This window comes from Hermetia illucens, chromosome 6 (genome assembly GCF_905115235.1).
Source record: "Hermetia illucens chromosome 6, iHerIll2.2.curated.20191125, whole genome shotgun sequence".
Classification (NCBI taxonomy): Eukaryota; Metazoa; Arthropoda; class Insecta; order Diptera; family Stratiomyidae; genus Hermetia; species Hermetia illucens.
In genome coordinates, this window is record NC_051854.1 from 82,558,395 (window position 1) to 82,702,573 (window position 144,179).

Consider the following 144,179-nt stretch of genomic DNA (forward strand, 5'->3'; position numbering starts at 1 on the left):
TTCGTTTGAGACCATTGTACTAATTATTTCTTATTTAAACAACATAATAAAACCTACAGTACGTTCTACATTAAAAACAAAATAAACTTAACAATTCACTTAAACGAAAATAAATTAACTAATACGACTGCGGTCATTGGTCTGATTTCTCTCCTTGTCCTCATATTTTGCGGCATCTCTATTACCTACTTGTTTTCCCGACCCATCCTTTTCATAGTACCCTTTAGTATAAAGATCCAGCTGCCTCTTCAGATCTTTTTCATGGTCTCCCTCTTTATATTCCGCTTCAGCTCGTCCACTCTCTTCGTTTCCGGACCCGCTAAAAGTTTTCCCGAATTTGCGGTAGTGTCCTGAATGGTCAGCTTCGTCGTAAAATACGTGATCTTTGAAATATTCATCTTTGTGGTACACATTATGGTAACCAGTTGTGTGTGATCCTTTCCGATGTGCTAAATTTTCTTTGAATTGTCCACCATCCGAATCACTGGTCTGATCATCGTAGTCGTTATTGGTTTCGGAAACCTCATAGTTTTGAGAGGAATCGTCGTTGGATTCCCCGAAGCTATCCTGGTAGTTGCTATTATCGTAGCTACCTTTGGAACCTTTGGTAAATTCGGTCTTTGAATCGTAGCCATTAGATGATTCAAAACCTTGCTTACTTCGGTCATTGCTGGAAAACTGTGACTGTGCCGTATTAGCATAGTCCTTGCCGTCGGTGCTTCTTCTATTGGAAATCACGTAGTCGCCATCCAACAACTGATAGTGGTACTGTGTGGAGGACGTTTGTGCATCATTAACTTGTGGCATCTCAGTCAACTCGTCGTAGTTAGGTCGCCTGTAGTAATCACGATCGTTAGTAATATCCAAATGGGGACTATGATGATATGGCAAAGTGGGCGTCTTGTAAATAGTTGGCACTCGCACGAAGTTACGACTGGGAATTACTGGGGCGTTGTTTTGAAAGTTACTAGAGGGTGAACCCTCGTGTACAGATGGTGGCACATTAAAAGTACTTGCGCTGCTGCTGGGCATTATATACAATGGTAACGGCTTAGGGTTGACTTTCAGAACAGTATTCGCTTGGAATGGTGCGACAGTGGAGGGCACGAAATTCACGACTTGTGACTGAGTGGAAGCTTGAGTTGGTGTCCTGTTATGTGCTATAAGTGTCCGCATAATAGCTGGCAAGAAGTGCGCTAAATCCGATTTCCACTTGTTATACTGCATTACGCACTGGTCTCGGGTCAGCAATCCTTGATGTGGCTGCGGTACCATATTGTAATTGGTGGTTGGATGCATTGATCCAATGTTCTCCAGGCTCAAAGGTTTGGCTTGGATGGTCGTACGTTGCGGATACACGTAAACATATTGAACGGGATTTAATGGACGCTGTTGATATCTATTGGGTTGATACGGATTAAAGTTTTCTTTAGCTAAAGCTGCTGCGGTTTTTTTGAGTAAAACTTCTTCGTATATGGTCTTTTCACTAAGCACAAGGTCACGACACCCAAAGATGAACGTTAATGCTAAGATTAAGTATTCCATGGCACTATTAACAACTCTTCAACGTAACATACAAAGTTTCCCGTTGCACTTATTTATCGCTTATCTGGCGCGTAAATGATCGTTGTCAGGTAATGATCGAATTATTTATACGAGTACCATATTTTCAACTTTTTTGGGCCACCTGCAGATCACTTTCGATTGCTTTGATTACGTAAATCTGACGACGATGGGCCAAATGCAGCGTTTTTCAAAAGGTAAGATCTCAAACTGTGCACAGATACCTTTTTTCCGTATTTTTCGATCTCTGATGAAGTTACGGTTGACTGATAGGCAAAGAAAAATTTGCAATTGCAACGTTTCATATACACGACGAATCATTCATGGGAAATTAAATGCACAATTTTCAAACGGAAGTTTCATAATTTGGTTTTGTTTTGTTTTGCTTTCCGGAGATAAGTTGGGAAATCATTTCCTAGTTCAGATACCTGTTTTTTACGTACTTTAGAAATCGGTCAAACTTGCTGAGATTGCATGAAGAAAAGCACATTTTTTACCCAAAAGAGCAACACAACTTCGTGAAAATAAAATAGAATGCTCTTAGATTAAACAACAATTAACAGAAACGAAATAGAAAATCTATCATCATCAGCAACGGCGCAACAACCGGTATCCTTAATAAGGAACTCCAGACATCCCGGTTTTGCGCCGAGGTCCACCAATTCGATATCCCTAAAAGTTGTCAAACGTCCTCGCCTATGCCATTGTTCCATTTCAGGCAGGGTCTGCCTCGTCTTCTTTTTCTACCATAGATATTGCCCTTATAGACTTTCCGGGCGGGATCGTCCTCATTCATATGGATTAAGTGACGCGCCCACCGTAACCTATTGAGCCGAATTTTATCCACAACCGGACGGACGTGGTATCGCTCATAGATTTCGTCATTGTGTAGGCTACCGAATCGTCCATCCTCATGTAGAGGGCCAAAAATTCTTTGGAGGATTCTTCTCTCGAACGTGGCCAAGAGTTCGCAATTTTTCTTGCTATAAACCCAATTTTCCGAGGAATACATGAGGACTGGTAAAATCATTGTCTTGTACAGTAAGAGTTTGACCTTATGGTGAGACGTTTCGAACGGAACAGTTTCTGTAAGCTGAAATAGGCTCTGTTGGCTGCCAACAATCGTGCGCGGATTTCATCATCGTAGCTGTTATCGTTATTTCAACCCTAGATAAGAGAAATTATCAACAGCCTCAAAGTTGTAGTCTCCTATCTTTATTCTTCCCGTTTGACCAGTGCGGTTTGATGTTTTTGGTTGGTTGGTTTTTGGTGCTGACGTTGTTACCATATATTTGGTCTTGCCTTCATTGATGTGCAGCCCAAGATCTCGCGCCGATATCCGCCTGCTCGATCTGGATGAAGGCAGTTTATACATCTCGATTCGTTCTTCCCATAATGTCGATATCGTCAGCATAGGTCAGTACTATCCCCTTGTCGTAGACCGTTATTGACGTGGAATGGCCTTGAGAGTGGTCCTGCTGCTTTTATCTGGCCTCGCACATTGGTCAGGGTCAGCCTAGTCAGTCTTATTAATTTCGTCGGGATACCAAATTCTCTCATGGCTGTGTACAGTTTTACCCTGGGTATGCTATCATAAGCGGCTTTAAAGTCGATGAACAGCTGGTGCAACTGTTGTCCATATTCCAACAGTTTTTCCATCGCTTGCCGCACAGAGAAAATCTGATCTATTGCTGATTTGCCTAGAGTGAAGCCTCTTTGGTATGGGCCAATGATATCCGGCCTAGCAAGATAGCGGAGAATATCTTATAGATGGTACTCAGCAACGTGATACTTTTACAACTGCTGCACTGTGTGATATCTCCCTTTTTATGTATGAGACAAATAATGCCTCTTTGCCAGTCATCAGGCATTAATTCGCTGTCCCACACCTTGAGCACAAGTTAATGAACCACTTGGTGTAATTGGTCGCGTCCATATTTAACCAATTCAGCTGTAATCCCATCGGCTCCTAGCGACTTATGATTTTTAAACCGATGGATTGCACGGACTCTTTCTTCTATACATAGTGGTGGCATTATTTGTCCGTCGTCTTCAGTTGGCGGGACCTCCAACTCGCCGATGTTGGGGTTGTTCAGTAGTTCATTAAAGTACTCAACCCATCGCTCCAATATGCCCATTCTGTCGGAAATCAGATTTCCCTTTTTGTCTCGGCAGGATGAACATCGAGGTGTGTAAGGCTTCATCCTGCTGACTTGTTGGTAAAACTTGGGCGCCTGGTGCTTTTGCTCTCGGTACTTTCCGAGTTCACAGACTTGTTGGTTCTCCCAGGCTTCCTTTTTTCGTCTGTCAAGTCAATTCTCCGTTCGACGGAGTTCGTGATAAGTGTCTGCGCGTGCCCGCGTTCTTTGAGAATGCAACATTACTCGGTATGCAGTATTCTTCGGTTCCGTTGCTAGCTTACATTCATCGTCAAACTAACCGCTCCGACTTTTCTTACGGCTGGGGCCAAGTGTCTTTGTGGCCCTGTCAATGATAACATTCTTCAAGTGGTTGTAAAGATCATCAAGATCAAGATGATCAAGGATAAAATGCACTACCAAAAATGAGAAGAAGGGATAATTTTAAGCTCCGGCGGGTATCTAGTTCGACGTCTAGGCGCCACGACAATCAGGAGCATTGCTCCGCCTGCTGCAGCTGTTTCGCCAGAATCTGTGGCGACTACTTTAGCAGGTTCGCATAGACAGCGGATGAAATGAACTGAAGAAATGAACCTCCTCATCATCCTCTCCTACTACGAAATACCGGCGAGGGCGGGTACAGCATCTTACCACCCCTTGTTGCAACAGAGATTCGTCGCGCGCTTCCCGCAATTCGTGCATGTGACTATGCAGCGAGTCGCAGACGAGTGGCTGTTGGACTTGAGGTCATCGGGGAAACTGGTGACCAAGAGTCGATGGGGGCAGAGGCGGCGGCATCAACAACACCACGCCGCACTGCAGGCAACAGTTTCAGTACTCGCCGAAGCACTCTTCTCCACCGTCCAGCTGAGGTTTCCAATGAGCTTCGGGACGAATTCCAAACAGCGTGTATTGAATTCTCGGAAATGGATCCTTTGCATAGACCAGGTATTCTCAGGCTCTATACATCTCCAGCAACTCCGGAAATTCTACCTCAAACCAATGATGAGATTGCATCTCGACTGTGTGCTGATATGTCGCTGCTGCAATCACCTGTGAATTGTGGTGCAGCTACGGCTGTCAGATTGCACGGTTAGAAGATTTGCTTTCGCGTTATTGGTTCGAGTGGCCGAAGAAATCCACGATGGAAAATTCGTCTGGAACGTCGGCGAAAGCCACTAACGCAGGACATTGCTAGGCTGACTCAACTCAGCTCTGAAAATGCCAGCAAACGGGTGAACAATGAAGTGCAGAGGGTTAACCGGAACTATTCCATCCCCAGTGAGACACCCGTAGTTGAAATTCCGTCATATGCAGTCGATTATGACGGTAAGGCAAAAATCATTCCAGACCTGTCCAGAATGCAATATACGCGAGGAACCAGCGGAGCTTTTTCAGATCTCTCAACGAATCCCAACAGAGCCTCCAGACAGTACAGGTTTTGGTAACGAAAGCGAAAGAATAATGGGATGGACTTTGGGGGTTACTCGCCCAGTATGATGAGTGCATCACTGCCGAGGCACCCCCCCCCCCTGCCAATACGCCTGACATAAATTTTGCGGATGTTACTGAAGAGGAAGTTCGACGAGCCATAAACAGCTTGAAGAACTGGAGGGGCCCAGTTCTGGATCGGGTGCAGAACTTCTGGTACAAAAAGTTCACCAGTGTACATGGTCGGTTGCCACACAACATAAATGAGGTCATGATTCGGCAGGAGGAATTTCCACCCTTCCTCAATTCTTATCTCTAAGGACACGGTACAGGACCCCGCAGATACAAGACCGATTACTTGCTTACCAACCCTCTACAAATTCATTGCGTCCATTATTAGTGTAAGGGTCAATGCACACCTCGAGACCAACAACCATCTGTTCGAGGAGCAGAACGGCTGCCGAGTTGGGTCAAGGGGTTGCAAAGAGCAACTCATTATCGACTCGGTGGTTGTAGGACAAGCAACTAGAGGCCAAAGAAACCTCTTTAGTTGCTATATCGATCATGCCAAGGCTTCCGATAGCGTTCCGTATACCTAGCTAATAGATGTCCTACACCTGTATCGCATTGATCTGAAACTAATAAAGTTTTTGCCGATAGTCATTGAAGGGTGGTATACCACCTTATCAGTGCGTACATCTAAGGGTGCTAATACTTCAGACCCCATCCATATACGGACGGGCATCTTTTAAGGGGATTCATTGAGTCCTTTTTGGTTTTGTATGGCACTAAACTCCCTTTCATGGCTACTGAATGATGCTAGAAGACGTCGTTTTGCAATAAAATATGGTTTACGTGCTAAATACGAACTGACAAACTTGATATACTTAGATGATATCAAGCTGTATGCTGGTACTGACGACCACCTTAGAAGTCTGTTGCGAATAGTAGACATATTCAGCCGTGATATTCGGATGGAGTTTGGATTAGACAAGTGTCGAATCCAAGCCATCCGCAAAGGTCATCACAAGCCGCATGCAGCTAGAAAAGACACATCCTAAGAAAGCTGCTGGATGGGGAATTCTCAGTCGCAGTTTGGCGAGAGGTGGTTTCAGTGGGTAAAAATCCCACACTCTCAGGGATTGTGAACCCTGGAGTTAGTCTTTTGAAGATTTACACTTCTTAAAAAAACTAACCTTAAGTTTGAAAATTCTAGTTTAGTTGAGTATAAAAGTAAAATTGCAAAATATCAGTTAGTAGCTCTTGAACACCGGCCCTAACGCTACGTGAAGAGAGAATTTATTTGACGACAACAGGCAATTGTTGCTTAAATTGGCAAACTGTAAGGATACTGTCGGGAGACCGAGAAAATTAGGGCCGGTGAGGTATCTTGGTGCTGCAATTAGAATTATACAAGCCTTTTTTTACGATTTCTATCTGGAAAAGCGGTCAACATGACCCTTGGCCTTGACAGTAATTTTGTTCCCATTTATAACTTCGAACAGAACAATCTGTTAAACACTGAAATATCGGAATCTCCTGCATAACCTCCTAATGATTTTGATAAAACAAATCAAATAAAATAAGTTTTTTAGTATTCAAATAAGTATGTATATTTCAACTTGAATTGTATACTCTATGAAAAACATAATATGCTACATTTTAAGTCAGGTTTCCTTTACAAAATCATTTATTATACATCATAAGGCCCGCCGATAGTATCGCAATGGACATTTCATTTTGTTTTACTGTAAAAAATGTCAACATGTTCTATTAATATCACATTATTTTCACATATGTATCTGTTAACACATCACCTCTATGAATGCAGGGTTTAAGTAGCACTAGGCGCCTTATGCTACAATAGTTTAGAAGAGTTTCTAATGTTATATATCTACACATTATGCACTATCTGTTCATTATTTTTCAATATTTCAATTATAAAAGCAATAATAAGTCTTATTGATAGCTTCATTATGAGTTATTGTATGTATGTACATTTGTTATCTACTAGGAACTACATTTGGTATGATTATGACTGATCTTCAATAAAAAGCAAAACTAGATTTTATATATATGTACACACACAAATGTTTGTAATAAGGACAATAACAATGGTTTCTAATTTCAACTGTCTACGACTTAAGGGAACAAACAAAACATTCAATAATATTCTCAGGGCTCATATGCTACCTATGCAGTCACTAATGTAACAATCTTGTCAAATCTACATAAATAATGAAATGAATGCTGCTGCCGTGAACTGATCACTTGTATGACAATAACAGCAAGAATTATAAAACTGTAGCTTAATTTCATTAATAATTAATAAAAATATTACAATAACCAAGAAAAGACCAGTAGACGAAGGCCACCTGTACCCATTTTGCGAGTGATTATTTCGAGCTGAGGAGTGCAACTGTTGATTTTATACTCAGGAATCGTTCTTTTTTCTAAATTCTTCGTTTGAATCGTGTTTGCAAGCGAAACCTGCCATACTTCACTACTCACACCCTTTCGCTTCTCAGTAACAAACATGATCATCGTCACCAATACTCCAAAGTTTCATTTGATATCCCACGTGACTATATTTGTTGAAAAAAATACAACCCCCCCCCCCCCCCTTGGCATGTATGGGGACCCCCCACCCTATAAATTCGACGTAAAAGGATATAACTCACTGTATGTGTGAGCGTTCACAGTTCCCACCTTTTCACCAAATTTGGTGTCAATCGCTACAACCGTCTCCGAGAAAAATGCGTGTGACGGACAAACAGACCAGACAGACAGAGTAGCGAGTATTGAGATCGCCGACAGGGAAAAGTGGGGTAGATCGGATATTGGAGCGCACACCAACTACAAGTGTAACGCAAAACTTGGCAGCAAACGGCGTTAATGCTGTAATTGGCGAGGACAAAGATGCGATTTCAAACTTAGAGGAGATGATTTTGAACCTGATGGAGTTTTTAGGCCCCCACACAACGTGCACGGCGAAATAAGAAACCAAGTGAATGCTATTAGATCTATGTATTTTGAGCCCCGAAACGAGCTACAGTAGAAGTAGCAACACAAACGTCCTCAAAATCAATACACCTAATAAGAACTGGGACTAGAGCTGATAATTTAGCAATGGATCGTCTTCGTGAAAAAGAAATAGCAGAGCCCCGCAAACGGCATAGGGACACTAATAGATAATCCCCAAACCGGACTCCAAAGCGCAAAAAGGGTAAAACACAACAGGTGCAATCAGCAAACTTTCCCGGGGAAAATCTACTAAACCATCAGGAGATACGCGTTAGTGACTCTACTTGGACTAAAGTGGAGTGAAAAAGTAGGCCACAAAAGAGGTCGCGGCCTGATGCGCTGATTATAAAATCAACAAGCGACCTGACATATGCGGAAATCTTGCGGAAAGTGAAAACAGACAGTTCCCTCTTGGACCTGGGTGAACACGTGAACTGTATAAGACGCATGCAAAAAGACGATTTGTTCCTTGAGCTTAGGCCAGGGGAGAGTAAGTCCCACGATCTACATAAGAAGATCAAGTCGTCACGGGGCGAAGTAGCGGACGTAAAGGTGAGCCAGGAATCAATGCTGTTTTAATGTAAAGACCCAGATGAGATCACCACAAAAGCGGAGATGTGCGAGGCTTTAAAGACTCAACTTGGGCTACATTCGATCCTTCAGTCCAGTGTGATAAGGCTCCGTAAAGCATATGGTGGTACTCAGACGGCCACAATAGCCTTACCATTCGAAGCAGCAAAATACGCGTCGGCTGGGTCAGCTGTCGACTATGCGAACAGATATCGCCAAAGAGGAGTTTCAATAATAAGAGCTGGCGATTTTAACGCTTGGGCCGAGGATTGGGGTAGTCGCGAAGCAAATGCTAGAGGCCGCATATTGTTCGAAGTATTTTCACGTCTGAATGTCGTTCTGACAAATACTGGCGGCGTCAATACTTTTCCGAGATGGGATATGGTCACTGATCGGCGATGAATGCACTAGTAAAGGTGGCACAAGTTCTTGAAAAGGTGTGGCACTTCCATGCCACGCCGCACGGTACTCAAGAAACGAATTCCCAACTTCTGGTGGAATGCCGAAATCCAAGAGCTTCGTAAAGTTTGCCTTAAAGCCAGAAGACACAGCTAACGTAGCAGAAACCGGCCTGAATCTGAAGAGTTGCACAACCGATATAAGAAGGCGTAGAAAGAATTGCAAGCAGCCATCTCAAGAAATAAAACTGACGTTATGGCGAGGTGCATACAAAGTAGTTATGGCATGAATCAAGGGAAAACGCTCACCGCCGATCACCAACCCTAATTTGCTGCGAGATATCATTAGCGCTATCTTCGCATAAGTTTCAAGTGAATCGAAACTACCCACTGTCCAGATAGATCCCGGTGAAATTCCCGAGATAATCACTGAAGAAGTCCTGGAAGCAGCGAAGAAGATTACCGAAAATAAACCCCCGGGTTTAGACGGCATTCCGAATAAAGCACTGACAGTGGCCGTCGAAACAGTTTCAAGGTGGTTCGCTGAAACATTTACGACGTACCTCATAGATGGGATTTTCCCGGAAGAGTTGATGAAACAGAAGCTTTTGCTAATCCCGAAACCAAATAAACCTTTGGGTGATCCTTCGTCTTATTGATCTATATGCTTGTCAAACGACATCGGCAAACTTTTCGAAAAGGTCATCTTCAATAGGCTTGTGCCAATCACGGAAAAGGAGGGTGGTCTCTCAAACAGGCAGTTCGGATTCCGAAAGGCAAGATCTACTGTCAACGCCATCAGCACGGGAAAAGAAATTGCGGAAAACCCAATGGAGGCCAATAAATCTTGCGTAGTTACTCTCGACGGGAAGAATACCTTTAATACGGCAAAATGAAGCAAAATTATTGCGGCTTTAGCCATATTGAGCGCTCCTAAATACTTGGTGCTCATAGTCATGAATTTTCTCCAGGATATTGTGTTACGATTCGGACGATGGACCTAAGACATATACAACAACCTGCGGGGTTCCACAAGGATCAGTCTTCGGTCCTCTCTTATGGATAATAATGTACGACGGAATTTTAAAGTTGCAACTAACCAAAGGAGTGACAATCATTGGCTTCACAGACGATATCGGAGTGACTATCGTAGCACAAGATATTGATGACATCGAGGTACTCACAAATAAGGCAATTTTTGAAATCAGATCTTGGCTAGAGGAAGCTGGTCTGACACTTGCGGAGCATAAAACCGAGATAATTTTGATTACCAAGCGAAGGAAACAAACGTCGTTAAAGATCAGGATTGGTAAACACATCATACAGTCACAGCCAACGCTTAAATACCTTGGAATCATGGTTGGTCAAAGACTGAAATTTAAGTGCCATCTTGAAAACTTGGCAACCAAAGCTTCCGGAGTGGCTACATTGTTGGAAAGAATGGTATCAAATATAGGTGGTCCTAGGCAAAGCTTTCGGCTCCTGATCTCGAGAGTTGTCAGCTCCATTTTGCTTTATGCAGCTCCAGTTTGGACACGTCTTCAAAGTGGGAAGCAAATAGAAGAAAGATCGCAGCCCCATACCGATTGAGTGCACTGCGAACGTCCTGCACTTACCGTACAACATCAGACGAAGCAGGTTGTTTGATAGCAGGCATGATCCCCATTGACACCTTGACGAACAAAGGTCGACGCCTCTATGATCCATCATATGCAATCGGCGAGTCCAATACCTACCGTCGGCGATTGGCACGAAGTGAATATATTTTGGAATGACAAAAAAGATGGGATAATTCACCTAAAGGACGCTGGACACACAGGATTATTCCAGATGTCTCTAAATGGATCAACTGAAGGCACGGTGAGGTTAGTTACCACCTAACTCTATTCCTAAGCGAACACGGAGGGTGCCGTGCACGGTTGACACCCGAGAATATCGTGGACCATTTGCTAGCCTCTAAAACATCTTTGAGGGCGGTGGAAAAATTAATGAAGGCGATCCACAATCTGCTGAGGAGGAGGAGCTTCGGTGGAAAGTTACAAATAACGAGAGGAGTCGCAGTTCATAACTGATCCTACCCCGCCACGTAATACCGAAATGGCGATCCCGCGGGGTAAGTTAAGGAGAAGGAAGTGGTTTTAGTGAGTAAAAGTCTCAAATAACCGTATGGTAGGAACCAGCGGTAGGTTTTGAACCTTTCCACCTTCCAACGTATATGTAAAAAAAAGACAGACAGACAGACGGTAAACCGACTTTACTAAGGTTTTACACAAAACCTTAAAAATTAGGGTGATGCGCTTATATGAATTCTAGGCCTCAAAGTATATCGTCATCATCGGCGCAACAACTGGTATCCGGTCTAGGTCTGCCTTGGTAAGGAACTCCAGACATCCTAGTTTTGCGCTGAGGTCCACCAATTCGATATCCCTAAAAACTATCTGGCGTCTTGACCTACGCCATCGTTCCATCTCAGGCAGGGTCTACCTTGTCTTTTTTTTCTACCATAGATATTGCCCTTATAGACTTGTTGGGATGGATGGGGATTTGAAAGCCTCGAGATTGCACCCAGATCGGACATTCGATAGAGCCAAATGACGAAGCCGATCACGACGAGCCGACCCCGCTTGTAAACGGGACAAAGGCTGAAGAAAAAGAAGACTTGTTGGGATGGATCATCCTCATCCATACGGATTAAGTGACCCGCCCACCGCAACTTGTTGAATCGGATTTAGATTTCGTCGTTATGTAGGCTACGGAATTGTCCATCCTTATGTAGGAGACCAAAAAATCTTCGGAGGATTCTTCTCTCGAAAGCGGCCAAGGGTCCGCAAACCCAGGTCTCCGAGGAATACATAAGGACTGGCAAGATCATGCTTTGTACAGTAAGAGCTTTGACCCAATGGTGAGATGTTTCCAGCGAAACAGTTTTTATAAGCTGAAATAGATTCTGTTGGCAGCCGACAACCGTGCGCGAATTTCATCGTCGTAGCTGTTATCGGTTGTGATTTTCGACCCTAGATAGGAGAAACTTTCCCATTCCAATTTACTTATCTCCAGTCCTTTTTTAAAGTTTTGTGTAAAACAGTTATATGAATATATAAGCCTCAATAAATATCCCATTCCAATATCTGTTCAAATAAATTCGCTAATAGTATATTACCAATTTTTGGATATTGACTGAAAAACTTCCCTTAAATTCGTCCATATCATATCATATCATCATAGGGAAACAAAAAACCTTTTATACCTAAAGCGTTTAGCTTCCGGTTTCCCGACTTGTTTAGTCGATAGTATTGTACCTGAAAAATATTTCCCCAAAGATTTCAAAGTGAAATCCATAAAATTACAAAAGTTGCCGTTCTATGAACACTGCTCTTCAACTATCGGACCGAATGAGAGATCCTTTTGAAACGATCATTAGACCCCAACAAAAATCCCGCCATGAAAAGTATTTTTCCAAAAAAGAGTTATGCACTGCAAAGAATTAAAGCAGCATTTGAATGTTTCGTACATTTATGTATATAGCCAATATGGTCCCATTTCAGGGAGACGTTCCTGTCACCTATAGTCAATTAAAACTTTAAATGCAATAGCGTGAAAACTATTCAATTGATCAATTTGAATCTGTATACACTTATAAAAAATACGATTCCCCCGACAAGACAAAACCAGTCGGGAAACCGGAAGTTTGACGGTTTAGGTATAAAAGGTTTTGTGTTTCCCTTTGTGAGGAGCATACTTCAGTTCTCCATTCGCTGATAGCATTGACTCGAGATATTTAAATTGCTCAGTGTTTTCAGCTGCAGCATCCTGCCCAGAACTGAGCGAATTAAATATCTCGAGCCAACGCTATCAGCCAACGGAGAACTGCGTAATGAAGTTGTTTCATGCATTAATGGGATCTGGATGAAGTGACATTTCACAACCGGTGTTCTTTGTGATCCACGTATCAGCGAACGTCTCAAATCTAAAATTTACTGCAATGTCGTCCGTCTGCCGCTCTCTGTAGTTCCGAGTGTTGACCGACTATAAAAGACAATGAACGGAGTCTCGCGGTAATGGAGACGAAGATGTTGCATGAGGATATCCGCGATCGATATGGGATTGCACCGATCATGGAAAAACTGCGAGTCAGGCGTTTTCGACGGTATGGTCACGTAATTCGCGCTAACGAGAATTCACTTGTCAATATTGGTCTGAACATCGAAGTCAATGGTAACCGATCAAAAGGCCGGCCGAAACAACGGTTGGTTGATACGCTGGATGGAGATTTAGAAGCCTCGCGATTACATCCACATCAGGTAGTTGATAAAATAAAATGACGAAACCAATCACGACGAGCCGACCCCGCTTGTGAACGGGACGAAGACTAAAGAAAAAGAAGATATGAGAAGCAACGAGTGCATGACAGCTGCGTGTCACATAGCTAAAATTTCCATTGCCCTCTATTTTTTAGAAAGCGTCCTCTATGCTGGGGCGGAATTTTGAGTTCTAGGATGAATCGAAGGGGGGTTTTTTAGTCAATTTCTAAAAGTTGGTAATATACTATTAGTAAGTTTATGTGAGTAGATATCGAAATGGGACATATTTTGAGGCCTAGATTTCATCTAAGCGCACTTCCCTGTTTTTTTTTTCGGATTTTTGGGTTGGGTAGTTTCCGAAAAGTCCTGTCTAAATTTATGTCACTTGCTGTATGCGTGGGATTTCATAGTTCCCATCTATCCACCAAATTTCGTTCGGATCGGTTTAGCCGTTTTGGAGAAAGGTGCGTGTGACAGACAGACAGACAGACAGACAGACGGTGAATCGATTCTAATAAGGTTTTATTTTACACAAAGCCTTAAAAACTGAGTAATAATTTAGGAAGCTATACCGATGACTAAAATGCCTCTAAAATGCTGATTTGCCCTAGAACTTCAATTTATCCCAGAATGATAAAATTTCAATGTTTCCTTCAATGTATCGGGATAGTTACAAATAACTGAAAAATTTAACATATTTTTGTATTCATAGCAACATAGTGTCATGAATCCAAAATCATTCATTGTGTTCAAAACTAGAAAATATTCCAAAACGGAATGAAATCTAATAAATCTAGCTTATTGTTTCGAGTAATAATAATATGAGGACATTAAAGCAAGGCATCAGAAGTCTATGGCAAAGGAAATTATACCAATTTAATCCAGTAGGGCAAAAATAGTAGCTCAAATCGATCCTGGAACTAAATGGGGAACAGGTTAAAGAAGAAACGCAAAAATTATATCGGTTGGTCTTTCCGCGGTCGTAATACCACTCTTTTCAAAGTATTTTGGAGAAATTTAAAAAGTAGAAAACGATAACCTATAATGTTACCTATATGCTACTTTTTTCACCATGATAACGTATCAGTTTTGAATGATAAAAAACAAAACGGTCAAGCAAATGAAGTCCCGTGTAAACTTAAAATGTTTTCATAAATGTAAATAAAAAACAAAAAAACAAGAAAGAACCTTAAGTAGTATAGAGCATTTATAAGCTTCGCATCAATTAGAGTACTATCTTCAAAAATATATCTAATAACTTGGATTAAGAAAGTAGAAAAAAGAGAAGAATTAGCAGTCAAGATATCCACTGTTATTCCGGACTTTTTTCTTAGTTCACTCAGAAAAGTTCTGCTAATCTTCTCATTAAAAATAGCTAAAATTCTACTGGACTGGATCAATCTCTATTTCTATGTATGCCTTTTTATTGGAAAACATCTAAATATAATTTAAGTTTGCCACAAAACCGAACTCCCTGTTTCATTTTGTTTACTATTCATACTTTTAGGCTTTAAATAACAAATACAGTTACCAAATATACTCGTATGTACATAAACGCTATACAAATTGATGACTTATAATATACAATGAGGTTGTGTAAAATCAATTCGCTCCAAAATGACACTGACACTGTGGTTAGATTTTGTCTTCAACGACAATTTTCAAAACTACTATTTTTAGCTAATTTACAAATACACTTATTTAGGCCGCATTTACCTACATCATATTTGTAAACGACAAAGTTACTGTAAGATTGGTATATGATGAAAAACCACTTTTGTTAGCTAATTTCGTAGTTTTCAGAGTCAGTATCATTCAGTAATGGTCAGGCATCTTGCATTCTGTAAGAAAGAGAAAACCAAATATCTTTAAGATTGAATATTTATATTTCCGAATAGCATATTTTTAATGGTATATTCAATTTACAAAGTTACTATCCAATTGTGCATAAAATATATAAAGACATCCAACCAACATAGATAATACCAAAACAATAAGACATAAAAAGCAAATATTGTAAGCGTCAATATATAAATGTGTGTATGCACAAATATAAATATCTACTAAAGCAACACGAGCCTTATAAAAGAAGCAGAAGCTTAAAAATTAATTTTGAAAAAATTAGTACAATGAAATTATAGAATTGTAATCTTCCTCTTAATTAACGACTACGTTCATCTCATCCCACTCGTTGCCTCCTATAATTTAACCTGTTTGTAAATTTTCCTCCTTGCCGATGTGCAGAACAATCGCTGATCCACTTTCATCTTGCTAGATTCCTTATAAACAACCCCATAATTTTTTCCACTCTCTAAATTGTAGCAATCATTCCTAATTTGTTGGTCAAAGGGTAGTATAGGTCCCAGGACGAAACGTGGATTGGTTTCCACGATGGAGCATAAAACCTGGGAAACGCCTGCTGAACCAACACCAACAGCTCTACTACCAAACCTCCACCTCCACGGGGTGACCGCTGGGAGCCCTTTCTTAACGAAAAACTGCAGACGGAGAAGGATAAAGGCGAACCTCCCGTGCCTAAAAACGGGACAAATTGTACCAACTGGTCCTCAAGGTATAGACTCGGATCACTATCTCATCCTCTCTGACAATCAAACAATTACACCAACCGGTTCATAAACTTATGCTCAAGGTCGGGGACAGCGAATCAATGCCTGATGACTGGCAACAAGGTATTATCTGCCCCATACATAAAAAGAAAGATATAACGCAGGGCAGCAATTATAGAGGTATCACGTTGCTGAGTACCATCTATATGATATTCTTCGCTACCGTGCTAAGTCGGACAGCCCCATACGCCTACAACATCATCGGCCCATACCAAAGAAGCTTCAATCGAGGCAAATCAGCAACAGATAAGGTTTTCTCTCTACGGCAAGCGATGGGAAAACTATTGGAATATGGACATCAGTTGCACCATCTCTCCAACTCTTCATCGACTTTAAAGCCGCCTATGATAGCATAGCCAGGGAATTGGTATCCCGACCAAATTGATAAGACTGACTAGGCTGACCCTGACCAATGTGTGAGGCCAGATAAAAGTAACAGGATCACTCTCAACACCATTCGACATCAACAACGGTCTATGACAAGGGGATGGCCTATCATGCGTCCTGGCCCTCGAGAAAGTGATCCGTGATGCTGAGGTAAATGCAAGGGGTACGATCCTCTTTAAGTCCACCCGAGGCGTACAAACTGACTTCATCCAAGTGGAGCAGGCGGCGATTGGCGCGAGATCTTGGGCTGCATATTAATGAACGCAAAGGCAAAATATATAGTGGCAACGTCAGCACCGAAAACCAACCAATCAACAACATCAAACCGCAGTGGTTAAACGGGGAGAAAAAAGATAGAAGACTACAACTTTGGGACCGTTGAAAATTTCTCCTATTTAGGGTCGAAAATCACAACCGATAACAGCTACGACCATGAAATCTACGCAGGGTTATTGGCAGCCAAAAGAGCCAATTTAAGCTTACTAAAATTGTTCCGTTCGAAACGTCTCACCATAGGGTCAAAGCTCTTACTGTACAAGACAATGATCTTGCCAGTCCTCATGTATTCCTCGGAAACTTGGGTTCTTAGCAAGAAAAGTTGCGAACTCTTGGTCACGTTCGAGAGAAGAATCCTCCGAAGAATTTTTGGCCCTCTACATGAGGATGGACGATTCCGTAGCCTAAATAACGACGAAATCTATGAGCGATACCATGACCGTCAGGTTGTGAATATAATCCGGCTCAATAGGTTATGGTGAGCGGGTCAACTAATCCGTATGGATGAGGATGTTCCAGCCCGGAAAGTCTATAAGGGCAATTTCAATGGTAGAAAAAGAAGACGACGCAGACCCTGCCTGAGATGGAGCGATGACGTAGGTCAGGACGCCAGACAGCTTTTTGATATATTGAATTGGTGGACCTCGGCGCAAAACCTCTGGAGTTCCTTATTAAGGCAGGCCTAAACCGGATAGCACGTTGAAGATGATGATGATCTCCCACCTTAAACCATATCTCCCAGTTGCGACACATTTCACCTTCCTAATCTCCAGCAAAAGTTCGCTATTTCGTCTCCCACAATTTTATTGTTGCTGGCTTACAATTATCTGAAATCGAGAGCAAGACGATCAAAAACTGCTAGTAACAAGTAAAACCTTTTATAGTAATAATCCATGCATGCTACAAGCACGAATGCATAAGTATTAGGGAAGGACGGAATGAAAAATTCGTAACGGAAACTGAGTTGGTGTTTTCCGCAGGCACATGCAACTTTTTAAAGAATTTTTCTTTCTCGATCAAATATCCGGAAAAGTCAGATGCTCTAAATTTCGGTAATACCAAACCGCTAATTGCTAATTAATAAATTGATGTTCTATGGCCTGATTCGGAAAATGCGGAAATCTTGAAACAATTCCACGGTGTATCGAATCGATACAGAAATAAACACTTTTGCAGATTATCTTGAACGAAATAACAACAAGAGGGTCGAAGTTTTGCAGAGTGTCTCTCTAGTTTCTGTCGGCAAGGATTGAGGAATAATCTTAGAACTTCTGAACTTTCCCAGTTTTAATTGAAACGTGAACACTTTATCCCTGCAGATGATCTCGCTTCCAAGGAAGAGGTGAATATTGTCATGAAAAGCCTTAATATGCCGGGACTAAAGAAAGATCGGGGTAAGCCTTCACACTATTTTGGTTAAGAAACTATATAAGGGGAACACTACGACGTTTACGATGGAGCATACACCCCTGCCTACTAATAGCTCTACTACACAACCCTATCTCCACCTTCACGTATTTATCGCTGGGAGTGCTTCCTTAAAGAGGAGACGGATGAAGGCGAATCTCCCCCGCCTAAAAATGGGACAAATTATACCAATCGGTCCTCCAGGTTGGGGTTTGATTAAAACAATTCGTTGCGGAAACACAAAAGGAGCCTTGGACTGAATGGATATTGCAACGGTAAAACCGACAACGAAAACGGAGATACAATTTGCTTAGTCCCTCATGAAGCTCCCTGTGCAAGAGTTACCAAGCAGTTAGTCGATACCCTATCCCAATATAAGGCTGGGATAGTGACGAAGTAGCTAACTGGCGCGTGGATGCAAATAAGTTACAAGAGGTAATACACCATATATGATAACCAGAGAGGCCATCTATTAATCCTGCTGTCAACGGATTTGAAAATATAAGCGAAAAGCTATGCACTCTGCCCTACGTGTTATGTGAAAAAATATATTTTCACTAGGAAGGAAATAAAACACGCTTTCGGTCTCCAAGTTGCGATAATTAGACTGTAAAAGCAACCGCTTACAACAGGCAATAACAATGAAGAGTTTGAATAGCGTTCATCATACAAAACAAAACTATGGTATTCCAATCAGCTCCTTATCTACCAACAAAGCTAATACTGAAGAAAGTTTAAGTCCGAGATTATATTATATATTGAGTTGTTGTCAGCCAACAGAGCCTATTTCAGCTTACAAAAACTGTTCCGCTCGAAACGTCTCACCATAGGGTCAAAGCTCTTACTGTACAAGGCAATGATCTTGCCAGTCCTCATGTCTTCCTCGGAAACTTGGGTTCTTAGCAAGAAAAATTGCGAACTCTTGGCCGCGTTCAAGAGAAGAATCCTCTGAAGAATTTTTGGCCCCCTATATGAGAATGGACGATTCCGTAGCCTACACAATGACGAAATCTATGAGCGATACCATGACCGTTGTAGATAAAATCCGGCTCAATATGTTACGGTGGGCGGGTCACTTAATCCGTATGGATGAGGATGATCCCACCCGGAAAGTCTATAATATGGTAGAAAAAGAAGACGAGGCAGACCCTGACTAAGATGGAGCGATGGCGTAGGCCAGGACGTCAGACAGCTTTTGGAGATATCGAATTGGTGGACCTCGGCGCAAAACCGGGATGTCTGGAGTTCCTTATTAAGGCAAGCCTAGGCCGGATACCGGTTGTTGCGCCGTTGATGATGATGATGATTCAGTTGATTGGAGAAAGAAATTTAAGTTTGAATCAAAACTTGAGCAAGAGCCGTAAAATGCCACCTAGATGCTGGGGGATCGATCTTTTCTTCAATATGAATGTTGCCCTCCATGGGGCGACAATATATCGGTGGCTCGATTTCATATAGTTAACCAGTATCACGAATAGGCGGTCGTTTTTGCTTGGAGTACTAGAGGTGGATTGCTTGAAAGTCAAGCAAATAAAGGATACCCCAAACAGGTGTACTATCGGCACTTCTGTGGAGTATGTTGATCGACTCACTACTATGCTAGCCGCAAAATCTGCCAATATACGACTAATTTCATAAGGAAGACTTGGTTGTGCTAGCGGTTGATCAAGATCCCGGGACGGTGAAGAAATATACAATCGATGAGCGCCTGCAAATTAAGTGGGACGAATTACCTATTGTTTATTATCATCGAATTCCTAATCACAAGTCTGCTGTGCGATTCAGATAAAGTCCTGAAAGCATACCGAACAATATGCGATGCCCCACAATGATCTGACCTAGGCCTGCTAGCGCTACATCTCCCTATTTGTGGGGACGTTTTTGAGTTGATATAAGTGGTTGTCACGACAAGCAAAATTAACGCTATGTTGCGCCGTTTTAAACTTAAACTCCTAAGATAGTGAATGCTGTGGAAAGGGCAAGGGGAACAATGTCTTGCCGGCTCAGATCTTCAGAGCCAGTCGATAGCGTTTACGAAAGATAGCAGTTCCCTTACCTTACAACCAGAGATTTCTTTAAGGTTGCCAAAAAATTTAGTTTACATAAAGTCCGCACCCTAACTCTAACTAGATCTGGGCGCACTTGAACAATACAAATTGTAAAGTATGCCGAGTCTGGCGGCATGGTCCGCGATAGACTCGTCACCCGTACAAACCGCCGTAATCCTCCACGTGCTTGCGCGTGTCGAACTCAAAAACTCCCATAACTTAGCGCAGCTAGTATCCCACGGCTATCTGGAGTTAGCGCTTGTCAAACAGTGTGAGCTGTTTGTGTTGTTCGCCAGCCATATTAGACCGACAACTGTTTCACCTCTCCTCCAAGAGATTCGAGATTCACGCAAAAGAAGCAATTTATAATATTGAATTCTGGTTGAAGAATGTTGGTCTATGTTTGTAGTACAAGCGGAAGTAGCTTTCACCAATAAGCGGAAAAAAACACGTCTAAAAAGGCCAAAACTAGGGCCCAAGTCATTCATTCGATCAACTTCTTAGGGGTAATAATTGACCAGAAGCCAAATAATCAACTTCAACTGGAAGACATTTCTGACAATTTACCACATTGCCCAGAAAGATCCGCCCGTTGTCTTATTTGAATGCCCAAAGGCCATTGTTCACAGGGTCGGATTAGAAACTACATCGGGAATGCACTTAACACCTGAAATCATTCTGGAGCATATGTTAGAGTTGAAGGGATACGGATCAAAGTCGAAAATAGCAGCAATCGGGAAGAGGTTTAGGCAAATCAGTCGGAGAGGAAAGGAAGAGGTGAATGAAGACCTGAACAGGAGCACCAGATATATTCTGATGCCGCTCTGCAATGTAATATCACATAAGAGTTCTGTGGAGAAAGTTGGAATACCGTCAAAACTTGCCCGACTCATGAAAGACAATCCTAAATAAAAGTCCAGAACGACCTCACACGAAATTTTGGAACAAAGTCAGGGTTGAAGCAAGTGGATGGCGTGTACAATATGCTATGCGACATGACATTAGAATATGTTGTAAGAATAATACCAGTCAACGCCAGAGGTTAGCTACTATTCAAGCAGCAAAGGAAGTTGGGTTGAAAATTAACGAATTGAAAACAGATACCCTTTCCCAAACCCGAGAAAATATATCATTAAGGCAGACCCAGACTCTGAGAAATGATAACCTGGAAAATGTCGATCGTTCCATTTATCTAGAAATGAACTGTATTATAGACGGGGACGGATAGGGTGAGATTAAACTGTAAATATTATAATATAGCCAAAAAATGTTACTCAATGGCCTCAACGTCGCAATGCATTTGGACAATAATAAGGCTAGAGGCGGTGCTATCATGAGGGAACTGGAACTAGAGACAATGGTGGCAGACTTCGATAGGATCATCATTGACGCATATGAGGTCAACTAAAAAAACAAACGCGATACTAACAAAGGTACAAAAACGCACTAATGACTTATTGCGTGAAGAGACTGAAAAAATCGCACAAGCATTCAGGCAATGCAAGGTTCTAGTAAAAGGCAAAATATGTCAACTCTCTCCCTGAAAAAGGAAGATAAGGCATTTACCTAGACTGAGGAGAACAGGGTAGAATTACTTCTCAAAACTTTTCGGAATTCTATCCCCCGGCAAGCATAGCATGCTGTCTGACACCCCAATAGCAGACAGAGAAAAGGAAATTAGAGAATTCCAAAATGGTATGTTCGGACGCTAGAGTAAGATGGGCAAAGGGAACACTGACATTATCTAGAGTGCATCGTATCTTTCCAATACAACTCTAAAGGGGCCTAGAAATCATTCCAGGTCTCCTCCTGAGGGTGATAAAGGGCGATGTTACATTGGGACAAGGTACGGTGGAGAACAAAAGTAGTATTCATTACGAAAGAATTTGAAAAAGAACCTTTTCACACTAAATATTTGAGACCGATTTGCCAAAAATCCTTCGTACTGAGAGCAGTGGGGACATTCATCATACTGGAAACAGGGGAGAGATCCTAGAGAACTACATTAAGACTAATGTTCTAACTCTTCCTGGACAGAACAGCCTAGCGAAACTGTCCTGTATCAGTTGACAGATGCATTATGCAATGCAATAAACATCAAAGAAATGATTCTATGTGCGTTTTGAATATTATAAGCGCTTTTGAAAATACATAGCATACTCGATACACAATGCCATAATCTGTAAGGGAGTCAGGAGCACCCTGTCCTTCCTGAAAGCAGGCCCGCATACTTTAGCTGGAAATAGACGTCATAAATAGGTGTGGCTAATTTAACCTCCAAAAGAAACTATAGCAGGCAAAAAATACGATTCTAACCGATAGCCGACAGCGGTTATCAAGGCATTAATATCCAACCAGGTTTTGGTAAATTGAATACGTTTGAGTCGTACAATGAGGTCGACGCTAAAAAGACCAGAACCTCGGGTTGAGGAAAGCATATTGAGTGAACCCTGGATTGTTGCTCATCAAGAAATATGAATCAAAGCAGTCGTAGGATTCTTTAAACCTCATCGAGGAGAACCTTAATGTTAAGTGGGAATACTTACGGGTCACTACAGGCTAACCTACCACCTGGGAAAGCTAAGGATATTTGCGGACAATGTCTGCAGATTCTATGAAGGAGTGATTAAACCTCCTTACATATTCTGAAACAATATAGAGGACTTCTGCAAAGTAGGAAAATACACCTGGAAAAATACCAAATGTAAAACTAAGACACAAGCAAGAGACATCTTAAACACCCTGACGGTTATAGAACTGATCGACATCTTATTATATAAAAATAGAAGTAGTTGGTATATATATCCGTTTGTGACCCATGGACTCCGAAGCCATTCGACCGATTGCCATGAAAATTGATACACATATGTATTTTTTAATGAAAAAAGTTTATACGCTATATATGTTGCTGGAACTCGCCACTAGATGACGTAACATAGGGTGAATTTGTACATAATTCCCCCACTCGCAATGAAGATTAGTGTGGATATGTATTTTTCCATGGAAAATATTTTGCGCCCATCCACGTTGTTGTTCCTCGTCACTAGATGGTGCCGGGACAAATAAACTTTTCCACCATTCGCACGATGGCTATTAATGGATGGCTTTCAATGGAAAATATTTTGGCGATACACGTTGCTGTAAGCCCTCTAGATTGCACTGCAATCAATTAACTCTGCGCTGAAAAGTTTGAAGGCTAACACCCAGATGACGCTACTAGTGTGAAATCCATATGATTTTTATTCAATCCTAACCTTCAAAAGAAACGTGTACAAATGTGACAGCTGTCGGACTATTAGATAGAGCATTTTGAGTCAAGCAACTTTTGTTAGTTTGAAGAAAATGAATAAAGAGGAATTTCGTGTGTTAATAAAGCATTAGTTTTTGACGAAAAAAATACGTTGACGGTTGAAGCCAAGGCTTGGCTTGATAAACATTATTCGGACTTTGCACAAGAAAAATCAACCATTGAGTAGTAGTTTGCTAAGTTTAAACGAGAGGAAATGAGCACCGAGGACGATGCACGTAATGAACGTCCCAAACAACAACGAAAAAGTCAATAAAATGATTTTGAATGAAGGAAGTGAAGTTCATTGAGATAGCTGAGGCTCTGAAGATATCAAAGGAACGTGTTGGAAATATCGTGCATGAATCTTTGGATATGCGAAAGCTCTGTTCAACGATGTCAAATTACGATACAAATCCCACTAGATTTGAACCGCGACTTTCCGTAAGACAGCCTTGTGCTCTAACCACTCAGCTATTCGGACACGATGGCAACTATATTGAATAAACTCAAATTTTACCAAAAAAAAAACCTACGATTTTTTCACCCAACTCTTACACACTTTATAACCGGTCGTTATGACAAATAATGACTGTAATTGGTGAGGCATTAAGTTCTAAAAATTATTGAAAATGTCACCAAAACGCGAACATTGGTGGATAAACCAAACATGCACGGAAACTGCCTCCCAATAGAATTGCTGAAATATCTAAAGGACAAGACTCGCAACTGGAAACAGAGCTTTTCAGAGCCTCTACTTCAAGAGTTGCTGAAACATGAGAAGAATAACCTACTACTTTGAGCTGTCAAGGGCTGCCAAAACATCACAGCAACACAGGTGTACGAATTAAAAATATTTGAGCAAAAGCATCTATTTCCAAGGATACTGCAAATCCCGAAGAGCAAGACACATGACGTGGGGCTGGAAACAGATGTTTTGTCACCTTAATCATCTTAATTATGTTTTCGTACTTAAAATTCTACATGGCTTGGAAAAATACAGTAATCCCAACCGTTCACTAAAAACTCAGATCAAAGCAGAACAAACTAGGAGACTACCACGCAAAAGACGGGTGAGCCCAATTGAGATATACAAAAGATCGCTTCCAAGAATCTACAACTAGACACAAAGGATTAATTTCATCTGTTGATCCATTAAAGGAAAGACGCATATCGCTGACAAATCAATAGACACCTAGGCTTAAAAAAGTTGGAATTATCCTCTTTACAAGCTTCTTTCAAACAGCACAGGGGTAGATAGGCCACTGATAAGGACGCCTGCTATCATACTGGACATATTTATATGTATAGTTATTATTTTTTTATGAAACCAAAGAAAAGCAACATCGACTCGTTATTTCCTTCATACTAGAATGTTATCCAAGGGATTATAGTTGCTGAGATGAAGTAGGCCAGTGCATCAACATCTACATCAACAATAAAATTGTTATGGGTTCAATAATAAAATTCCATTAACTAACACAGCATCATCTAGGAATCTATGAAATGTCTTCAGGATCAATGAGATGCCATACACTTCCCGCAGATATGATAGCGGAGGCAATTGTTGAAAATGTCTTTGTTGAATGTTCCTTCAAACCACCGTAGAAAAGGTTCATGCAGAAGCGTCGTTAGAGTATCATATGAAATGGCAACCAACTGTTTATATAGTAAATTAGGTGTGAGAAATTTATCAGTTTGATATTTGCAACGGTTGGTCACTGAGAACACCAAGCAAATACGGATCCCAACCTTAATCGTAGAAAATAATCTTCATGGACTTTTTAAAGAAAGCTTCGAAGTAGGGAAAAAACCGACTCGATGAAAAATTTCAAGAGATATGATACCATATGGCGACTTGGTCTGATTATACTTCAAGCTAAGGTTCCATAATTCGGCAAGTAGTCGCACGACCTCCCCGTCGCTGATGGAAACCGTCTTTGGATGAACCAAGAGTGTGTAGGGCCTGGCTGGGAGTAGGCTCATCTAACTGACGACGATTAATTTACCTGTTGGGCATATGTTAGGGGCAATCTGGTGGGGGGATGAGCCCAAGCAACAGTTTGGGGACCGTCCTCCTTGCACTGGGAAAGTACTAAAAGCCAAAGAGGAACAACATAGGGCTAAGGCTGCGTAGTTAATGGGGAGCATGGTGCTTCCTATCCGGACTCTGAATAATTTAGGCACATTCAATTTTGAGTAAGACCCTTACCCTGGTGGTTGGGCTAGTTAGTGTGGACATTTTTCCCGGTTTACTCGTGGGACAAAGACATGGATTCCAAATTAAAAACAAGTCGGAAACCGGAAGGTGAAAGGTTTGGTTGAACTTTTATATACAAATATTTAGGTACACGATGGGTGGTTTATACATAGCACGTAGTGTATATACGTGGAATATACCCGATATTCCATTCACCATAGTACCGACGTTTTGTCCCTTGGGGAGTAATAATTTGACATGAAAGAAGCAATTTTTACCACCAAAATTTCCTTAATAAGATTCCCACCAAATTTTACAATATAATGCCTCATATTAAAGCCGATTTGTTACTTAATTAATATAATTCACTGTATGTATGCAGATTCACAGTTCCAGGTTAGTAGAAAAAATTTCGTGACAATAAGTGTAACCGTTTCTGAGAAAAATGCGTGTGGCAAGCAAACAGACAGTGAACATACTTTAATAAGGTTTTTTTTTTAAACAATAATAAGGTTTTGTTATAAAAACTAACGATAGAAAACAGTAGCCACCGAGGCAATACAGACGGCACCAGTAGACCAGTAGTAGCACCGTTGTGCTAAGCAGCTTAGAAACCACCACCACCACCACGAAAGCGGAATAGAATGTGAAGGGCTAGGACAGCAAGCAAGGTCTGTAAACAGGTAAGCAGCGACATCCGGCCGACAAGGCACAAACTTCGAAACCCGACGCGTGATCAGGAGTCAATTACGTGTAGCACTAGCGGATGGCGATTCTGTTAGTGGTAAATTAGGAACATCTCTAGGACGGCAAAGGGTAGCAGAATTCATTCTTCTCAGGTGGTCCATAGGTTCCATGTTATAGCATATCAGGAATTTTCTCGGTTTGTGCGTTGCTAAGCTCAACAACCACTAGAAGGGTGTGAATCTGCAAGGCTCAGTGAGATTTTGATCAAGAAACATAGCAGCCCATCCTTTCTTGACAAGTCGGAAGGCTCTTAGAGGTAATCTTCTGGTGAAACTCTGGGGCTCCTGGTTCAGACGCGCTTCTGAGCAAGCGAAGGGAACTGTGAGTCAAAGTCTTGGACTGCATACCCAGTCGTGGGAGGCTATCGAATCGGTAATTGCCGAGGATAAAGTCGATTGGACTACAAAAAGCTTCTCCGCATATAAAACTCCAGGTCCAGATGGCATAATACCAGGCATGCTACAGAAGCAACAAGAAAATCTTGTGCCGTGGCTTGTGGAGATTTACCGAAGTTTCGAGATATGTACCACACTCTTAGAGACGTGCGCGCGTGTTTTTCATACTGAAAGTGGGCAGATGCAGCCACGAACCGGCGAAGGACTTTTGACCTATTCCGTGTTGAAGAACCTAAGGTGACATCCATTTAAGGACGAACATTAAGAAAACGCTCTTCTCCAAGTCTCAACATGCCTGCCTCAAAGGCAAATCCACAGTAGTCGCTCTCTACGACGTAAATAGCTAGGTTAAACGGTCACTATAGCATAGCCCAAGGATTATATTCTAGCCGCTCTCCTGGACCAACAACGTTAGTGCCAAGGCCATCAAGGAAGCCTTAAGCAAAGTAAGATTGGAAGGATATCTGAAGCATTGGATAATATCCATGTTAAGAACTAGGATGTCCGGATAGCTGAGTGGATAGATTACAACGCTGTCATACGGAAGGTCGCGGTTCAAATCTCACTGGTAGCAGTGAGCTTCGTTCGCAGGATTTATATCCTGACTTGACGTCGGATACCAGTTGACTCAGCTGTGAATGAGTACCTGAGTCAAATCAGGGTAACAATCTCGGGCGAGTGCAATGCTGACCACATTACCTCCTACAGTGTACCGTTACAGTATTGAATGAAGTGTTCTAACACCCTTCAAGGCCCTGATCCAATTGGATATTTGCACCAACGATTATTATTATTATAATTCGGTGTGCTCTGGGAGGTAACCACTTGACCAGAGTTGTAGGTAGAGTTACGCCCAGGATGACGTCATCTATCCGGTGTTCTTTTTGATAGTGATGAACGAAATTCTACGCATATTGGATAGAAGCGGGACGAAGGTGGTTGCGTATATCGACATCTTGATGATATTGGTGTCAGGGATATTTCCCTTCGATATAAGTGGACTCATGGAAGGAGTGTTGGAAAAGGTGTGCCGGTGGTTCATAAAATGCAGACTTGGCATGAATCCAACCAAAACCTATTCAGCACCAAGACAAGGGTACCCGAATTCCAACTCAGGCTAAATGAATAAGACTGGCCCTTTCTTTCAATGTAAAATATCTGGGTATAATCCTGGATCCTAATTTAAATTAGAGATAGAATATAGAACTGAGGATTAAGAAGGCCTGTAAGACCTGTATGCAAGACCAACTTTGCAAAGTAATGGGGTCTCCAGACGAGGATAGTTCTCTGTATGTACACAGCCTTGGTTCATCCCATTCTAACGTGCGGTTCAACGGTGCGGTGGTAGGGGCTGATCAAAAAATTCAATAGAACGAAGCTTAATAGGATCCGACCACATGTGCGGATGCTACCAATGCTCTGCAGTCCTGCCCGGCAGATGCTCCCACTGTATTTCTCCATCTCCTTTCCGTAGACTTTCACATTAAATATGCTGTAGCGTGCAGTGCCGTCAGACTACGTGAGTCCGGTTGTTGGACAACGAAGCCATGTGGCCATAGAGGAAGTAGAAGGTCTATGGAGTCAGGGCGGGAGTTTTCTCGAATACAAACAGTATAGTCGTACGATCACGCAGGATTCGCCAGTGTATTCCAAGTAGAAGTAAAAGCGATGCTGGAAGCCAATCGAAAGTTGCGGCATGCACCGAGCCCCAAGCGCACGATAGCAATTCTGACCGATATCGAAGCGACTATTAAGACCTTGTACTCAGTCAGGACATCCTCCAAAGTGGCGGTAGGGGCTCTGTTTTTACCAGTCCCTCGAGGAGTACAGTCTGTGTCCCGCTGACGACAGTTAAGGAGGGATCTTCTCGCACTACGTAGCTGCCACAAACTTGAGATTGCGAAGGCTCAACACTTGCGTCAAGGCAAGGAAGATTTGACCCGACTATAACAAAATCCGGTCGCGAAAGCTCTTGTGCCTGACACGTGTAAATACAAACGAGATTACGACAGTCATGTCGCCAGATATAGCATAACCTGCAATTCGCGGAGAAGAAGGAGAAATTCCCTCTCCAGCTAGAGCCAGGTTACGGTCAGCTTTTAACAATCTCAGACAGATCTCTAGTTGCAGGGTAGGAGAGCTGCTTTCCTTCGTGAATGCTATGGGCTGTCTATGAAGATCTAAGCCGGCTTGACTCTGCTCCTTGCTCTTACCACCACAATCATGGTCTTCGAAGTTATTGGCGTGAAAATGGTGCACCACAACGCTAACCAAGCAGTGGCATAACACGTCATTATCACATTCGAAATTCGAGGATAATTATGATCGATGATGGGTTGCACTAATCGTGGAATAGTCATGTAATTCACGCTAACGAAAATTTACTTGACCAGCCAAAACAACGGTGCTTGATACGCTGAATGGTGATTTGAAAACTGCGCGACTCCATCCAGATCAGGTCTTTGACCGAGCAAAATGATGCAACCGATCAAAATCATCCGATTCCGCTTCTGAAAAGGAACAAAGGTTGAAGAAGAAGAACCAGTGCATTTGAAAATGGTAAAATTCTGAATGATAAAGTTGAAAACTAAATATTTGCATATTACTCTATAAACGGTTTTATTGAAAAATCGCAGAGCCAGTTAAAAGAGGAGGTAGTAAATTAATAATAAAAATACTTTATTGATAGCTAATAGCCTTATGATCTTTTTAAAAACTCATAATTTGAAACTCGAGGCATTTGTTCAAAAGATACAGTCGATGGGTAACGAATTATTATTCCGAAGGGAAGGGAATAACTTACACACGGAAATAAGAAGGAAGGCGGTTCGAGGGCCTGATCCAATTGAATTATTGCGTCAGCTATTATTATTTTTGTTATTATTTATATATTTGTAAGAGAAAATAAAGGAAAAGACGTGAAGCGATAAGTTGTTGGATGCGGGCGCTTTCAAATTTCAAATGCTGATCGCAACGAAATCGATGACGAGAGTGGAAGACGGGCAATCTGGAGAAAGAAGTAGATGATTTCATAATAAAAAGCAATGAAATTTGAAGATGACGATGTCTACAAGACGGAACTCGAAGATGGCTATTTTGTTGGAAATGAAAGAGCAAAATTCGGAAACATAGTTCCCAGGACAAGGGTGACGGAATTCAGCAGGGTGTATTCTCCGGAAGTTTTGGCGAGTATAATCTATACTAAAATTTGAAATCGAAAAGCTAGTTCAGTTGAAAATATTGAAAAACAGTTTAAAGTTGCACTCCCTCACGCAGCAACGGCAAGTGCATATTTAAAAACATATATTTTATCCTATCATATGTAGATATTGAATTTCATTGTGTAAACAGCAACAAACCCATAAGCCATTGATAATTTTTTTTTATCAATGAAACAACGGATGTGTGATCTATCTGACACCTAATAAACACTAAAAAATTAAACAGTTTTTATATATATACAACCTGAAAGAGTAAATTATATAGGCTCCATTATCAAATAATAATACGATTTATAAAACCATCATCATCAAATGCTAAATGTCCTTTTCAGGATTAATTTAAAACTATAAACCATTGAAATCCTAAAAACAATCAAATATAATACATAACCAACAAATGATAAAACCCTGGGAAGCTTCTGTCTTATATGTAGATTAAAAACAATCACATCTTACAGCTTATAAACAAGGTGAATGAACTAGATCGATAAAAAATTAAAGATAACATTTAACATTGAAGATATGTAATCCTGAAATGTCTTTCTATTATTCATTTATATTCTTCCATATCCCTTTTTGAATAGCAGGGTCAGCTTTCATATTTTGATATGAAAAAACTCGTTGGACCTTCTCCATCAAATTATGCCTTAGAAGCCTTCAATTGTCAATTTCCCTTCTTTATAAAAACCTGATGAACTCGCTGAGCTTCTCCAACCTCTAAAATAGTTAACCATTGATATTTCAACGGCGATAGCCTTATATAGACGTATTATTCCTACTTATATATATTCAAACGAAATGATAAAATTTCAATTTAACCAAATATTAAAAGAAAACGAAAACAATAAAAATTAGAAGTAGTTCGAATAAAGCAGCGGAAGTTGCACAGAACAAGCATCTCAAAATATTAGTTGGAGCTCAACACCAAATAGAAAGAAATGTAAATATAAAGAGAAATAGTGCAAACCAAGATGAAAATTAATAAAACAGCAACAAATTCAAACATTTTTATTACAGAATATCGCTTTAATGTCTTACATTATAAATATTTTGTCATATAAGTATGCAAAACTAAATTTAACAATAACACTTCAAGAATTATAACGAAAATATTGAATTGTATTCAATACTTCTACATAAAAGCCTTCGTAAGGCGAATATATACAAATAATCCTTCCAGAAACATTTATCTAGTGAGCAATTCTTATAAGTGCAATAATGCATAAAACTAGTGAATATCTAATTTTAAGTCTACCTAGCGTAAATATGTTATTCTATTCATGATCCGAAGGCTTATTTTATTGTGTTTGTTCTAATGAAATGATATTCATAGACGGCAAGATTGCACATTATTCTTTACGTCAGACATCGACACAGAACTATAATTGCAATAAAAAACCCAATAAGCGTCATATCTAGCAGAATTGCAACAGATAACATTGCAACGTTTAAGCAACAAATATACGAAAAACATAATAAGTGTAGAGCTACGTTTAAATCATATAGAGTACATACATGTGCTGTGGATAGAGCTGACAATACTTACGAGTGTATCAACCACCTTAACTACACACATTTTCCATCACATGTTTACATTATGTGATGTTGTAGCAAAACTTGGTGTTTATCAACAAACAGTACAAAAACACAATAGAGAAATACATGGAAAATAAAAAGAGATAGAGATAATATATAAATCTACTATAAAGTTTAGCAACACTGAAAGATATTTGGAAATTTTCCCAAACACAACACCCACAAAATCCACTCTAAAAGTTCAACAATTTATGTACACCACTGTAAGCGTGAAGCTCAAAGGAAAACCTGGACATCGCAACAATATCAAGCGAAATTTCGAATGAACGGAAACACCAAATTCATATGATTTTCTTTATTCGATTTGTTAGTATGGTATATTGGGTAATGCTGTGGATAACTATAAGGCTAAAATTATTAATAAGCATCGATAATCATAAAAAAATTATTAAAGCAAAAATACAACAAATATGTTCACCCTTGGTGCAAAAAAAGTGCACAATCTAACAATATTCGTTCTATAAAAATAAAACTGTAATTTAGTAATACTTTTTTGTCCCAATTAATAGCAAATAAAAATTCGATAGATACGAAGCTAAGCCTAGATTATGGAGACCCTGGGTTAGATGCTAACGGCTATTTTTTTATATTCAAGCTAAAAGTACCATCATCTGACTTTTCACTCCTAATCAAACAAATAAAATAAATGTTTGGATGAGCAACGCAAAAAAAAAAAGTGAAAAAAATGTTAGTTGCTTTTGGTTAGAAATAACTATAAATTTGTGATAAAACAAAAGCAAAAGCAAAAGAAAAGCTGAAAATAGATACACTCTGAGTTCAAATCTTTTAATTTACCTGGAATATGTTGTACTCGCGTTTTCAACAGAAAAACTTGATTGTTGTACCAAAACATATTTTTGCACGAACTAAAACAAAAACATGAAAAATAATTACATTTACTTCCAAAATTTCCATTTTTAAAAATAGCATGATTTAAAGAATATTAAAATTTGAAAATAGTATGAAGGTGATCCGATAAGTAATATACTTCATACACTTAAATGAAGAACGGGGGTCTGAAATCTTTTTCTAGGAATTATTCTTCTTTTTTTTCTTCAGCCTTTGTTCCGTTCACAAGCAGGGTCGGCTCGTCGTGATCGGTTTTGCCATTTGGCTCTATCGAATGCCTGATCTGGGTGCAATCTCGAGGCTTTTAAATCGCGATCCAGGGTATCAAGCCACCGTTGTTTCGGCTCGCCTTTTGGTCGTTTACCATTGACTTCGATGTTCAGACCAATATTGGTAAGTGAATTCTCGTTAGCACGAATTGCGTGACCATACCATCGAAGACGCCTTTTTCGCAATTTTTCCACGATCGGTGCAACCCCATAACGATCGCGGATATCCTCATTTCGGATGTGATCTAAACGTGTGACGCCACTAGTCCAACGTAGCATCTTCGTCTCCATTACCGCAAGACGCCGTTCATTGTCTTTTATGGTCGGCCAACACTCAGAACCACAGAGAGCGACTGGACGGACGACATTGCGGTAAATTTTAGATTTGAGACGTTCGTTGATACGTCGATCACAAAGGATACCAGTTGTGGAACGCCACTTCATCCAGGCTGCGTTAATGCGTGAAGCCATTTCATAACACAGTTCTCCATTGGCTAATAGCGTTGACCCGAGGTATTTAAATCGCTCAGATCTGGGCAGATCATTGCCGCTGACAGTGATTGTGCCTGTTTCAAGGGGATCGGTTGTCAAAAATTCAGACCGTGTTGCATGAGGTGATCATTCCATTTTATGACAAGTTGCTCGAGATCATTTTTGCTATTAGACACCAGGAAAACATCATATGCATAAAGCAATGTGTAGGGAACTGGACGTTAGATGTCCCGTGTGACGGTGTCCACAACAAGAACAAAGAGAAGTGATGAGAGGGCGCTTCCTTGATGAACACCAATAGAGACACGAAGCGGTTTTAATACACCCGCCACATTTCAAACTTTACTTTTCAGATCGTGGTAGAGCAATTGAGCCCAGCGCACGGGTTCTTCTGGCACTAAGTGTTGTCGTAACGCATACCAGATGAGTTCGTGTGGCACACGGTCAAACGCTTTCTCTAGATACAGAAATGCAATGTAAAGATGGCGATGTTTCTCACGGGGTTTCTCCATGAGTAATTGCGCAGCGTGTATTGCGTCAGTAGTTCCGCAGTTTTTGACAAATCCGGCTTGATTCACGGTTATTTCAAAATTACGCCAATCATCAAATCCTAAAGAAAAATATTGAAAATTGATCGTGCCCATTTACCAATATATAAGCGCAACTCCACTAAAGTGACGACATGTACTTGCATGCCTCTCTGTGATAGCCCGAATGGAAATTGTGAGGGATCTTTTGGACACTTCAATTTCTCTCATGTCATGTACAAAACTTCACGTATCTTATGCTAAGAAATGAAAACGCGCAATAAATTACAAAAATAAACGGAAAGTCAAATTGGTAAAAACAAAAGACCGGCTCTACCGCCTTTGTAGAATTGGAAAGCTTGCGATCCATAAGGCGTGATCGGAAATCCGGGACGGACAGCATTCTTATCTGATGCTTTTCCCGGCTTAGGAGTCGGTGAGGCACGGCGGGTTTGCAGTCAATTACTAAAAATTACAGTAATGTACTATTATTTACTTTATTTGCACAGATACCGGAACGAAGAGTATTTCGGAGGCTAGCCTGTTTTTTTTTTTGAAATTTTTCGGTTGGGCGTTGATCACTTTCGACAATCGCACTTCCCACCTTTCCAAGAGTTACCAAAACTAAGACTGGCGCCGAAATGTACTAACCGAGAGCTTTCATTTGATACCCCATGACTATATTTGGTGAAAAAGCAAATAACACCCGCCTTTTTCGTATACGGGGACCCCCATTCAATTCGATGTAGAATGATGTAACCCACTGTATGCGTGAGCGTTCACAGTTCCCACCTTTCCATCAAATTTGGTGTTAATCACTATATCGTTTCCGAGAAAAATGCGTGTGACAGACAGACACACAGGCAGGCAGGCAGACCGATGTGCGATCTAACTGAAGGAAGAAAACGACAAAAATTTTCCTTATAGCGGATTGCAGACAAGCAAAGCAAAAAGAACGTGAAAACACGTCTTGGAGAGCACCTGAAGGAAGCAGAATTGGCGGTGAAAAGGGGGTGACCGTCTTCAGATCGTAGGTAACGAAACATATCGCGTTAAATAACCACGTGGTTTCCAGGGAGAACGCAAGATGCGCAAAACACGTAAAAAATGTAAGGGAATTAGATGTGACTAATAGAACCCCGAATGTCGCATTTCTCAACAGGGATTAAGCCAACGCATACTCCTGGCTTTTCAAATTAATTCCGTTCCATCGACGAGACAAGTAATCGGGGAAAAGGAGTGAATGAAGATTTAATCACGGGCGCCGTACTCCTTAATTCGGTAGAGATTTAGGTAGATCTTGCATCTACCAGTATGAATAAACTGAACCATGCCCACAGTATAGACTGGTACCGTTGCGCTTGTCTCAGCGGGACTCTGATTGTGGTTACAAAATCAATCCGCGTCTTAAGTCTACGAGACAAGTGGTCACGTAAAACCATAGGAACGTATCTGTTGGAAATCGTATCACGCCAGCCTACTCCAATGATATATCGTAAACAAATTGTTACGAAGACTTAGAGCTTTTGAGTAACAGTGGCGGTCATTTCCCCTGTACTACTCCCATACAGAAACATAGAATACTAGCATAGGACAGTCTCAACTTAATCTTGATGTTGTGATAACTGCATTTCCAGATTTTAAACAAGAAGCGAAAGCGGATATCACATTGTTAATGTGTCGAGCAACATGCAGTTTGGTGCCACCGAGATATACAAATTGATCAACACCTTTGACGGGCAGCGCATCAGATCGGCAGATTGCGATGACTCGTCAAACTGAGAACCTGGCTTTTATTTATATTCCAAAACCAATTCCCCTTTATCACGACGAATATGCGCAATATGCTCACCATTACACCCGATGGTGTAATGGGTCGCCATTACACTCTTTCCAGATGTGACCGACGATCTGCATGGCACTCGAGAGAAGAGCATTTTTTTGGTGGTTCAGTGCTCATCGATTTTCTCAGGCGGGCTAATCAATGTATCTGTCGTCCGACCAGCAAGATAGCTATCCTACTGTCGAGTGACGGCTGGATCATACAGACAATTGATGTTGAACTTGGAGGTCGCAGTTCGCCAACCCTGTAAGATGTGGCGGACGCAACACGCAAACGAAAGTAAGGGATCATCAGATATGACTCCTTTCGAGACCCAATAGACCTCATGGCAAGTTATTTGCTTGAACAATGTGTCACCATGCCTTACCATCACCGTTACGATCGCCCAAACGGCATTTCCTCATCACATGTCCCAACAAGACGTTGTCAGAACCCCCTTGGCATTCAAATCACCCATAGTGATCACAATATCACCTTCAGGAAACTTCTCCTGAACTGTGTGTATTTGATCGTAGAAACCATCCATCTCCACTATATTGGAAAACATTGTTGGGAGATAGCATATCCGGTTTGGAGAAAGCGCGCATTCGTGCGACCCTTGATACCGTTATCGGGGAGCGTGCGCACATTCCAGAAACCAATCATAATCCATCTTCGATAACCAAAAGTTTTCAATGTGAGAGGTAGAAATTGCTATCCCTTTTAAACAGTGCCGGTGTTAGATAGGCCTTGCATCAACTGGCATGGATGCTGAGCACGCACTCAGTATAAACCAGTACCGCTGGGCCAGTCACGGCGGGACTTTGATTGGGGTCTCCAAATCAATCCGTGTCCGAGGAGGACTATGGGATTATGACCTCACGACAAGTACTCACGTTAGATCCCCTGGACCTTGATCCCTTTTAGTCGTCTTTTACGAAAAACAGAAAAGACTTTGAGTGTATTTTTAAGGCCCCAACTAATAAGGGGATGTCACATACAAACATCTGTCTGTTGCCATAGACGGACCTTTGTCTGACTCAGATGCAGCCATGTATGCAGCCTGTATTTTGGCTGAAACCGATACCAGCATTTGTCTGTTTGATATCTAAGAGAGGCAGATGATACAAATGTTCGTTTGAAACAGACATTTATCTGCTACAGACGCAGTTATTTATCTGTCTGTTGCTTGCATCAGTCGCAGATATTCGTTTGTCTGTTGTCTGAAACAAATACAGGCATTTGTCGAAACCAAGCATAACTTAGTAATATGTTGTGTTGCAAATATACCGAGGATTATTTTTTTAGTTTCGTGTCGTATAGTTCGCAGTGAATGTTCCTAAAAGTGTCGTGAAGCGTGATTATTGAGATGCTATGAGCAATAGGTACACTATAACTATAAAAGGGGCGCAATAGTTCTTTAAGGACGCGGTGCGACTTACCCTTAACAAAATAATAATAATTTGCAGTTTCAAGACAATCGATTCGCAGATTCAACATTTGGGACAATTTTCATAATACATGTTCAGTGTTTCTCTGTTTAATATCTAAGAGAGAGGGAGTTAAAATTGATGCTGTCATCCATATTTACGCACGTACATGTTAGCTGAAGTTTATATATATATGGCTGCCATTCCCTTGGTGGGGTATAGTACGTCAACCACACTTATGCGTCATCGGTCGCGGTTACCTGAAATGCAGGTATGGTGAAGCAGATAACCTTCTACAGGTGGTACAAAGCATTCGAGGAGGATAGAGAATGCGCCACAGACGAGCAGCATGCAGGGCATTCCTCTATATCTTGCACCGGTGTTTTGATCAATACAGTTGATGTTGTTATCAATCGTAAACACCCACGGGTTACTATTAGGAGACTTACTTAATACCTTAACATTTCAATTGAGCCCGCCTGATCCTAACTTGGTCATACGACGAGTTTGTTGCAGATGGGTGCCAAACCTAGCATAGCAAATGTATTTCCATGTGTCAAGGGTTGTTATTTCGGTTCAGTGAGGAATCAAACGATTTAATGAATAATCGAAATATAACTGGGAATAAATCTTGAATGTTCCACTATGATCGTGAATCAAAACACTGGAATTTTCAATGGAAAATAGCATCGTCCCCTTCCCCAAGGTGAGCCGCAGTACCAGTACAGGAGCTTGCAGAAGACGGCATTTCAGAAGATTGCATTTCCAAAGTGGCAGGATCTATGGTGAAAGGCTATAATAACTGAGGGGGATTACATGGAAAGAAAAAAACATGATGATTTAGAAGATTCACTAAAGGAGAATAAGGAAAAGCAGAGACTACACAATAATGCAATACTGGTTTGGGTTTGGGTTGGGCTTTAATAACTGCTCCAAATCGCTTTGGCATGCCTCCGATAAGTTTATCTAGTTATTGCTAATCAATCTTGTCCCACATTTTTTTTTTGCAAAACTCATCATCTCACTTCTGGGATCTCCTCAAATGCAGGTGGATCCAGTCTTGGAGCCGACCATTTCACTTGACGCAGAACACTAGAGGACGAGTTAGGGAATCTCGAAGCCCTGGGGGATCTGAAGCGCATTTCAGTAAACCGCGAACGATAGCACATCTGTGTGGTTGACGCGCTATATCCCACGGAAGGGAAAAATAGCAACCATATATGTATTTAGCGGGCTAGAAAGTTCTTTCTATATAATCCACCGCACGCATTATTTGATTTTTTCAACATAATTTTTCATACTTATTGGCTTTGAAACAGTCAAAGAGCCTCCACCAAATTTAAAAACTTGTATATTGCGATCACGTAGCCTTAAGCGGAGCCACCAAATCTGAGTTCTTCTATCAGATACTAGACGATCAATTTTAATTTTATCAGATTGTAGCTTTCTAATTTCGTTGCGACCTTGCAAAAGAAAATCAGACTGTTTCATGATACTCTCGTAAAAGTAGCTTCTTAGCTTTTGCTTTGACTTTCATCATTCCAGTTTTACGCCACCGAAAAACTGTAGAATTAGATACACTCACACCGAGTTCTCTTTAGTTTTACATTGCCTTTCACTAAAGACAATCATTTGAGGTGAATACCGCTCATATCTAAAGGAAAAAAATCACCTAGTAAAATTCAGGCCGAAGCTCAACAAGATTGTGTTTCAAAAATTGAGGGAGTCCTGAGCCCGTCATCCACTTTGTTCTAGTTATACTTAATTAATACATATGTTGTGTTTTTGAATTTATATAAGGGAGCAGATATGACCTTGTAGCAACTTCGGTTATGCTACTCCCAGGGCAAAGATGAGGCAGCGTCTAAAGAGTTTCCTCTCTGCCCTGGACGAAACCACGAGTCACACAATTTTGCAATTTAAGTGAAGCAACAAGACAACTGCGCTCTCTGGCAGACTCCGGGGTTTCCAGGCAGTAATTATGTTTATATTTCTTCTTTGAAGTCTGTTGAATCTGCAGAATATGCCAATATCTCCTAACAACATAGAACGTACAGCACGTCCATGCATCTCCCGGAGAAGCCTATGCTCCTCCTCTAATGTTCTGTGTCATGTGCCTTGATTTTAAAGCTGCTGAGAACATAAAGTGCCTAAGTAATATCTTTCTGTTCGTGATATTTACCACTTTTGATGTTTTACTTATCATCTGCACGATGGTGAAAAGTACGCTTCCATTGGCTATGTTATTTTTAATTTGAAAAATATATACGACTATGCAAAAAGTCAAAATGTTGAACAGAGATCCACACATAAGTATGTGTGTAATGTGAGCTGAATATCCTCAATTAAGATAAATATATGCACGTACTCAATGGGAATACCTAATTGATAGGTTTATACTTGTTTGAACGAGACGGAGATATTTGTTTGAGCCAGTCACGATATAATAACAGCGTTTTAAGTATGGATATTAGTCTTACAAATAAAGAAACAGCTTCAGGGCACAGTGGATCTCCAAGCAGCACGGGATAAGCTAAGATAACTCCATACTTTGCCGAACCTTGTAAATTCCACATTAAACTTCAAACTTTGCTATCCAGACCGATAGCCACTCGGACAAGATTTTTCTGGTCACTACAATTGAGTTCTTTTATTTTCATTCACTTTCCATAAAAAAGTTTTGAATGCTTGATTACCGCCCATACTAAATATCTAGCTATTCTTGAAGCAATGTAAATTCCTGTTAGTTTCTTCTACTTTTTCTTCAGCCCCGCTTGTGAACGGGATCACAAGCACGGCTGGTCGTGATAGATTTCACCATTTTGTTTTATTAAAAGCTTGATCTGGAAGAGGGGCTTTCAAATTCCCATCTAGCGTATCAAGCCGCCATTGTTGCAGCCGCCTTTTGGTCGCTTACTATTTCAGACCAATTCTGGCAAGTGAATTCCCGTTAGCGTGAATTACGTGACTATACGAGCGAAGGTGCCTCTCTCACAACATTTACAGGATCGGTCCAACTCCTCATTTCGGATGTGATCAAAGCGTGTCACGCCACTAGTCCAAAGCAACACCTTCGTCTCCATTACCGCAACATGCCGTTCATTGTCTTTTATAGTCGGCCAGAACCATAGAGGGCGGCAGAGCGTTCATACTTCGAACACAAATTATATTAGTTGTGGAACGTCACTTCATCCAGGTAGCACTAATGCGTGAAGCAATTTCATAACACAGTTCTCCATTGGCTGATAGCATTGAACCGAGATATTTAAATCGCTCAGTTCTGGGCAGGTTACTGCCTGTCTCACGGGAATCGGTGGTGAAAAATTCAGTTTTATACAGATTCAATCTGAGACAATGTTGTATGAGGCAATCATTCCATTTTTGGACAAGTTGCTCGACATTATTTTCGCTATTAGCCCCAGAAAAACATCATCTGAATAAAGCATTGTATAGAGCGCTGGACGTTGGATGTCCCTAGTCCCTAGTTTGACTAGTTCGGCAGTTCATATCAAATCCGGCTTGATTCACGATTATTTCAACGATTTCGCGAATACGCTTGTCAAGAATGCGTTCAACAATCTTCATGGTATAGGAAGGTAACTGGATCGGCTTTGCAATCAGTGAAAATCGTAAAATGTCGGCGTCTTATGAGTATATAGTCGATTTACAAAGTTAATAGTGCAATCAACTGATATAATGGTGAGCTTCATCAGCTGGTCATCAAATCGTTCGGCGTCACGGACACGATCAGAGATGGCAATGCCAACACCATATTGAGTGTGTGGGCTACCAAAATAGAGAAGTTTATAGCCATTTGTACCGCATGCTATGACATGGATTCTATGCGGCAGCTTTTTGCATTAGACCATCAGGTTTCTTGTAGAGCGCAGATATTAATGCGCCTTTTCCGAAGGGCTCTTGCGAGTTCCTTGGTCTTTTCAGTAAGGCTGCCAATATTTAGCGTGCAGACACATATTTGCTTTGCTTGGACTAACTTATTACTGAGTTTCCTCCTTTGAAAAGCATCAATTATCATTCCACGACTCTTGGGTATATACCTACGATTTGCTTCCAAAAAATCACAATTTTATTTGTAATGTTGCGAAAGAGGACGATGTAATTCTCCAGCCATCCGGACTTTCTCTCCTAATCCTCTTAGAATTTCTAAAACGTTTACTCATAACACGTTCACAGTTCTCCATTATACAATATGTTTTCATAAAACTCAATCTAACTTCGTTAAAAAACGAATACTACACTTACCGACGCGTCCAATAATTTTCTATTTCCCATGAATGCAGCCATATGTATCACAAGATATATATTGAAGAGGAGATACAAAATTGAAAATATCACTAAAAAATAGAGAGTCATTTGTCAAACACATTATTCAAATTAATTTCCTCTTTCAAATATATCTTACCAACAAGCGCCCAAAAACCATCAGATAAATTCGAAGTCTCAACTTGATTAGCAACAAAATATAAATTAATGGTAATAACAAGAATCGTAAGCAGGATTGCAACAATTTTATTTCCTCTGAAAATTAAATATTTTTAATACGAAAAAACGTCAATATCTTCAAAAAATACTTACATTCCGTTAACAAATTCCCCCATAATATTATAACTCGATGAAAACGCTATAGTAGGTATAGCTGCAAATGGCAACTGCAAGGACATCACAGCATTTAAAATATCATTCATTCCACTCATTTGTTCGATTGAAGTGAAAAATGCCACACAGAATGTTGGGATAATGGCAATCATTCGGGTGACTAAAACCCGCTTCCATCGGGCCCATTGCAAATTCAAAAAACCTTCCATTGCGAATTGGCCGGCATATGTCCCAGTCATTGTAGAACTTTGCCCAGCGGCTAGAATACCAACCGCCCAAATGTACATAGCTGCAGCTCCAAATGTGCATCCGAGGAACAAGCCACCTTTGTACAAGTCAGCGTCGACTGTTTCGTTATTATGAGTGAATGAAATTACCGCATCATCGTACATCGATTGATTTACGCATACATCAAGCTGTGTTAAAAAATGAGTAAATATTGTGTTAATATGTTAAAAATTTATAAGCATAAATTCTTGAAATAAACAATAAATTGATTCTTTAATCGATATGACTGAGAATGCACTCAATAGACCTAACACAACCTTCATAATAATTTTATGATTGCGTGCCAGTTTTAACAAATTTTATATGAACGCTTACCACTTGATTATTTGTTTTTCCATACAATCCATGTGCAAATACTGCTACAACGAATAAATTAATAATAAACGAAACAAATAGTGCCACGCATGCCTCAACAAAGAAGTAAAAGTTAGCATCACGTACTTTGGATGGTTGACGACGATCGACATCACGCGACTAAAATAATAACAAAATTCAATTCAAAGCCAACCTTCGAAAATTCGATGATTTACCTTTACGAGTGCTGAATGCAAGTATAAGTTATGCGGCATGATGACGGCCCCGATAATTCCAACCGCTTGTAAGAGGTCTTTAGAACTGCAATTGCTACACCATGGGATGAACATTCCTTTGACTACTTCGACCTGATCTGGTGCCGAAACAACATACTGAAAGAAATTAAATGCGGAAAACATCGTGAAAATCAGCGTTTCTTTTCATTCCAAATAAAACTGTCTATGAAAATTCTAATCACAAATCTTATTTTTGAAAAAGCATTTAAAATGAAACACAATTGCGGCCAGAAAAGGATCTCCCGTACTCTGATTGCGATAAATAAGATCATACATATATGATAGGCGATGATTCTCTAGTTGACATAAGCGCGGAGGTCTTGGTTCTCCTCGGTACCAGATCGAATAACTTATTACCATAGCAGCTAAAATGAGCGACAGCAAACTCCAAGTAGATGTGAGTCTTGGCTCGGGTAGGACTTTTTCGTGGTGTTTCATTTTAGTGGACATCAGCATCCCTACATTAGGCCCAGACTTCCTGTATCACTATGGGAGGCTGGTGGATATGTAGCATTAGTCCCTGATAGACCCCACGGGTCTTCAGGGAACATTACAACCTGGTCCAACAGCAACGCTCTTTTAATTTTGGGATATGAGGGAACCTGAGTAAACATCCACTTAATGTTGGGTCGGACCAAATGGAGAGCAACTTATTTTCACGTTTGATGGTCCACAGACCCCTCGTTTGGCGCATAGTACCCAAGTATACAAAAGAACAATGACTAACGATTCCGTTCAGGGCAAAGACAACTCATCAGATACTGCCTCAGCTCTACCCAGGGAGCAGCGTGACCAAAACAGGTGAAAAACGCTCCTTTTTATATAATCGCAACACACAGCAAGAGTGCGAATTATCTCCAAGTTTAAACCGCCAGCATCAACACTATTGACTTTTAAATTTTCTCAAAGATGCGTACCATCCCATTCGCTGTAGCGTAAAAAGTGTTTGAACAACCACTCCATCTGATCCCCAAAATTAATAGCTAATAACGACCTTGTAGAGATCACCTAAATGCTCATACGATTCCCCGTTCCTTTCATCCAAGACTTTGTGTTTTCTCTAGCTTGGATCTCCCCAAGACATACTATCTGTAATTCCCGAAGATAATTCAAAGACAGTAATTTGCTCATCCTTCGCACTCTTTGTGTTCACACAGGGGAATCCGGCAATGCAAGGGTTTCCGCTAATAGTCTTTCGACCTCCCATTGTATAGCAAAAAAGGTGTGTCCTTGGCGTCTCTCAACAAAGAGTACTACATACTATTCTACACAGATGATGTTGATGAGAAACGATCCCAAGGACGTGCGAAGCTCCAATGGCTTTATACGCTAGACGGTGATTTGAGAAAGAAGTGCCACCAAACGAGATAGAGAAGAAGAAAATATATCCAGGATTGATGTAAAGTCCAAGTATGATATTGCACTTCAAACACGTCTACGCGCCATCGTTGTTGATTTTGGGTAAAGAGTTATAATTCTCTTCTTGCTTTGCAGGGAAATTTACATATTTTTCATTTGTTAATTAATACGTAGTCAATTCTAGGATGAATCAATTAACTACTGAGATTTTAGCACGGTACAACGCAAATACAACAAATGAGTCCTAACCATAACCAATACTATTTGTGGCGTATATCGTTATACGTGATGCTTCACAATAGTGTGGAATACCCACGGAGATAATATACTCCTTGAGCCCATCATCGGTGTCTTTCTTCTAGTTAGCCACAAAATAACTTTTCAGTTGTCAGTTTTCAGCCAAGCGGATAACCGACTTTATAGTTTCAGTACTTTCCGGGAGCACTTTTCTGATTACTGCGGATAATATTGTTATCTCTCCCTTTCTTTCTGAAGGAATAACCCCTGAATAATCATCCGTAACGGGTAGGACGGGTAGACGTTCACGTTTCGATTCAACCAGGCTTGCCTTGGTCCATGCATTATTTCAAAGATCCTCCTAGGATACGCTTCGCAAATACTCTGGTAGTCTAAATCCCTACCTTTGTTTTCGTTCCCAGTTAACACCTATTTTAGTTTTGAACATTTGGCATTCACCAGTCTTGTACCTTTAACCGTCGTTTCCAAAATATCTTTCATGAACCTTTACGGTTAATTCTAGGCAGAACAAAGTTTCACGTTGTCTGTTTAGTTATAGTTGGGATCAATTGTTTAAGTATTTCAATTTAGTTCTACGTCTGTTATTTCTTTGATTTAAATAAAACGATACACCGAATTTAGCTAATTACTAATTTTAATTGAACTTCATTTTATCAAACCACTTAAAAGAACACTTCGATTCGGATAATCGATGAATTTTGTTCGAGGAGAAAGCGTGCTGTGTGTACTTGCCGGTGGTCAAGACAGAAGAGAACGGCTTATCTCCATGCGGTCTTTTCCTGTCCCAACCAACGGCACCTTCTCACCGCGTGGAGAGTTCAGTGCGTCATCTATTTGCTCGCATTCGCAACATTCGAAATAAATTTCGAATGCTGCGAATCCTGCCGTGCCACATACCTATTGTTAGAATCCTCCTTTCCATCGCATAATATAGTCTGTGAGTTCAAGTCGTACTCCTTGCCAATGTGCCCTTCATCTCCAACGCTTTTACATCAAACGACCGCTCCATACCCTTCCCTTTTGCATACTTTTATGGAATATTCATACATGAGGAGAACCGTAAGGAACAAATTCGACGAAGATGAATATTACTAAAATATAGATAATCATTCCCTTCCCCTTCCGCGATCTAGTCAGACCATCCCCCCCCCCCCCATTTGTTATCTTCTCTGAAGGTTTCGGAAGATAACTTTCTCGTTAAGTACTTTTAATAATACTTTTAAATTTTGGCCTAAAATGTTATCTAGGGAACGAAGAGGATAGTGTTAAACGGTCATCTTATGGGTTTAATTGTTCCTCTTTTCCGTGTTTTATTCTTGTGATTTAAAATAATAAAATACCTCCTTTCTACACGAGTTACACCTGCTGGAATGTATTTACATTTCAATTCCGCAAAGATTTTTGGTCAATATCCCCGCATATGGGTTTTTAACATCGTTAACTTCCAAACTCCTTTGCAGTCTTTCTGCTGTTAAATTGATTGCACCCATGGGTTCTTATGAAGGCCAGGCAAAGGTAGCCGACTGCCAAAATTATGGCCCCTTTCGGTGTTGTCTTTATTAAGCGCATTAAAAAAGAATTCCTATAGCTGATCATGATTTCCTTATGATCTGGTTGATTCGATAAACGTTGGCGGCCAGTCGAAACTCAATACCTTGAGGAAAGCTACACAATCGAAAGTGTTCAAAATCCTAATGACATCTTCATAAGGTCTCCATTAGACCACATCTTGCTGATCTACATGAGATTGGATGGGAATCCCACACCCAAGACAGCTTGAAACAGTTTTGAAATTATAAAGGCGCGTTTTTGCGATGTTGTCAGAGTCAATTCGATATCACTGGAATTCACACTCATTCTAGAAAAAGCTATGGAAATGGGTGACGGGCTATAAAAAGCATTTGTGAATAATCATCCAATGCTAGAATAATCTTTGGAAACACGGAAAAAAATATTAGATTTTGATTGTGAAAATGTTGAGTTGACGGAAAGTTGTTACCGTTTATTTTGAAACCTGCAAAGCCCTGTAGGGTAACATTTTCATACTAAAAGATATTGGAAGCTTTATAACCGTAAGATCATGAAGTTAACAAATTGCCATGATAAACTAGAAAGCAGGTAACACTACTTTTGAGTAAACCCAACATGTTTTGATAATTTTTTGCTATTTACTCAAATAAAGCAAAATACTATTATTAATCATTTCCAATCAACCTGCAATGAAGTGTAAAAACAATTTGCACAATAATTCAAAGTACATATTTACAATAGAATATTGCATTTGTGTGTTCATACGCCCATCATGGTGAATCCCAAGAATCTGATTTACATAAAAATCTTTAAGCCACACGCTCATCTGGTCTATTTACTTTGGTGATATAAACTAAGCAACCCACGTTTGCATATAAATGAGCTGCGAAAATCAACTCCAAAGTAGTTTTATTCCGCTACTGAGCACTTGCCTTGGATTTCCCGAAGCCTATCAGTAAGTACTCCAGATAAGGGGGAATTTCAGCTTAAATAAACGGAGTAATTTGTCCAAGCATGACATATTTATCAGCAAGGGTGTAATTAGCAACACAATTGATTCGCATTCAGGGGCATATTTTATCCAGCGGGTATTGATGTAAATCATGCAGGAAACTGTGATTTACATGAAAACTGTATGAACTTTATCTCATCAGGTTTTATGGAAGGATTTGATTTACATGTGTGCTTATTAATGGAAGCAAACCAACTAATAACGTAACATGTATACTTACTTCATAGCCAAACGTAACAGCCATGACAGTGATAAGCGTTCCAAATAGCAATTCTAGTTTCCGCAAACCGTACTTATCTAGAAATAAAAATGTGAATGTGTCTGCTATTGTTATTAGAGTTCCCGCCCATAAAGGAACACTGCAAGTAGCAAAACAAGAACATAAAAAATTATCAGTAATTCGAATCAATGCTGGATTAAAGCTGTATACTCACGTTTTATTCGATAATAAATAAATTGCAATTGCCGTGCCAATGACCTCCTGCATATCCGACCCAATAATTGCAATTTCGATCATGATCCATAATATTAACCTTGGAATTTTCTTATATTGTCTATAACACATTTCAGCTAAATGAAGACCAGTCACAACACCAATTCTAATTGAAAGAAAAGTATAAGAGATTTATTACCACTTATCGTAAATAAATAGAGGAAATTTGGTAGGGGACCCTTACCTTGCTGATAACCTTTGCATAAGTAGGCCGAGAATTGTTGCACCTAAAAGTACCCACAATAACTTATATTTGGCAATTGCTCCACTTTGTAAATCGCTTTCTATGTTTCCTGGATCTAAGTATGCAATGGACATTAGAAACCCAGGTCCGGTGAACGCCCATAATTTCCGGAAACTAAATCCTGTCTGAAAGTAGAAAGAAAATCATTTTAAATCAGAAAACCTTTACAGCTTGAAAATCACCTGAAAGGCATACATAATAATAGAAGAAGTTGAAAATTGGAAGCTCGGTGCTTCAAGTATGAACGATTTTGTGTGATTTGAAATAATAAAAACTTGTTGTTTCTTTTTCGTTGGTGTGAATATTTATTCTTGCAAATCTCGATATTTCGGGAACCACTTGTTCCCTTCATCAGTGCTAACAAGTTGTTAATTTTCACACCAACGAAAAAGACACAAGTTTTTATTATTTCAAATAGTTAATCGTTGGAAACACCGCATAATTTCACTCAGATTTTGTGTATTTCACATGTAAGAATATTGCCTTAAAGGGGGAACCACATTCATCATCATCATCAACGGCACAACAACCGGTATCCGATCTAGGCCTGCCTTAATAAGGAACTGCAAACATCCCTGTTTTGTGCCGAGGTCCACCAATACGATATTCCTAAAAGCTGTCTGGCGTCCGTCATCGATTCCTTCTCAGGCAGGGTCTACCTCGCCTTCTTTTTTTACCATAGATATTGCCCTTATAGACTCTCCGGGCTAGATCATCCTCAACCATTCGGATTAAGTGATCCGTCCACCAAAACCTATTAAGCCGGATTTTATCCACAACCTGACGGCCATGGTTTCGCTCATAGATTTCGTCGTTATGTAGGGGCCAAAAATTCTTCCGAGGATTCTTCTCTCGAACGCGGCCAAGAGTTCGCAATTTTTCTTGCTAAGAACCCAAGTCACCGAAGAATACATGAGGACTGGCAAGATCATCGTCTTGTACAGTAAGAGCTTTCACCCTCTGGTGAGACGTTTCGAGCGGAACAGTTTTTGTAAGCTGAAATAGGCTCTGTTGGCTGCCAACAACCGGACGCGGATTTCATGGTCGTAGCTGTTATCGGTTGTGATTTTCGACCTTAGATAGGAGAAATTATCAACGATCTCAAAGCTGTAGTCTGCTATCTTTATTCTTCCCGTTTGACCAGTGCGGTTTGATGTTGTTGGTTGGTTGGTTTTTGGTGATGACGTTGCCACCATATATTTTGTCTTGCCTTCATTGAAGTGCAGCCCAAAATCCCGCACCAATTTCCGCCTGCTCGATCTGGATGAAGGCAGTGTGTACGTCTCGGGTCGTTCTCCCAATGATGTAATGCCAGTAGTTGGGTGGACTTAAATAGGATCGTACCCCTCGCATTTACCTCAGCATCACGGATCACTTTCTCCAGAGTCAGGTTAAAGAGGACGTATGATAAGACATCCCCTTGTCGTAGACCATTGTTTATGTTGAATGGTCTTGAGAGTGATCCTGCTGTTTTTATCTGGCCTCGCACATTAGTCAGGATCAGCCTAGTCAGCGTCATTACTTTCGTCGGGATACCGAATTCTCTCATAGCCGTGTACAGTTTTACCCTAGCTTTGCTATCATAGACGGCTTTGGATGAAAAGATGAAGCAACTGATGTCCATATTACAACAGTTTTTCCTTCGCTTGCCGATCTGTTGCTGATTTGCCTGAAATGAAGGCTCATTGATGTGGGCCTATGATGTCCTAAGCGTATGAGGCTATCCAGCCTAGCAAGATAGCGGAGAATATCTTAGAGATGGTACTCACCAATGTGATAGCTCTATAATTGCTATACTGTGAGATATCTCCACTGTCATATAGGAGATAGATAATGCCTCGTTGCCAATCGTCAGGCATTGATTCGCTGTCCCACACCTTGAGCACAAGTTGATGAACCACTTGGTGTAATTGGTCGCCTCCATATTTAACCAATTCGGCTGTAATTCCATCGGCTACTGGCGACTTATGATTTTTAAGCCGATGAATTGCACGGACCGTTTCTTCTATACTTAATGGTGGCAGTATTTGTCCATCGTCTTCAGTTGGCGGGACCTCCAACTCACCGATGTTCTGGTTGTTCAGTAATTCATCAAAATACTTAACCCATCGCTCCAATATGCCCATTCTGTCGGAAATCAGATTTCCCTCTTTGTCTCGGCAGGATGAGCATCGAGGTGTATAAGGCTTCATCCTGCTGACTGTTTGGTAAAACTTCCGCGCCTGGTGCGGTTGCTCCTTGTACTTTTCTAGCTCACAGACTTGTTGGTTCTCCCAGGCTTCCTTTTTCCGTCTGTCAAGTCGCTTCTTCGTTCGACGGAGTTCGTGATAAGTCTCTGCGCGTGCCCGTGTACTTTGAGATTGCAACATTACTCGGTGTACAGTATTCTTCCGTTCCGTTGCTCGCTTACATTCATCGTCGAACCAGCCGTTCCGACTTATCTGCAGTTGGGGTTAAGTATCTTTGTGGCCGTATCAATGATAACGTTCTTCAGGTGGTTGTGAAGATCATGTGTTGATGCTTCATCTTCAGGATCTGTGTTGACTGCGGTTATTTCAGAGGGGATTGTAGGTGGTGTCGTAATTCGAGCTCGGAGCAATATGCCAACGAGATAGTGGTCTGAGTCTATATTGGCACCCCTATATATTCTAACATTCATCAAGGCTGAGAAGTGGCGACATTCAATCAGCACGTGGTCAATTTGGTTGAAAGTGGTCCGGTTTGGAGAGGCCCACATATGTTTGCGGACCGCTTTCCATGCAAACTAGGTGCTTCCAACAACCATTTAGTGCTAGATTGCTAACTGAATAATGCACAGTCCCTATGTAAGCTATGGAAGCGGACGTATCGCCTGAATACATGCTCCTTGCCTACTTGACTGTTGAAATCTCCAAGTATGATTTTCATATCATACTTGGGACAGGTTCGAGGGTCCGGTAAACTGCCTCGTAGAAGCTATCCTTTTCCGACACTGCAGTCTCCTTTGTAGGGGCGTGAACGTTTATGAGGCTTATATTTCTAAACTGACCTCGCTTATATTTTTAAAACCGATAACAGCAGGTTTCATTTTTTGGCTGACTAAGAAACGTACTCCGAGGACATGGTTTACAGGATGGCCGCTATAATATATAGTGTAGCGACTCTTCTCCAGGAAACCGGTCCCTGTTCATCCCATCTCCTGCAACGCTGTTACATCAGCCTTGTATTGGGACAGGATATCGGCTAGCTGCTCAGCAGCATTCGGTCTGTACAGGGAGCGCACGTTCCATGAGAAAATGCGCAAATCGTTAATCCGTTGTCGTTGCCGGGTTCGTCGTTGTAAGATCCATCCTGTCCGAGTCTCCTTTCGTGGCTTCGTGACATCGGTTTTCCCTGTAGGGTTGTCAGCCCTACACAACCCCCAACCTTGAGGACCAGTTCGTACATTTTGTTCCGTTTTTAGGCGCGGGAGACTCGCCTTCATCCTTCTCCGTCTGCAACTTTTCGTTAAGAAAAGCTCCCAGCGCTCACCACGTGAGGTGGAGATAGGGTTTGTTAGTAGAGCTGTTAGTGTTGGTTCATCAGGCGTTTACCAAGTTTTATGCTCCATCGTGGGTACCAATCTACGTTTCGTCCTGGGACCTATACTACCCTTTGACCGCGATAAAGTTATAAAAGATTAAAATAGTCGCTTCAGCGCGAATCCTAAGACTTTGAATGTCAGTAGCACGCGCATATATTACGTACTAGGTACTAATGGGACATGGGATATAAAGCCTTTCATACCTGAAGCATTTAGCTTCTGGTTTTCCGACTTGTTTATAGAAATATGGAAAGCATTTGATCGCGAGCCACCAAAACTCCGACAACATATAATGCCAGAAGAACTCGTGCCGTGGGATCGCGTGCTCTCCCAAGTTGTAAGGGCTGTGGTAGATACATCAAAGCCGGATAGTGTCTCTTTCGGTGTTCATCAGGGAAGCACCTTCCCGCTGTTCATCAAGGAACCCCTGCCCCACAAGAACGGAAGCGAGGATATTGTGTTACATCTGAGTAGTAACCACGTCTGAAAAGTTACGAGAAGATTTGCTTAAACATCGGAGCCGACGGGAAACGACCGAACAACGATGGCTTGACAAAATAGATGGTGATGTGAGCGGTTCTCAACACCATCGGACCGAGCCTATGGTCGAAGAGTGACGAATTTGACCTAGACGAACCGATACCGCTACTGAATGAGACAAACGACGAGGTATCTAAAAAAATTCATTTTTTTTCCTCTTATTTTAGTTTATCTTACTTAAATCCATCGTGAAATCACTACGCCACGGAAATTAAAATTTAAATGAAAATTGAATCTAGGAATGTTTCTAACTTAATCCACCAAGCATTTAACCTTAATTTTCAACAGATTACATTTTCTCATGACTATTTTTTTGCTGAACCGCCACACAAACATAGTATCACTAACTGTAGTTGTCTTTCCATCCATGGTATAATACAATTTCAAAAGTTAAGGTCATGGCTTTTGAAAAACTACCGCGAATGCATCTAATTTTTGACACCGCGATTCATAAATAACTCTCCAAATTCAAGACCTGGTTCCCCGACAGAACAGAAATTGTTGAAATTCGAATGAGTTGCATAATTTCCAGCAGATGAAAATATTACAAAATTATCACTTTGGTTGTTATGCAAACTTTCACTTTCTACAAGTTCCATGAAATTGGGTGTCGGTAGTGAAGCGATGTGCGTTTCATTGAGCATGAGGAGATAAGAGATTCGTTTAATTGAACCATGAATTACGTATGTATGCCAGGTTCGAACTTTAATTTTCATTAACTTCTCATTAGAAATAGTCAAGCCTCATAAAGAAAAGTTTAAGCCAACATTTATATTTTTTTGATAAGGTAAAGTAAATTGCAATAATGGAAGTCCATGCAAACATTATGCAAATGTTAACAAAAAAACAAACAAATTGAATTTTCCAATAGTGAAGGAATTAATTGGGCGACACTAATTAGTAAATAAGTCAATAAGTAAAGAGAAACAAGTTCTACCAGTGAGCCGGGTTATGATTCAACTCGCTACCTGTATTCTAATATCAGTCGCGGGAATTCACATAAATTTTTGTTTAAATTGAATGACCGAAGAATTATTTCAATATTTCTATTATCACCTAATGCCAATTAATTTATCACCATTTATGAATTATTGGCAAGTTGTACTCTACAATGAAATTCACTGGAATTACTCGTCAATAGCAAGTTATTAGCAGTGATTTATCATATTTATCCGGAAGATCTACCATTCGACAAAAACGATAATCTAATATGTAATCGATCTATGCACGACCGAATTCCATGCCACCTTGACGTTCGATGGATTCTAAAAAAAAATCTTTCTTGATCGTCATGGAAGATCGCAGCAGTTAAAATCCCCAGAGCAGTATTGTACTTGGTTAAAAACTAGTTACGCAATGCATGCAAATTCCTCAATTTACAACGACGCAACTTCAGTCATGCAAAAAATACAATTTTATGCTTAGTAATGGTTCTATCTTGAATTTCAAATGAATAAAAATCTACAAGACTCAAGAATCTGAAAAAAACATTGGGAAGAAGACTTTTCGGGTATTCACTTTACTACGCAGTCCTTTTCAGTGGTAAAATTTACAACAGACTAAGAACAAGTCGGGAAACCGGAAGCTGGACGCTTCAGGTACGAAAGGTTTTGTGTATTTCTTAGTACGTAGTGCGTAATATATCCATATATGATGTCAAAGTATCCACTTTCGGGTGATATTGCCATTCATAGTCTCTAATTTTCAAAGAAGCAGCAATTTTGACATATTATAACTTTGTTAGTAATAGTGTGCAAAATTTCGTGGTGCTAGGATGAACTTGTTTCCAGCCAATTATAAAACAAGTCGGGAAACCGGAAGCTAGACACTTCAGGTATGAAAGGTTTTGTGTATTTCTTTTATAAAGAGGTTTGAGTGTGCATTTGTCCCATTAGTATGTAGCACGTAACATACGCATATATTATGTGAAAATATACACTTTCAAGTGATATTGACATTCAAAGTCTTGAATTTGCACAGAAGCGACAGCTTCACCAAATTTGGCAAGATTATGCTCTATGCTGTAGTTTATATTGCTGAAAAGTTTAGTGATTTTAGGGTGAACTTAAGGGGGTTTCCCAGCCAATTACTAAAAATTATAGTAATGTACTATTATTAACTTTATTTGAAGAGATATCGGTATGGAAGATATAGTGGCAACCTCCTGATTTTTTTCAAACTTTTCGGTTTAGTAGTTTCTGAGAATGGCCCCCTTAAAGAAATGATCCTTTCAAACACCGTACTCCCCACCTTTCTAAAAAATATCAAAACTAAGACCGGCTTCAAAGTACTAACGGAGACCTTTAATTTGATACCCCACATGACCATATTTGTTGGAAAAAAATGTTACACCCCCCTTTTGTAATCGTAAACGTAAAAGGATGTAACTCACTGTATGTGTGAGCGTTCACATTTCCCACCTTTCTACCAAATTTGGTGTCAATCGCTGTAACCGTCTCCGAGAAAAACGCGTGTGACGGACAGACGGACAGACAGACAGACAGTAATCCGATTTTAATAAGGTTTTGTGTTTACACGGAAGATAAGACGAGAAAAAAAACAAGTCGGAAAACCGGAAACTTCAGCTATAAAAGGTTCTGTCTTTCTCCATGTGAGGAACATAACGCAGTTCTCCATTGACTGATAGCATTAACTCGAGATATTTAAATCGTTCAGTTCAATAGCAGTAACCTGCCCAAAACTGAGCGGTTTAAATATTTCGGGTCAATGCTATCAGCCAATGGAGAAATTGTTTCACGCATTAATGGTAAGCGATACGTTGGTTTCATACGCTGGATGGGAATTTAAAGGCCTCGCGATTACATCCTGATCAGGCATTTGATAAAATAAAATGACGAAACCGATCAAGACGAGCCGACCCCGCTTGTGAACGGCACAAAGGCTGAAGAAAAAGAAAAAGATGTGAGGAGCGACGACAGCTCCGTATCACATAGCTAAAAATTCCATTGACCTCTATTTTTTAGAAAGCAATTTAAATAAATCATTTGATGGAAATCCCTGTATTGATAATAGTCAACCTCATACGCTTCACACTCTGAGTTTAATATTATTAGCAAATGCGAAGAATTTAACCTACAACAGATACAAAAAAGCGCTAGGGAGAAATAGATTCTTCATGAATGGAATTTTAATATTTCATTCGAATGTCAATTATTCCCGTTAATTATGACGTCAGCATCTTATTTGTATGGAAATTGATAAGTTTGAGCTGTTATAACTTTGGCACTAATACTATTAGTAAGTTTACTTGAACAGATATCGAAATGGGCCATATTTTGAAACCTACATTTCATCTAATCGAACCATCCTGATTTTTTTTCGGATTTTTGGGTTGGGTAGTTTCCGAAAATGAATCCTGTCTCACTTTAACTGCGTACATTTTGACTCCTTACTCGCGCACTTTGCAATTCATGCCAAAACTAGTGTCAGTTTCAGAAAGTACTAATCGAGATCTTTTATTTGATACCCTACACGGCTATATCCGGTGAAATTTTTTGTTAAATCCCCCCTTTCCATGTACGAGGAGCCCAATTTTAAACTCCACCTAAATTTATGTCGCAATTTCTTTATACGTACCCCATATATTGCTCGTTGTGACTATATAGAAGCCTTGAGAAACACAAAGTTTATACGATAGTATGAATGCATCTTTAAGTTAAGAATAACAAAAAAAAATTACAAAATACATTTTTATTTTTTTTAAATTAAAGAAAATTACATTCTTATTGTGCAATTTCTATATACGCACTTGTACTTTCAAGCCTATTAAAATAAATAAACGCATATTGGCTAGTTACTAATATTTTGTTTTGCCCCCATTGGAACTTATGACTTCGAAAATTCGATTTAAGGTTGAAGCTATTAAATTTTTAAAGTGTTTTCTTCGATTTGGTCCCAACATTCTGAAATTTTTTTCTTTAAGTCAAATACGGAGCTAAATCGGCCTTCATTCGCACAGACTTTCCTTGCAAGTATCCCCCATTAAGATCAGGACTTCGATGTGACCACTGTACATTTTTTATTTGTCATTTAAAAATGATTCCGTATATACAGAAGCATGTACTGGCGGCGTTGTCATGTTGGAAATTCCAGTCAATGTTATTATTCTCATCTAAATGCGGCATCAAAATGGCTCCCAGAAGCTTAGTATAAATTAGTGAGTTCATTTTGGTTGGTGCGATTCTCTGTGGAAGGTTACTGGGAAAAGAAAATGGCCCCCAAACCACCGCCACCTCCAAAGTGGCGACTCATTCGAGGAGTTTCATTTTTTTTAGATCATGCCAAAATTAGCGCATTTTCCAGTTGGACCGCAAAGGTTGAATTTCTTATCATCCGAAAAAATTACTGCCTTTCATTCTTCTTCCTATTTCATCCATGATCTAGCCAATTTGAGACGAGCCTTATTATGTGTCGGTGTTTTTAGCAGGCTTTTTATATTTAATGCTGTTATCAGCATGGAAAATCTGTTGCATCCGTCTCTTTTCAATAGGAAGAAGTAATTTCGAAATGATCTGGAAAGAACCAAAGTTTATTTCTAGTACTTCCTCCTTAATCAGGGCGATTTCTCTCTTCCCGATTTTTAAGGTTTTGGTTGAAACAAAACCTTATTAGAATCGAGTCGACGTCTGTCTATCTGTCCGTCTGTCTGTCTGTCACAGCCGATTTATTCGGAAACAGCTGGACCGATTGTCACGAAAATTAGTAAGGGTATGTGATCTGTTGTTCCTTTTACATGCAGCAAGTGGCGCCACTTTGTGTTAAGTTTAAGAGGGGGCTCCTCATACATGTGAATGGAAGGCGCAAATCTTTTTTTTTTCATAAAATGCGGCCATGTGGTATCAAATGAAAGGGCTCAGTTAGTACTTTTCGAAACTGGTTCCATATTTGACATCGGGTGAAACATAGAGGAGTGAGGGCTGAAAATATGACCCCCAAAAAGTGTAACAGGTCTCCTTCTCAGAACCTATCCAACCGAAAAATGTACGTCTTGCAGTTTGGAAAGATATGAAGGAATACGTTGGATTTGCAGTTATATATGGAAAGAAAAATGTGCGTTGAAGTTTTTTACGTAAGATGAACACAAAACTTATATACCCGAAGCGTGAGCTTCCGGTATTCCGACTTGTTTTATTTCCACGCGGATATTTTTTTTTGTATCGTATTTTCCCTTAAATCTAAAGAAATTCCCTACAGCTCCGTCGGATCTACCAATTTCCCTTAACATCGCTCTCGCTGTGCAGCCTGAATTTCCCGTTCTAGCAAGTTGACGTTTTTCTTCTTCGGTTAACAATTTTCCACGAGGCATCGCTATAATCTAAGTTGACAAAATTAAAATTGAGCACTATTTTACGTAGAACACTACAAAATTTCACGTCACACCTTTTAATTACAAAAAAAAAACTTTCAAAAGTAATTTTATAGGCGTTTTAGCTACCTGGGTATATAGAAATTGCACACTTGCAAATGAATGCTTTCGACCAGAAACAAAATATCATACAACATTTTTCAGCTGAACTAAATGCCGCTGTCGTAACGAATTCTCAAGAAACGAAGGAACTTATATTCCCTTCAATTGTTTCACACAATCTTCGCATTCTATGCATTTTCTAAGAAAAAGGAAAAAAATGTGACTGCGTATATAGAAATTGCGCTCACTCTAGTTGGATTTTGATGAAACTTGGCATGCGTATGCACGATACTGTCCTCTATGCTGGTGTATTTTTTTTAGTACTCTTCCTCCTCCTCCTCCTTCATCTCTCGAGGCTTAGATTTCACATAAGTGTTTTACAAAAAACTTTGAAAAGGGCTGGGGAGAAGTAGATTCTTCATAAATGCGACTTTAACATTTCACGCGAATGTCAATTATTATCGTTAACTATGACGTCAGCATCTTGTTTGTATGGCTTTGGTAGCAGTAAATTCGAGTCGAGTCCGATTTAAGTTCACCCAACTATTGGCCTATGCTGACGATATCGACATCATGGGAAGAACCACCCGAGACGTACAAACTGCCTTCATCCAGATCGAGCAGGCGGCGCGAGATCTTGGGCTGCACATCAATGAAGGCAAGACAAAATATATGGTGGCAACGTCAACCAATAAATCGCACTGGTCAAACAGGAAGAATAAGGATAGGGGAATACAACTTTGAGACCGTTGATAATTTCTCCTATCTGGGGTCGAAAATCACAACCGATAACAGCTACGATGATCAAATCCGCGCACGGTTGTTGTCAGCCAACAGAGCCTATTTCAGCTTACAAAGACTTCCGCTCGAAACGTCTCACCATAGGGTCAAAGCTCTTACTGTACAAGACTATGATCTTGCCAGTCCTCATGTATTCGTCGGAAACTTGAGTTCTTAACAAGAAAAATTGTGAACTCTTGGCCGCGTTTGAGAGAAGAATCCTCTGAAGAATTTTTGGCCCCCTATATGAGGATGGACGATTCCGTAGCCTACACAATGACGAAATCTATGAGCGATACCATGATCGTCAGGTTGTGGATAAAATTCGGCTCAATAGGTTACGGTGGGCGGGTCACTTAATCCGTATGGATGAGGATGATCCCACCCGGAAAGTCTATAAGGGCAATATCTATGGTAGAAAAAGAAGACGAGGCAGACCCTGCCTAAGATGGAGCGATGGCGTGGGTCGGGACCTCGGCACAAAACCGGGATGTCTGGAGTTCCTTATTAAGGCAGACCTAGATCGGATACCGGTTGTTGCACCGTTGATGATGATGAAATTCGAGCGAAATTGCCAAGTTTGAACTGCTGTAACTTTGGCGTTAATGGCCAGATTTCCATGAATTACGGCACGTGTGTACGAAATATTGTCCTTTATGGTGACTGGTACTAAATTTGGTAGTTCTAAGATGAATTTGAGGTGTTTTTTTAGTCAATTTTGTAAAAGTTGGTAATATACTATTAGTAAATTTATTTGAGCAGATATCGCACTTTCCTGATTTTTTCGGTCGGGTAGTTTCCGAAAATGAGTCCTGTCTTACTTTAAGTGCGTACCTTTTGACTCCTTACTCGGGCAGTTTGCAATTCACCTCAAAACTAATAGCAGATTCGGAAAGTACTAATTGACACTTTTCATTCGATATGCCACATGACTATATTCGATGAAAAAAATGTTTACATCCCCCCTTTACATGTATGGAGGGCCCTCCTTTAAGCTGCACGCAAATTTATGTCACTCCCTGTATGTGTAGGATTTTATAGTTCCCATATATCCACCAAATTTCATTCGGATCGGTTTAGCCGTTTTGGAGGAAAGTGTGTGTGGCAGACAGACAGTGAATCGATTTTAATAAGGTTTTGTTTTACACAAAACCTTAAAAAGCAATACCGTCTGTTGGGTTGGTAATCACTAGTTTGTTTCAAAATCGATCAGTAGATACCTGGGGATAATGATCGATGCCAAGTTGAGCTTCAAGGCACCTTGACTATACCCTATAGTGTGGTATTTGGTGATTATCGCGGGGATGATTCCCTTGGAACTTCTACCAGAGAAGGAAGTTGAATCCGGCCGAAGTGAAAGCGGGCTTACGAAAAGCCACTAGGAAAGGGCTTTACAGGAAATCGCAGCAACGGTGAGATAATTGCGAAAAAGGCCGCTAGACCCTTACTCTGATCCCGCGTAGGAGTCAATCGAAAACACGGAGAATTGAACTGCCACCTAACATAGTTCCTTACATGACACTGTGGATACAGGAAGTACTTGTATCGCTTCGGATTGGATAATTCTCTAGACTGCTCCGAATACGCAGCTACACCCGAGGACCCAAAGCATGTTATGTTTCATTGTCGAAGATTCGCGATTGACAGAGGGAGGCTAAACGACGCCCTCAACGCAGTTATCGGACCCCATAGCTCCAAGGAAAAGATGCTGAGGTTCGAAGTAAATTGGAGTATGATAAACGCAAGAGTAACCACCGTACAGGAAAAATTGAAGGACCGGATCCAGCCCGGAAAGTACGACGGTCGCGTGACTTAGTTGTGCTGGTGTAAACCGGAGCCCTCTTCACGAAGTAATACTTCACGGTGGTCCCGCACTGATATGGGCGGGGAAGTGGACATAGTTATGATTTCCACCTCCACCTACCAAAACAAAAAAACTTGTTTAGATATTGATGAATCTATATTTGGAAAGCTTCAAGTGCTTCAAGCTGTCCTGACACAAATTCAATATACTGAGTTGGGATGGTAGGGAGTGAGATATACTGCCAAAAAAAACAGCAGTAGCATATAGTAGGCATACTTTCCTCTATCTACGTTCTGTGTTAAATGTACAATTTTGTTAGTAAACTCATTTGACAAGGTGAATTACTGCAATATTTAATCGATTTTGACATTAAAAAAACAAAAACCACAAATGCCTGTCAGAATATATAAAAAAAGTAATTTACTATCAGGATGACTTTTATTTTACTATACTTTGAAATAATCTGCGGCAATTTAGAAAATAATGTAAGATTGAAATAAAAGCAATTTATAGCTAAGGTCGAGAAAGTTCAAAATAACTAACTAATCGAGACTTATGGTTGGCAATATGTAACCACTCATTTTAGTTCCACAACCACCACAAGATTATACATTTTCTCCAGGAAATATCACATTATTTATATTTAATAAACAAAACTTAAAAATAAATAACAAAAAATAAAGTCGACATACCTTCTCAACGTCAGGAATTTCTACTTTTTCATCACTAAAGTAAGTAGACAGTGCAGTATTCTCGGTGGGCGGCGAAGAGTTGATCGAATACATATTCATCTTTTGGCCATTTCGTGTCGTTGATTGATCAGAGACATCTTCCTCAAACGCTTGATTTGTCGCCATTCTATAATAGAATAATAGAAAAATGAATAAAAATAAGAGAATATGCCAACGCAGCGGCTACAACTAACTACAATATTTCAGGGTCCGCAAATCACAATCACAACATCACTCAAGCATAATTTCAATAAAACACATTTGCAAATTTTCAGATGTGATTATAACCACTACTAGAGATAGCAATCACAACTTTAAATCAAATAATTGTATTAGAATTAATACTTTTTTGGGCCGTTTTATATTCACTGAACGATCACATTTTTGACGATTTTAACAACAATACGTTGTACCTATTTGGAGGAAGCACAATATGCTAATAGTAACAAAGTTTCGAATACTGTGTCCAACTTCGAGTTTTTGTGGATATTTTTCCAGTAGTATATAATAATATAAAAAGTAATAGATCCCTACCCAAACGAATCTCTATTTGAATTTTCCACTATTGAAATAAATTATATAAAGCAAGAAATTGCACTAGTTTGCGAACGTTGTGAGCTACGGGAAAACAACTGTAGAACAATTTACACTCCACGGCACAATTATGGTTAACAAGCATAAGCGGTGTCAATGTCAAGGTGGCCCTGCAAATGAGGCAGCTAAGCGATAATTTGTTACTCGTGGAAGCGCCTGATTTTGTAACTGAATCTAGTGTTATGAGAAGAAGATTGCTGGGATTGTAGGTGACGTAATGATGATTTGCTCCGTCTGATACAATTGTAGATCCACCTAGAATACGAATTTAATGTCTGAACATATAAACCTTGTTCTTCATTGGGCCCTGCTTCCATAGAACTTCCAAGATACAAACTACGCTCATCGGATATGTAAACATTAGAACACCACATGTAAATATAGATAAAAGAACCACGAATTACAACCGGAGAAATGAGCTCCTATGTGACGCTCGATATATCAACCTTTTCTTTTTTTAGTAATAACTAGTCGGGAAACCGGAAGCTAGACGCTTCAGGTATGAAAGATTTTGTTTGCTTCTTCTGTGAGTATACTTGGATGCAGAACTAGCCCATTTGTACGTAGCCCGTTATGTATATGCATTTAGCATGTCAGACTACTCACCTTAGTGTGTTATTGATATTTAATATACTATTATTAACTTAATTTGGCCAGATATCGACATCGAGAATTTTGATTTTTGATTTTTTTCAGATTTTTCGGTTTAGTAGTTTCTGAGAATGGGTCCGTTAAAGGCATCATCAATTTCCACCCCTCCCATACCCCGCTTTTCTAACAATAATCTCAAAACTAGGACCGGCTTCGGAAAGTACTAATCGAAACCTTTCATGTGATACCCTACATGACTACATTCGGTGAAAAAAAATTTTACATCCCCATTTTGCATGTACCCCCTAAATCTCAACGTAGAAGGATATCATTCACTGCATGCCTCGGTGTTCACAGTTCCCACCTTCTCACCAAATTTCGTGTCAATCGGTATAGCTGTTTCTAAGAAAAGTGCATGTGACAGACAGATAGGAAGCAAGAATTATCTGCCAACGATCTAGAGGAAGACCAGACTTCAACGAGAAACGGCAAGTATAGGTGAACCTTCGAAGTAGGCTTAAGCAGGCTATACGGACCAGCAAACGAGAATGCTTCAAGGAACCTTGCGCAGAGGCAGACCAAAGCCCCTGGGGAACAGCGTACAGGATAGTTTTGAAGAAGATGAGAGGGTGAACACCACAACTGACCCCTTTTGCTCGATATCGCGATGGCGCTCTTCCCCCCGAGTAAAGGGGAACGCAAACAACACAAGCAAGCATTGGACGTCGACACCATACCTGTGATAACTGAGGAGGAACTTGCGCAAATTTGCCGAAAAATTGGTGATAACAAAGGACCCGTCTGGATGCGGTTCCCAATACAACTCTTAAACTCGCTGTTAAGACCAGACCTGGTATGGGTAAAAATGTCAACACGATCGATTGAACAGAATTTTAGTTGAATTGTGGTTTGGAGAAAAATGCGTTTAAAATTTAAGTTTTGTATGCACGTCAATATGGCGCGTGCTCTTCTAGTTACTGTAACTTGGAAATTATTTTGAATTGCGATATGAAATTTCTTTAAAAATATATATAGAAGAAAACATATGAAAACAGCCTTAAGCAAGAAATAGTCTCAAAATCCGCGAAGCACTCTTCTTCAATGTCGGGTTGAAGTCCCTCCCGAAATGAATATAATAGCATAACCTAAAGTCGGAGAGAATTTTTGGAAATGGATACCATTACGTAGCCTAGATACTGTTAGGCCCTGAAAATTTTATCTAAAATCAGTGATAAAATTGTGTCTGAATGACACACCTATAGTCATTCATGTAATGTCGCAAAAGTATCGCTATAGGTGCCGCTTATGCCTCCGCAAATATAGACGTGGCCTCGAGAACGACTGAATAGAATAACGCAAAACCTGGCTATAATAAACCATGATAACGACAGTCTTGTGAAAGTTTTTGAAGGTGCGATTGCAATTCAGCAAACCTAAAGATCTATTTTCCGAGAGTGTTTTAGAAGTTTCGTTACAATTAGGGGATTATCATCGAGATCATTCACCATGCTAGTATTATACATATATCGCATGTTCACTCCTTTTGCAAAGTAGCTCATCCACACAGTCTCTTTATTGTTATTATTTTTTTCCCAGTATATTTTTATTTGTGCTTCAATTTCATTATCATCGCAATGCATGCTACGCAAGTGATAACCCTACAGAAGTGAAACAAACAGAAAATCAAATATAAACATCCTGAACAGCCGGAGTTCGAGCCTGAGGCAACGAGATTAAGAGACTGACACTCAATCAGCTCAGCCACCGCTCCATTATGCCATTATTCCTAGTATGTATCAATTTTCTCAAAATTATTTGGAGTTCAGAGAACCCGAAAAAATTAAAAATAGACCACCGAATACGGTATTATATTTCTAGAATAACAGGTTTACCAACTTACCATTTCAGTTAGCACTAAGTAAAAAGATTGAACACAGAAATATACGCCGACTTAATGGAAACATTTGAGGTCTCTGCCTCTCATTATATCACAGTTGTACGCTAGTACAAAGAACATCCACAGAAAATAAACACCGCGAAAGTCGCCCATCATATACTTCTCACACGGAAAGCAACGAAGTGAAAATCGAAGACTTAAATCTAGCTAACCAAAGATAGTCACTATCAGATATTTAGTTAGGCAGTGTCAAAGCAATCATGAAATAATTTAATTACCGAAAAATGCCATATAAAAAAAGTATCCGCATGGTAGGCTTGTCTCCTTTGAAGTAGAGATTTAAAATGCGCAATTTTGACCACCTTCCCTCCTAGTATAGCATAGTGTTACGGTCTTTAATGTAGTGCTCTTATCCACTTCTAGGTCTAGATCTCATTGGGTTCTTGGTCCACCGATTATTATTATTATTAGTAAAAATTTACTAAGGGTGTTCCCAACTTGTCCCAAAAGGCAACTAAATTATATATGTAGAAGTTAGTGAACTAGCCACTTGCAAATTTCGAACTATAGTTATGCTATAGAAATGTCAGATTGATTTTTAGATTTCTGCAACTATCAATGCGTCGTCGTTTGCGGCACATTGTTCCAGCACAAAGCATAAGGTCAGCTGGGTTTCAATCCAGGGCAGAGGCAATTCATCACCTTTGTCCTGAGAGTAGCGAAAGTGGCTACGAATGCTTTCTTCATTCGCGTCCAACGTAGCAAAAGAATTATATCTTTACTTTGCTCAGGGAAGTAAAAGCTTTCTCAAATAAAGACAATTTGATTTCGGTACCATATATTGCATCACCAAATAATTTATAGACTTTTAATAGTTCTGTGAGGGACGTTAAACGCAGGGTCCTCATTCACGATCACGAGCAGTTTAAAGGGAGTTGTATATCATCGCTGACGTCCTTCATGATGCCTTAGCTAGAATACGTGGATTGATTCAATGGAGAACCACCTTCATCAAAACGTTCCCGGAATTACCACCACGTGGCGCTATTATTGACGCGATTTAAGAGTGTCCTCCCGGAACCGCGTGAATCAAATTTGCCTTTGCATCAGCTTTCTCGAAACTGCATATTGAAAATCGACTGCCACCATAGCCAAAAAATCTATCCAACGAAATTCTTTGAAATTTTCACGACTTATTCAGAACATATTTCTACGCTCCGCAAACTAGGATAATTGCGATTCATTCAGTAATTTTTTTTATTAATTAAAGAAGCCGTAAAAAAACACCAATAATCCTAGTTTGCGGACTGTAGTTAAGTCAGCACGATAAAATGCCGTTTACTTTTTTTCGTTAAAATGACCCCAGCGCGCTCTAGCGTGGCAGCAGAAAAACACCTTTTTTTGGAGATGGCTGTATAAATTGCTCTGTATTTCAATAATGAACTATGCGATCCAACTGGGAAAATTACTACTAATTTCTAAACAGGTCGGGAACCGGAAGCTAGACGCTTCAGGTATGAAAGGTTTTGTGTATTTCTTTTATAAAGAGGTTTGAGTGTGCATTTGTCCCATTAGTATGTAGTACGTAATATATGCATATATTATGCGAAAATATCAACTTTCAAGTGATATTGACATTCATAGTCTTGAATTTGCAGAGAAGCGACAGCTTTGACCTAGTATAACTTTGTTAGCAATAGTGCGATTTTCACCAAATTTGGCAGGATCGTGCTCTATGCGTTAGCCTACATTGCTGCTCCGTGAATCTAGGGTGAACTTAAGGGGGGTTTCCCTGTCAATTATTAAAAATTATAGTAATGTATTATTATTAACTTTATTTGAACAGGTATCGGTATGGAGGGTATTTCGGAGCCTAGGCACCATATAGTGGCAGTCCCCTGATTTTTTTTCAGATTTTTCGGATGAATAGTTTCTGACAATGGGTTCGTTAAAAAAATTATCACTTTCAACTCCCCGCACCCCCGACTTTTCTAACAAATCACAGTTCCCATCTTTCTACCAAATTTGGTGTCAATTGCTACAACCGTCTCCGAGAAAAATACGTGCGACGGACAGACAGACAGTAAACCGATTGTAACAAGGTTTTGTGTTTACACAAAAAGAAAAAAAAACGGCCTTCACACGGGATGACCCCCTTAATTTATTTCTTTTTTGCCACATCTGTTATTGAGATCCCCTGCAAATTTGTCTGTATACTTGTTTTCGAGTTTTTACTCTTTACTTATTTTATAATTTTAAAGATGTACCAGTTTGCATTTAAAAAAGATGGCTGAATGCGTCCCAAGAGTCATTACTGAAGACAGGACGTAGCTCTATGACTTCGACATGTAATCCAGGCATCAGGCGGATGACATGCGACAAATGCACATGTCGAAAAAGACACAGTTTGTCGCCGGAAAAGAGGCCGATGTCATAAATACCTGCAAGCTTTTCACAAAACACAAATATCACTCAACAGCCAACGAATCTATCTTATTTGGGGGGAGGGGGGCTACTTGAAAACTCCAAATTCTCACCCAATAAGGCCATAAAATCCAATATCCCAAATGACAATAAGTGGGTTGCTTCAGAAACACATGGTGCAGACTGTTCGGTGAGTCCTGGAGACAACTGAAACAGATTTCAACTAACCGTCAACAACGATGCGTACGAGCGGTTGATGAGCTATTCAGAATTAAGGCTAATTAATGATGATGATAGTCGAACAAAATAATTGGAGGATAACAACAATGTAGACGTCTGAAATAAAGCGAGTTTCTGTACTTCTTTTAGGATAAAAAGATGAAGGTAAGATAGCAATATTCAATTGTTATAAACCATATCTTAAAATAAAAAAAAATATCTCTCAAAGTATATTTAGTGTACATAGAACGACGCTATAGCACAAATCTCAGCAGCTAAGGATTTGTGACAAAATAACCAATGTACTCCTGGTAGAGATAGCAACTCAACAATGTTCGCGTCTGCGTTTCACGATGTACAAAATAAATCCAACTAATAGAACTTTTTTTCGATCTTGCTTGCTTTGCAAGTAATAATAAGGGTCACATCGAAACCTAGGCACGCTAGAGACTTCCAGTACTCACTGGTACTGTCAGCTCCAAGGACGTCAACTTACACATATGCGAACGTTCTCTACGGAGTCAAACGTCGGTTGATCAGGAAGGTACCTAAATGTAGCTTTAGAAGTCATGATATTAAGTGACCACAAATAACATAAAACTGGGAAAAAGCAAATAAAAGAAATTGGGAAAAGTGTCTTACTTTTACGGTCCCTCTTAAATTGCTTGAAGAAAAAGAGAGTATAAAACCTCCATAACATAAGTCAAAATCTTTCCTATTTTTAAACAGGTCATAGAGTAGCTGTAAAAGACACCCTTAGAAGGATACCATTGCGGAAAACACAATACTTTATAATCCTAAATAATCGAAAAAAGTTCATTTCATGAGTCCAAAATAAGATGTTCAATTCTATCGAATGAATCATTCATTGCAATCAAGTTCCAACGACAGTAATATTGATTTCGAAATGGTTAACATCCGTGGCCCCGTTTCAGCAAAACATACAAAGGGTGGCTCAATGCAAGGGGGTGACAGGAAAAATCCCCGTTTCAATACAAAGCTTTTGTGTTACTTGTTACCATTTATAGCTACAAAAAAACTGACTATCTTATTACCTCATAATTATCTTTACATTTAGCTTGAACCACTCTTACGAAGGAAGCAAACAGACTTGATATATATCTGTCTGGTCTTTATCTTATCGTTTTAAAAAGAAATTAGAAATTCAAGTCTATTTTCGTCGTCACGTATATGTTTCAAAGAGGAAAAATGATATTTAATAGGCTTAATTGTGAACAACAACTGTATCACTTCAAGGATAAATATGATATGTGCGTAGACAGAACTAGATAAAGTTGCTGAGCCAGATGGGTAGAGCTGAAGGTAAATATTTCACTTGTTTTCAAGACGACTTTCAGATGATAATGAACCGCAAAGCGACACAACAACCATTAAACACTTCACCTAGTGATAATGCAATCATAATTGTGTATCGAAAAGATAAAATGTGGTTATTATAATTATTACTAATAATAATTGCTATAATACTAGTAAGGATCGGGTGAGTTAAAGCCCTTTATCATAGAAAAACCAGTTGAGAAGTAGAAGCTAGATGTGCCTGTTATGAAGGGCTTTGTGGTTTTCTGGAGTCAAGAACTTTCTGTTTACGAGTGTATCACTTTTGTTTATAGCTAAAAATTCAATTGTAAACTATTTTTAAAGACCGGTAAACCCGACAATTTTTGTCTGGAAAATATCGGTAGGATCGGTAATTTTAATAATTCACTTACGTTAGTATTTGCCTTTACAACGAAATAAATACCAAAACTCTACTAATCTACTAATATACTATATGTAAAGGGATTCACAGACCACATGTTCTCGCCAAATTTTGTGACAATATCTATGGTACAAATGCCGTGGAGGTCACTCAAGCAAAACCACCTATATTCAAGCGCCTAAGAAAGAAATATCTTAAATACGCCATTCGCAGCGGACGCATTCCAACAAATGATTATCCCATTGTAACGATATTGTGAGGTGTCAGACGCTGAGCAAGAAATAGGATAAAACCAAGCTCAATAGGATTTAAAGAACCGTATGTGCATGTGGCACTAAGGCTCTGCAGTCCTGCCTGGCAGATACCCTGAAAATATTCCTGGATCTCCACATTATCTGCAGTGCTGGCACACTACGTGAGCCCGGATATTTCACACTGAGTCCATACGGCCATAGCAATCTCCTAGAAAAAGTACCTTGGGAACTCTGGGTTTCAAAAACCGACGCGCTGAACAGTCTGGTCGGCGAGATCAAAGTCGCTCTCCTCTGTGTTCTAAGTCATAGGAACATTGAGTGAAATGAGCGGGACTAGCCAGAAGGAGTTCGGTTCATGGCAGTTCCTCGGTGGCTACATTCGGCGTCCCAATGGTAACTATCAAAGTTGGGATCTACTGCACTGCCTAACAGCCGCTGACTTCAGATGGCGAAACCTTACCACCTGCGCCAAGTAAAGGAGGATTTGAGTTTCCTATAAAAAGCTCCGATCACGACAGTTTTTGAGCCAGAGACGTGGAATTACGTACACGAGTACGACGGTCTGCACGAGGCATACCGCCAGATTTGTCATACTTTACATTCATATTGTTGAAATTACGGAGAGGAAAAAGAGTCTCTTAGGCACTTCGTTTGCGATTGTCCAACTCCAGCTAGATCTGAAAGGGGAGCTGCTATCGTTTATAAATTCTACGGGCTATCTCTAGAAGTCTGAACCAGGTGGCGTCTGCTTTCCTTGTTCTTCCCACAGCAGTCATTAGTAGTTTTTATGATCAAAACGGCGCGCCGCAGCCCCAATTGAGCCCGTCGGACTGGCCACTGATACCTTCCTCACCTTTCAACTCGCTGCGACGGTTGAATCGTCTTTGTCTCCTTATTTTGAGATGATTGGATTGCTTTTGCAATGTACACAAGGAGAGTACAAAAGTGATTACATGACTTTAGTGGCTCGTACGAGTTGCTAGCCTCGTGTAAAGCCACCTTCATCGTTGATATCCTGTCCTAACAGCCAGCATTTCGTAACTATTGAACCGGGATATTTGAAGCTAAGAAATTCGTAGCATTTGTATATATTTTATGAATGGGCCGAAGGAAATATTGGTATTGGCTCATAATTTTATTTGAAAGTTTTGTTCAGCGATAAAGCATACCTTATTTTAAATGGCTATGTTAATAAACAAAATTGGCGTAACTGTTGAAAGACCTTGACCATTATATCTAGATAAAGCTAACGTTTAGTGCTGTTAATGGGAAAGTGAAATCATTGGTTCATATGTTTTCAAAAATTTGAATGATTACATTTCTTCTTCAAAAAGTCACATGTCTACGCCGATAAATCAAAAGCAATTCAGGACTTGGAAGCCAACATTTAGTGCAAAGAATATTTAAAATTGGACCTCCATATTACGTCTCAGACACGCCAATTCTCAAAAAAAAAAATATTTTCAGCTCTGGCCAAGCTCTGGTCAATAAGGCGAATTTGCGCTCAATATAATTCATATTCATGTTGTGTTCTGCGAAAAATGTAAAAAGGAGCACTTAACATCTGCGAGCCGCTTCGGTCACGCTGCTCCCAGGGCAGAAGTCAAGCAGCGTCTGGCAATTCGCCTCTGCCCTGGCAAGAAACCGTAAAGCCGTCATCGCCTAATTTTTTCATAAAGTGGTAGCTTGGTATCCTAGAAATCTAGAGATTTAGTCGTTTTTATTACCGCCTTCCGCTTCCTATATGACATTATCATCTGTCATATGTCTTTATCATCTTTCCAGTATTTTTCGAAGTATTTCTTAAAAATTTACTTTATTTGTGAACAATACACAATAATAATTTTATTTCGAATCTGTTTTCTTTATTTCGTATAAGATAATTTCTACATTAAAAAAAGTTGCAAAAAAACCTTCAATTCCAACTGGACGAATAGTTATCAATAACCTGAGAAAAAAAAATTGTGAACTTTTGACCGCGTTCGAGAGAAAAATCCTCAGAAGAATTTTTGGCCCTTTACATGAGGAGGAACGATTCCCTAGCCTACATAACCACGAAATCTATGAGCGATACCATAACCGTCTGGTTGTCCGGCCCAACAGGTTGCGGTGGGCGGGTCACTTAATCCGTATAGATGAGGATGATCCAGCACGGAAACTCTGTACGGATAATATCTATAGTAGAAAAAGAAGATGAGGCAGACCCTGCCTGAGATGGAGCGATGGCCTAGGTCAGGACGCCAGACAGCTTTTAGGGACATCGAATTGGTGGACCTCGGCACAAAACCGGGGTGTCTGGAGTTCCTTATTAAGGCAGGCCTAGACCGGATACCGGCTGTTGCGCCGTTGATGATGATGAATGGTGACTATCAAGTTTGGACTCTACTGCACTACTTAACAATCGCTAACTTCCGATGGCGAAGACTTACCACCTGCACCATGGAAGGGAGGATTTGGGTTTCCTATAAAAAGATCCCATCACGAGAGTTTTTGGGCCAGATGCGTGGCAATACGTACACAATTACGGCGGTCTGCACGAGGCACTGGCCTGAACCATACCGCCAGACTCGACACACTTTACATTCGCATTGTCGAAGGAAGGAGAGGAAAAAGAATGCATTAGGCACTTCGTTTGCGAGCTAGATCCGGGCTGCGAACTCTAGGTAAACTATTCAGGGTGGGGAGCGGTTATCCTTCATAAATACTACGGACTATCTCTGAAGTCTACTCTCCTTGCTCTTCCCAAAGCAGACATTAGTAGTTTATGTTATCCTTCATAAATACTACGGACTATCTCTGAAGTCTGCTCCCCTTGCTCTTCCCAAAGCAGACATTAGTAGTTTATGTTATCAAAAGGGCGCACCGCAGCCCTAATTGAGCCCATCGGAGCGGCCACTAACACCTACCTACCTCACCTTTCAACTCGCTGCACCGGTTGAATCGTTCATCTCCTTATTTTGAGACACTTGAGCGCTAAACCCCAAAAGGTGGTTCCGTCGACCAAGAAAGGTGGGGGCAAGTTACTCGCTACTCTCCGACACCAAGTAGGATCCCCCTATCTTTCACCACATCATCAACGAAATGTGAGCATTTTCTGCCTGATTGTTACACATATACTCCGTGATCGTTTCTACAATTTAACAAAGCGTTCTTGGAAAAAGTGATTTGACATACTAAAGAAATAATCTTGACACTATAGAAAATTAAACTTCCAAGTGACGTAGAAAGATGTGAATCTAAAGGTTTTCAGTGAAGGATTTTTTGTTCAGTGATATAGGCTTTCAGTGGAGGATCTCTGGTCCAGTGATAAAACAACAAGATCGACAGATAAGTTCGTATGTGTTACTCGGTGCGAGTATGTCATGCAGTCGAGTATTGTGTGTCATATAGTCGAGTATGAATTAGCGCATTCCAATAAATAAGATTGCTTTTGCAATGTATACAAAAAGAGTACAAACGTGATTACATGACTTTTGTGACTCATACGGTGTAGGTGTGGTAAATCCTACTTGCCGTTCACAGTACTGACTATTGATTCAATGCAACAAATTCCCCCCTGACATAGAAACCACCCTATGAAATTGTAATAATGATTTCACTTAAACCATTCCTGGTATCGTAGAAATATAAAAATTTAATCGCTAATGAAACTGGTCTTTATTACGATCTTCCGCTTCGTATATGCCATAACTACCAAGTCTATATTATCTTTCCAGTATTTTTGGAAGTATCTCATGAAGATTTGCTTGATTTGTGGGCAATAAGCAGTAATAATTTTATTTGGAATCTGAAATCTAGACTAATAGTTGCCAATAACCGAGACACCAATTCATACTAATAATACGTACAAATCTACTTTATCAATATGACAAAGGTTAAAGAGGAACAGTATCGCTAAGTGGCCAAAATTTAATAAAAGCTTTTATTATAATCTATAGTCATTTGTACTAATGAATATATCATCATCATCATTAAAAGATGCAAAAACCAGTGCCCCGAACTCCAAATATCCCCGTCCACACCAAGGTTCACCAATCCGATATTCCTAGAAAAGTCTGGCATTCTGGACTAAGTTGCTACTCCATCTGAAAGAGGGTTTGACCTGTCTATTTTTATACGATAGATTGCGCCCCTGTATACTTTCCGGATTCGCCCACCGGGGCTTTCAGTGGAGCTCGTAAACGATTAATTTCCCATAAGCTGAGTACATCTTTTATTATTAATAACACCAGCTGATTAAGCATTCATGCAGACAAGACAAGGTAATTAGCAAACAATTCAGTATTGATACGAGCGTATTGGGTTATTGGCACCTTTATTCACGACTGATTTCTTTATCACTTAAATATATTCTTTTTATAAGGCACTACCCTTATTATGATGAACTATTCTACATAAAATGTCTCAAAATAAAATGCAAATGATGTAAACGTAGATGAATTTCGCATCTACTTTCCGCTGAATGAATTTTGAGATTGTAAAATTTTTGAAAATCCAGATTTATTAGGCCGTGAAATTGTGCAAGTATTTGTGAAAGAACGTATTGTTTTTTTATAGTACCAACCAGCCCTGTTAAAAAACATACAACACGCTTGGTAGATATACTGGCAACACATCCTGCCCCCATGGGTATGACCTTCATAAATCCAACTCATTTTATTCGGAAACAATAATAATTTGAATAAATGAAAAGTTGATGAAACGTTTTTGCACCAACTTTCGTTCTGCTTTTCTGAGAAAAAAGGGAATGTGGGGTATGAAACAAGGTTGGGACAAAGAAAAAAATTACCAATAAAAAGATAATACGCCCCAAATTGATCATCCCCAAAAACGAGCTATAATATAGGCAGAAACTCTTTAGAGGATCAAATCGCATCCCATTACTAGGAGAGAACGCCAACCTAATTAGGTTGATATCCTCAACAAGTAGGCTCCTGAACTTGCAGACGTGCCATGGCAAATCAGTCAAAAATGAAGTGAAGGCCAAAAAAGAATTGCATCAATGCAAGGCCCCACACTCCACACTTCCAACAAATGTCAAAACTAAGACCGGCTTCGGAAAGTACTAACCGAGACCTTTCATTTGTAACCCCACATGACTATACTTGGTGAAAAAAAAATTCACCAATCAATTGCTATAATTGTCTCAGAGAAAAGTGCGTGTGACGGACAGACAGGCAGACCTGTGGCTACCAAAAGAGAGATCGTATGCTGGAACTAAAAAGGTACAAAGAGAGCAAAGCCAAAAGCTTCCGCATCCAAGTCAAACATTTACTTGGGGAAAGCTCTGCCGTGCGTGCTCAAAAGCATGAGATCGCTATACAGGGCAAGGACTTAAATGAGGGCACTTCTAAGGCGGAAATCTACACTGCCCTAGCGGAGCAGTTCAAATTGCACGACTTGCAGAATGCATCCATTGTAAGCCTTAGAAAGTTGTATGAATGTGCACAGGCGGGCACCATCCGGCTGCCAGCAGAAGCAGCGCACAAGCTGCTGGATGTCGGGAAGGTTCGTATTGGATTGGTAGTTTGTCGTCTTAGAGTACAAATCTCATAGAAAAGATGCTTCACACCTAACGAGAGTGTGCGCAAGTGAGGTTGATCGGTCTAGCCGATGCACACGTTGTGGAGAAACAGGTCACATTGCTCGGGATTGTAACAAGGATTCCAAATGCATGTTGTGTGATGGAAAGGAGGGCCTAGACAGCAGGCATATTGCCGGAAGCGGCCCCTGTCCCGAGTTCAAAAGGACAGATTGGTTCTGGATGCAAAAGGACGAAAACCAAAAGTCATCGCCGGTAATTTCAATGCATGGGCCACAGAATGGGGAAGTTCACTGACCAATGCAAGAGGGCGTTGTCTCTTTCGCGCAGTTAGATATCATATTGGCTAACGATGATCAAGTTAATACTATACTTACCGGAAGGGGGGCCCGGTTCGGTTGTGAATCTGATTTTTGTTACTCCTTCACTAGCTCACGATATGTCCTGGAACGTCAGTGAACAGTACACCCATCGTGGTCACCAGGCAATACTTTTTGACGTGAGGAGCAAGTCAAGCGGCTGGACATTTGCTCATCCAAAAATTAGGAGAACGTCAGGTTTGTCTGCGAAAGCAATTGAAGCAAACTTTCATAGATGTGTGGTTGGACCAGGACACTATACAAGGTACACCATCGCAAAGAGCTCTCCATATCACGAAGTGTATCGCGAAGGCATGCGACTCATCGATGCAGAGACGTCATACTTTCCCCAGTAGAAGGCCCAACTGCTGGTCGAATAGTGAATTGTCAGATCTTCGGTCAGTGTGCCATCGGACCGGAAGCGAGGCTTAGAGAGCAATGGGTAGGGTTGACCAGGAGGTGAAACAGCGAGCTTACAAGGAAGCCCGAAGAAACCTGAAGCTGGCTGTACAGGGACTCTTAAAGCAACTCTGCACAGAGGCAGATATAGACCCATGGGGAAACGCCTATAGGGTTGTAATGGGCAGATTTAAAGGTCAGGCAGCTCCACAAATTACATGACCCGATCTCCTACTGAAAATCGTTCAGGGTTTGTTCCCTCAGGAGAATACAAGGGGTTACAGTCTACATACATATCTACATACATGTGGCTGTAATACCCCCAATAACGAAGGAAGAAGTACTGGAGATTTCCAATAGACTGGGAGACAACAAAGCGCCCGGGCTCGACGGCATACCAAACAAAGCCCTTAAGCTAGCCGTCAAGAGAGACATACATATTCGTAGAGTTGTTTGAAGCACGCTTGGCGGATGGGATCTTCCCTGAGATATGGAAAATCTGGTAAGCCCCCTGGTGAATCATCTTCCTACAGGCCTATATGTCTATTGAACACTATGAGTAAAATGTTGGAGAGAATAATCTACAACAGATTGCTCCGGGCTGTAAAAAGTCTGGGAGGCTTATCAGGCCAACAATTCGGCTTCCGTAAGGCCAGATCAACGGTCGACCCTATCACTGGTTTATCTGAAAATGCGATGCACAGAACGGGTGGCACTAGCAAGTATTGTGCTTTGATTAACCTTGTAAAGTGCATTCAAATCTACCAGTTGGAACCTTATAAGGAGGTAATTGGTGGCGATTGGTGTATCAAGTTACTTAACTGCGCTAGTCGACAGCTACTTAACAGATAGAAGGCTCTGGCACGACACAGACAATGGAATTAACAATACATTGTCTCCGCGGGTGTTCCACAGGGCTATGTGCTGGGACCGCTGTTGTGGAACATCATGAATAATGATGTCCTCAATGCCCCAGTTGTTAGTGAGGAAACAATAGTGGACTACGGCGATGGCATAGCGGCGATTGTTATTGCAAAAGATGTGGCTGAAAGATGCAGGTCCTGCACTCGCGGATGATAAAACAGAGGCGATGCTTATCACGAAGCGGCGTAAGGAAACCACTGCCCGCCCGAATCAGAATGATGAATTTCAAGTAACACAAAATGTTTGCACCAAGGCGTCCAATGTTGGCATCGCCCTGGCAAGGATGATGCCAAATGTTGGAGGCCGGCGATGCATTCGTACACTGATTAAAGCTAAAGTGGTGAGTTCTATACTGCTTTACGCAGCGCCAATTTGCTCAACTGCATTGCATACCGCATGCAATACTCAAAAGATGAGCGAGATGTATAGAAAGACCGCCCTATGAGTGTGCTGTGGTTATAGAATCGTCTCGGACGAAGCAGCCTATGCAGTAGCCGGAATGATGGAGATGAGATGGCACGTGTCTATGATGGACCGGATTCTTCCTCTGATCGGCAAATGAAAAACGCCGAAAGGGAGGAATCCATAAGCAGGTGGCAGCAACGGTGAGAACAGACAAAAAAGGGTTGATGGACCCACAGATTGATTCCCAGCATCAAGGCGTAGACGCAGAGAACGCATGGTGAGATAAACCATGATCTCACGCAGTTTCTCACGGGACATAGCGGTTACCGTAAGGTATAGGTTTAAACTGGGCAGCTCACCCAACTGTCTCACGCGACGATATTCCGGAGGACCCGGAGCATGTTTTCTTCCATTGTCCTAGATTCGCTGAGGAAAGGCAGAGTCTAGAGGAGATATTGGGAGGAACACTAGCACCGGAAAATATAATTGGAAAAATGCTTGCATGCCAGGAGAGCTGGAATACAGTGAACGACATGGTAGGACGGATTCAGTGCAGATTAAGACAGGTGGAGGAGGCGAGAAGGGCGCGTTTTACACAAAAACCTTAAAAAGTTCATGCCTAAAGCTTTCACTTTCCGGCTATGATTTGCTCACCACCTATTTCGCCTATTATCTGTACAGTTTTTGGGAAAATTTTGATATTTAACATGAAAATGTTGGACTTACATTCAGTGATGCGCCTGCAATTATATTTAATCTAGTATAAAACTTTCTATCTAGTATAAAACTGAATTTAGCTACGTATACAAAAAAAAAGAAACCGATAAATAACTTGTATAAAAGAAACAGGAAATAGTAGCTCCAATGAAGGCTTTACCGTTGTTCTTTAGTAAATGTTGACAATCACTACGAATTACTTGGTTAAAACAATTAACTCCTCCACAATACAACAGAATACATAACGGAAACGGAAAGTATTATCAGCACAATTAATAAATTGACGATAATCTTTATATTTCGATTATTGAATTTCCTTTCACAAACAGATACTGCTGGAAACGTCGCAATCGCAAATACCTCAACTATGTGAATTGCGACTTTCAAGTGCTTGGGTATTTCTCGGATCGAAGTTCATATTTCCTGTGTTTTTCCCTACTTCATTCAAGTATCTAAGCAAACTGCAATGATGTAACTTGATCGACAACCGGTAAAAAATGAAGCTGAATACTAAACTTAGATATTCGGAACGTATTTTCAACTTATAGAAGGCTGTCTTGGCCAAATGCATCGTCGTGGAAAATTGCCTAACGAATTAGCTCACACAAAAAAAAGGTTAATTATACCCAAAGCATAAGATCATGCTGGAGTAAAACATGAAAACATGTACATACTGGAGAAAAGTGTTGAATGGTCAATAAACTTTGGTGAGTTTGGTATCTCTCTAAAACCTGCTACTGCATGGACCAGTTCTCCTTGACCTCTAAGTAATGTTGCTGCTGATGCAATAAAAACTCGCCGGAGGAGGACCGATGAAACAGAATGTAATGTTTAGCTAACTGAGGAATTCCGATTTATGAGAGAAGTTATCAGAAGCAAATAGTCTTCGAATACTCACCGTGAGCTCCATAATCTCCATTATCGCCTGATTAAGAACAATTAGTGAAGCAGTAGAACCAACAAAGGATAAAATATGGATGAGAAGTTAACGTGGGACATAAAAATAATTGGCAGAAAAGTATGTAGCCATAACAAAACACTATAAACAAAAAAGTCGGGAAACCGGAAGATTGACGCTTCAGGTATAAAAGGTTTTGTGTTTCGCTATGTGAGGAGCATAACGCAGTTCTCCATTGGCTGATAGCATTGACCCGAGAGATTTAAATCTCTCAGTTCTGGACAGGTTACTGCCATTGCCAGAACTGAGCGTCAATGCTATTAACACGCATTAACGCAACCTGGATGAAGTGGTATTCCACAACTGCTGTTCTTTGTGATCGACGTATCAGCGCACGTCTCAAATCTAAAATTTACTGCAATGTCGCCCGTTTGCCGCTCTCTATAGTTCTGACCATTGGCCGACTATAAAAGACAATGAACGGTGTCTTGCGGTAATGGGGACGAAGATGTTGCATTGCACTGGTGGCGTGACACCTTTTGATCACGTCTGAAATGAGAATATCCGCGATCGATATGGGTTTGCACCGACCGTGGAAAAACTGCGAGTGAAGCGTTCTCGATGGTGTAGTCCCGTAATTCATGCTAACGAGAATTCAATTACCAATATTGGTCTGAACATCGAAGTCAATGGTAAGCGACCAGAAAGCCGGCCAAAACAACGGTGGCTTGATACGCTGGATGGGGATTTAAAGGCCTCGCGATTACATCTCAATCAGGCATTTCTTCTTTTTCTTCAGCCTTTGTCCCGTTCACAAGCGGGGTTGGCTCGTCGTGATCGGCTTCGCCATTTGGCTCTATCGAATGCCTGATCTGGGTGCAATCTCGAGGCTTTCAAATCCCCATCCAGCGTATCAAGCCACCGTTGCTTAGGTCTGCCTTTTGGTCGTTTACCATCGACTTCGATGTTCAGACCAATCTTTGCAAGTGAATTCTCGTTTGCACGAATTGCGTGACCATACCATCGAAGACGCCTCTCTCGTAACTTTTCCACGATCGGTGCAACCCCATAACGATCGCGGATATCCTCATTTCGGATGTGATCTAAACGTGTGACGCCACTAGTCCAACGTAGCATCTTCGTCTCCATTACCGCAAGACGCCGTTCATTGTCTTTTATGGTCGGCCAACACTCAGAACCATAGAGAGCGACTGGACGGACAACATTGCGGTAAATTTTAGATTTGAGACGTTCGTTGATACGTCGATCACAAAGGACACCAGTTGTGGAACGCCACTTCATCCAGGTTGCGTTAATGCGTGAAGCAATTTCATAACGCAGCTCTCCATTGGCTGATAGCGTTGACCCGAGGTATTTAAATCGCTCAGTTCTGGGCAGATCACTGCCGCCGACAGTGATTGTGCCTGTTTCATGGGGATCGGTCGTCAAAAATTCAGTTTTGTTTAAATTCAATCTGAGACCGTGTTGCATGAGGCGATCATTCCATTTTTGAACAAGTTGCTCGAGATCAACTCAAAATCTTCATGGTATGGGAAAGTAACCGGATCGGACGGTAATTTGACCATTCTGCTGGGCTACCTTTCTTTTTCCATATTGGAACAGTGGTACTTTCTTGCCAGTCAGATAGTGTTCTTCCTTCCTGAATAACCCGGTTAAAGAATTCACTGAGCCAGTGTTGGGTCCCAGCTCTTCGCTTTCCAGAGCTCAGATGCGATGTCGTCAGGTCCTGTTGCTTTCCCCGATTTCATTTGTTTTATTGCCTCCTCGACTTCAGTTGCGCTGACTGGTGGAACTGCTCCAAATGTCGGCAATGATTGTGGAAGTGGAGGATGAGCAAATTCTTCAGTTGAAATCTGCTCGAAGTATTCTCGCCATCTATCCGTTGCGGCTCGACGGTTGGTAAGCAAAGTACCGTTCTTGTCATTAACACAACAGAAGTGTTCGATATCCTGTGTGCGTTCACCACGGCTTTTAGCAAGTCGATACAGATCTCTCTCGCCATCCCGAGTGTCCAGTTTATCGTAAAGATTTTTGAAATGGTTTGCTCGGGTGACAGCGACCGCTTTCTTTGCTTCCCGGTTGGCATTCTTATAAATTTGCCAATTAGCAGGCGTTTTATCGTCGAGAAATTTGTGGTAGAGGCGTTTCTTTTCACGGACCTTCATTTCAACATCATCATTCCAAAGCCAAGTATCTCGGTTGATGTACCGCTTACCCGGCTTGGTGACCCCGAGGGTTGCAGAGGCCGCTTTGTGGATCGTGTCTTTCATTTGGTTCCATGATTCTTCCACATTCGTAATGGTTGGCAATCGTATGAGTGAGACCGCTTCTTCTTTCTTCTCACCAAATCGCCACCATTTAATGCGTGGCGGGCCAGTGCGTTCCTCACGCCGTTTTATCGGTGGCTTGATTCGCAGGACAGCAATCAACGGCCGATGTTGAGGTGCGATGGTCTCATAGGGAACGACTTTGCAATCAGTGACAGTGGTAAAATGTTGGCGTCTTATGAGAATATAGTCGATTTGCGTTTTATTGTTCCCACTATAAAATGTGGGAAGATGAGACAATCGTTTGATGAACCATGTATTCATCTCAATCAGGCATTTGATAAAATAAAATGGCGAAATCGATCACGACCAGCCGACCCCGCCTGTGAACGGCAAAAAGGCTGAAGAAAACGAAGATGTGAGGAGTGACGAGCGCATGACAGCTCCGTGTCAGATAGCTAAAAATTCCATTGATTTCTATTTTTTAGAAAGCTATTAAATAGCTATCATTTGATAGAAAGCCCGCTATTCATAATAGTCAACCTCGTACGCTTCACACTTTGAGTTTAATATTATTAGCAAATGCCAACAATTTAACCTAAACCAAATATAAAAAAGGGCAAGAGCAATTACATTTTTCTTGAATAGAATTTTAATATTTCACTCGAATTTCAATTATTCTCGTTAATTATGACGTCAGCATCTTATTTGCATGGCTTTGGAAGCAGTCAATTCGCGGGAAATTGCTAAGTTTGAACTGCTATAACTTTGGCGTTAATTGCCAGATTTCCATGAAATTTAGCACGTATATACGAAATATTGTCCTCTGTGCTGGTACAAAATCCTACTCCTAGGATGAATTTAAGGAGGGTTTTTCAATAAATTTCTAAAAGTTATTAATATATTGGGTTGGGGAAAAAGAAATGTCGTATTTTGTCAATAGATAGCGACACTTAAACATATCTTGTCTTGTACTTATCGCATCGGGTCATACTATACGGCGATTTGAAGATGACAATCTGTGCTACAAGTGTCTCTTTGACAGTGTTGTGGTCGTACGTTTCAGTCTCAAGTTATAGCATGTCAAAAATGGAGTCCATCAAGCAAAAAATTCGTCATATTTTACGTTTTTACTACCTGCGAGGTAAAAATGCAACGAAGGCGGCCGAAAAAATTTGTGAAGTTTATGGGCCTGATACTGTAACAATTCGTACAGCACAGCATTGGTTCGATCGATTTTGCTCTGGTGTAGTGGATGTCGAAAATACACCCCGTACTGGTAGGCCAATCGTCGTAGAAACCGATAAAATCATCGAAATCATCTAAGGAGACCGGCATGTGAGCATTTGCTCGATTGGCCAGGAACCATAAAACCGTTTGGAACCAACCCAATACTATTAGTAAATTTATTTGAGCAGATATCGGAATGGGACATATTTTGACGCCTCGATTCCATCTAAGTGCACCACCGTGATTTTTTTTCGGATTTTTAGGTTGGGTAGTTTCCGAGAATGAGTCCTGCCTTATTTTAAGTACGTACATTTTGACTCCTTACTCACGCACTTTGCAATTTTTTAAAAAATAATGTCAGTTTCGGAAAGTACAAATCTAGACTAGACTATATTCGGTGAAAAAATTTTTTGAATCCCTCCTTTGCACGTATGGGTCTCCCTTTAAACTCCACCTAAATTTATGCCCTTCGCTGTATGCGTGGGATTTCATAATTCCCATCTGTCCACCAAATTTCTTTCAGATCGGTTTAGCCGTTTTGGAGAAAAGTGCGTGTGACAGACAGATAGACAGACATTGAATTGAATAAGGTTTTGTTTTACACAAAACCTTAAAAAGAATAATTATCACCTGTAATTGACCAATTAATATTTACAATAAAAAGTTGGAAGCACCTTTGTTTTCACATCAAAGCTTCTTGCCTATAACTCAGGTAGATGCTTTTCCAGCTCATAGCATCGCAACACATGAAAAAGTTAGTCATTAAGTGGATTTACACATGTTACTTCTATAAATAACTTGCAACCAACCTGACCAACGTCTAACGAAAGTTCTGCTCCAAACGAACGACAAATGTAACTGAGTGTGTAATTTCAACTCCTTGATAATTATTAAAACATTGGATGGAAATACAATGAGTGGAAAACCTAGGAAAGTACTCATTTTACGGCGAAAGACGGTCTCGCGTCACGAATACTTGCTCTGGAATCAATTTGCAACGACACCTAAAACTCAATAAAACTGCTCGCCAAACTGCAGCATGATTCATTGTTATTTTAGAATTTAACGCACAATTTAACGATAAACTTCAGTAACAGGTGAGATATTAAAAGTAAGAAAAATTCAAATATTTGCTTTCTGATACCAGTTATATGACTCAGCTGAAGAACTCACTTCCGAATGCTGCAATGCAGATTCACTTAGCACCCTCTATTCACGTGCCATATAATATTTTCAGCGAAATGAAATCAAGAAATGACAAAGACAATCAAAATAAATAAATTTATAAATGAATACAAAATGCGGGTTTTCGACAAAACTATTAATAGCGCTAAAGAATAAAACAACATCAGAAAGTCAGGTACATGGCAGATCCACGGTTAACTCCGCCGTGTTATTTATATAGCATGCTGGTCGCAAGCCCAGGTAAAGGAGGTTCGAGGAACGTACAGTAAAACCAAAATAAAATCCAGAAATCAGGGAAAGAGATACATAAAGTATAGTTGGAGTTACTCGACTATGCCAAATCACCTGAACTTTCTTGGCGAGAGGTGCCACGACACGCCGACCAAGAAAATGCATTCAATGTTCTTAAAAATAACAAGTCGCTAAATCGAGACCTGGACGCTTCAGTTATGAAAGGTTTTGTGTATTTCTTATATAAAAAAATTTGGATGGACATTTGTTCCATTAGAACCTAGCACGAAAAATTAGGTTGTTGCACATGAAATGGTCGATTTGGCAATCAAGTGATGTTAGGTGCGATTTTGCTGTATCAAACCACCACCAGTTGGTGCTGTTGGTGTCGGATAATAAAGTATAAATACTCCTACGTTTAATCAAGGAGTGATTTCAGTTTTGACATCTTTGTGATAACAGTAAATAAAATGGAAAAAAGGATAGAAAAGAGGCAAGAACGTATACCTTTTCTTTATGAGTTCTACGTTCAGGCGACGTAAACCTTCAAAGTGAGCCACGTGGACATCCAGGATCATCGATTGACAACGACGAGCTCCGTTTGCTAGTCAAATCCAACACACGTCAGTCTGTGAGAGACATTGCAGAGAAACTGAGCGTTCACTATTCGACAGTTTCCCGACACTTGCAACAACTTGGAAAGGTGAAAAACTCGACAAATAGGTTCCGAATGCCCTTACGGAGCAAAACATGGCACTTCGAATGGAAATTTGCAGCTCTTTACTCTCCCGCAACAGAAGCGATAACTTTTTGCACAGAATAGTGACATGTGATGAAAAGTGGATATTATACTACAATCGTCGCCGATCAGCACAATGACCAGATGCTGATGAGCCACCGAAGCATGTGCCGAAACCGAACCTTAATCCGAAGAAGGTAATGGGGACTGTTTGGTGGTCTACAGCTGGAGTTATACACTATTCTTTTGTGGCACCTGGGGAAACGATAAATACACAGAAATACTGTGCTCAACTCGAGGAAATGCGCCAAAAATGGTGTATTCAACGGCCGAAATCAGTCAACAGAGATGGTGTGATACTCCTTCACGGCAATGCACGACCTCATGTATCCAGAACAACGGTTCAAAAGTTGAACGAATTGCAGTATGACACTCTGCTTCATCCACCATACTCACCGGACCTTTCGCCAACCAACTACCACTTTTTTGGCGGAAAAACAATTTAGCAATGAAGAGGCCGTAAAAATTCCCTTCGACGAGTTTATCAACACCCGAAAATTGGACTTCTACGAAACTGGCATACATGCTGTATCTCGCTGCGAGAAGTGTTTTGAATCGGCTGGCACCTATTTTGAGTAATTAAATAAATTTTTGTAAGCTTTACAGTCGTTTCAAATTTTAGTACCAAATCGGCTATTTCATGTGTAACAACCTAATATATGCATACGAGGTTACACAAATAATGAGACTGATTCCATAAAAACCGTATAATCAAAAATTATTATACAACTCTGTCTCATCCCCTTCATAGTAGTCCCCTTGGACAGCTATACAGCAATTCCAGCGCGTTTTCCACTTTTCGTAACATTTCTGGAACGATTCGAATAGGATGTCCGTGAGTACCCTTTTGCCTGCTCCTACTATAGAGCGTATAAAAAGGCAAGACGAAATACGAAGAAGAATTCTGTTTAACCAGGACAACGGGTCTGCTCCCAAAGTCGAACTTGCAACTATTACTTTTACGTATTATTGCAATAATAAACAAGTCGGGAAACCGGAAGCTTGACGCTTCAGGTATAAAAGGTTTTGTGTTTCCCTATGTGAGGAGCATAACGTAGTTCTCCATTGGTTTATAGCATTGACCCGAGATATTGAAATCCTTCAGTTCTGGGCAGGTTACTGCCATTGCCAGAACTGAGCGATTTAAGTATCTCGAAGGGCAGGTTACTTCCATTGCCAGAACTCAGCGATTTAAATATCTCGAGTCAACGCTATCAACCAATGGAGAACTGCGTAATGAAATTGTTTCACGCATTAATGCAACCTGGATGAAGTGGCATTCCCCAACTGGTGTTCTTTATGATCGACGTATCAGCGCACGTCCCAAATCTAAAATTTACTGCAATGTCGTCCCTCTGCCACTCTCTATAGTTCTGAGTGTTGGCCGACTATAAAGGACAATGAACGGCGTCTTGCGGTAATGGGGACGAAGATGTTGCATTACACTGGTGGCGTGACACGTTTTGATTACGTCTGAAATGAGAATATCCGCGACCGATTTGGGTTTGCATCGATCGTGGGAAAACTGCAAGAGAGGCGTTTTCGATGGTGTGGTCACGTAATTCACGCTAACGAGAATTCAACAACCAGCATTGATCAGAACATCGAAAGCAATGGTAAGCAACCAAAAAACCGGCCAAAACAACGGTGGCTTGATACGCTGGATGGGGATTTAAAGATCTCGCGATTACATCTTGATGAGGCATTTGATAAAATAGAATGACGAAACCGATCATCACGAGCCGACCCCGCTTGTGAACTGAAGGCTGAAGAAAAAGAAAAAGATGTGAGGAGCGACGAGTGCACGACAGCTCCGTGTAATATAGCTAAAAATTCCATTGCCCACTATTTTCTAGAAAGCGATTTAAATAAATCATTTGATGGAAAGCCCTGTGTTGATAATGGTCAACCTCATACGCTTCACGCTCTGAGTTTAATATTATTAGCGAATGAAAACAATTTAACCAACATCAAATATAAAAAAGGGCTAGGGAGAATTAGAATCTTCTTGAATGGAATTTTAATATTTCACTGGAATTTCAATTATTCTCGTTAATTATAACGTCAGCATCTTATTTGTATGGCTTAGGATGCTGTTAATTAGCACGAAATTGATAAGTTTGAACTGCTATAACTTTCCCACTAATAGTTGGATTTTCATAAAACCTGGCATGTGTATGCACGAGGCTGTCCTCTATGTCGGTGCACTTAGGATGAACTTAAGGGGAATTTTTTAGTCTATTTCTAAAAGTTTATGATATACTATTAGTAAATTTTTTGAGCAGATACCGGAATCGGACATCTCTCGAAGATTAGATTTCACATAAGTGTTTTACACAAAGCCTTAAAAAGGGCTGCAGATAAATAGATTCTTCATAAATGTGACTTTAATATTCCACGCGAATGTCAATTATTCCGGGTAATTATGACGTCAGCATCTGATTTGCATGGCTTTGGAAGCAGTAAACTCGCGCGAAATTGCTAAATTTGAACTGATATAACTTTGGCGTTAGTTGCCTGATTTCCATGAAATTTAGCGCATATACACGAAATATTGTCCTCTATGCTGGTACAGAATCCGCAAGTCCTAGGATGAATTTAAGGGGGGTTTTTCAGTAAATTTCTAAAAAGTAGTAATATACTATTAGTAAGTTTATTTGAGCAGATATCGGAATGGGACATATTTTGAGGCCTAGATTTCATCTAGGCGCACCACCCCGATTTTTTTCGGATTTTTAGGTTGGGTAGTTTCCGAAAATGAGTCCTGTCTCACTTCAAATGCGTACATTTTGACTCCTTACTCACGCACTTTGCAATTTATGCCAAAACTAATGTCAGTTTCGGAAAGTGCAGTGAGACCTTTCATTTGATACCCTACACAACTATATCCGGTGAAAAAATTTTTTGAATCCCCTTTTGCATGTATGGGGAGCCCCCCTTTAAACTCCACCTAAATTTATGCCACTCGCTGTATGCGTGGGATTTCATAGTTCCCATCTGTCCACCAAATTTCGTTTAGATCGGTTTAGCCGTTTTGGAGAAAAATGCGTGTGACAGACAGACAGACATTGAATCGATTTTAATAAGGTTTTGTTTTACACAAAACCTTAAAAATTACTTTTACTTCACGTAACTTATAGGTACAATTGAGTTTTAAATTTATTTTTTTATGATTTACTTTTCTACTTTACTTTTAAAATCACTTTTTTACTTTTACCCAACGCACACGTCCGTTCGGCCTGATGGTAGCCAAGTAAGAGAACGATTTTTTCTAGGACCTGTTGCCTCGACAAAACGGATTATTCACCGTTGACAATTGACTTAAAATGGATTCCTTTGACCACCGATTTTGTTCTAGGGAACAAAAAAAGTCGCAGGCTGACATATTGGGCGAATACGGCTAAATACTGGGACACGCTGAGGACGGTGTGGCAGGTGTGAAGGATCCAGTTACGAGCGATGTCTGGGCGCTCTCATTTTCGCAATCTTTCGAGTACTTGGCGATAGTAGACTTGATTTACGGTTTGCCCCGGTGGAACAAATTCTTTGTGGATGATTCGACAGCTATCAAAAAAGGTAGTAATCACCGTTTTCACCTTCGACTTGCTCATGCGTGCGGAGACAACATGTATTGTGGGCTTTGGCGTTTGGTTTCCGGATCGTATTAGAAAAACCAGCTCTTATCGCCTGTAATAACTCGATCAAGCAGCGTGGAATCGTTTTCCACTTGTTCCACACAGTCTTCTGCAACGGTCATTCGATGCTGCTTTTGCTCCTCAGAAAGGTTCTTTGGAACCATCTTTGCGCACAACTTGTTTATTCCGAAATCGCCGAAATCGGCGGTCAAAGGGTAGTATAGGTCTCAGGGCGAAACGTGGATTGGTTCCCACGATGAAGCGTTAAACCTGGGAAATGCCTGATAAACCAACACCAACAGCTCTACTACCAAACCCTATCTCCACCTCCACGTGGTGATCGCTGGGAGTTCTTTCTTTATGAAAAACCGCAGATGGAGAAGGATGAAGGCGAGTCTCCCGCGCCTAAAAACGGGACAAAATATACGAACTGGTCCTCCAAGTTGGGAGTTGGGGAGGGCTGACAACCCTACACGAAAAAAAGCCTCGGACCGGATGGATTTTACAATGACGAACTCGACGAACTACAACGGATTAACGATTTGCGCATTTTCTCATGGAACGTGCACTCCCTGTACAGAGCGAATGCTGCTGAGGAGCTAGCCGATACCCTGTCCTAATATAAGGCTAATATAACAGCGTTGCAAGAGATGCGATGGACCGGTTTCCTGGAGAAGAGTCGCTACACCATATATTATCACGACCATCCAATAAATCATGTACTCGGAGTAGGTTTCTTAGTCAGCCAAAAAATGAAACCTGCTGTTATCGGCTTTGAAAATATAAGCACTCTGCATTTGCGAGGCAAGTTTAGAAATATAAGCCCCATAAACGTTCACCCTCCTATAGAGGAGACCGCAGAGTCGGAGAAGGATACCTTCTACGAGGCAGTTTAGCGGACCCTCGAAGCTCGTCCCAAGTATGATATCAAAATCATACTTGGGGATTTCAACAGTTAAGTAGGAACGGAACCTGTAATCAGGCGATATGTTGGCTCCCATAGCTTACATAGGGGTACCAGTGATAACGGACTGCGGATTATTCAGTTAGCAATGTCACACGAAATATTATAGTTGTTAGAAGTACCTGGTTTGCGCGGAAAGCGGTCCACAAACATACGCGGGCCTCTCCAGACGGGACCACAATCAACCAAATTTACTACGATTGAACTCCGCCACCTCTCAACCTTGATGAATATCAGAACATATACGAGGGCCAATATAAACTCGACCATTATCTCGTTGGTATAGTGCTCCGAGCTTGAATTACGACACCACCTACAATCTCATCTGGCAATCAGGCCGAAATGGCGAAATGGATGCCGCAATAAAAGCAGTCAACAAAGACCCTGGAGATGAAGCATCAACAAATGATCTTCACAATCACCTGAAGAACGTTACCATTGATACGGCCACAAAGATACTTGGCCCCAGCCGCAAGAAAAGTCAGAACGACTGGTTTCACGATGAATGTAAGCTAGCAACGAAACGAAAGAATGCTGCATACCGAGTAATATTGCATTCTGAAATAACGCGGGCACGCGCAGAGACTTATCACGAACTCCGTCGAACAGAGAAGCGACTTCATAGACGAAAAAAGGAAGCCTGGGAGAACCAACAATTCCGTGAACTAGTACAGGGAGGGACAGGGAGCAATCACACCAGGCGCGGAAGTTTTACCAACAAGTCAGCAGAATGAAGCCCCACACACTTCGATGTTCATCCTGCCGAGGAAAAGAGCGAAATCTGATTTCCGACAGAATGGGCATATTGAAGCGATGGGTTGAGTATTTTGATGAACTGCTGAACAACCAAAATATCGGCGAGTTGGAGGTTCCGCTAACTGAACACGACGGATAAATACTGCCACCACCAAGTATAAAAGAAACAGTCCGTGCAATTCATATTTTTCGCTATCTTGCTAGGTCCGATAGCCTCATACGCCCAGAACAGCATTGGCCCATACCAAAGAGGCTTTACTCCAAGCAAATCAGCAACAGATCAGATTTTCTCTGTGCGGCAAGCGATGGAAAAACTGTTGGAATATGGACATCAGTTGCACCATCTTTTCATTGAATTTAAAGCCGCCTATGAGAGCATAGCTAGGGTAAAACTGTACACGGCCATGAGAGGATTCGATATCCCGACGAAATTGATAAGACTGACTCGGCTGACCCTGATCAATGTACAAGGCCAGATAAAAGCAACAAGTTCACTCTCGAGACCATTCGACATCGACAACGGTCTACGATAAGGGGATGTCCTATCATGCGTCCTCTTCAACCTGGCCCTCGAGAAAGTGATCCGTAATGCTGAGGTAAATGCAAAGGGTACGATACTATTCAAGTCCATCCAACTACTGGCCTATCCTGACGATATCGACATTATGGGAAGAACGACCCGAGACGTACAAACTGCCTCATCCAGATCGAACAGGTGCCGATTGGCACGAGATCTTGGGCTGCACATTAATGAAGGCAAGACACAGTATATGGTGGCAGCTTCAGCACCAAAAACCAACCAACCAACAACATCAAACCACACTGGTCAAACGGTAAGAATAAAGATAAGAGAATACAACTTTGAGACCGTTGATAGTTTCTCCTATCTAGGGTCGAAAATTGTTGGCAGCCAACAGAGCCTAATTCAACTTACAAAAACTGTTCCACTCGAAACGTCTCACCATAGGGTCAAAGCGCTTACTGTACAAGACTATGATCTTGCCAGTCCTCATGTATACCTTATAGAATTGGGTTCTTAGCAAGAAGAATTGCGAACTCTTGGCTTCGTTCGAGAGAAGAATCCTCCGAAGAATTTTCGGCCCCCTGCATGAGGATGGACGATTCCGTAGTCTACATAACGACGAAATCTATGAGCGTTCCCACGACCGTCTGGTTGTGGATAAAATCCGGCTCAACAGGTTACTATGGGCGGGTCACTTAATCTGTATGGATGAGGATGATCCAGCCCGGAAAGTATATAAGGGTAATATCTATGGTACAAAAAGAAGACGAGGCAGACCCTGCCGAAGATGGATCGATGGTGTAGGTCAGGACGAAAGACAGCTTTTAGGGATATCAAATTGGTGGACCTCGGCGCAAAACCAGGGTATCTGGAGTTCCTTATTAAGGCAGACCTAGGCCGGATACTGGTTGTTGCGCCGTTGATGATGATGCAAGTTTATTTGAGAAGATATCGGAATGGGACATATTTTGAGCCCTAGATTTCATCTAAGCCTGATTTTTTTCAGATTTTTGGGTTGGATAGTTTACGAAAATGAGTCCTGCCTCACTTTAAGTGCGCACATATTACTCGCTCACGGCCAAAACTAATGTCAGTTTCAGAAAGTACTAATCGAGACCTTCCATTTGATACACTACACAATTATATCCCTTTGCATATATGGAGAGCCCCCCTTTAAACTCCTAACCTTCAGGATGTGAATTGCAGACAATCATATTGCAACCAAATTTTCAAACAATAAAAAACGTAGCTGATGTGCCAGTTGGGAACAACATTTTCAAAAGTTAAAAAAATTGAAATTAGGCCAATAAGCGAAATTGTTCTGGACGAAGTGCCTGCCATGATAATCAAGAACTACCCACCAGATGTGCGCATACAAATCACTTGTGCACTGGAAGAAGTGTAATATTCACTTGTACATAAAAAGAAATAGGAATTGTTTTGGAGAATTCTATGCGTTGGAATAATTCATGGTTTTATGAAGATTCTTGTATCTGTGATTCCTGAGATCCATTTCATAATTTTTACATGAGCATTTGCCGCCCAGTCTCAATAGGTTTAAATAAGTGAAAACTGAGGAGAAATTTTCCTTAAATTAATCCTAGAGACACCGTTAAAAAAAATCTGCGGATCTTAGCCTGTACACAGCAGATAAGGGAATGAACGGAAAGTTTTTTTTTGTAGACCGGCAAAACACAAGCGGATTTTTATCCTATCAAGTAAGCTCTTGTGGAAAATATTCCCTTTCGGAATGGGATGAACTTGACACCAGCAGCGGCTGTTTCTACTAAAAGGGTTATAGGTGGCCAGCGCCAGCATCACCAACTGGTAAATACCAGCACTCCAGAAGCAAGATTTACACGTCCGCCAAAGCAGAACCACCTTATCTTCTTGTGAACCGAGATTTGACCATGAACTCCGGCACTGTCACTTGCAGCGCTCAATATATTCACGTGCATTTTACTGACAGAACTGCATCCAGTCGAGACGCATGTGCATACCGGATGACGGTTTGAATTTCATTAGATCAATTTCCGCTCATATGAACACGGTAATAACGCTCAATTGAGAGCGGAAGATGATCGCAGTCCATTTAACCGAAAAACGCTAAGCAACAGCAATCTATCACGAGAAGCCAGCAATGTTGGGTCTCCAGTATTGACAAATTGGCTCAGCGACACTGCCACGCACATCACACACAACCGCACACGACACACACCGAGCGACACTTACTTGATAACTTCCTGACTACCGCTTCCTGCAATTACCACAAAAATCCAGTGAGGTCCCGGCCTGGGAGCGACGCCGGCTCATATAAATATCAACAAATTCAATTACTTCCAATTTACATGCACAATTGCAACAAAATCGCCACGACAACCTGACAAATCACAAACTTCACTAACTGGGGGGAATCCTTTGCATTGCCGAAGACGACAAAGGATCAGAGCGCGCACTGAGCAGGATGGGGAGAATTCGCGGTCCCGGTCGTTGGTTTATTTACTCGACATCGCGCCACCGGAAGGGTTCTAGTTTGAAGGCCGTTTCGAGGCTGCAAGGCGCCACACAAACGTAGGTGGCAATGGCGACAGATACAATGCACGGCGTGACGGTGCTCCCCAAGATTTTATTCAACTGACATTCACGTCACTGTCATTGGCCCCACAGACCCCACCTGTTCGTGCCGACTCGTGGACAAACCACGAGACCGGCCGATTGTGAAGTTGTGCTCTGTGGCACGGTGTAGCATGCAATTGTCAAGTTCGATTGCATGCGATACGGCACATATGCAGCCAACGACCGCAGTGATAAGATGGCGCTTTAAGATAGTAACGAACATTTTCAAAAACAGAAACTTAATATATTTATATTCTGTAAATTTGACAGGGAAAATGATTGAATTACCTGTTAATCAACCCATTTTAAATCAATCAACGAATATGCTTTTGGTCACGTCCTAAACGATTAAATTGAGATATATTTAGAGTCGGTTATTGTTGAATATTTCATTTTCTTCGTATTCTCTCCTATTTACAGTAAGCAAAATTGAAATCCGGACACCGTCGTACGAAATACGTAAGTGTTCGGAAAGATGATAAATGAAGTTTTTTGTGTTTTGTTTTTTCACAAGAACGTGGTCTACAATCTTTTAGATACATCATCATCATCATCATTAACGGCGCAACAACCGGTATCCGATCTAGCCCTGCCTTAATAAGGAACTCTAGACATCCCGGTTTTGCGCCGAAGTCCCACAATTCCATATCCTTAAAAACTGTCTGGCGTCCTGACCTACGCCATCGCTCCATCTCAGGCTTTTTCCCTCTTCTTTTTCTACCATAGATATTGTAATTATAGACTTTCCGGACTGGATCATTCTCAACCATACGGATTAAGTGACCCGCCCACCCCAATTTGTTGAGCCGGATTTTATCCACAACCAAACGGTCGTGGTATCGCTCATAGATTTCGTCTTTATGTAGACCACACTAGATCTACTATAGGCAGTACCCTTACTAAAATGACCCCACTTGCGAATGTGCTTGCAGAAGCTTATCTGTACACATCAGAGACGCTAAACAAGGAAAAGGCATAATCTTCGTCAAATTGTATTGGTAAGAGAGAGATCGGTGAGCTTTTGCTATTCTGGTACTAGGGCGTGCTCACCCATATAGCAAAAAGTTGTTTCACGTACTCACTTATAAATAAGCAAAAACTTGCCAATCTCACCAATACATTGGCAAATCCGGGCGGTATGTCAAACACACCTGATCGGATTTTCGTTACATCTCGCTTATGCTCAAGGGCAAAACAATTTGAAATCGTGTGTACTCGCACTGACTTCCCCCCTTCATGGGCAAGGGGGAGTGTGGTAGCTGTCTAGTATCTAACTGTGATGTAGACTACGGAATCGTCCATCCTCACGTAGGGGGCCAAAAATTGTTTGGATTATTCTTCTCTCGAACCGGCCAAGAGTTCGCAATTTTTCTTGCTAAGAACCCAAGTTTCCGAGGAATACATGAGGACTGGCAAGATCATTGTCTTTTATAGTAAGAGCTTTGACCCTATGGTGAGACGTTTCGAGCGGAACAATTTTGTAATCTGAAATAGACTCTATTGGCTGCCAACAATCGTACGCGGATTTCATCGTCATAGCTGTTATCGGTTGTGATTTTCGACCCTATATGGGAGAAATTATCAACGGTCTCAACTTTTAGTCTCCTATTTTTATTCTTCCGGTTTGACCGATGCGGTTTAGTGTTGTTGGTTGGTTGGTTTTTGGTGCTGACGGTGCCACCATATATTTTGTCTTGCCTTCATTGTTGTGCATCCCAAAATTTCGCGCCGCCTGCTCGATCTGGATGGAAGCAGTTTGCACGTCTCGGGTCGACATCGTCAGCATAGGTCAGTAGTTGGATGGACTTAAATAGGATCGTATCCCGCGTATTTACCTCAGCATCACGGATCACTTTCTCGAAGGTCAGGTTAAAAATGACGCATGACAGAGCATCCTTTTGTCTTAGATCGTTATCAATGTCGAATGGTCTCGAGAGTGATGGTGCTGTTTATATCTGGTCTCGCACATTGGTCAAGGTCAGCCTAGTCAATCTTATCAACTTCGTCAGGATGTCGAGTTCTCTCATAGCCGTATACAGTTTTACCCTGGCTATGCTATCATAGGCGGCTTTAAATTCGATGAAAAGATGATGAAACTGATGTCCATATTCCAACAGTTTTTCCATCGCTTGCCGTAGAGAGAAAATCGGATCTGTTCCTGATTTGCCTGCAGTGAAGGCTCCTTGGTATGGGTCTATGATATTCTATCCAGCCTAGCAAGATAGAGGAGAATATCTTATAGATGGTACTCAGCAACGTGATACCTCTATAATTGCTGCACTGTGTGATTCTCCCTTTTTATGTATGAGACAAATAATGGTTCTTTGCCAGTCGTCAGGCATTGATTCGATCTCCCACACCTTGAGCACAAGTTGATGAACCACTTGGTGTAAGTGGTCGCCTCCATATTTAACCAATTCGGCTGTAATTCCATCGGCTCCTGGCGACTTATGATTTTTAAGTCGATGAATTGCACGGACTGTTTCTTTTATACTTGGTGGTGGCAGTATTTGTCCGTCGTTTTCAGTTGGCGGGACCTCCAAATCGCCGATGTTCTGGTTGTTCAGTAGTTCATAAAAGTACTCAACCCATCGTTCCAATATGCCCATTCTGTAGGAAATCAGATTTCCCTCTGTGTCTCGGCAGGATGAACATCGAGGTGTGTAAGGCTGCGACGTCTGGTGCGGTTGTTCCCTGTGCTTTTCTAGTTCAAAGACCTGTTGGTTCTCCCAGGCTCCTTCTTCCGTCTGTAAAGTCACTTCTCCGGAGTTCGTGATATGTCGCTGCGTGTTTTTTGAGAATGCAACATTACTCGGTATGCAGCGTTCTTTCATTCCGTTGCTAGCTTACATTCATCGTCAAATCAGCCGTTCCGACGCTTTTTGCGGCTGGGGCCAAGTATGTTCGGGGCCATATTTATGATAACGTTCTTTAGGTGATTGTGAAGATCATTTGTTGCTGCTTCATCTCCAGGATCTCTGTTGACTGCGGTTATTGCGGTATCGATTTCCCTCTAATAAGTGTTGCGGAGGGCTGTGTTGTGGATGGCTTCAGTGTAACTCTCACCTGATTGTCAGAGGGGATTCTCGTTGGTGTTGTTATTCGAACTCGGAGCACCATGCCAACAAGTTAGTTAGTTAATTTAGTTTACTGGGGGGAGCCGCAGTTCCGAGCACTCAGGCCATTGTTAGCCCCCCCCCGCTCTAGTGGTTCTAGGCTCTTTCACAAGGATTTTCGCCTACCGCCAAGAGTCCAAATTTCTCCACTCGGCTGCGTGAATCCTTGCAATTTCACCCTTCAGAGTAGACTTGACAATAGACTGTTGGATTCCAAGAGCTGGTTCTGGCCCCACCATTGTGGATCCAGACCCTTGGCGAACCAGTCTGTCAGTCTCCTCATTAACAGCGATGTTAGAGTGCCCCGGCATCCATATCAGAAATGTTTCGTTCAGTCGGCCAAGTATTTAGTGCTGATAATGCCGCTTGACTGTCGGAACAGATTTGGACAGTGCGACCCCTCCATTTTTGTCGCAGACATTCTTCTGCTGCCAATGAAATGACATATATCTCCGTCGGGTATATGGCCGTCATTTTTTCGAGAGGTCGGACCAGTTCTATAATCGGATTCATCGAGAACACCCCTGCGCTCGACCCAACCTCCATGACTGACCCGTCGGTGAAGATTATTAAGTCTGTAATCTGAAAAGGCTCATGTCCATTTGTCAACCATTCTTCTCTTTCGGTCATTATGACAGTGTATGACTTTTCAAAGACGAATCTGGAAACTATGTCACCGGTCGGACCCTGGATGTTTATTTATATATTTATTTTTCTCTTCTTTTTCTTCAGCCTTTGTCCCGTTCATAAGTTGGGTTGGCTCGTCGTGATCGATTTCGCCATTTTGTTTTATCAAAAGCCTGATCGTGCAATCACGAGGCTTTCAGATCCCCATCTAGTGTATCAATTCACCGTTATTTCGACCGGCCTTTTGGTCGCTTACCATCGACTTTGATGTTCAGACCAATCTTGGCGAATGAATTCTCGTTAGCGCGAATCACGTGGCCATACCATCGAAGACGCCTCTCTCGCAATTTTTCCAGGATCGGTGCAGCTCCATATCTTCATTTCGGACGCGATGAAAAAGTGTCATGCCACTAGTCCAATGCAACATCTTCGCCTCAATTACCGCAAAAAGCCGTTTTGAACAAGTTGCTCGAGATCATTTTGCTATTAGATCCTTGGAAAACATCATCTGCATAAAGCAGTGAATAGTGCGTTGGATATTGGATGTCCCGTATAACAATGTCCATAACAAGAACAAAGGAGTGGTGAGAGGGCTTTTCCTTGATGAGCACCAACAGAGATACGAAGCGTTTTCGATACACCCGTCACACTTCGAACTTTAGTTTTCGAATCGTGGTAGAACAATTGGACATGCTGCATGGAAGCGGAAGATGCTGGTACTGTTAGCAAAATCTGGTAAACTTCCAGGTTAATCATCCCTATACAGACCCATATATCTTCTGGACACTGTGGGGAAAATATTAGAGCGGATAATCTATAATAGATTAATCCCGAGCCAAGGAGCCAAGGAGGCCTTTCAGATTGGTAGTATAGGCTCCATAAAGTTAGATAAACCATTGATGCCATCAAATTGGCTATTGACGTGCGGAAGATGCAATTCATAGAAAGCGTAGTACCAGCAAATTTTGTGCAGTGGTGACCCTGAGCGGGAAGAATGCGTTCAATTCGTCCAATTGGAATCTAATACGGAAATTCATGGCGAAGGTTGGTATCCCCGCATATCTCGCTACTATCGTCGATAGTTATTTAGCAGAAAGGAGGCTTTGGTATGTCACCGATGAGAGACCCAAGGAGTACGTTGTCTCCGCGGGTGTCCCGCAGGGCTCCGTATTGGGCTCACTGTTTCGGAACATTATGTAAAACGATGTACTTAATCTTTCCCTGCGTAGGGAGCCACGGTATTCGGTTACGCCGCCGAAATCAATGCTGCTGAATGCTGGCTGGAGAGTTCTGATCTGACACTTGCGGAGAAAAAATGGCAGCGATATCATCACCAAGGCCCGGCAAAAAAATATTCTTGCATTCAAATTCGAATTCATGTCATCTCCAGCTCTCATCTGGCCAGCTCTCTTGATTGTCCAAACTACGATGGAGTAGTAATATATTTTTCGACCGTCCATGTTTTGTGCAAGAAAGGAGGAACCAAGAGAAGGGATGCTGGTGCCAAAAAATTTGGTGGCGAGAAGTGGATAGATGCGATCGTGGAGTTGGCCAGGCTAGAGTGGGCTGACTCAACTTCGCAATGTACTACCTTATGGTGGCTTCATGGCGCAAGGGGAATCGCATAAAGATCCCACACATTGGCATGTCTTTTGAAGATTTCTACCTCCTTACCAAAAAAAAAAAAAACAACAGAAGGACAGACAGACAGGCGGACAAATAGTATATCGATTTTAATAAGGTTTTCTTTTAGACAAATCCTTAATTATATATATAACTACCACAATGCACCACGTCTACACCCAATTCCTGTTGGTTCGCTGAAATGCACTTTAGGTCCCTCTAGGTCTTCCTAAAAAGATGGCACTTCCCGTTTATTGTTTTGCTCCACTTGCCACTTCTGCCTTATGTCAGCAGTTCAGCAGTTCTACCGACACTCTCTCATCATTTCGTTAATTCATGTAGGAAGGATGTGATGTGCAATCAGACTGAGAACCTTGGTCCCCAGTTCCAAATTAAAAACCATTTGCTAAAAGTATTTAAGACAGCAAAAGGCTGTTGCCAGTGTAGTTGACCTACGAAAAGAGCATTGGCATATTGAAACCCTTTATGATCCTTGGAGAAGGTAGCACGAAGGACCACACCAATGGCGCGAAGCGGTAATAGCGGCCATCATCATAGATAGCTCTAAGTCTGTGTAACACAGGAAGAGGGAAGTGTTACTTTTAGTCTAAACGGCTATGTGTAAACGCTTCAGGGTGTATTTGGAGTAAACTTTACTTCGGCTCTTCACATTCACTCCTGTATTCTGGCACTAACTGTTGCCGTAGAGCATACCAGATGAATTCGTGTGGCTCCGTTTCTCCATGAGCAACCGCGCAGCGGGTATTGCATCAGATATTCCGCAGTTCTTGACAATCCCGGCTTGAATCACGATTATTTGAACGATTTCGCTAATACGGTTGTCAAGGATGCGTTCGAAAATCTTCAAGGTATGGGAAAGTAACCGGATCGGACGGTAATTTGAACATTCTGCTGGACTACCTTTCTTTTTTCATATTGGAACTGCAGTATTTTCTTGTTAATCAGATGGTGTTCTACCTTCCGCAATAACCCGATTAAAGAATTCACTGAGCCATAGTATTGGATCTCAGCTCTCCGCTTCCCAGGGCTTAAATGCTCATCAGGTCCTGTGGGTTTCCCCGATTTCATTTGTTTTATTGCTTCCTCGACTTCAGTTGCGCTGACAGGTGGAATTGCTCCAGTGAGACTAGACAAGGTAATATCAATACGAAACGTCAAATCATGTCGGTTGTCGAGCCGTTGATGAGGATGAACACGACATCAAAACTGCAGCCATTCGAGCAAGACAACATTCAGTCATGAGGTTGTGAAGATAGTTCTAAAGAGCATTGAAAACAGTAATAAGCTTTCCATATCGACTCATACAGCTATGTTTCTGGTTGAGAAAGCATGAAGGAGTATGAGCGCGTCTACATTTCCTATCGATTCCCAACCAAATGAAGTTTCTCGAATTGCACCAACATCTTGGGATTCTCACCCTACATTCAAGGATGTCCCTTTTGAAAATTATGCTCGAGTTGACGACGACATAGCAGTATGGGGAGTCCTGTCTGATGCTGAGATGCTGGCCTCACAAAAAAACTCCACAGGCATATGATGAAGATCAAACTGACTACGATGAAGATCGGGAACTACAACTTGTAACGCTGAAGCAAGCCTATACATCCCTGGAAAAGTTCCATTAATTTTCTCTCCAGTTATAGTACCTTTGCAGGAAAACAATCTGGTAAATATGTATGTACACATATGTAGATATTTTTCTTCGAAGGCGGTAGCCGGTCTCAAAAAATCTCTGACTTTTTTAAATAAAATATAGTTATGGAAACATTCTTACAGTTTTTAAATACATATTTCACACATGTCAATATTACTTTTTTTACGATTCTTCGTAATTCGAATTTTTTTTCGCTTCTTATTAATTCGAACTTCTCGGTAATTGGACACTGTTGCTAAATCGACGTTTCTTGATGGTTCCGCCAACTTCGAAGTATCAAGAGCCGACTGTATATCCACATTATTACACTTAGGCCTCAAGTCCCCATTTCGAGGCAAAGGTCTGTCTGAGCAATCTATGAACTGTGGTTACATGTTTATTCCAAAGAAGCTTCTTATCTGAAATAACTCCCACTTCTTCGGAACGTGCAAAGGTTATTCCCTCCACCTTTAGATCGTAAAGTCTAATCGCAGTTGATGTCGAACCCAGCAGGTATATGGTCTACTTTGAGGTTACTCAGGCCGGAGCAAAAAGAGCGAAGAAAAAAATCCATAACTTACCTAGGGGTCGACGGGAATAGAGATACACAACGCAATAGTTGAAGCTTAACGATAATAGAAAGGCTCACATAATTTACACCCCGACCCAGATTTTTCTTGTTTAAAATATGTCTCACCCTTAATAGAAGACTAACATTTAATGGTAATGTAAAAATCCAACCTTCCACTAAAAATATGTGATTGGTCTTCGAACTATCTAGTCAAGCAATTCTAATTTAGGGGATACCTGCTTGGAATATTAAGTTCCTGCCAAGATACTATGAATTTAAGTGTAAGATAGATTTAGGGGTCCGTAGACAAAAAAAAAAGAGGGAGTCCCCATTTGGTCCGGTCCGGCATCAAGTTGATGTGGACTTAGGCCTCACAATTCCCAAAAAAAAAATATTTTCAGCTCTGCCCTAGCTTTGGTCAATAGAATTGGCGGATTTGCGCTCAATATAATTCGTAGTAATGTTGAGTTCAGTGAATTATATAAAGGAGCACTTAAAATCTGCGAGCCGCTTCGGTCACGCTGCTCCCAGGGCAGAGGTGAGGCAGCGTCTGACGATTTGCCTTGGCCTGGTAAGAACCCGTAAAGCCATCATCGCCCAACATTTTTTTTATAGACTTAGTGAGTTTAAGTTTAAATTCGTTTCTATGCCAGTTTTTAAGATTTTTTTAAAACAAAACCTTATTAAAATCAGTTTACTGTCTGTCTGTCCGTCACACGCATTTTTCTTGGAAACGATGATTGCGATTGAAGCCAAATTTGGTGGAAAGGTGGAAACTATGAACGCTCACGCATATATTTAGTTACATCCTTCTACATCAAATTTAACGAGGTCCCCATACATATAAAAAGGGGGTTGTTTCACCAAATATAGTCATGTAGGGTATCAAATGAAAGGTCCCGAAAGCCGATATTGTTTTTGCATTTGTTGGAAATACGGGGAGTGCAGGAGGTCGAAAGTGATAATTTCTTTAACGGACCCATTCTTAGAAACTATCCAACTGAATAATCGGAAAAAAATCAAGAGGCTGCAACGATATGTTGCCTAGGCTCCGAAATACCTTTCATACCGATATCTGTTCAAATAATATTAATAATAGTATAATTTTTAGTAATTGGCTGCAAAACTCGTCTTAAGTTCAACCTAGCACCACGAAACGTAGACTATCTCGTAAACTGTAATATTGAATATGATCCCACCTAGTTTGGTGGAAATCGCACTATTACTAACAAAGTTATAATAGCTCAAAATGTTGGCTCCTTTGCAAATTCAAGAATATGAATGAATGGGAATATCACACAAAAGTGGATATTCCCACGTAATAAATGCATATATTGCGTGCTACGTACAAATGGAACAAATGCACACCCCAATGTGTTTATAAAAGGAATACACAAAACCTTTCATACCTGAAACGTCTGTAAAACAAAACCTTATTCAAATCGATTCAATGTCCGTCTGCCTGTCTGTCTGTCTGGCACACGCACTTTTCTCCAAAACGGCTAAACCGATCCGAACGAAGTTCGGAGGATAGATGGGAACTATGAAATTCTACGCATATAGCGAGTGGCATAAATTTAGGTGGAGTTTAAAGGGGAGCTCCCCAAACATGCAAAGGGGGGATTAAACGTTTTTTTTCACCGGATACAGTCGTGTAGGGTATCAAATGAGTAAGGAGTCAAAATGTATGCAGTTAAAGTGAGACAGCGCGCATTTTCGGAAACTACCCAACCCAAAAATCCGAACAAATCAGGGTGGTGCACTTAGATGAAATCTAGGCCTCAAAATATGTCCCATTCCGATGTCTGCTCAAATAAACTTACTAATAGTATATCACTAACTTTTAGAACTCTAAACTGGTATGGGAATAAAAATAAAACTAGGTAGCTTGCTCCTACTACAATATATTTTAATAGTTAGTAAATACGTATTTCGAAAGCTACTTACTCTCTTCCTCAGTACTTAAGCTACTCTGAGAGACTGAATACAATCGGCTCGTCCAACAAGGTCTGGATACTTTGGGTTCCAGGCCATGCTGGGTTGGAAGGCAACGAGGAAGCGGACGAACTAGCCAAGAAGAGAGCAGGCATGCCTTTACACGGGCCAGAACCCTTCTGTCGAATCGGAAACGGTTTCATGGCTGTGAATCTAAGAAATGAAGAGCAACGGTTGAGGGAACTATACTGGGTGGGCCTACCAGGGATAGAGCAGTCCACGGTTCTTATTGGGGGATACGGACCCATACGCACAAAGGATTGCTTAAACCTCACCAAAAGGAACCTCTGAATCATAGTGGGAATTCTCACCGGTCATTGTCGGCTGAACTATCACCTAGGGAAGCTAGGGATATATACAGACACTGCCTGCAGGTTTTGTGAGGAGGAGGACGAAACCTCTGTACACGTCCTGGGACAGTGTCCGTCACTTGTGCAAAGTAGGTCGAGGCATCTGGGAGAACACTTAACACCAGATGCAAAGCTGAAAGATCTGGAAGTAGGGAACATACTAAAGTTCCTAACGGTTATGGGTCTGCTTGAGATACTATGATCAATAGGTACATTATAACCAGTAAAAGGGGCACAATGGTTCTTCAGGGACGCGGTGCAACTTTCCCTTAACAGAATAATAATATTAACTTTTAGAACTTTACTGAAAAACCCCCCTTAAATCCTAGGACTTCCGAATTTTGTAGCGTAGCGGGCAATATTTCGTATATACATGCTAAATTCCATGGAAATCTGGCAATTAACACCAAAGTTATAGCAGTTCAAATTTAGCAATTTCCCGCGAATTAACTGCTTCCAAAGCCATGTAAATAAGATGCTGATGTCATAATTAACGGGAATAATTGACATTCTCCCGAGCCTTTTTTTATATTTGATGTAGGGTACATTCTTGGCATTTGCTTATAATATTAAACTCAGAGTGTGAAGCGTATGAGGTTGACTATTATCAATACAGGGGTTTTCACCAAATGATTTATTATTTTTAAATCGTTTTCTAAAAAATAGAGAGCATTGGAATTTTTAGCTATGTGACACTCGTCGCTCCTGACATCTTCTTCTTTTTCTTTAGACTTTGTCCCGTTCACAAGCGGGGTCGGCTCGTCGTGATCGGTTTAGTCAATTTATTTTTATCAAATGCCTGATCAGGATGTAATCGCGAGGCCTTTAAATACCCGTCCAACGTATTAAGCCACCGTTGTTTTGACCGGCTTTTTGGTTGCTTACCATTGACTTCGATATTCAGACCAATATTGGTAAGGGAATTCTCGTTAGCGCGAATTACGTGACAACACCATCGAAAACGCCTCTCTCGCAGTTTTCCCACGATCGGGGCAAACCCTTATCGATCACGGATATTCTCATTTCAGACGTGATTAAAACTTGTCACGCCACCAGTGCAATGCATCTTCGTCCCCATTACCGCAAGACGCCGTTCATTGAATTTTATAGTCGGCCAACTCTCGGAACTATAGAGAGCCGCAGACGGACGACATTGCAGTAAATTTGGGACGTGGGCTGATACGTCGATCATAGAGAACACCAGTTGTGGAATGCCATTTCATCCAGGTTGCGTTAATGCGTGAAGCAATTTCATTACGCAGTTCTCCATTTGACTCGAGATATTTAAATCGCTAAGTTCTGGCAATAGCAGTAACCTGCCCCTCGAAATATTTAAATCGCTCAGTTCTGGCAATGGCGGTAACCTGCCCAAGACTGAGCGATTTAAATATCTCGGGTCAAAGCTGTCAGCCAATGGAGAACTACGTTATGCTCCTCACATAGAGAAACACAAAACCTTTTATACCAGAAGCGTCAAGTTTTCGGTTTCCCAACTTGTTTTTAAAGTTATTTCGAAAATTATATTATTTATGTGATCACAAATTAAGTAGTTGAATTGATAGACTAGTAGCTTACTCCAAACTACGATTTTATTTTATTATGTATATATATATTTCGGGAGCAACTTACTCCCTTCATCAGTACAAAGCTATTTACTACGGTAGGTTTATACTGATGAAGGGAGTAAGTTGCTCCCGAAATATATATATACATAATAAAATAAAATTGTAGTTTGGAGTAAGCTACTGGTCTATCAATTTTAGACTTAACTACAGAGAGAAGAGAATAGCTATCCTTTTAGATTGTTTAAAATTCTACAAGGGTTGAAAAAATAGAATCTCTGCTCTGAAATGTAACTTCCGGAACAAGAGATTAATCTTATTCTGTTCTATTCTCTTTGGAGAGAGTTTGTCCTTATTTTCAGGTGAAGCAAATTTTATTTAAATGAGCTTATTAAACTACATGCCTATGTACATATATATGATTTGGGCAATTTTTAACTTTCACATCAACCTTTATGAAGAAGTTATCAATCTACGTAATATATAGTAAGATTTAGATATACTATCAATAGAGATACCTCACCCCTACCATGAACAATAAGGTGTAATTGAAGATGTTAATGCTAGCGATTTAAAGCTTAATAAATTCAAGATATACCATTGATAATACCTCCGCATTCGCCAAATATAATCGCAATTAAAGTAAAACAAAAGTTTTGAATATAAATTGCTGCAGCCTATGTATGGTTGTTCATATTTTGTGACTACCGGGTATTAACCATGATAGTGATTCATCATCTCTCCATATCCGATGCGGTTACCAGTTTTGTTATACTTTTTCAAACAGAATATTTATTTCCATTGTTGCTCTTCATATTGCTACTATAATAGAATTTCAAATACAAACTATGTGCAATGAAAAGATAAAAGCACTTTGTTTTTATCCTCTTTTAATCTGTAACCACTGGGTTTTCCCCTTCTCAACGAACGGAGAACAATAAATACAATATATTACGAAGCAAGGCTTTCTAGAAAATACCCTAGTGGAAGGGAACGTGATATGACTCTATTGCGTTGCTAAATAATAGTTTTAAAAGTACCTAAATTGAACGTGTGGATGTGAAATAAAACTATCTAAATAATCACCCACTGGGACCGTTAGATAAAGCAGCTACGTAGACTTATTTGGTATATTACAAGCAATACCATCGGTTAGTGTATGGCCGCTTAGAGAACCTAGGTAGGATAGATTGGGAATTATAGTTAAATCCCTAAAACTATCACGGTTTCGATACTGCCGCAGGAATTCACTGGATTCTGACCTATCGTACTTTAGGTTTTGTTGTGTAAAACAAAACCTTATTAAATCGGTTTACTGTTCGTCTGACTGTCTGTCTGTTCAGGCTAACTAGATCCTCCGTAGCCGTTCTCTTTCAAAAACCTAACTGATTCTCAAAGAGACCGCCTTTCTTTTCGGCAATTGGAAATAAAATCACCCAGTGGTTTGTCTAGTTTGGGTATGAGAATCGGTCTCTACTTTTTCCACTCTGTGGGAAATGCTCCTTCCTTAAAACGTGCGTAAATACCTCGGCAAACATATTTGGCGCTACATTCACTGATGCCTTAAGGGTTTTGTTGGGGATGCTGTCAAAGCCAGGGGCCTTATATTCTTCGCAGCTTCCAGGACTTCTTACTGTCGCTGCTGCTTGAAGTGTTCGCTTTTACTTCTTACTATAGCCACATGCAATTTTGTCCACGCCTCTCTCTATTGTTCATACAACTGCTCGTATCGGTTTCTGTTTCGTTCTCCCCGCATTCTTCGATTTCAGAATTCGGTGCTCTTTTCTGGGAATCAGTACACCTTAGCATGGACGTATCGCATGCTCGTCGTAACTTTTCACCAATCTAGGAAACCTAATTATTTGCTTTTCCCTTTAGCGTTGTGTTTTGTAGCAGGACCGTTTTGAAAGTTTCCCTGTCAATACTTTTGATTGTCGATTTTGCAGCTGTCATACGGAACCAATTTATTTTTTTAAGTTGCTTGATTTCGAGAATTCTGGCCGTATGGTCTCTGTGTGTGTAACTTTCACTAACGTGCCACTGTATCTTTAACAAATGTGACATCTATCACCGACCCCATTCTTTTATATGATTTGCGTTTTCTTCCAGGGCAGAGGCAACTCATCGGATGCAATTTGGGGACGTGCCAAGAATGAGGGCTTCGTGGGCCACAATCGTGGAAGTATGTTATTTTCCAACTGGTCTTCTCCGCCATGAAGTGGATGGAGGCCCTTTTTTTTCTTCGAAAAGTGTTGACGCATTCAATGTTTGCTAGAACAAGATTCAAATTAGAAAGAGCTTCAAGTAATGCACGCCTTCTTACCTTTGTTTCTCGGCTACCTTGCATCTCTCGCTAGCCTCTCCGCCATTTATTGGAACTCCTCTCACGTAAGACTTGGTGAAGCTGCAGATAGATAGGTATACCACGTACTTTCGCTCGCGTGAAGCCACTTTCAAGAATCTTCATTGTTCCATCTATGGCACGATTTCCGCATGACCATATCGCGGGTTTTCCGCTCTTATAATAATAATAATCGCTGGCGCAACAATCCAATTGGATCAGGGCCTTGAAGTTTGTTAGTACGGTTCATTCAAGATTGGACCGGTGTACTACATGATTACAGTCCCCTGTAGGAGGCAATGTAGTTAGCATTGCACTCATTGGAAATTATTACCCTGATTTATCTCCGATACTCATTCACAGCTGAGTCGACCGGTATTCGACATCCCGTTACGATAACAAATCCCTCTGTCACCAGTGAGATTTGAACCGCGACCTTCTGCTATGAAAGCCCAGCGCTCTACCCACTTGAGCCATCCGAATACACGCTATTATCCGCAACCCAAACTCCACTGTATGTACTGTTCGCAGACAATGGCGATGTCAATTTTACTTTTGATTATCGTGTTAGAGAGCAGGTCCTCATTTACGCATAGTGTTGATCGCTTTTTTAAACACCGGGCATGTGCTGCTGTCTATGATGTTGGCGCTATTGATGTCTTTGATTTTCCTGTAACACAGACAATCGGCACAAAAACTACTCTTAGCAATGTGACCTCTTTTCCGCATTTGCGACACAGCTCCGACCTGACGTGCAGACTTGTACAGTTTTTGGCCATTGCCTAAACACCTGAAGCATCTTTCAGTGGAATCTACTCACGTTGCCGGCAGACGGCCCAACCGATTCGGAGTAATAGCTCTTTTCGGCGCTTTAATAGGTAGAATAGGGATAAAGTGTACCAACTGGTCCTCCAGGTTTGGGGTTGGGTAGGGCTGACAACCCTACACGGAAAAAACTTGTTACGAAACCACAACAGGAGCCTCGGACTGGATGGACTTTACAACGACAAACCAAGCAACGGGCTGGATGGATTTTACAACGACAAACCAAGCAACGAAAAAGGAATAACGATTTGCGCATTTTCTCATGGAACGTGCGCTCCCTGTGCAAAAATTGAGCTACCAAGCTGCCAACCGATACCCTTTCCCAATATAGAGAGAAGAGAAGAGTCAGTACACCATATATTATAGCGGCCATTCAATAAACCATGTACTCGGAGTAGGTTTCTTAGTCACCCAAAAAATGAAACCTGCTATTATCGGCTTTGAAAACATCAGCGAACGGCTATGCACTCTGCGCTTGCGAGGCAAATTTAGAAACATAAGCCTCATTAACGTTCACGCCCTTACAGAGGAGACTGCAGAGTCGGAGAAGGTTGCCTTCTACGAGGCAGTAGAACGAACCCTCGAAGCCTGTCCCAGATATGATATCAAAATCATACTTGGGGATTTTAGCCAAGTAGGGAAGGAGCCCGTATTCAGGCGATACTAAAATACAAATGATAACGGACTGCGGATTATTCAATTAGCAGTGTCGCACGAAATGGTTGTTGGAAGTACCTGGTTTACGTGGAAAGCGGTCCACCAACAAACGCCTCTCCAGACGAGATCACTTTCAACCAAATTGATTACATTCTGATTGAACGCCGCCACCTCAGTCTTGCTGAATATCAGAACATATAGGGGGTCCAATATAGACTCCGATCACTATCTCGTTGGCATGGTGCTCCGAGCTTGAATAATAACACCAACCAAAATCCCCTCTGACAATCAGGTGTAAGTTAACACTGAAGCCATCCACAACACATATAAGAGGGAAATGGATGCCGCAGTAACCGCAGTCAACAGAGATTCTGCAGATGAAGCATCAACAAATGATCTTCACAATCACCTGAAGAACGTTATCATTGATACGGCCACAAAAATGCTTGGCCCCAGCCGCAAAAAGAGTCGGAACGGCTGGTTTGACGATGAATGTACGCCAACAACGGAACGGAAGAATGATGCATACCGAGTAATGTTGCATTCTCAAAGAACGCGGGGACGCGCGGAGACTTATCACGAACTCCGTGGAGCGGAGAAGCGACTTCACAGATGGAAAAAGGAAGTCCGGGAAAACCAACTGGTCTGTGAACTCGAAAAGTACAGGGAGCAATCGCACCAAGCGTGGAAGTTTTACCAACAAGTCACTAGGATGAAGCCTTACACACCTCGATGTTCATCCTGCCGAGACAAAGAGAGAAATCTGATTTCCGACAGAATGGGCATATTGGAGCAATGGGTTGAGTACTTTGATGAACTATTTAACAACCAGAACATCGGCGAGTTGGAGGTCCCGCCAACTGAAGATGACGGACAAATATTGCCACCACCAAGTATAGAAGAAACAGTCCGTCCAATTTATCGGCTTAAAAATCATAAGTCGGAGGCGACCAATTCCACCAAGTGGTTCATCAACTTGTGCTCAAGGTGTGGGACAACGAATCAATGCCTGAGGACTGGTAAAGAGGCATTATCTGTCTCATACATAAAAAGGGAGATATCACGCAGTGCAGCAATTATAGAGGTATCACGTTGCTGAGTATCATCTATAAGATGTTCTCCTCTATCTTGCTAGGCCGGATAGCCCCATACGCCCAGAGCATCACTGGCCACGAAGAGGCTTCACTGCAGGCAAATCAGCAACAGATCAAATTTTCTCTGTGCCACAAGCGATGGAAAAACTATTGGAATATGGACACCAGTTGCACCATCTTTCATCGACTTTAAAGCCGCATAACCAGGGTAAAACTGTACACGGCCATGAGAGAATTCGATATCCCTACGAAATCGATAAGACTGACTAGGCTGACCCTGACCAAAGTGCGAGGCCAGATAAAAGCAGCAGGATCACTTTCAAGACCATTCGACATCAACAACGGTCTACGACAAGGGGATGCCCTATCATGTGTCCTCTTTAACCTAGCACTGCAAAAAGTGATCTATGATGCTGAGGTAAATGGAAGGTCTTACTGTACAAGACAATGATCTTGCCAGTCCTTATGTATTCCTCGGAGACTTGGGTTCTTAGCAAGAAAAATTGCGAACTCGTGGCCGCGTTCGAGAGAAGAATTCTCCGAAGAATTTTTGGCCCCCTGCATAAAGATGGACGATTTCGTAGGCTACATAACAATGAAATCTATGAGCGGTACCATGACATGTGGATAAAATCCGGCTCAATAGGTTACGGTGGGAGGGTCACTTAATCCGTATGGACGAGGATGATCCAGCCGGAAAGTCTGTAAGGGCAATATCTATGGTAGGAAAAGAAGGCGAGGCAGACGATGACGTAGGACGTAGGTGGACCTCGGCAAAACCGGGATGTCTGGAGTTCCTTATTAAGGCAGGTCTAGACCGGATACCCGTTGTTGCGCCGTTGACGATGATGATATGCTGACCTCAGCCGTACTTTTACTCGTCCCTGCCTTCCGAACAAGGAGCTTTTTTATTTGCGTTCTTCGCAGTATGCCAATGTTTACCTTGCCTTCACTGCCTGACTTTTCAACTCTTCCATTCTTGTGTTGTCACTTGGTTCTCAGTATTGTGGAAATGGTCTTCGCCGCATGGACCAGTTTGTGTACGTTTGTTTGTTGTTGTTTTTTTATTAACAGGCGTACTGATTTGAATCCACGATTAGGAGGACTAAGAAGTCCGCCAGATCAAGCTTATTTTCTCAGCTGACCAGGTATCAGTGAGGTTCCGTTCGAATACAGTTAGTTACCCCCGACAAACTATCCAAACGGCACCGTCCGAATGACCCCCTGAATTGGGGCAGGTGTTTCTCGACTCGTGAGTCTAAATCCGTAGCATGTGGGGGGACTGATCGTGCTTTCTTGCCAGTCAGATGGTGTTCTACCACCTCAATAATGCGATTGAAGAACTAACTGAGCCAGAGTGTTGGGTACCAGTTCTCCTCTTCCCAGAGTTCAGCTGAGATTTCGTTTGCTTCTCCACCTTCTAAGGAAATGACAGTGCTCTAAACCTGTAACCTACTATTACAGAAGTACTCAATGCCCTGCATGTGTTGGTGTCATCATCAACGGCGCAACAACCGGTATCCGGTCTAGGCCTGCCTTAATAAGGAACTCCAGACATCCCGGTTTTGCGCTGGTGTCGGTTTTTGACAAGTCGACACAGATCTCTCTGGCCACTAGGCTGCTTTGAAGACTACAGTAACTTTCTTCAGTTACTGTACGCATTCTTGTAAATTTGATAATTCGTCAAACTTATGATAAATGCGTTTCTTTTCTCAAGGTCCTTCATTTGGACATCATTCGGATGAACTGCGTTCATGTCCTAAGTCGTAACTTCATGATTAACGGAATAATATCCAATTGTTATAATAATGTGATGAAGCTATTTATCCTGTATTTGTTTAGATAGTAGAATGGCAAATACAAAATCTTAGCGATTGGATTCAATTAAATGTAATATACAACTCCACTCCGCCTTTGACGCTTAATTAAATTAAAAGTAATGAGGATTATCACATCGTTCTATAATTAATCATTCTTTCCGCGCTAATCACCACTTGTTGTCTATAACATGATCGACTTTAGCTCCTGGAGACTTTAAACAAGTTGATATGCATCTGCGTGTATTCATTCATTCATTGATTGTCGGAAGGTTGATACTGTGCTCTATAGAATTTGTTTTGCTAATTGAAATTGTACGTGCCTATCGGGGTGATCGCTGATAAGAAAGACGTGCCTTTTGGCCATCAATTGTTATCGCTTTGTTCATACCGTTCCAAGTAGTCCCAACAGACAAAAGCTTAGGATTGGAGATTAGTCGGTTAAGTGGCAGAGATTATCAATGTCTGCGGCTCGTATCTGTTTATAATGGGGGTATTATTGTCTTAACATTGAATTAATCGCGGACTCACCGGTTGGTATATCACTAAGAGTTAAATGACTTGGTCAGAAGTTGTTGCGAAGCAAGTCTTTGAAATATAGTGGAGAAAATCACCTATGTAATAGGTATAGCTTTAAGTTTTGTTTAAAATAAACGGTTTGTTACAGATGTTAGATACTTACGCTTTCAATTTCATTTCGTTCAAGAGTTTTAAGGTCAATTTTATGGCGCTTTATCAATTTAAATTATTTATCGAGTAGACCTTGAATATATGACGCAATTAACATATTTCTGGGTACTTGATTCCAGGTAATCAATCAGTTATTGGTGACTTTACATATAACCAATAAATAAAGCACAAAACCTAGGGAAATGCAAAACTTCTACCCAACTGAAACACCAAAATAACTTGTCGAGAAAATTTCGTTATACTTTTATTTGACCGTGGCAATGATTATAACATTCAATCATTTCTAATAGTCTTAATTCGTTTATCATAAAAAAAATGATTACCAATCAACAGACGGAAGATGTACATATATAAACTTCACAAACACATTATTACATATTTTGATAAAATAACGAGGAAAATAACTAATTCATCAAATAAATGAAGTACATTTGATAGGTTCGCTTCAACGTTCGCAGCAAATACTTTCTAATTTCTCCCAAACACTCTTGTCATCAATGTAAAAAGATGTAAACAATCAGCAAATTATTTTGAAATGCAATTCTATCTTAGTTTTAGGGGTTCTGTTGCTCTTGTAGTTGAACATAATTGGCTGGAAATAGGCCGTATCGATTTTTGCATAAACCTCGCCACCACCCTTCGTCAATCTGAAACGAAACGATTGAAGTTAATACCTAATTGCACACAGTTAATCCCGAAGCTTATGTAAAACGAAAATGAGAATTCACGCCACTCACCATTTCAATGTGTGTAATTAAGTCATCTGGATCGAATGATATTTCATCATCGGCTGCAGCTTGATAGTCGTATAGAGCAATTGCTCGAACACCGGTGTCTTCTATATAGTCTGCCAAATCCTCAGGATTCACAGTAACTAGATCAGCCTCGGGCTGCTGTTGTGGTTCTTGGCTAAATTGGCTTGGCGGTTCGACAATAGTAGCTGCTGCTGCCTGAATGTCAGGAATATGCTGTGTCGTAGGGGGCGCAGTTACTTCCACTTCAAGTTCTGGGGCTTTGACAGTCGCCGCAACTGCTGGAAGAACTTCTGATTCCGGAGTTGGCTCCTTCACAGGAATCACATCCGGTTGCACCGGTTGGACTACTGCAGGTGGTGGGGTTGGTTCTTTTGGCAACTTGATAGGTTCCTTGCGTAGGGGAGGCTGTTCGCTTGTAGGGGATTGAATTTGATTAAATGCAGAAATTGCATTACCAATTCCACCTTGTCTTCCTGTGTCAATAGCAGTTTTTCGTTGTGTAGGTTTCGCTTCAGGTTCATCGGAACCAACAACTTGTCGTTTGGCCGCTTCCTCTCTATCTTTTTTGTCTTTTTCTTCACGTATTCGCTTTTGTTCTGCTGCTCGATTCCGAGCCTCTTCTTCGGATAATTGAGCCAGATTTTCGAATTTAGCACGGAGATTTGATGGCTTTGCAGAACCTATATCTGGTTTCACCTTTGTGTAGTTCGTTCCGATACGTTCTTTGCCATCTTCAAACCCAACGGCCGACTTGTCCATACGATCGCTTTGAACACCAAACTTTCCGCCGAAACCCTGGAGATACAATTATATATTTGGTTAAACGGTATTAAAAATGTTGTATATATCAGTCAGTTAGTTTTTTCGTTCTCTTTTGAATACTTGGGTTTAACTCAAAAAAGAGGAGTCCGTGGACTACAAAAGAGGAAGCAAGTTGCTTCCCAAGTGGTCCGATCCGTCACTAAGTTGGTGCGGACTCAGGATTCCCAGCATCCTCAACAATGATTAATTTGTCGAACGAAATATTTCCAGAGTTGAAGCTGAACATAATATTCTGAACGATCACTCTTCAATTCTGTCTTGTGCCTTAGACATCCAATCCTGAAAAATTTCATCAATCACTTGCCCATTCCCCCTCATTAAATTAGTTCTTTTAAGTGATTTTAACTCTGCGATGACAGATCCATAACTTTTTCAATTGTAGCGGAATAAGCTCTAGGCGAATCAATTTGGTTGCTTCGCTATACTCTAGAAGTGGAACAATCTTTTTTGGGCCATTTTGTTGACTGACCATTGGGCATTTTCTTAATTGTTCACCACCATGTCTAGCACGTGCGAGTCTACCAAGAAAATTTCATTGTTTGACGCCACTATTTTGAAAAGTAGTGAAATGCAAACTGGTATTTGTGTAATGGGTGATCTCTATGTTGTCAATGATTTCGAGTGTTGTTTCGTGGGCAGCATGTAGCGATAAAGGGTTACGGCGGGCGAGTCACTCAATCCGTATGGATGAAGATGATCCCACCCTGAAAGTCTATAAGGGCAATATCTATGGTAGAAAAAGAAGACGAGGCAGACCCTGCCTAAGATGGAGCGATGGCGTGGGCCAGGACGCCAGACAGCTTTTAGGGATATCGAATTGGTGGACCTCGGCGCAAAACCGGGATGTCTGGAGTTCCTTATTAAGGCAGGCCTAGACCGGATACCGGTTGTTGCGCCAGTGATGATGATGATGTAGCGATGAATAGAAATTTTGTTATTGTTATTAGAGGTGTTTGACAATATACTCAAAATGTTCTCTGCTTGTCATTAAAGGCGATTAAAATTTATAGAAATTTATGAGCCGACGTCCTACAAAGTCCGGAAATATGATATTTCAACACCAACATCAAGTTGTAACTGTTTCTCGTCATTGTTCGCTCTGCGCTGCACATGTAAAATGACCACCGCTGTTGCTCCAAAGCTCCAAACCTTCATTAAGTCATATCTGCATTGTGGTATTCTGGCCTGAGATAATAACAATTGAAAAACTACCTGTGTTGATCAGAAGGCGGAAGTGGCAGCCTGAAAGTTACACATTGAGAAAGGGTGACTACTCCATTGTGAACTATGGCATGCAATGGAGCTCATTATACGTGGATAGTTAACGACAAAGTCGCCCTAGCACATAGTACATAATCGTGAAGTAATGCAAACTTCTCGAAAAGTCTTGGAAGGAACTTAAGGAGGGAAACCACATTAGCAATGAATTTTTTTTATTGCATAGATCGTTAACTTAGCTATCCGAAAATATCCTGCGAAAATTTCAAAGCGAAATTCGTTTTCCTTCAGATTTTATGAATGTGGAACCGGCTCGAGCGTCCAGGATATAGTCGCTTTATGTCCTTTCGTAATCTTGTAGCGCAATGTAAATAGTGTATTTATAAATACTTGGCGTTAGTCCTTTCTACGAGTGCTTTTGAATTCGTTGGAACTGTATTTTATTAATAATTAACAATGAGAAATGTCTTCATATCCTAAGGGCAACTTTTCACTAATTTTTTTCCAAACGCCTTTGCTTAAAATGACGTTTTACACATTTGCGAGAATTCTAGCTCAAAAATAATAAACTCATCATTGTGAAATTTGGGGGTATAATTTTTTATGAAATTGCCACGAATTTGAACCTACATTTAGGATGGTGTCATTTTAAGTTTTGTGTCCTTATTAAAATTCGTTCAATGTCTGTCTGTCTGTCACAGCCGATTTACTCGGAAACAACGAAACAAATTGTCACGAAATTTGGTGAGAACATGTGGTCTGTGTGTTCCTTTACATACAGCGAGTGACGTTATTTTGTGTTCAGTTTGAAGGGGGCTTTCCATACATGCGAAAGGAGGGTGTAATTTTTTTGACAGAGTATGGTCATATAGGGTATCAAATGAAAGGGCTCGATTAGTACTTTCCGAAATTGGTGATGGTTCAAAATGGGCGAGTTCCCCGAAAAGTGAAACAGGTCTCAATCTCTCTACCCAACCGAAAAATCTAAAAAAAAAACAATAGCGATGCATCTATACGAAATCTAGGCCTCAAAATACATCCCGTTCCGATCTGTGCACAAATAAAGTTGATAATAGTCTATGTATTACCATGCTTTATAAATTTATCCGAAAATCCCCTTTAAGTTCATCCTAGAAGCATAAAATTTGGTAGCAGTGTAGTTGATAATATACGAAAGTTTGAACGCAATCCAACTATTACTAACGAAGTTATTGGAAGTCAAATTATTGCATTTCATGTAAATTTATGCATTCTAGGATGTGTCTGACGTCATCATTATATGTATAAAGTGAACTTATAAGAAAGACGAAGTCCATGGAAACACTTCGACTTTTCTTTTTTAGGTTTTTTTAGTTATTTGAATATCAGTGCCGATTACTGGATATAGGCATATGAAAAAATATCAGTGTAGGCTTGACGTTAATTTTAATTGTAATATTTTTACTACTAAGTATTTTTTTTTTGTTTCCAATTGTACGAGATGTCTATTGAGTGTCTACTTAGTAAACAGCGGAAAAGTGAAAGCAATCAATCAAACGGTTTCAAGGGGATGCCATTTTAAATGGTTACGTTTGATTTCCGGGACGAAGCAAATAATAGAGTGCTAAGGGTTTTCTGCAGTTTATATTTATATTTCCTCCCCAAAATATATTTTTAATGAGAAAGTAAGAATGTTTGATTGATTTTGATTAGTTTTGAATCAAAAAATATTGTCATTATTACGATAGTGGGACGTGGGACCCACTGCATCCCGGAGAAAAGGGAAATCATAAAAAACATGATTAAGCAAAGAAAAAAGGGAGGAAGCGTCCTTTGCAGTGGTCAGCGAAACTGATTGCAAATGCCCTCAAATTCGAAAGTAAGTCTGAAACTCGAGGTAGGATACGAGCCAAAACCCACTTAAGTTGGGAGACCGAGAAATGGAGAAACATTTTAAAAAAGTGGTGAAATTGAATTTTTTTCAACGGCTTCAAAATTTTTAATTTTGATTATTTTCACCTGCCTTGAGGTTCATAAACTTTAAAAATTAAAAGCTTTTTGGTGTCAGATTGGAGAATTGGAGAATTCTAGTTATGACCTTCTACGCAATAATGTTCCGTAACTTTTTTATTCTTGGCTAAAATTTTTCAAAAAAACATCTCAAAAGTTGCTCGGAATATGGCTAATATTAAATAATATCCAAATTTAATTGAATTTCAATTATTTTTTTTGCCAAAAAAAAATCAAAAACATACCAATTAAGCCTTCTAATGCGGTTTCCCCTCTTAAATTCAGATTATGGCGAATGGTGACCTTGTGAAGATTATAAGCACCTGAATGCTCTTGACGTTGAAAAGTGAAGATTTCTCCAACAGCAATGAAATTTCTAGGCCATTCCATCACCCCTGACAGCATACAACCCGACCCAGACAGGGTGCAAGTGATGGCGAGCTCTCCAGTCAAAGATCTTAGATGATTCTTGGGTATGGTAAACTTCTACCGTCGCTTCCTGCCCAAAGTTGCTCACCAGCCTTATTTAAAGCCTCCCTGTTTGATCCTAAGGCTAAAGAATTGCGTCAGGTTTTGCGGTCTCCAGAAGCCGTCCATGAGTCGGTAGATGTTCCACTTTTGGCAGTGAACCAAAGCTAACAACCGTTAAATCCCTTCCCAAAACAGTTGAATACCGACCAACAGAACTACGGTGCCTTCGATCGTGAATAACTAGAGGTACATCAAGTACTTCTGTTTTTCCCTTGAAGGTAGGCCGTTCACCGTATTCCATAAGCAAACAAACCCTAAGGCCAATTTCGGCACTTAGCCTACTTTAGTAAGTTTACATCAGACACTCAATATATGCCCGATAAAGACAACTTAGTCGCTGACATTTTGTCTCGGATCCTCGAGATTAACATCCCAGTTGCATTCGATTTTTCGACAATTACTGTGGCCCAGAAGGATGATGTAGCCTGCAGTCGCACTTCAAATACAAGTTTCAGCAGTTCTCCATCTTCAGCTCACCCTCCTCTATATGCTGCGCGATCTCCGAAAAGCGAACTAAGCCATATATTCCGGCTGCTTTTCGAAGAAGTGTTTCGCTCGGCGTACGATTTAGCGTACAAAAGTCACTAGGCATCCCTAAGTCAACAAAACTCTTCCGTACCATACTACATACACTACAAGTATTGCCTAAGGATCATTGGTCGGTTTACACGGTGGCCTGAGGCAATATCTCTAAAACACATTACAGTACAGTTATGTGCTGAGGCCCCTGAGACCAGGGAATACAATTCGAATCTACTCTCTTCTTAGAGCTCGGAAATCTGTTGGATTCAAAGGCCAGGGCACAACCGCATTCCATCCGCAAGTCAATGGGATACCAAAACGTTGGCTTCGGACGCAGCCATTATACAGCCAACATACCAAATGGGTTTTACTATATAAACTAAATCCGTTGTACTAATCCCCATGCCTCGCAGAAATCAGAAAGTGAATTGCTTGATCGAAAACGTTAGCCCTAGAGTATGAACCCAGTTATCTTATTGTGTTGTGAGATCCTCGCGATGTTGGTATTTGTTGTAGTGTACTAGCTAGAAAGACCTTATTGACAGTGTGATTGATGAAAAGGCCAATAATTAATTTGGTGATTTCAGGTCTAATGTAGAGAATCAGTGTTTGGATGAAATTCATGAAAAGATATGAGCGACAAATTTTCCTTTCGCTTTAGGTGTTTGCTGGCATTCTTCATTCCAGGCGTCCATGACTTTTTATCGATTATCTTTAGGCCGTGTCCGGATGGCTCAAGTGGTTAGAGCGCTGGGCTGTCGTAGCGGAAGGTCGCGGTTCAAATCTCGCTGGGGGCAGAGGAATTTTTTATCGTGATTGGATGTCGGACACCAGTCGACTCAGCTGTGAATGAGTACCTGAGTCAAATCAGGGTAGTAATCTCGGGCGAGCGCAATGCTGACCACATTGCCTCCCACAGTGTACTGTGGTGTACCGTTACGGTCTTGAATGAAGTGCTCTAACACACTTCAAGGCCTAGATCCAATATGGATTGTTGCGCCAACGATTATTATTATTATTATCTTTAGGCCGTAGTTTGAAGACGGGAGATCTGTTGGTGTACCAACTAGGCTAGTTTTTCTCAGCTTTGTTTTCAAAAAACTTCCGCAACTGGCGGGGTTGATACATGAGGTACGATGCTTTTCGTTGATTTCAGCAGTTATAATCGACGCTTCGCCAAGATTGAAAAGTTAACATTCCTCTGACATAGAAAACACAACAGCTTGTAAAATCATTTAAGTGTGATGGCTGCATTAGTTCGAAATAGGTGGAAGCTCAGCCAAAAATCTGCTACATTCTATTGCAATTTGAAACTGAGAGAAGTTGGAGAGGGTTGTGTTTCAATTTAGTTCGCGACCATAATGTTATGTCTTTCCTTTTGGTGCTTTGATGTTAGATTTAATAAGGGGCATCAATCTATCTCATAAATTCATAATACAAATTGAATGACTTTATTCAAATCGAAAATTTACCACAATGTCGTCGGTCCTGTTGCCCTCTATGGTTCCGAGTGTTGGCGATGGTTGGTGATGGTCACCTAAAACTTTATGAGTTTCGAATCAATCCGATACAGACGTAGGACATCAATCAGCCAGGTATGCAGCAAGCTGTTTAAGGTTTGCCAATGCTTTTAGCATAATCGATTTAGCAACTATTATTATTATTTTAGGAGGTGAAACAATTTTCGAGTTGAATATATTTTTACCGAACTTTAAAAATCGATCAAAGTTGTATAAAAGGAAAACACAATGTGAATCATCGTTGGACAGATGAAAACACCAGAGGAAAGCACCAAAAGGAAATACTAATAAGCATAAGAAAGTTGTCCGAGCTCCTAACTCTCCCATACTGCCACCACACGCTATAATCTTAGCTTAAACTAAGGCCGGAACTAGACAGAACAAGGGAGACACACAAAATTTTATTAGAACGACGTAGAGGGATAGTATCCGCAACAAGCCATATTCCCAAACTCTCCTCGGGCCCGCAATGGGCATTTCAATGAAAAAGGGATAATTGGAGACCAACATAGATTTTATCCCAGACCCATATAATTTTCACCCAGTGCCCGGATGATCTCCCTACAGATAAGGCCGAACATAGAAGGTGAACATTCACGTGCTTTTAAAATTGAAGTACAACTCTGCGCTCATGGTTGACAAAAGTCAACTCGTAGATACCCTGTCGGCCACTATATTGTACATATGTATACATAATTAAACGCTTGAAACAAGAGAGAGTACCGGAAGCTGGTGCTAAGAAACTTTCTACGCAAATTTTTCCATTCGTATATGGCTAAAAACCCAAAATATTCCCTCATATTTTTTCAAACTGCAAGACATACGTACATATTACAAACGTAGATATGCTCACCCTAAACAAACATTGCCAACTACCGTATAATATACTTATATATGCACGTATACATATAAAATTATTTCCAATTTACTTCGTGCACAAAAGAATACATATGCAGAACATATATTGAATACTACATAAAATGTAAAAATTTCGCCCTCTATAACTTTGTTAATAATAGTTGGACTTCCCTCAAACTTCCCAAAATTATGCCTTATGTTATCCCTTATGATTATGCCAAATTTTGTACTTCTAGCATGCTTCATGGGGGTTTCCGGCTAAATTTCAAAAATATGCTAATATATTAACTTTATTTGTGCAGATTTCGGAACATAATGTATTTTAAGGCCGAGATTTCATTTAAAAGCTCTACTGTGATTTTTCAGATTTTTCTTCTAATAAGGTTTTGTTTCACACAAAAACTTAAAAACGGATGAAAGCCAGCATCGACAAAAAGATAGAAGGGGTAAATGCCAGCGAAAGAATGTTTAGCTAGGGAGACTGTACGGTACAAGTCACTTTGTCTTTTCAATAGTACAACTTATCCTTAGCCCACGTGTACTAACAATCAACCTCTATTTCAAGTTGATGATATGTACTTCAAAGTCCGTTGAAAATATATTAACAGCCTACAAAATATGTGGAGGTGTTTTCTTACCACTTTATGGTCAACTTGACTCTCATGTTTTTCCGTTGCTTCCACGTAATCCCATCCAAGGGCTGACTTATCTTTACGGTCTTCTTGCACACCAAACTTTCCTCCAAATCCTTTTGCATAATCTGGTTTAAAGGAAAAAAGCCAATTTAATTATTCAATCATTATTTGTTTGTGAGAGTATTTTGAAAATGTTCCGATAATCCATTTAACTATGTTTCGGTAATCTACCTCTTCAAATCTCACCTGTTTGTGATTCATGTTTCTCCACTTTCTCAACATAATCCCAGCCGAGAGCCGATTTATCAACACGATCACTTTGAACTCCAAATTTACCACCAAATCCAGTTGCATAATCTTTTTGTGAGCTATGTTTTTCTACTTTCTCCTTATAATCCCAGCTTACTGCCGATTTATCAACTCTATCCTTTTGTACCCCAAATTTACCACCAAATCCTTCGCTGTAGTCTTTTTGTGACGCATGCTTCTCAACTTTTCCAATATAGTCGTGACCCACAGCGGACTTGTCCATTCGATCCGTTTGAACTCCGTATTTTCCACCATATCCATAGCCAGGATTCAGTTCCTCCAGCTCTTTTTTCTTTTTTTCCGTATCAGCTTTTTCAGTTTCTTCGCGTAATTGTTGCATGCTGAAAGGGAAAAATAGCGAAATTTTAGAATTTATAGGTTGCAAAAATATATACATATTGTGGCTGAAAATACTTCAGTGGGTAATACCACGTCAACCCATGGAACTGACTACTACGGAACTGGCAAAGAAGGTAGAAACAAATCGGGCAACTAAACTTAATTTTGGTCTTGAGCCTTGCTGGATAAGAAAACTTTTAGCTGCGAGATCTTGGGCTGCACATCAATGAAGGCAAGAGAAAATATATGATGGCAACGTCAGCACCGAAGACGAATCAACCAACAACATCAAACCGCACTGGTCAAACACAAACACGAAGAAGAATAAGGATAGGAGAATACAACTTTGAGACCGTTGATAATTTCTCCTATCTAGGGTCGAAAATCACAATCGATAAAAGCTACGATGATGAAATCCGCGCACGGTTGTTGGCAGCCAGCAGAGCCTTTTTCAGCTTACAAAGACTGTTCCGCTCGAAACGTCTCACCATATGCTCAAAGCTCTTACTGTACAAGACAATGATCTTGCCATTATCTATGCATTCCTCGGAGACCTGGGTTCTTAGCAAGAAGAATTGCGAACTCTTGGCGGCGTTCGAGAGAAGAATCCTCCGAAGAATTTTTGGCCCCCTATACGAGGATGGACGATTCCGTAGCCTACATAACCACGAAATCTATGAGAGATACCATGACCGTCTGGTTGTGGCTCCGGCTCAACAGGTTGCAGTGGGCGGGTTACTTAATCCGTATGGATGAGGATGATCCAGCCCGGAAAGTCTATCAGGGCAATATCTATGGTAGAAAAAGAAGATGAGGCAGACCCTGCCTGAAATGGAGCGATGGCGTAGGTCAGGACGCCAGACAGTTTTTAGAGATATCGAATTGGTGGACCTCGGCGCAAAACCGGGGTGTCTGGGGTTCCTTAATAAAGGCAGGCCTAGACCGGATACTGGTTGTTGCGCCGTTAATGATGATGATGATTGCCTTAGTACAGCAGACTAGCACTTAGTGGGTCTCTCAGACTGATGTTATGAAAATAATCTTACCACAATTGCAAGTACGTTAGAAACTACGACACCATTAAGCTTATGATGCGGACGCTGCTCTAAGCCCAAAACCTCATAAGGATTTACGTTAATCCATGCCTGATCTCCCTACTTCCACAGATAATCACGAGTATCCTCTAAGTTCACTGCATTACAGCGGCTTACTACGTCTTGACCCATAAAAATGCTTATTCCAAACAACGCGTCAATATCTGAAGTTTTCAGCAGAAGTAGTAATTTATCATGCCCACTGATCCTTACAGCTCAATTCTAGCAAAAATTTTTCGTAAGACGTAATTAGTTATAGCAGTCTCCTATCTTTGGCCCTTCTAATGATATGGTGAGGTACACGATCCCAGTGATAAAGGGGCAAGAAATAATAGCTAGAAAGGGAGAGAATAGTAACGTGGAAATAGTTAGCTGATGGCCAAAAATGAGATAATCAAATCTGTGATCGAAAAAAGCCACAAGAAAATATGGCCAAGTCTGACGCGTCTGTCGGGAAAATGCACTGACGAAGTTGTCAATCGATTGGCAGGGCAAATTACCGATACCAAGGAGGCTACCTAACAAATGTGGAGTTGTTTTCAATAAGGCGAAGATTGCCACCATCAAGATTACCCTAGACGTTCTTTACGTTTTGTTAACCAGTAGCAATTTGATAAAAACAGATATTAGAGGTATCAACAATATCTATTGAGGCTGCCATCATCGTTCAATAAAATATCCTCATGGTGACAGCGCTAAAAGTCACCGTTTCTAAGTTAGCGGAATCGATCGGCGCTTTGCCTTCGGGAGGTAGGAGTATATCACGATCTAGATTCGGCTCCCGAAATGGCAATCAAAAAGTAAATCAGCAAAATGCGCATTTTCGGCCTCTTCGAGATTCCACTCATCAACGAATTTGCGCATTGGACCTTGGACTAAGTCAAGACATGTCACCAAATCTCTCCCGAAAACCGCAATATACACACTCTTAATACTCATTTTTGCTTTGAAACAAAAGCCTCTCCCCCCTAAGTTCAACCAGTGGATCCGATATCCAACACGTGTCTGGGAAAGATAACGTAGTTGCCGACGATTTTCCACGAGTTCCAGAGGTCAAGGTCATCGTTGATTCATTGGCAATCGCGGAGGCGCAAAAGGACGACGCATTTCTTCAAACCTTAAGAACCAACTCTAAATACACATTTAGGAGTTTCGTCTCTTCGATTCAGTGGCTAATATATCTCAGAAAATAGACCAAGGCAAGGAAGTAGTTCACGTTGTTCTCGGTTTAGCAAACCCAAGCATTCGGACCACTAATCGACTAGTCACCGGAAAATAAATCTGGCCTGCTATGAACAATGCATCACAGGCTGCACGAAACGGCGTAATTTTCGGAACGAGGGCTCCCCTTTTTTATTAAACACACTCGTTTTTCTTGAAAGCACCCCAAGCACCTTAAAGAACGCAGACGCCCACAATCACAATATATCTAACAGGCAGTATCCACACTAAATGGTCCGGACTTTCGAATATATTGGGGAAGCTTATCCGTACACATCATGGGCCCTAAATATCTAGCAATAAGTATCAATCTGCCTGTGGTTAATGCCTATGATGTTTTCGGATAAGCTTACGCATAACATATATTCGCAAGTCCGAACTATTTATTGTGGATATATAAATAAAAGCTTTAAGATTTAATTGAAATAGAACAAAGTAAGTTTTTAGAACAATAGCATAATGGTAGAATGGTAGAAGGAAGGATCTGAACCTTATCTTATCCGAGGAAAAAACGACGGTGATCTGAAGCCAATAATCTAAGTGTAATTGCACGAAGTCCTTTAAGAAATTCGGAACAGTGTCAAGGCAGAAGACGCTGGGATAGATGTCAAATCTAAATCGACGGTATACTTGTCGAACTCGAGCTGTGGAATAACAAGAAGAACACGTTCTGTCAGTCGGTCCAGCGCATCCTGAGGACGAAGCAATTATTTCCCGCAGGCGCGTGTTCAGCCCATCATTAATGTAAGGAATTGGAATTGTCTTTTAGACGAGGAAGACATTACACGAAATTAGCTACATGTAACCAATCTCAAATTAGGAGTTAGACTATTGACATCTAAATTCGAGATACCATAAAATTGCGTGTGCAGGGCTGTGACTTGGGAGATGGCTCCGTGTGCGTTTATTACTGATGTGAAAAATTACATCTTCTCTTAATAATGTTCAGTGAATACCTACCGGGCGAAAGGTCGGGAAAATTGTCGTAGGCAAAATTCATGAGGCCGCAATGGAAGAGTTGGATGAGTGCCAGCCTCTCGATCTTGTTATCTAGTAAAAGGAATAACCAGTTTTCAGCCCCAGCCTCCCCTCAATGCGTTAAATGTATGAAGTCAGCTTTGAAAAGCACTAAGCAAGATCCTTCATTTGATATCCCATCCCACATGGCTATATTCGGTGGAAAAAAAAGTATAGCCCCTCCTTTACATGTATGGAGACCCTCTCCCCTTAAACTTAGCATAGATGTTACTCACTACATACGTGAGCGTGCACATTTCCTACTTTCCATATCAATAGGAGAATTTCTTAGAAGAGTGCTTGTGACAGAGAGAAACCGTTTTATACAAACCCTTAAAAATCGTGGACTGTGGAGATTTCAACACAAAGGACTAAATAGCAATCATATATATACAATATAAATTTACCGAAGTGATCTTGAAGGAAACAAACAAGCCCCAAAATCCTAACGAAAATAAAGAAGCCGTCTGAATTTATAGTGGCCTCAAAGATGAGCTTTATCATAACATGGTGCAATTCTAAAAGTATTGGAAAGTAGTACCCAAGGGCAATTGAGAATAGAGGTCGCATCGATGGTCGATAATCTCCTGCGGGTCGAGAAGCCTAACGAATTGTGCCTCATCAGGTATGCGGATGATGTTGGTGTGACTGGTATTAAGCTATTTACAAGATGAAAATCCCTTCTAGACTTAAGGTATCGCTCCTTTCCTATCGCGTGCTTGAATTGAGTTTATTGCTGAGAATACAAGCCAGAATGACTATGCGATACATCCTCACTTTTAATGACTCTCCTCCATCGCATAATAAACGCAACAGCAATAAACATATATTATCTGAGGAATAGCTTTAAAACAGAAATTTTTAGAGCTCATGATAATTTAATCATCACATGTAACAAATATAACATTAAAAAACCTTAATATATATCGCACATCAAATGAACTGCAAATTGTAATTTTATAACCTCTAGTTTTGCAGGTTGAAGCATAAATATGAAGCGTAAATGGCAGATTTAAGAGTTGATTTCAAACTAGTTCCATTGCGATAAGGAGGCACAGATGCATTACTTGCTGATTAAACTGGGAAAAAAACTTAGACATACTAATCACAATGTGGACTGATAAAGCAGACCTGATGTGTATGTCCGTTGTGCAGAGAACGACGGAACTTATTACGTCCTTATCAACCTCAGCATCATTTAGAAAAATTGTTGTTTCATCCAGGGCAGAGACAACTCTTTCGATGCGTGTCAGCCCTCAACAAACTATCCAGAAGTAGGCGTTTCGGATCCGCACAGACATAGCACAGTACGGGTCAGAAATCTTGCAAAAAATATTTTTCCCGGTGGTGGAAGGCGTCCCAATAGGGAAATTGAAAAGCCTTTCTATTGGAAGCGAAGAAGCATAGATATGCGTATGGTTTTTTTTTTGTTTAAATTGTTCGGTCGGAGGTCAATCTATATTAAAATATGTCTCTCAAGAATTTAAGCATAATTTTCGCAAATATAAAGTGGTTCCATGTGTAGAGTGCAATATGAACTTCTAGTGGTCTTGTAATATGTTGTACCAAATTTGTTCCTTTTTCAGCTGTGATTTTATCATCAGCTTGGATAAATGAACGGATGATTACAATGTTATACAGAAGGAATGGTAGTTCCATTCCTCGAAACTAATTTTACTTGCATTCATTTTCCATTAATTTGCATTGATGAAGACATTGATGTAAGAACGAAATACTTCCACAAAATCCCATTGGGATGCCCGGAACGGGGTACAGACGCAGTGGTTTTCTTATGCTATACAAATTCAAGCCGGGAGACGAATATTCTTGGTTTCTACGATGCCGTGTCACGGGCACGGAACGTCTGCTACTGAATAGTATGAATACTTCCATAGTAAATGTATAAAAGATTTCTTTTGTGTCTGACACGTTAGGTGTTGGACACGCTATCTGCTGGATCGTATGAATAGTTTCGTTTGTGCTATGATGCACACGCTCCGTGTTAGATACACTAGATACTGGATTGTATGAATAGAGTTTTACTCGTATGTTCACCGGCGCCGCTTGGTTTGGATCTCAGCTGGGCATAACAGAGTTTGTCTTTGGTGTGATTGAGGAAGTACCGAGTCCCATCCATTTATCTTACGATGCGAATTGACAAAAAAGTGCCTATGGACTGGACAATTCATGTTAATGAAGATGTTGGACATTTCGCCCAAAGTAAGGATTCCCGGCATTAAATTGATATATATGGTTCCTATTTAACCCGAGGGCTTTCCTAAGCGTCCGAACTACTTCTCCCGGTTGGTGGGGCAGTGCAGAGACACGCTCAACCATCTGGGCGGCACGCTCAAGATCACTCTCCTCTGGGTTCCCGGGCATAGGAACATAGAGGGGAATGAGCGGGCTGACGGATTGGCCAGGCAAGACTCTGCTCTTGGCAGTCCCTCGGGGAATGCAGTCGGTGTTCCGCTGGCGGCTGTCGGGGGCCGAGTCTACTCGCACTACCTAGCAGCCGCGGGCCTGAGATGGCGAAGGCTTACAAGCTGTGCCAAATCAAGGAGAATTTGGCCCGCTTATAACATAGCCCGATCACGAAAGCTCCTGTGCCAGACGCGTGCAAATGCATTCAAGATTACGGCGGTCTGCACGGCGCACTGGCCCATAGGGGACCATGCCGCTAGGCTCGGCTTACCCTGCAACTCGCATTGCCGAAGCTGCGGGGAAGGAAGGGAAACCCTCATGCACTTTCTCTGCGATTGCCCGGCTCTGGCTCGAGTCAGGCTGCGGACACTGGGTAAACCATTCTATGGGGACCTCAGTGATATTTCTAGCTGCAGGGTCGGCGAGCTGCTTTCCTTCGTGAATGCTACGGGCTGGCTCTGAAGATCCGAGCCAGTTGGACTCTGCTTCCCTGTTCCTATAACAACAGTCACGGTCTTAGGAGTTTGTGGCATCAAAACGGCGCACCAAAGCGCTAATTGGGCTCCTCGGAGCGGCCACTGATACCTACCTACCTACCTACTTCTCTAATATTCTACGACAAGTGCCCTTAAGACGACCCAATCGTCGCCCATCTTGGGAGAGTTGGTTCTACTTCGTTTGAAATAGTGTCAAGCCAACGTACTTCGACAATGCGTCGCAGTTATTCACGAAGGCTTGGAGCTTTCGAATGACAGTGGTATTCCCTTTCCATGTGCTACTCCCATATAATAACATAGAAAGAACTCTAGCACAGAACAGTCCCAAATTAATCTTGGTGTTGGGATAACTGCATTCCCAGATTTTAGACAAGGCAGGGAAGGCGGATCTAGCGCAGTTAATACGTGGGAGTGATTGGTTTAAGAACATTGGTTTTGTGGGTGTTTACCTTCAGTCCAACTCTACTTTCTACATGTAGAGCCATTTAGCCAAGGTCCATGACTCGTTGAGAGAGCGGACAGATATCGTCAGCGTAGTCGAAGTGTTTGAGAAAAGTTCTCATAGTCCACTGAATTCCTCCACGGCCTGATGACAAGGCAGCATGGAGAAAATTACCGATAATAAGAAGAAATAATGTCGATGACGAGATGCAACCCTAATGGACTGCGCCTTGGATTTCAATTTCCACTGAAATCCCTCATATGTCGCCCTGATAACAGCTATCAGAGTCACCGGGAGGTCCCTCCTTCGTAGTGCACACCTGATACACTCCCTGTTCACGCTGTCGAAAGCCTTTTCAAATTCGATGAAGGGCAGCTAAAGCAAAGATCTAAACTCGAAGATAATGCGGAAGGATCCAGAGCGAGAATCGGTCTGCAAACTGTCGATCAAGCTCGTGAGATATTCCTTGATGCGATCCAGGTTTATTTTAGCTATTACCTTTGCGACGGCAAGAAGCACGCAAATACCCCTCCAATTGTCGCACTCAAAACGGGTGTTCTTTTTTGGAGTCGATCATCCCCTTCTTCCACTCTCTAGGGAAGGTCTCTTAGCAGATCTGCAAATGCAGCGATAAATATCTTTGCGGGGAGACTGTCAAGGCCAACGACTTCACGCCGTTTCAGTGCATTGATGGCTGCGATGATTTCTCTTCTGCTTGGAAGAACAGTCCGTAGGTGCATGTTACGGTGACTAGCCATTTTATCCACAAAGGGTGGAACTTCACCGGATGTGATACGGTTAAAAACCTCTTCATCGTGGATGAGGTCGACCGTTAACATCCTTCACAGGAACGTCGAATGGTTTGCGACCAAATGCAACTTTTTTTGTGATACGGTATACATTTTTGAAATCATTGCGTTCTGCGCCACCTTCACGCTTCCATGACCAGCGCAACAGCAAATTGGCTTTTGTCATGAGGCACAATACATTCAACTTCGCACGTGTTATGTGGGTGAATGGGATCTCAGCAGAAGATCTGATTTATATATACGGGACTCTTCCTCGCAACTTTTACGTACGGGTCCTTTCTGTTGTATGAGTTCGCGATGACAGTGCAGATCAGGAAACTATAAGTGGCGTTGTTAGCGTGCCTCCCTATATGTCGCATGGTTTCAACCGACGCCATGTAGATTTTGTTGGGTGTTCTTCCTGTCCTCCTAGAGATAGTCCGGCGTGCCACGGCATACTGGATCAGGAGGACCCTACCTTTGGTGCTAACTAATTTAGTTATTGCGGATCAAGTGGAGGGGTCAGGACCGCTTGTGGTCAAAATATTGTTAGACGAGATTGTAACATCTTGGTGGCAGCTTAGATAGAACGAATGTGGGAAAGTTCGGATCATATATGAGCACGTTAGAAGTGTCTGCCAGAGGAAGTCGTGGAATTTGGGCTTGAGATGGGCTTCCTCCTGACGGCAGATGGTAGCTTGAATGAGTTTCTCTTTTCGCGGAACTTTGCCTCCAGCCAGGATTGAGTTCTGTGTGGTGCAGGCTCACTGAACTGATTTCATGTTCTATGTCTGTACAACGTACTGTGACATCCGCAATCTAGACGACATGAGCGTTCAAGTAATTAACCGTATCAATGATTTTAACCAGTGCCTTACTAGCATGCGATAAAACATAAATGCGTGCTGACTTCCGATGATCGAGGGAATTCCTCGATGTTGTTTCATCTACCGTATGACAGCCACCAGTTCCTTGTGTTTGTTTGGTTAGTGTTATATTGTGAGGTCTCATGAGTTGTATTGTACACATAGCCTTAACCGACTGGTGGAAAAGTTTCATAGCGGTTCTCCGCGCCGAGGTGATTCCAATCCAGTTACTGCGTTGGACAGTCCGTCCCAACGTCCTTGAAGCGGGGGATCAGGCCTAAGTCTGCAAGAGACTCATCTGAAGTGGCTCTTATCACGAAGCATCACCGGGGATTATCTGGTAAACCTTGTGAAAGTTTAATGGTGGTTGAGCTCACCGGCAGCTCTGGCCGCGATGTGGCGTGGCGTGGAGTTGCGCTGTACGACTCGGTCACTATACCCCTTAGTTGCAGTGGAGATTTTAGATAGATCTCGCATCTACCATGAATGCCGAGCCTGAAATCAATATACACCAGTCCAACCATGATGGGGATTCTGGTCTCCAGGTCTCCAAATCATGCCCGAATAACACCGTGGGATTGTGCCTATACGGTAAGTACTCACGTTAAACCCACACGACTTTTAACCATATCGGAAACCTCTGTCAGCGCATAGAATTGTACAATTGTGATGCTCCTTAATAATAATAATCGTTGGCGCAACAATCCAATTGGAGCAGGGCCTTGAAATGTGTGTCAGCATTGCCCTCTCCTGAGATTATTACCGTAATTTGACACAGGTACTCATTCACAGCTGACTGGTATCCGACGTCAAATCACGATCCCACTGCCGCCAATGAGATTTGAACCGCGACCTTCCGTACGACAGTTTTGTGCTCTAACCACTCAGCTATCTGGACCCATGATGCTGAACTATAATCTTGCAGGCAGAATCCTAGCAGAAAGCAGCTCCCAGGCCAATAGAACGAGCCGTTCAAAAACCGTCAGAATTAAGCCGACATCTGAGTCGCGCCCGCTTACACTTGGCTTACCAGAGTATAAAAGCACAATTGCCATTAGTGTGGCAAGAAGGGGAGCAGTACTATCCAGAGTCCCACCATCTTACTCCTTCTAGGCCCAGAATGTACAACTTGTCGTTCCCGAGGAATGCGCGTACATTCCAGAAACCAATCATATGCCGCTTTGGATAGTCAAAGGTTGTAACCGTGAAGTTAGTCACTATCTGAGGGGTTGTTGGCCTTTCGGTAACAGTAACTTTTGGAAATTTGAGGGACCACAAATTTCTCTCCCCTTTATTCGCCTTTTACAAGCAGCAGGGAAACTTTAAGGGTATTTTTAGGCCTCATCTCGTAGGGCGAACTTGGAATTTCCTCAATCCCGAACAAGAAAAACATCATTATCAACCTCCAAGGCTGCCAAACCTAAGTTACAAAATTTCATAAAATCCACCCTAAGGCATTACTATATTGAATTGTATCGCATCTGCGAATTTATCTTAATTTATTTCGGGCAAAAACACCCCAAGAGTTCCAAATTTATCCAGAGTGAGTCAGGATTACGTTAATCAAACGTTTATCTTATCACTTACTTTATCGCGCCCGCTGTCCGGCCGCTGCCTTCAATTGTTTTCGAGCCCCATCGCTGCTCTTGCTCGCTCACATCATTCACAAAATCCGGGTCCGTCTCCCAGTCATCATCCTCCTGGCCATTGTTGCTTCCGTTCGTGTTGATTTGATGCCCTGCTGTTGCCTTCCACATTGTGTTCGCCGATTATTGCCCCTTTATCTCATAAGTTCGCCAATCCAACTAGATAAAATGTTGTTTTCGTCGTTTTGTGAATGCACCGCACTTGGGAGTGGCAACGAAAAAATCTTCGACACAAAAACTTTTCAATTGAATTGGGATGGCTCCGACTATTGGGACGAGGGGTTTTTACACGTTAATAAAACATCTGGTGCAGGAAATGCTTTCACAAAGTGAAAGATTATAAAAAATTGCACATGAAATTCAGAATGAGTCACAAACACAAGACGAGACACGGAGGACAACACACAAAACGGTTTGACAGCGGTAAGTGGTTGTACACAAAAGCAGTTGAGATGCGATGAGCTGTCATTCGCCGCTGGGAATGACTGATTTATATGGTCGAGAGTGTGAATGTCCGCATGTTGCGGAAACCATCGCTAGAGGGCACGTGGGTAGAACGCATCGATTTAAAATTTAGACCGCGAATATAATTGATAGCTAATCGATCACCCGCCGTCCGAATAAAGGGGTATATGTTTTTATAGAAAATACATTTTAGAACGCTCATTCATTTGTTGTAATTTTTAAGGTTTGGTGTGAAACAAAACTTTATTGAGTCGATGTCTGTCCGTCTGTCTGTCTTTTTTTTGGAGGAGGTGGAAATCTTCAAAGCACTCTCAAGCCCCGTGGAACCACCATACGGTATTACATCACGGGGCGGAGTCAGCTCATTTTAGCTTGGTCCCTTTTCGTCTCTACGCGGCGTCCGTAACCGCGATTTTCTAGTCTCCTCTGCCTTTCGCAATTTGTTCTGGATAGAGACGACCATGGAGTTGATCGCATCCCAGTCTTCCTGACATACCAACATTGTTTGCACCAGATTCTCTGGTACGAGCACCTCTCCTAGAGTCTCCTCTAAGTCCTTCCTTTCCTCCAGGAAGAATACATGCTCTGGGTCCTCGGGGACTCCATCGCAGTTTCGACAATCGGATGAGGTATCTAGTTTAAACCTGAACAGGTACTGGCGATATCCTCCATGCCCCGTGAGAAACTGAGTAAGATTATAGTTAATCTCACCGTGTCGTCTCTCCAACCACTTCTTGATGGCAGGGATGAGTCTGTGTGTCCACCGACCCTTTCCCGAGCGTATCTAGCGCTCTTGCCATCTATTTAGAGATCTTTCCCTTTCGGCGTTCTTCGCCTGCGATAAAGGAGAGATCGACTTCGCATTATATATATTCGTCGTCTCATCTGCCAAGATGTCAATGGGCATCATTCCACAGATGACGAATACTGCATCCTCTGAGACAGTCCTAAATGCCGAGCACACCCTAAGGGCTGTTATTGTGTAGACTGAACTCAGTTTGCTAGCGTTAAATGTTAAAGCTACATAGAGCAGGATAGAGCTCACTACCCTAACTATAAGCAACCTGGAAGCATGCCGTGGCCCTCCCACGTTCGGCATCATCCTTGCCAGGGCTACACCCGCAGTGGATGCTTTGTCATAAAGATACTGCACGTGTGGCCTATAGCTAAGCTTCCCGTCTATCATCACTCCCAAGTATTTGATGTCAGACTTAGAAGTGATGATATGATTCCCAATTTGAATACGGACAAAATTTCTTTTACGGCGCTTGGTGATGAGGACCGCTTCCGTTTTTTCCTCCGCAAATGTCAGACCAGAACTCTCTAGTCAACCCTTAACAGCGCTGATCGCTTCGCATGAGTATAACTCAGCATCTTCAAGGTGCTTTGCAACCACAACCAAACTATATCGTCGGCGTAGCCCACCACCGTGACTTCCTCCAGAAGGGAAAAATTAAGTACATCATTGTACATGATGTTTCACAGCAGCGGGCCTAGTACGGAGCCTTGTGGGATACCCGCAGAGATAACGTACTCCTGGGTTCCGTCTGCCTGTCTTTCTTTTTTTTTCAAGAGATGGAAATCTTCAAAGGACACTGGTCTGGACACACCAGCGTGTGGGATTTTTACCCACTAAAACCACCCCCCGACTCCTCCCTGCCCCGCGGAGCCACCCTAAGGTATTACATCATGGGGGTCACCTCATTCTAGCTTAGTCACCTTTCTTCTATACGCGGCGCACGCCACCGCGCTTTTCTTCTCTCCTCTGCCTTTCGCAGTTTGGTTTGGATAAATGCAATCATCGAGTTAACCGCATTCCAATTTTCTTAATGTGCTAATATTTTCGGAACCAGATTTTCTGGTACCGGCACCTCTCCTAGAGTGTCCTCTAAATTCCTCCTTCTGGGATTCCATCGCAATTTGGACAGTCGGGTGAGGTCTCGAATTTAAACCTGTGTAGGTATTGGCGATATCCTCCATGCCCCGTGAGAAACTGGGTGAGATTATAATTAATCTCACCGTGTCGTCTCTCCAACCACTCCTTGATAGCAGGAATGAGCCTGGGAGTCCACCGATCCTTTCCCGAGCGTTCCCACCGCTCTTGCCATCTATTTATGGATCTCTCCCTCTCAGCGTTCTTCACCTGCAATAAGGGAGAGATTGGCTTCGCATTGTATATATTCACCATCTGATCTGCCAAGATATCAATGGGCATCATTCCAAAGATGACGAATGCTGCATCATCTGAGACAGTCCTGAAGGCAGAGCATACCCTCAGGGCTGTTCTCCTGTAGACTGCATTCAGTTTGTTAGTGTTAACTGACATCCGCAACGTCTCCCTCCAAATGCGGCACCCATTGTGCGCACAGCTTTCTGAAACCCAATACTTCAGTCAAAATATTGCTTTTACTGCCCAATGAGATGCCTACGACTACTACTAAATTTCTTTCAGTTACTCGACGATTTTCCAATACGATATCCTAGATTTTTTCTACGATTTCTGGTGTTGTTGCTGTTTTTGGACGTCCATCACGTGGACCGTTTTCAAGGCTTGTACGACCACGTTTAATTTCAGCAAGCCAACTTTCTACTGTACTTATCAAAGGTGAAGAGTCCTTATACACTTTCAACACCCATTCATAAATTTCCTTTGCTTTCAAACCTCCCAAAAATAAAAACTCAATCACTGCACGATACTTGATTTTTTCCATTGTAAAAAAAATACTGGAGCCAGTCGATCCTAAATGGCTTGTAATCAAAGAAAGAATTGACAGATTAGAATAAAACTTCACATACATATATATATACATATAAAGAGTGTACCAACGTTACAAAAAAAAAAAATATTTCTTATCGAGTCGCCCACAAGTTTTCTCAATAATTAATCGATTGGCTGCAAGAAAAAAATCTTCTATTATAGGGCCTACAAATAAGTTCTGTCGGTTTTTTGTTAAATTTGAAGCTTTATTGTGAAAAATTGGTTATACATTCATTGTTCAAAGTATTGCCCATCGCTAGCCACAACTTTCTTCCATCTTTCAGGCAATTCATAGATACCATCGCGCCAAAAATTGGCCGGCTTGGCCGCTATCCACTCATAGAGCCATTTTTTGAGTTCCTCGTAATTGGAGAAGTGCTGGTCAGCCAGGCTATGCTGCAGCGACCGGAACAAATAGTAATCAGAAGGAGCAATGTCTGGACAGTACAGCGGGTGGGGTAGGACTTCCCATTTCAACGTCTCTAGATATGTTTTAACGGGCTGTGCAACATGTGGACGAGCATTGTCATGTTGCAAAATAACTTTATCATGCCTTTGCTGGTATTGCGGCCGTTTTTTCTTGAGTTCGCGGCTCAAACGCATCATTTGACGTCGGTAGAGGACCCAGCTGGTCCCACCATATACACAGCATGATCTTCTCACCATGAATATTCGCTTTGGCCGTCGATGATGAGGCATGGCCGGGGTATCCCCACGTTGCCCGGCGCTTGGGATTATCGTAATGGATCCACTTTTCATCACCAGTAACTATTCGATGCAGAAAAGCCTTCCTTTCTTGTCGTTGGAGCAGTTGTTCGCGCGTGAAAAAACGGCGTTCGACATCTCTTGGCTTCAGTTCATACGGAACCCAATTTCCGACCTTTCGGATCATTCCCATTGCTTTTAAACGGTGGGAAATGGCTTGCTGAGTGACTCTAAGTGTTTTTCCAAGTTCTTCTTGTGTTTGCGATGGATCTTGGTCGAGCAATGCCTCTAATTCTTCATCTTCAAAAATTGTTGGCCGTCCGGCGCGCTCTTCGTCTTCCAAGTCAAAATCGCCACTTTTAAACCGTCCAAACCACCTCTGACACGTTCGCTCAGATAGAGCATGGTCACCATAAACTTCCACCAAAATGCGATGACTTTCGGTTGCTTTTTCTTCAGAATGAAATAATGAAGTAGAACTCCCCGCAAAAACACGATATTTGGTACAAAATTGGCCATTTTCGCTGATGAAAAAAGTATTGTTGTTTACACTTTAATTAAATAATTTATACTGACGTTTGTGCTTATTGACAGTAGCTTTCCGATGAATGTTTGGAAATGTGGTTCAATGGGATAAAAAACAAGCTACACCATCTATTGTGAAAACCGACAGAACTTATTTGTAGACCCTGTAGCTTCAACCAAATCCCAATAAAAATAGGTAACCTCCAGTGCGACTCCTCAAATCGCCAGCGGACCCCATCTGGGACTCGGTGGTCGCCAATACTGTCAGCGATAAAAGGTTGAGCTTGAAAGGGTCTTACCTTTGCCCTTTTTCCCCCAGTTGCCCGGCTGATATAGTCAGACGAGGCCTGTTCACCTCCTTCTTTACTTCCCTAGAAGAAGTCGAACTTGCAATCCCCCGGTGCAACAATAAAAAATCTTCAGGCCCCGATGGCATCTCTAACTTTGTTCTGCGGAAGTGTGCGCCTACCATAAGTGAACGTCTCGCCATTCTGTTCAACAACTGCCTAAACAACGGCCACTTCCCAGTATCTTGGAAATCAGTCCTCCTCATACCTATCCCTAAGGAGGGGTGCTCGGGTGATCTCAAAGATGTGAGGCCTATCTCTCTTCTTTCGAATATTGGAAAAATCTTCCAACGTATCCTACTAAGCCACCTCAGGAGACACTACTCCCCTATCACTCCATTTAATCAATTCGGCTTCGAAAACCTCAGATCCACCGAGCAGGCAATCCTGTACCTGCAAGACCATTTCCTCAACCAACTGGAAAACAGGCATTGCACCGTAGCCTGCGCCTTAGATCTCGAAAAGGCATTTGAATCAGTTTGGAAAGAGAGATTGCTCTACAAACTAATTCAGTCCAATTGCCCCCTCCCCTTATTCAGAATCCCCGGAGACTTCATCTCCAACAGAACTTGCCACGTGCGCTTCGATGGACTTCGCTCCATCGATTTGCCGGTAAACTGAGGACTCCCTCAGGGATCTATTCTAGGCCCCAAACTTTTTAAAATCTTCCTCCACGATATTCGTCTCCCTCCCACGCCAACGGCAACTCAAGCAGCCCTTCACCCGCCCTTTTCCCCCAACGACAATGTTCCTCCCTGGTCAGAAGGGATCCTCTTCGCTGATGACACCATTCTATATGCGAGTGGTCTCAGACCCTCACTAGCCTCCCTCTCTCTCAATCTCCTAACCAATAGGGTCATCGCTTATTTTAACCGGTGGACCCTTACCGTTAGTTCCCTTAAGTCTGAGGTTACTTGCTTCAGAAACCCCAGTGGGAAGTTCCACTGGCGTACAGCGCCAGAAAGCAAAAGCCTGCATTTACGCATTGCCAATCACACACTCAAGCCGAAACCAAACATTAAATACCTGGGAATCTCCCTCAACAGCAAACTTAAATCCAACCCTCACGTCAGATCTGCTATTGCCAATGCCTCTAAGATCTCAGCTGCCTTAAAAAACCTCCTCCCGTGCCCTGTTCCCTGCAATCAAAACCTTATTATACAGCCAAATACAGAAGACCAAACCTAAAATTTCATCAAAACTCTTTCCTGTACGACCTTTCCAGGGTTTGTCCCATAATAATCCCACATGATCAAGTTGCCGCACGTCAGACTGGAAAAGTGGCTGTCCCACCCTAACCCGCTGATAAAAAATTTCGCTAAACGCAATGCATTGTTACGCGAGCAGAGGTAGTACGTGTCAGGGCTGGCTCTTCAATCGGACAGTAATTCTCCTCTCAACTATCACGCCCCCCTTCCTCCTTCATCCCCTCCTTTCATCAAAGCTCCTGCCCGGACTTTCACAGAGGTTAACTGCGTAAGTCCAATGTTCCGGCAGTCAATCCCCGTGCAGGTGTAGATCACCTTTCATTATTTTTCTTTATTTAGTCCAGATTAAGACAATAGACATTAATTAGCCTGTACAATATGTGATATCTGCAAGCATTAACTTCTTCCCTAAATTAAGGTCCTTCTTTCTACCAATTAGGCTCCTCAATACATGCCGCGCAATCCCACAGTCATCTTCAGCCCTCCCGCCTTGGGTTACTGTCCTTGCACAGGTCTAAATCGAGTAAAAGGTAGCCCTTTCTCACTACGCTTTACTTCAAACCCGTCGAACAATCCTGTCCATCGGTCCCTTTTTCCGGTTTTCCAGTACGGAGTACTATTTTGTGTTATGTTTGTTTAGTTGTAAATTATAAATTATTCTTAGGTTTAAGGACATGTTATGTCAAATGTGCATTGACATGCACCACCGTTTTCACTTTATAACGTGTAACCCGCTAGGCCGGATATTTCCATGGGTTAGCGCTACATACTTAATTAGTCTTATGTATTTCTTTTCTTTGCTCAATAAATAAATCTGAATCTCTTATCGAACCGCAAAACTTATTGAACATACAGGTACTAGGTTGTTCAATTCAGTGATAAAATCATGTTTTGTTAATCTATATTCAAAACTTTGGATTTTATTGCTGCTGCTCGAATTTGAAACTTTGCAAATTTTCTTAGCGATCATAATCCAATGGACAGATACTGTACGCACGTGCCGCTGATAATTTGTCACTAAATTAAAATATAAAATATAACTCGGCATATTTTAGTTGAACGCTACATTCATATTCCATTGAACTCTAAACGGTTACAATCGGTTCTTCGTTCATTGATTCATGTCAAAAGCGAAACTTCCGCTGACGGGTCTTTCTTGGCGGCCATTCTTTTCGATTGGTTCGATATAATGACTGGTTTAACAAATAGGGTGAGTCTCGGGTTTAACACGCGAAATTAGTTTTTGATTTGATGAAAAATGGGCGACTAAGCCTTCTGGCTACAGGAATTGATAAAAATTACTAGAAAGTGTTGTGAAAATGTAGCGAAAAGTGGTTGAATAAGTTCATCTCATGTTTTGACGTATTACACGTGTGGCACTTGGCATTTGTTTTCACCCGGTAGTGGCCGTTTCCAAAGCGGATATCTGAGAATTACAGTCGAGAATTGAAAGTGCTACTGGCTGTTTCCAACTTCTTGCGTATGTGAGGAGATTCTTATTAATTCCTGTAGAAGCCGAAGGACGAGTGCATGTTTGCGCTGCATTCGAACATAACCTCCAATTTGTATGGGTACAGAGAGTGGTCTTGCTAATTGTCTCAATTTTTCGTTTTAGGCCATTGTAATTGATGGCCGAGGCCACTTGGTCGGCCGATTGGCATCGGTTGTTGCAAAGTATCTGCTGCAAGGCGGCAAGGTAGCCGTTGTACGATGTGAGGAGCTGAATCTGTCGGGACACTTCTACAGAAACAAAGTGAAATACTTGGCATACCTGAGGAAGCGTTGCAATGTGAACCCGGCCCGCGGTCCATACCATTTCCGCGCTCCATCAAGGATCTTCTACAAAGCCGTTCGTGGTATGTATATTGTTTCAATTAGAATTATATTTTGCAGGAATCAAAGCTTGAATTTAGTTTTTTGAAGGGGTTTGTGCTTGGAGAAGTCTGGAAATGTGTCCATTCAATTTCAAGTTAGTTAAAGTGATTAATACCATGAGCATCCTGCCATGCAAAGATATTTAAAGGGATCAATCATTGCAACCACGTTTCGGAACAAGGAGTTCAGGACAGAAATCTTACATTTGCGTTGCATCTAGAAACACCATATTCAAGCCTTTTAGTTCCATTATTTTTTTCCTGAATGTGTCGCATCTACTTTGGGTGGTTGTGGCCCTAATTTCAGTTACTATGTGGCTGACTTTCATCATCATCATCAGCGGCCAACAATCGGTATCCGGTCTAGGCCTGCTTTAATAAGGAATTCCAAACATCCTGGTTTTGCGCCGAAGTCCACCAATTGGATATCCCTAAAAACTGTCTGGCGTCCTGACCTACGCCATCACTCGGTCTCAGGCAGGGTCCTCGTCTTCTTTTTCTACCATAGATATTGCTCTTATAGACTTTCCGGGCTGGATCATCCTCTTCCATACGGATTAAGTGACCCGCCTACTGTAACCTATTGAGCCGGATTTTATCCACAACTTGGTCATGGTATCGCTCATAGATTTCTTCGTTATGTAGGCTACGGAGTCGTCCTTCCTCATGTAGGAGGCCAAGCATTTTTCGGAGGATTCTTCTCTCGAACGCGGCCAAGAGTTCGCAATTCTTCTTGCTAAGAACCCAAGTTTCCGAGGAATACATGAGGATTGGCAAGATCATTGCCTGGTACAGTAAGAGCTTTAACTCTATGGTGAGACGTTTCGAGCGGAACAGTCTTTGTAAGCTGAAACAGGCTCTGTTGGCTGCCTGCTCATTCTGGATGAAGGCAGTTGGTACGTCTCGGGTGGTTCTTCCCATGATGTCGATATCGTCAGCATAGGCCAACAGCTGGGTGGACTTAAAGAAGATCATACCTCTTGCATTTACCTCAGCATCACGGGTCATTTTCTCGAGGGCCAGGTTAAAGAGGACGCATGATAGGGCATCCCCTTGTCGTAACCGTTGTTGATGTCGAATGCTCTTGAAAGTGATTCTGCTGCTTTTATCTGGCCTCGCACATTGGTCAGGGTCAGCCTAGTCAGTCTTATTAATTTCGTCGGGATACCGAATTATCTCATGGCCGTGCACAGTTTTACCCTGGCTATGCTATTATAGACGGCTTTAAAGTCGATGAACAGATGGTGCAACTGTTGTCCATATTCCAACAGTTTTTCCATCGCTTGTCGCAGAGAGAAAATCTAATCTGTTGCTGATTTGCCTAGAGTGAAGCCTCTTTGGTATGGGCCAATGATGTTCTGGGCGTATGGGGCTATCCGGCCCAGCAAGATAGCGGAGAATATCTTATAGATGGTACTCAGCAACGTGATACCTCTATAATTGCTGCACTGCTTGATATCCCCCTTTTATGTATGAGACAGATAATGCCTCGTTGCCAGTCGTTAGGCATTGATTCGCTGCCCCCGTACCTGGAGCAAAAATTGATGAACCACCTGGTGTAACTGGTCGCCTCCATATTTAACCAATTCGGCTTTAATTCCATCGGCTCCTGGCGAATTATGATTTTTAAGCCGTTGAATTACACGGACTGTTTCTCCTATACTTGGTGGCGGTATTTGTTCGTCGTCTTCAGTTGGCGGGATCTCCAACTCGCCGATGTTTTGATTGTTCAGCAGTTCATCAAAGTATTCAACCCATCGCTGCAATATGCCCATTCTGTTGGAAATCGGATTTCCCTCTTTGTCTCGGCGGGATGAGCATCGAGGTGTGTAAGGCTTCATTCTGCTGACTTGTTGGTAAAACTTCCGCGCCTGGTGCGATTGCTCCCTGTATATTTCGTGTATGCAGACCAGTTGATTCTCCCAGGCTTCTTTTTCCGTCTGTAAAGTCGCTTGTCCGCTTGCTGAAGTTCGTGATAAGTCCTCGCGCGTGCCCGCGTCCTTTGAGAATGCAACATTACTCTGTGTGCAGCATTCTTCGGTTCCGTTGCTAGCTTACATTCATCGTCAAACCAGCCGTTCCTACTTTTCTTGCGGCTGGGGCCAAGTATCTTTGTGGCCGTATCAATGATAACGTTCTTCAGGAGGTTGTGAAGATCATATGTTGATGCTTCATCTCCATGATCTCTGATAACTGCGGTTATTGCGGCATCCATTTCCCTCTTCTAGGTGTTGCGGAGGGCTGTCAATCAGCATGTTGTCAATTTGGTTGCAAGTGGTCCCGTCTGGAGAGGCCCACGTTTGTTTGTGAACCGCTTGCCGCGCAAACCAGGTACTTCCAACAACCATTTCGTGTGACACTGCTAGTTGTAGGCAGTCCGGCATTTGTATTTTGATGTAAGCTATGGGAGAAGGTATCCTTCTCCGACTCTGTAGGGGCGTGAACGTTAATGAGGCTTATATTTCTAAATTTGCGTCACAAGCGTAGTGTCTAGCGGTTTAATTATGTTTTCAAAGCCGATAACAGCAGGTTTCAGGACTAAGAAACCTACTCCGAGCACATGGTTTACTGGATGGCCACTATAATATATGGTGTAGCGACTCCACCGGTCCCTGTCCAATGCATTTCGTGTAACGCTGTTACATCAGCCTTATATTGGGACAGGGTATCGGCTAATTGCGTGTACAAGGAGCGCACGTTCGATGAGAAAATGCGCAAATCTTTATTCCGTTTTCGTTGCCGAGTTCGCGGTTATATCAATCCAGTCCGAGGCTCTTGTTGTGGCTTCGTAACAAGTTGTCTTCCGTGTAGGGTTGTCAGCCCTACCCAACCTGGAGGATCAGTTGGTACAATTTGTGCCGTTTTTAGGCGCGGGAGACTCGCCTTCATCCTTCTTCGTCTGCACCTTTTCTTTAAGAAAGAACTTCCAGCGGTGACCACGTGGAGGTGGAGATAGGGCTTGGTAGTAGAGCTGTTGGTGTTTGTTCAGCAGGCGTTTCCCAGATTTTATGCTCCATTGTGGGTACCAATCCACGTTTCGCCCTGGGACCTACATACGACAGCAAACCATGTAAGAATTTTTTTCGTTCATCGGTCCCCCATGGAAGCAAAATAGAAATGGAAATTTTGAATCAGCAGAACAGAATCTACAAATTATTCGAGGGTTCGGAAATCTTGGCCGCGTGATGGGTACGTGGAAAAACAATGGGCGTTCGAATGACAGTCGAAAAGGATGGTTTCTTCCACTTCAATTTGTGGTAATTTGTTGGGCATTGACTTACGTATTTAGAGCGAAATTTCAAACGACAAACGTTAATTTTTTCCAATTCTTTCGTTTTCCTTAGCGTAGCAGCGCACTTTCCAGCTACTAGCTGAAAGAATTATCTTTTTCTCGGGGTTCAAATTTGTAATCGATCCTGTTCTCCGTGTTTTGAGCCTTGTTTTGAAATTTTCGGTAGTAACTACTCTCAATTGCGGTTTTTTGTTGAAAAATTAGGTCCCGACATACGACGTAATTTAATGTGCTAATCCTTTTACTAATTTTTATTCTGCCAGAGGACAATAGACCTACCTTGATTGATGGACTAAGGTCTTTAGTTAGTACAAACAAAACGATAAAAATTTTTTGTTTCATGTATTCCAACATCCGAACTATTGTGAACAACACATTGACAACTGCATTGCACTCAGCATATCATCAAGCCAGCCGGGCTGACAGATTTTATTCAAAAATTAGAGTATTCATCAGTCCGTCAGTCTGATCTACTGATCGTGTAGGGGTAGACCATACAGTATAACGTCTACTCACGCTCTGTTTACGGTTGGGGTATGGTATAGTATGTCATAATATGTACTTTGGCTCCCTTCAGGACTTCCCGAGAGTCTTGCGCTCCTGTACTATTCTGCACCATGCGTTTCTTGGTTGGCCCACTCGTCGACCATATTGGGAATCATTGCATGGCATATTCAACAATGAAGTTGCAGGCATGTGACCTATCCACTGTCACTTCCGCCTTCTGATCCTATCTACTGCTACTTTCACTTTTTGATTAACACGTTGACGAGCGTTTGCTCCGTACGCCGAGAAAATTCTTCATTTGTTATAGAATACTCCGATAAGACGAGGCATACATGAATTGATGAAAGGTGAGTTTCCACATGACAGTGGCGGACACTTTCCATGCACTACACCTGTATATTAGCACAGAGAGAACATTGTCACGGAACAGCCCCAATTTGATGTTGGTGTTGAGATACAGTATTCGCTCGAAAATTAGGAGAAATGGGAGAAGCTTGGAAATTAGAGTTAACAACATGTGTCGTGGCTTTAATTTTCGAACGTAGAATTTCGTTTGAGAAGTAAATTTGTTTTTCCAATACTCTCGCAGAGCAGGGAAGGAAGGGAATTGTTAGTTTAAAAAACCCCCTTGACATCCAGTCCCTCACCGGTCGAAGTCTATCTTCTCAACAAAAGCATGAACATTATGCCTAAAACAAGTCCGTCTGTCATTGTCCTATAATAAATTAAAGGAAAATTAGATGATCAAAACGACCATCCTGAGTGGCCAAAGACGACCTCGAGGAGCTATCCCAAAAACCTAAAAAGTTGGCGAAACTGATCGTGAAGGTCCGTCCGCAAATACGGACGTTCCATCGCAGCACTCAGTCAACACATGCTTGCACGCCTCTGTGTTAGCCAGGCTCGGGAATGGGGAGGGTTTGAGTACTACGATCCCTCACACGTCATTATACAAAATTCACGTATCTATACCGATACGTGGGTCCACACTGGATCTTGAAAATAGCCGCACAAACAGGGATTCGCGGAAGTCTAACGATTTCAACCAAAACGCGAACTAAAACCTAAAATGAAACACAAAAGAACCACAGCTCGATCGCGCGCATGGAGCTGGGCTAAGGAGGAGAGACGAAAGGAGTCCTCAAATAAAAAGAGTTAACGAAGTTAATTATACTTTATGACACAAGTATATTTCCATGTAAAAACGATAAATGGGTAAATCACAAAATAAAAAAAAATCAGAAGAATTCGTAAATAAAAATCATAAAATAAAAATGGTAATAAAGAATGAAAACATGATAATTGATAATGAGAAGAAGAAGAAATTTGAGTTCCGGTACGGATAACCGGCGGGAGTCGTCTGACTTGGTGTCTGGATTAAGCTCCCGTAATGGACAGCATGGCGTCGAAACCGCTAGTCGTGGAGCGGTTCGACGTCTAGGCGCCACGACGAACAAGAGCATTGTTTCACCTGCTGCAGCTGTTGGCGACCACTTTAGCAGGTTCGTGCAGGCAGCGGATGAAGTGGACTGAAATCATCCGCTCCTACTACGAAATAAAGGCAAGGCCGGGTACAACATCTTTCCGCCCCTTGTTGCACTCTTGTTGAGGTTCGGGACGAATTCCCAAGAGCGTGTATAGATTTCTCGGAAATGGATCCTTTGCATAGACCAGGTAGTCCCAGGCTCTATGTATCTCGAGCAACTCCGGGAATTCTATTTCAAATCAATGATGACATTAAATCTCGACTGTGTGCTGATATGTCCCTGCTGCAACTAGAATCGCTTGCGTATTATGGTGTAGTTACGGCAGTCAGATTGTACGGTCAGAAGATTTCGCTTTCGTGTTATCGGTTTGAGTGACTGAAGAGATCCACCATGGAAAATTCGTCTGGAACGTCGGCTCACTAAGGCAGTATATTGATAAACTGATCCAGATCAGCACTGGCAGCGCCAGCAGACGGGTGAGACACAAAGTGCAGAGGGTTTACCGGAACTATGCCATCCCCAGTGAGGCACCCGTAGTTGAAATTCTGGACACATTAAAGCAGAAACTTTCTCTCATTTGCAGTGGGTTACGACGGTATGGCAAAAATCACTCCAGACGTGTCCAGAATGCAACGTACGCGAGGAACCACTGGAACTTTTTCAGATCTCTCAACGAATCCCAACAGAGACAGTGCAGTTTTCGGTAACTGAAGCGCAAGAGTATTGGCGTGGACTTTGGGGGTTACCCGCCCAGCATGCGGATCACCGCCATGTCAATATGCCTGGCATGAATTTTGCGGATGTTGCCGAAGAGGAAGTCGACGAGCCATAAACAGCTTGAAGAACTGGGGCGGTCCAGGTCTGAATCGGTTGCAGATCTTCTGGTACAAAAAGTTCACCAGTACACATGATCGGTTGTCACACAGCATAAATGAGGTCATGAGTCGGCCGGAGGAATTTCCACTCTTCCTCACTGCGGGAATTACTTACGTTATCTCTAAGAAGAAGACGGTGGTTTTGATAGCGCTCCACATACCTGCTAATCGATATCCCACTTCTGTATTGCATTGATCCGAAACTAATAAAGTTTTTGGTGATAGTCGTGGAAGGGTGGCATACCACCTTATCAGTGCGTACATCTAATACCTCAGAGTCCATTCGTATACGGAGGGGCATATTCGAGGGG

At 41.4% G+C, this 144,179-nt stretch overlaps 3 protein-coding genes across 20 annotated transcripts in view; 1 reads left to right on the forward strand and 2 right to left on the reverse strand.

Annotated features, from left to right (window-relative positions):
* Positions 1–6,719: 6,719 nt before the first annotated feature.
* Positions 6,720–91,447, reverse strand: LOC119658610 (protein Malvolio). 18 transcript variants are annotated; one of them, XR_005250254.1, is made up of 15 exons: positions 91,027–91,447; positions 60,202–60,367; positions 47,336–47,520; positions 47,093–47,257; positions 46,879–47,017; positions 42,440–42,595; positions 42,225–42,383; positions 41,601–42,037; positions 41,428–41,543; positions 41,268–41,359; positions 32,411–32,481; positions 31,566–31,635; positions 15,146–15,266; positions 6,950–6,990; positions 6,720–6,880 (listed from the first exon to the last, which is right to left on the reverse strand). XR_005250254.1 is itself a non-coding variant. In XM_038066097.1 (13 exons), the coding sequence occupies exons 2-12, from the start codon at positions 60,364–60,366 to the stop codon at positions 31,602–31,604; spliced, it is 1,719 nt and encodes a 572-aa protein (XP_037922025.1). In that variant the 5' UTR covers position 60,367; positions 91,027–91,447; the 3' UTR covers positions 14,615–15,266; positions 31,566–31,601. The 18 variants fall into 18 exon arrangements, 8 of the variants coding, with proteins under 8 accessions (XP_037922025.1, XP_037922026.1, XP_037922024.1 ...); XR_005250255.1 differs by having other exon boundaries at positions 15,142–15,266; XR_005250252.1 differs by lacking the exon at positions 6,950–6,990.
* Positions 91,448–110,547: 19,100 nt separating this feature from the next.
* On the reverse strand, positions 110,548–130,281 carry LOC119659523 (src substrate cortactin). The gene is made up of 5 exons (XM_038067659.1): positions 129,767–130,281; positions 119,429–119,832; positions 119,186–119,307; positions 111,070–111,882; positions 110,548–110,979 (listed from the first exon to the last, which is right to left on the reverse strand). Exons 1-5 carry the CDS (start codon positions 129,934–129,936, stop codon positions 110,887–110,889), a joined length of 1,602 nt encoding a protein of 533 aa, XP_037923587.1. The 5' UTR covers positions 129,937–130,281; the 3' UTR covers positions 110,548–110,886.
* Positions 130,282–136,931: 6,650 nt separating this feature from the next.
* LOC119660115 (60S ribosomal protein L13a) overlaps positions 136,932–144,179 on the forward strand; it is a 9,694-nt gene continuing 2,446 nt past the window's right edge. Inside the window, exons 1-2 of the mRNA XM_038068504.1 lie at positions 136,932–137,043; positions 137,449–137,689. Coding sequence (XP_037924432.1) covers positions 137,023–137,043; positions 137,449–137,689 — 262 coding nt within the window. The 5' untranslated portion in view covers positions 136,932–137,022. The remainder of the gene's footprint in view (positions 137,044–137,448; positions 137,690–144,179) is intronic.

What these genes read in the sequence shown, in the direction of transcription:
- LOC119659523 (XM_038067659.1), bottom strand. Translation starts at nt 129,936, where the DNA reads ATGTGGAAGGCAACAGCAGGGCATCAAATCAACACGAACGGAAGCAAC. An exon ending in GTCAAGTTGACCATAAAGTG is followed by an intron (nt 111,883 to 119,185) that starts GTAAGAAAACAC and finishes TTGTATCTCCAG; the next exon opens with GGTTTCGGCGGAAAGTTTGG. An exon ending in TAATTACACACATTGAAATG is followed by an intron (nt 110,980 to 111,069) that starts GTGAGTGGCGTG and finishes GTTTCGTTTCAG; the next exon opens with ATTGACGAAGGGTGGTGGCG.
- LOC119658610 (XM_038066091.1), bottom strand. Translation starts at nt 60,366, where the DNA reads ATGGCGACAAATCAAGCGTTTGAGGAAGATGTCTCTGATCAATCAACG. An exon ending in ATGCAAAGGTTATCAGCAAG is followed by an intron (nt 47,258 to 47,335) that starts GTAAGGGTCCCC and finishes TCTTTCAATTAG; the next exon opens with AATTGGTGTTGTGACTGGTC. An exon ending in GGGGAATTTGTTAACGGAAT is followed by an intron (nt 41,544 to 41,600) that starts GTAAGTATTTTT and finishes TTTAATTTTCAG; the next exon opens with AGGAAATAAAATTGTTGCAA.